Source organism: Scyliorhinus torazame, chromosome 4 (assembly GCF_047496885.1).
Source record: "Scyliorhinus torazame isolate Kashiwa2021f chromosome 4, sScyTor2.1, whole genome shotgun sequence".
NCBI lineage: Eukaryota > Metazoa > Chordata > Chondrichthyes > Carcharhiniformes > Scyliorhinidae > Scyliorhinus > Scyliorhinus torazame.
Window position 1 is genome coordinate 49,499,623 of NC_092710.1, and position 143,720 is coordinate 49,643,342.

The 143,720-nt window shown below is 44.2% G+C and overlaps 20 non-coding genes across 20 annotated transcripts; all 20 read right to left on the reverse strand.

The window, feature by feature from the left end:
* Positions 1 to 2,644: 2,644 nt before the first annotated feature.
* Positions 2,645 to 2,718, reverse strand: trnat-agu (transfer RNA threonine (anticodon AGU)). The gene has a single exon. It is a non-coding gene; the product is annotated as a tRNA-Thr (tRNA).
* A 10,897-nt stretch (positions 2,719 to 13,615) lies between these two features.
* Positions 13,616 to 13,689, reverse strand: trnat-agu (transfer RNA threonine (anticodon AGU)). The gene has a single exon. It is a non-coding gene; the product is annotated as a tRNA-Thr (tRNA).
* A 10,018-nt stretch (positions 13,690 to 23,707) lies between these two features.
* On the reverse strand, positions 23,708 to 23,782 carry trnat-agu (transfer RNA threonine (anticodon AGU)). Its single transcript has one exon. It is a non-coding gene; the product is annotated as a tRNA-Thr (tRNA).
* A 13,931-nt stretch (positions 23,783 to 37,713) lies between these two features.
* trnat-agu (transfer RNA threonine (anticodon AGU)) lies at positions 37,714 to 37,787 on the reverse strand. Its single transcript has one exon. It is a non-coding gene; the product is annotated as a tRNA-Thr (tRNA).
* A 3,246-nt stretch (positions 37,788 to 41,033) lies between these two features.
* trnat-agu (transfer RNA threonine (anticodon AGU)) lies at positions 41,034 to 41,107 on the reverse strand. Its single transcript has one exon. It is a non-coding gene; the product is annotated as a tRNA-Thr (tRNA).
* Positions 41,108 to 42,699: 1,592 nt separating this feature from the next.
* On the reverse strand, positions 42,700 to 42,773 carry trnat-agu (transfer RNA threonine (anticodon AGU)). Its single transcript has one exon. It is a non-coding gene; the product is annotated as a tRNA-Thr (tRNA).
* A 3,257-nt stretch (positions 42,774 to 46,030) lies between these two features.
* trnat-agu (transfer RNA threonine (anticodon AGU)) lies at positions 46,031 to 46,104 on the reverse strand. The gene has a single exon. It is a non-coding gene; the product is annotated as a tRNA-Thr (tRNA).
* Positions 46,105 to 51,505: 5,401 nt separating this feature from the next.
* Positions 51,506 to 51,579, reverse strand: trnat-agu (transfer RNA threonine (anticodon AGU)). Its single transcript has one exon. It is a non-coding gene; the product is annotated as a tRNA-Thr (tRNA).
* Positions 51,580 to 54,806: 3,227 nt separating this feature from the next.
* trnat-agu (transfer RNA threonine (anticodon AGU)) lies at positions 54,807 to 54,880 on the reverse strand. Its single transcript has one exon. It is a non-coding gene; the product is annotated as a tRNA-Thr (tRNA).
* Positions 54,881 to 63,781: 8,901 nt separating this feature from the next.
* Positions 63,782 to 63,855, reverse strand: trnat-agu (transfer RNA threonine (anticodon AGU)). The gene has a single exon. It is a non-coding gene; the product is annotated as a tRNA-Thr (tRNA).
* Positions 63,856 to 83,618: 19,763 nt separating this feature from the next.
* trnat-ugu (transfer RNA threonine (anticodon UGU)) lies at positions 83,619 to 83,692 on the reverse strand. The gene has a single exon. It is a non-coding gene; the product is annotated as a tRNA-Thr (tRNA).
* Positions 83,693 to 85,254: 1,562 nt separating this feature from the next.
* trnat-agu (transfer RNA threonine (anticodon AGU)) lies at positions 85,255 to 85,328 on the reverse strand. Its single transcript has one exon. It is a non-coding gene; the product is annotated as a tRNA-Thr (tRNA).
* Positions 85,329 to 86,907: 1,579 nt separating this feature from the next.
* trnap-agg (transfer RNA proline (anticodon AGG)) lies at positions 86,908 to 86,981 on the reverse strand. Its single transcript has one exon. It is a non-coding gene; the product is annotated as a tRNA-Pro (tRNA).
* Positions 86,982 to 90,242: 3,261 nt separating this feature from the next.
* trnat-agu (transfer RNA threonine (anticodon AGU)) lies at positions 90,243 to 90,316 on the reverse strand. Its single transcript has one exon. It is a non-coding gene; the product is annotated as a tRNA-Thr (tRNA).
* A 3,233-nt stretch (positions 90,317 to 93,549) lies between these two features.
* Positions 93,550 to 93,623, reverse strand: trnat-agu (transfer RNA threonine (anticodon AGU)). Its single transcript has one exon. It is a non-coding gene; the product is annotated as a tRNA-Thr (tRNA).
* Positions 93,624 to 96,855: 3,232 nt separating this feature from the next.
* trnai-aau (transfer RNA isoleucine (anticodon AAU)) lies at positions 96,856 to 96,929 on the reverse strand. The gene has a single exon. It is a non-coding gene; the product is annotated as a tRNA-Ile (tRNA).
* Positions 96,930 to 116,181: 19,252 nt separating this feature from the next.
* On the reverse strand, positions 116,182 to 116,255 carry trnat-agu (transfer RNA threonine (anticodon AGU)). The gene has a single exon. It is a non-coding gene; the product is annotated as a tRNA-Thr (tRNA).
* Positions 116,256 to 127,072: 10,817 nt separating this feature from the next.
* On the reverse strand, positions 127,073 to 127,146 carry trnat-agu (transfer RNA threonine (anticodon AGU)). The gene has a single exon. It is a non-coding gene; the product is annotated as a tRNA-Thr (tRNA).
* Positions 127,147 to 130,381: 3,235 nt separating this feature from the next.
* trnat-agu (transfer RNA threonine (anticodon AGU)) lies at positions 130,382 to 130,455 on the reverse strand. The gene has a single exon. It is a non-coding gene; the product is annotated as a tRNA-Thr (tRNA).
* Positions 130,456 to 132,035: 1,580 nt separating this feature from the next.
* Positions 132,036 to 132,109, reverse strand: trnat-agu (transfer RNA threonine (anticodon AGU)). The gene has a single exon. It is a non-coding gene; the product is annotated as a tRNA-Thr (tRNA).
* Between the last annotated feature and the right edge of the window lie 11,611 nt (positions 132,110 to 143,720).

Genomic DNA, 143,720 nt, shown 5'->3' on the forward strand with positions numbered 1-143,720 from the left:
TTTTACTCGCAGGCATTGCAGCAGCCTCCGTTTGGCTTCCTTTCACAAATTCTTCAGCTTGCACCAACTACTCGCTTCTTACCAGTGACTTGTGATGTGACATCAGTTGTTACCCCCGGACCTGCACTGTCACTTCAAGGCTTTGAAGATTACGTTTAATTCGGTGAAATATAAGTGGAAAGCTACAAAGACACAGATTGTATTGTGAGAGAGAGTAAAGGGTGTCATCTGGTGTTTGTTGTGGCAGAGTGTGAATGCAAGTAAGGTTAACCGGTCAAGTTGCAAAGTGTCAAAATCTCAAAGTTTTTGGGTGGAAATAGATTTGTCAGCGCCAAATCTTCATGCAAAACGGACCGCTATTTCTCCCGCCCGAATTGTTCTTGCTAACGTACAGCAACAGAAATTGTTCAATATAAAAGCAAATTATTGCGGATGTGAAATCTCAAAGAAAAAGGAGAAAAGATGGAAAATCTCAGCGGTTCTGGCGGGATCTGGGAAGGGAGAACTGAGCAATTTTTTCGACAAATGTGTCACTGTTCGGCAGAGCAAATCAGTTAATCATTCAATCGTTACACTCTGTTGTCGTTGCTATACTTTTAAAATGTTCCTCCAGGTTTTCTTGAGGTAAATCCTATTATGCATTCAAAGGAAAATACCGCGGATGCTGCAAATCTGCAAGAGAAACTAAAAGTGAGAGGATAAAATCTTTAAAAATCTGAGGATCTCCGTGGTGCCAGACACAGAGTTAAAGTTTCAAATCCGCGTGATCCTTCTACAGGGCTGAAAAGAGGAGGAAATGCGATGGTGTAGGTGAGCCAAATTGAAGATGAGAGGAAAATGGGAGTTAAACGGTTTGAAGAAAGTGCTTCAGCACACAAGGGGAAGCAAGCTCTAAGGTTTGCGTTGCAGGGACATTGCCAACATTTTTTGCATTCACCATGCAATGTTGTGCATCACTCCAGCTGCTAATTTCCATTGAAGGAACTGCTGAGATTTGAACTCAAGATCTCCTGTGTATTAGACAGGCACTTTAACCATCTAAACCACAGCACCAGCATGCAAGGTTAGTGTGCAAGTTTAGAACAAATTTCAATCATTTTGATTCAACATCAGTTTTCCTGACATCTCATACGGGCCTTCCGAGTGCAAATTAAATTTTTCATTGGCACTGGTCTTTGAAACTGTAAAATGGCACTTATTACTGGAAATGCTGGATTTGTAGCAGTTCTGCATGGGATAAGTAAACAAACAGGAAATGATTGGTCGAACTGGGAAGTGAGTGAACATGACCAGAAATGTATTGTGGTATAATACAGGACAATGTCAGGAGAGAATTTTAACATGAACTGAAAATGAAGCAAACTTCTTGACAATTCTCCATGGCTGTTGCTCTTTAGCAAAGATGATATTGTCACCGATCTTCCATTTTCCCTGACCTGTTCTGCATTATTTATTCTTCTTTTTTGTTGTTCATTGGGAAGCAAACGTCTTGAGCCAAATTAAGAGTCCTGATAGGGACTTGAACGCTGGACCCTCATAATAAATGTCTAAAGCTCTACCGCATGAGCTACCAAGGTCTTATCTTTGCTGGTTCTCGAAGTCACTTCAAAGTCTCATGAGGGATGTTTTGAATTTCCTTCTTTGGTGATGCAGCCTCTCCAGCTCATTTTACTCGCAGGCAGAGCAGCAGCCTCCGTTTGGCTTCCTTTCACAAATTCTTCAGCTTGCACCAACTACTCGCTTTTCACCAGTGACTTGTGATGTGACATCAGTTGTTACCCCCGGACCTGCACTGTCACTTCAAGGCTTTGAAGGTTATGTTTCATTCGGTGAAATATAAGTGGGAAGCTACATAGACACAGATTGTATGGTGAGAGAGAGTAAAGGGTGTCATCTGGTGTTTGTTGTGGCAGAGTGTGAATGCAAGTAAGGTTAACCGGTCAAGTTGCAAAGTGTCAAAATCTCAAAGTTTTTGGGTGGAAATAGATTTGTCAGCACAAAATCTTCATGCAAAACGGACCGCTATTTCTCCCGCCCGAATTGTTCTTGCTAACGTACAGCAACAGAAATTGTTCAATATTAAAGCAAATTACTGCGGATGTGAAATCTCAAAGAAAAAGGGGAAAAGATGGAAAATCTCAGCGGTTCTGGCGGCATCTGTGAAGAGAGAACTGAGCAATTTTTTCGACTCAGGGTCACTCTTAGGCAGAGCAAATCAGTTATTCATTCAATCGTTACTCTCTGTTGTCGTTGCTATACATTTAAAATGTTGCTCCAGGTTTTCTTGAGGTAAATCCTATAATGCATTCAAAGGAAAATACCGCGGATGCTGCAAATCTGCAAGAGAAACTAAAAGTGAGAGGGTAAAATCTTTAAAAATCGGAGGATATCCGTGGTGCCAGACACAGAGTTAAAGTTTCAAATGCCCGTGATCCTTCTACAGGGCTGAAGCGAGGAGGAAATGCGATGGTGTAGGTGAGCAAAATTGAAGTTGAGTTGAAAATAGGAGTTAAAAGGTTTGAAAAAAGTGTTTCAGCACACAAGGGAAAGCAAGCTTTAAGGTTTGCGTTGCAGGGATGGTGCTAACATTCACAGCATTCCCCTTGAAATGTTGAGCATCACTCCAGCTGTGAATTTCCATTGAAGGCACTGCTGAGATTTGAACTCAGGATCTCCTGTTTACTAGACAGGCGCTTTAACCATCTAAGCCACAGCACTAGCATGCAAGCTTAGCGTGCAAGTTTAGAACAGATTTCAATCATTTTGATTCAACATCAGTTTTCCTGACATCTCATACGGGCCTTCCGAATGCAAATTAAAATATTCATTGGCACTGGTCTTTGAAACTGTAAAATTGCATTTAGTACTGGAAATGCTGGATTTGTAGCAGTTCTGAATGGGATAAGTAAACAAACAGGAAATGCTTGGTCGAATTGGGAAGTGAGTGAACATGACCAGAAATCTATTGTGGTTTAATACAGGACAATGTCAGGAGAGAGTTTTAACATGAACTGAAAATGTAGCAAACTTCTTGACAATTCTCCATGGCTGTTGCTCTTTAGCAAAGATGATATTGTCACCATTCTTCCATTTTCCCTGACCCGTTCTGCATTCTTTCTTCGTCTTTTTTGTTGTTCATTGGGAAGCAAACGTCTTGAGCCAAATTATGAGTCCTGATAGGGACTTGAACGCTAGACCCTCATATTAAAAGTCTGAAGCTCTACAGAATGAGCTACCAAGGCCCAATCTTTGCTGGTTCTCATAAGTTACTTCAACGTCTCATGAGGGATATTTTGAATTTCCTTCTTTGGTGATGCAGCCTCTCCAGCTCATTTTACTCGCAGGCATAGCAGCAGTCTCCGTTTGGCTTCCTGTCACAAATTCTTCAGCTTGCACCAACTACTCGCTTCTTACCAGTGACTTGTGATGTGACATCAGTTGTTACCCCCGGACCTGCACTGTCACTTCATGGCTTTGAAGATTACGTTTAATTCGGTGAAATTTAAGTGGGAAGCTACAAAGACACAGATTGTATTGTGAGAGAGAGTAAAGGGTGTCATCTGGTGTTTGTTGTGGCAGAGTGTGAATGCAAGTAAGGTTAACCGGTCAAGTTGCAAAGTGTCAAAATCTCAAAGTTTTTGGGTGGAAATAGATTTGTCAGCACCAAATCTTCATGCAAAACGGACCGCTATTTCTCCCGCCCGAATTGTTCTTGCTAACGTACAGCAACAGAAATTGTTCAATATTAAAGCAAATTACTGCGGATGTGAAATCTCAAAGAAAAAGGGGAAAAGATGGAAAATCTCAGCGGTTCTGGCGGCATCTGGGAAGAGGGAACTGAGCAATTTTTTCAACTCAGGGTCACTCGTAGTCAGAGCAAATCAGTTAATCATTCAATCGTTACACTCTGTTGTCGTTGCTATACTTTTAAAATGTGCCTGCAGGTTTTCTTGAGGTAAATCCTATTATGCATTCAAAGGAAAATACCGCGGATGCTGCAAATCTGCAAGAGAAACTAAAAGTGAGAGGGTAAAATCTTTAAAAATCTGAGGATCTCCGTGGTGCCAGACAGAGAGTTAAAGTTTCAAATGCGCGTGATCCTGTCAAATCCCAAATTTCTTTACCCGTCAGTCTGGCCTCAATAAAAGTCGAGATGGATTTGCAGGTACAGCATTAGTTATTTTATTTGACTTGCAAGCTTGATTCATCTCAGAGGCATAAGACACATCCAGTCTCCTACACCCCGGAAAGCGAATGAAAAAAGAGACAAAGGGATCTCTGCAAATCAATTCAAATGGTATCAAGTTTCACATACACGATTCCCATAGGTCATCCTATACCCCTCCTGACCTAGTCAGACATTCTGATTGGCTCACTTCCAATCCCTTCCTCTGGCCCCTATTACCCAGCATCCTTTTCTCCTCCTTTGGTGGACACACCTCCTCCTTGCTTTGCCATGCGGTCTGAAATCATTTGTCTGTGAACTCACCAGAAGGAGACTGGCGTATCTCTACATTACAGTAACTAATATCTCTAAAGTAACTATTTTATATCACATTCGTCATTCCCTCCTTTTATCATTCCATGATAACCGAACTATCAAATCCATAGCTACGGTCCCTCACCTAAAAAGATCTGTCACTGCATTTCCAATTCCTGGCGTAGCTGCACCCTCATGGATTTTGACAGCTAAGATTTTAGGGGCGTTGATCTGTTCAGGTGTACCCCACATTCTACCCATCACACATTTAAGGATGGCTGGGCCCACAAAGATGCAGCCGATAGCCACCACTAAATGCATGACCATATTTATCAACCAGTCCTTCCAACCTCCAAATCCCCAGTTACCCCAAGCGCCAGGATCCTGCATTCCGTCTAGGTGATCCCGTATGTGATCCATAAATTTAGTGATGTTAGCGGTCAAGTCCTGAACTCCCATGATACACTTGTCCTGCACTATGGCGCATACCCCACCCTCACGGGCCAGAAGATAGTCAAGAGCATACCGGTTCTGCATTGCAAACAACCGTAGCTGAGGCAATTCCTTGGTTATTGCCACGAGGGCTCCCAAGGTTTCATTTCCCAAGATGGTAAGGCCACAAATAAAATAATTCCTATTGCTGACAGCCAAGGAACCCCCCAGTAGCCCAGTTTATCTAGCTTCGAAACGCCCATTCGGGCCGCCTAGCAATGCGGAAAGCCCTCGTCCCAACAGTGATATGAGAGACATTCCCCCAGCCACAAAGGAGCTGGAGGCCGGCGTTCAATGGAACGCAAGTGGTGTTGTAACAAACGCATTGGCCAGACGCCTGGGTGATATGGCACCTCCTGTCCGTACAGGTGGGGAACAGACATGTTATATTCGTTTCCACCTGTACCAGCAAACAGCCGTATCCTTCACTGCTGAAACAATTCTCGTACGACCGGGAATCCCTATTGGGAGTGAAGTGGCTAGGTATATATGCCCTCCACCGTTGCAGCCTATCATACTGTGAATGGGAATTATCCCGAGGAAGGGATAGGCAAATAGCCGGTGGTACGGAACCCGGATCGTAAGGAAGAGTGACTTGCTCGGGCGGTGGCTCGGAACGTTGACAATGAACCACCGTTTGGGGAGTGCCCCAAAGCGGTGAAACAGAAAATAACCTAGACACAGCTGCGGGGTTCGGGGAGCAGACAACCCGTCCATGGCCATACAAGCGGTGGTAAATCTGGTAGAAGAGATTCATATTACCCGGGTTTTCCTCAGTTTGGCCTTTAACTAAATTAAGTGTATCTCCCGATAACCTACGTTCTAGCTGTACTTCCCTTCTCACACGCCCCGTCCTCTCTCTCGTCCCTCTCGCTCTCTCACAATCTCTTCCTACGCTCTCCTGACGGTCTGATGTTACCTTTATCGCACCAATCTTAACACATCCAAAATCAAACTTACATGTACTCCAAAAACGAGGCAATGTCCATATAATGTTCCCTTCCCATCGCCGGGACCAGTGCAATTGCTTCATGACTCCTGCATTCTCCTTAACTTTGACGACCTTCCATGAGTCGATACCATGTCTTCGTATATGGGGGCAGCGAAGAACATCACCTTTGCATAGGTGATGTATCCTTGTAGATTGGTTCGGGTTACAAATATAGATAATATTCCCCTTTTCTATGTCCGTCGCCAATAACACTCCAAGCGAGGTGAGGCCAAATATCACACAGACGGTGCGTAGCCACCCCATCATGCTCCACACCTGTAAAATAGCACTGGAGAAGGGAGGCAGGTTAATCTGTCCAAGAAAATGAGGCCCGTTAGCAGAACTCAACTGAGCTGGTCTACTGTACCGGGGAATGATTTCCCGCATCCGAACTTTAACCACAGTAGCAGCTTTATTATCGGTAGTCGGATATGCCTCAACCCATCTGCTGAACCCATCCACAATGACCAAAACATATTTATAACATTGACACCTTTCCAACTCAATGTAATCCATTTGGAGCGTCTCAAAGGGACCACTGGGCAATGGGGTTTGCCCCAACCCACAAGGGATACCTTTTCCGGTGTTATATTGCTGACAAATCAAACACCGATTACTGATACTCTGGGCCAACCCCTGCATTTTAGGGTGCCACCAAGTGTCCAGCAACAAATCACTAGTCCCCCGAGCCCCACAATGAGTTGCAAAGTGTACACATTCGATGACTCATAAAGCCAGTACATCAGACATACAAGTCTGATGTGCTGGCGTGGTCCATAAAGAAGAAACAGAATCATATGTACAACCTAACCGTTTCCACATTTGTTTATCACTCTCAGGAGCGTCCTCCTGTAACCTTATGATGTCTTGGATGGTTGGCATTGACTTGTCAGAAGCAGATATATTTATAGTAGATCGTTTAGTCTGACTTAACATTTTAGGCACCATCACTTGCTGAATTTGCGCGGCTGTCCGCGCTGCACAATCTGCTTGTTCATTACCAACGTCAACTGGGGTCTAACCATTTGTGTGGGCAGCGCATTTAATAACTGAAATCTGCGCGGGCATAAGGAGGGCCTGCAGTAAGTCATTAACTAAACCCCGGTGGGATATTTGACCACACATAATCATGTCAGGTTGTTCTGACGAAATGTCACTCAAATCGGCCCTTATTGTGGTAGTTTCCTGAATCAAGGCTAAACAGTCGTGGCCAGGTGCGTCTTCATGGACCACTAAGAAAACAGGCTGGATTGATAGTGGTACAGTGTTTAAATGTCAGACGTGGATTGTTCAAAAGGTATATCTCATACCTATTCTGACGAGCTGCGGTAAGATGCTGAGTCTGCAGTTGCCTCAGTAGTGCGATGACCGAGTGGGAGCTATACACCGTAATATCCTGTTGGAGGGTGAGAGCATGTAACGGCTATGCGATGGCATTGATTGAACGTAAATCCTGTACTAATCGGTACTGGTCTGGTTTGGCTGGTTTAGGCACAGCAAGTATGGGGGTGTTACATTCTGATTGGCAAGGGACCAAAATACCCTGTTGCAACAGCTCTTGGGTTAATTTGTCTATAGACGGAGCAGCTTGGGATTTCAGGGGGTATTGCCGAATGGAAGGTAGCTTTACATGATCCTTAATCGTTACCTTTATAGGTGTAACATTTGTCTTTCCCACTTGTGATGGTTATTTCGCCCAGACCTGTGGATTGACATATTCCAAAACATCATGTCCCCAGTGATGCTGCAGTCGAGTGTTAATTGTTTCAGGGACCTCAAAATATTTTATGGCAGTGCCGTCCGTCATGACTTGAAGTGCGTACTCTGTTGGATCCGAATGATCCACTGCCCTCCTTACCATTTGCCCCAGATCCCTGGCATGGTACTGGTCGTGGACCTGACGTGTAATATGAGGGCTTACCGAAGCTGACTGTGGCCATAAATGTGGTGGTATTGTAACAAAATCGGCTGTACCTTCTTTTCCCGTGACTGTGGCTGTACCTTTGACTGGCCATTCGGTCCCAATTAATGGCCGGTATTTGTCCTCCAACTCCCTGTTTTGTCCGGTTCTGTCATAGGCCAGGGTAACGTGATGCAGTGACTGTTCAATGTCTAACGTCCACCACTGGGGGTGATAGAAATATAGCACTGTTGTCTCATCCTCCATGATTGGACCGTTACCCCTTCGTCTCCGTACTCTAGCTGCAGCTGGAAGATACACAGTAAATCTCGGGCCAACAAATTACTGTCCAATCCAGTAGTCACTACAAACTGATGATCTGCAGACTTATTCTTGCAAGTGACTGTCACAGGTTCAGAAATAGGATACTCACACACCTGTCCTTGGAACCCCGACAATTGCTGTGTGTGGTCGGATAATGGTAGTCGAAGTTCTGATTGCACAGAAGACATGGCTGCTCCAGTGTCGATTACAAATGAGTGACGTTAATCTCCAATCTGCAGAGAGATAATAGGTTCCCTGTCCGATTGGAGAGTCCTTATGACTAAATTAGCTAGTCAATCCTGTGTTGGGAAAGGGTTTGCCTGGGAGAAGTCAGTGTATCTCGTCTGTCCTCCCCTTGGTGGGTACCCCCTCCTTTGGGTCGGATAATCTCCTTCTGCTGCCTGTCTTTTAAAGGGGCATTCCTGTTGCCAATGATCTGCACGGCCGCAATTAAAACATGCATTGCTCCCTCTATTTCTGCCCTGTCCTCTTCTCCCAGTAACCAATGGCCCCTCAGAGGGGGCGTCGGTTGTAAAGCTGTTGGTGCATACGGTGGGCCATAAAAAGGAGCTGAGGGTCCCTTTGGGTGGGTTTGATATCCTCCCCCTCGCTGATCCACCCACCCAGAGTCACAATATTGGGGCTCCTGCTGGTAAACTACCATTTCTGCCGCTTGTTGGGGTCGCAGATCATCCTTTTTCATTACATACTCAGTCTTAACCTTTGTAACTGAGCCTCCTTCCTGGCCTACACTCTCCTTCCAATAAAATCTGACTGCCCTTGCCATCTGGGAAGGGTCGTTCTCTGTCCAATTCATGTTATTACATTTCACAGCAGTAGCCACAGAAGGTGGTAGGCATGCATTAACATAGCACAATATTGAGGGGAATTCTGACCATTTTGATATGGCAAGTCGCCTGACTGCCCACGGTAGATTTCATTAAAACGCTCCAGAAATTCCTTGGGCTCTTCAGTCTTCTTAGGTTTTAGGTCTAAGATAGCAGAAATATTTATGGGCTTTTGAAATGTGTTATTCAACGCATTCAGGATCTGTGTCCGTCTATCGTCGTCTAACGCATGGGCTTGCTGAAGTGCGGCGTGGCTAGCATAATTCAGGTGATTGGTATCTTCCTAATCGGCAACTGTCTCCGAGTCCCACCAGGGGGCACTCTAGCTATTTCCTCTGGTTCTTCCAAGACTTCAACGTCCCTCCCTGTCACTAGTGGGAGTTCTTTCTCTTCAAAATCATCTGTTGCAGCTCCCTTTGTTCTCAAAATTTGCAGTTTCCCCTTGGTTTGGAGGGATTTAGGTGGTATGCTTAATTGTTTCTGGTTAGGACCAATCCCTTCTCTCGCTGTCCGAGATTTGTTCCAAGAGCTAACTGGGCTTGCGGAACAGAGCTCCTCTTTCTCAACTGATCGTGAAGATGGTAAATCGGGACCCACACTATCAACCAAAAAGGGCTGGAGTTACTGGCATGATTAGAATCTGGGGAGCAGTGACTGGATATAAATTATTATACTCTGGTGGTTCTGGAATTAGTGCAGACAATGCTACAGGTGCAGTCAAAACTTTTACTGACATTTTTAAATTATTGAATTAATCATTTTCTGTCAATTCAAGGCCAGCCATTGAACTACGTAGCTCATCTTTTGTTTGACCCGAGCCTTTCCTGTCTCTAATTGCGCGTTTTGTTTTCTTGGCAAAACGATTGAAAAGGTTCTAACAGTGTTCTTTTAAAACATAAAAATGTTTGAAAATTCAAATTGAATTACTGCAACTTGCAAGCTTAGCTCTGATCTCAACTCAGAACTTAATTTACGATTTGCTTAACACAAACTTGTATAACATTTACAACTTAATTAATTCTTTATCTTAACAATTTTTCTTGAAACGAGTTTTTCTTACATTCACAAAAATGTTGGCAAAGTCAACTGTCATCTCCAGATTTACACTATTTAAAATGGTGTCAATGATCTTCTTTAAGTTTCTATTAATTCACAAACAAAATGAGATAAACATTATTTCAAGTAAGTAAAACTTAAGATTCTGGCAATTTCAATCAATTGCTTTCGAAAATAATAACTTTTATCAAAGAGGTGGAGAAACCCACTGGTTTCCTTTAATTAATTCAAAACGTAACTTTGCTGGAGTTCACTGACTCAAAGGAAAGGTATCCGATTACACTATAGGCTGCTGCTGTTATCTCAAGGCCTGAGTGAGAAGCACTGTCTGTCGTCTTTAATTTTGGCTGCTGCTGTTAACCCTTTGAGAGACTTCTGCTTCAACCAATATGCAGCATTCCCCTCAATCTCAACTAGTCCTCAGAACTGCGCCCTTCGCCACTACAGCCCAAGGGTACAAGTTTTTAGCTTAATCAACTATAGATTTAAAACATTCACACATGGAATTGAATCATCTTCAGATTTAAAAACACTTATACTTGACTGAACCTTCACTACTGAAGTCACATCAGCCATAAAAACACTTATACTTGACTGAATCTCCATCTACTGAAGTCACATCAGCCATAAAAACACTTATACTTGGAATTGAATCATCTTTTAGATGTCCCATCAACCCAAAACCTAACCCAAGCCGAATCAACAATATGAAATCCCATCAATTAAATATCTAATCCCCAGACTGACCTTTGATTTCATCGAGACGACCTTTCTGTACCAACCGCGAGTGACCAGACTAATCAGACGATAAGAAGAGGGGAACAATCAATGCGCGGTCATTTTCCAGCTGTACATTGTGGGCCCTATTTCCCCATAATCAGTTCATAATCAGTCAAATTCTGATTTCGCAGTTGGTCAGAACCGTCTTGAGAAATCCCGGGTTTCGGCACTAATTGTCAAATCCCAAATTTCTTTACCCGTCAGTCTGGCCTCAATAAAAGTCGAGATGGATTTGCAGGTACAGCATTAGTTATTTTATTTGGCTTGCAAGCTTGATTCATCTCAGAGGCATAAGACACATCCAGTCTACTAAACCCCGGAAAGCGAATGAACAAAGAGACAAAGGGATCTCTGCAAATCAATTCAAATGGTATCAAGTTTCACCTACACGATTCCCACAGGTCATCCTATACCCCTCCTGACCTAGTAAGACATTCTGATTGGCTCACTTCCAATCCCTTCCACTGGCCCCTATTACCCAGCATCATTTTCTCCTCATTTGGTGAACAATTGTTCAATATAAAAGCAAATTACTGCGGATGTGAAATCTCAAAGAAAAAGGGGAAAAGATGGAAAATCTCAGCGGTTCTGGCGGCATCTGGGAAGAGAGAACTGAGCAATTTTTTCGACTCATGGTCACTCTTCGGCAGAGCAAATCAGTTAATCATTCAATCGTTACACTCTGTTGTCATTGCTATACTTTTAAAATGTTCCTCCAGGTTTTCTTGAGGTAAATCCTATTATGCATTCAAAGGAAAATACCGCGGATGCTGCAAATCTGCAAGAGAAACTAAAAGTGAGGGTATAAAATCTTTAAAATTCAGAGGTTATCCGTGGTGCCAGACACAGAGTTAAAGTTTCAAATGCGCGTGATCCTTCTACAAGGCTGAAGCGAGGAGGAAATGCGATGGTGTAGGTGAGCAAAATTGAAGATGAGCGGAAAATGTGAGTTTAAAGGTTTGAAAAAATTGCTTCAGCACACAAGTGAATGCAAGATTTAAGGCTCGCGTTGCAGGGATTGTGCCAACATTTTCTGCATTCACCATGAAAAATTGAGCATCACTCAAGCTGTTAATTTCCATTGAAAGCACTGCTGAGTTTTGAACTCAGGATCTGCTGTTTACTGGACAGGCGCTTTAACCATCTAAGCCACAGCACCAGCATGCAAGCTTAGCATGCAAGTTTAGAACAGATTTCAATCATTTTGATTCAACATCAGTTTTCCTGACATCTCATACCGGCCTTCCGAGTGCAAATTAAAATATTCATTGGCACTAGTCTTTGAAACTGTAAAATTGCATTTATTACTGGAAATGCTGGATTTGTAGCAGTTCTGCATGGGATTAGTAAACAAACAGGAAATGATTGGTCGAACTGGGAAGTGAGTGAACATGACCAGAAATCTATTGTGGTGTAATACAGGACAATGTCAGGAGAGAATTTTAACATTAACTGAAAATGATGCAAACTTCTTCACAATTCTCCATGGCTGTTGCTCTTTAGCAAAGATGATATTGTCACCGTTCTTCCATTTTCCCTGACCCGTTCTGCATTCTTTATTCTTCTATTTTGTTGTTCATTGGGAAGCAAACGTCTTGAGCCAAAGTAAGAGCCCTGATAGGGAGTTGAACACTGGACCCTCATAACAAAAGTATGAAGCTCTACTGAATGAGCTACCAAGGCCCAATTTTTGCTGGTTCTCATAATTTACTTCAATGTCTCATGAGGGATGTTTTGAATTTCCTTCTTTGGCGATGCAGCCTCTCCAGCTCATTTTACTTGCAGGCAGAGCAGCAGCCTCCGTTTGGCTTCCTTTCACAAATTCTTCAGCTTGCACCAACTACTCGCATCTTACCAGTGACTTGTGATGTGACATCAGTTGTTACCCCCGGTCCTGCACTGTCACTTCAAGGCTTTTAAGATTACGTTTAATTCGGTGAAATTTAAGTGGGAAGCTACAAAGGCACAGATTGTATTGTGAGACAGAGTGTCATCTGGTGTTTGTTGTGGCAGAGTGTGAATGCAAGTAAGGTTAACCGGTCAAGTTGGAAAGTGTCAAAATCTCAAAGTATTTGGGTGGAAATAGATTTGTCAGCGCCAAATCTTCATGTAAAACGGACCGCTATTTCTCCCGCCCGAATTGTTCTTGCTAACGTACAGCAACAGAAATTGTTCAATATAAAAGCAAATTACTGCGGATGTGAAATCTCAAAGAAAAAGGGGAAAAGATGGAAAATCTCAGCGGTTCTGGAAGCATCTGTGAAGAGAGAACTGAGCAATCTTTTCGACTCAGGGTCCCTCTTAGGCAGAGCAAATCAGTTAATCATTCAATCGTTACACTCTGTTGTCGTTGCTATACTTTTAAAATGATCCTCCAGGTTTTCTTGAGGTAAATCCTATTATGCATTCAAAGGAAAATACCGTGGATGCTGCAAATCGGCAAGAGAAACTAAAAGTGAGAGGATAAAATCTTTAAAAGTCTGAGGATATCCGTGGTGCCAGACACAGAGTTAAAGTTTCAAATGCGCGATATCCTTCAACAAGGCTGAAGCGAGGAGGAAATGCGATGGTGTAGGTGAGCAAAATTGAAGATGAGCGGAAAATGGGAGTTTAAAGGTTTGAAAACAGGGCTTCAGCACACAAGGGAAAGTGAGCTTCAACATTCATTTTGCAGGGATTGTGCTAACATTTTCTGCATTTACCATGAAATGTCAGGCATTACTCCAGCTGTTAATTTCCATTGAAGGCACTGCTGAGATTTGAACTCAGGATCTCCTGTTTACTAGACAGGCACTTTAACCATCTAAGCCACAGCACCAGCATGCAAGCTTAGCGTGCAAGTTTAGAACAGATTTCAATCATTTTGATTCAACATCAGTTTTCCTGACATCTCACACGGGCCTTCCGAGTGCAAATTAAAATATTCATTGGCACTAGTCTTTGAAACTGTAAACTTGCATTTATTACTGGAAATGCTGGATTTGTAGCAGTTCTGCATGGGATAAGTAAACAAACAGGAAATGATTGGTCGAACTGGGAAGTGAGTGAACATGACCAGAAATCTATTGTGGTATAATACAGGACAATGTCAGGAGAGAATTTTAACATGAACTGAAAATGAAGCAAACTTCTTGACAATTCTCCATGGCTGTTGCACTTCAGCAAAGATGATATTGTCACTGTTCTTCCATTTTCCCTGACCCGTTCTGCATTCTTTATTCTTCTTTTTTGTTGTCATTGGGAAGCAAACGTCTTGAGCCAAAGTAAGAGCCCTGATAGGGACTTGAACGCTGGACCCTCATAATAAAAGTATGAAGCTCTACCAAATGAGCTACCAAGGCCTAATCTTCGCTGGTTCTCGAAGTTACTTCAAAGTCTCATGAGGGATGTTTTGAATTTCCTTCTTTGGTGATGCAGCCTCTCCAGCTCATTTTACTCGCAGGCACAGCAGCAGCCTCCGTTTGTCTTCCTTTCACAAATTCTTCAGCTTGCACCAACTACTCGCTTCTTACCAGTGACTTGTGATGTGACAACAGTTGTTACCCCCGGACCTGCACTGTCACTTCAAGGCTTTGAAGATTACGTTTAATTCGGTGAAATATAAGTGGGAAGCTACAAAGACACAGATTGTATTGTGAGAGAGAGTAAAGGGTGTCATTTGGTGTTTGTTGTGGCAGAGTGTGAATGCAAGTAAGGTTAACCGGTCAAGTTGCAAAGTGTCAAAATTTCAAAGTTTTTGGGTGGAAATAGATTTGGCTTCCTTTCACAAATTCTTCAGCTTGCACCAACTACTCGCTTCTTACCAGTGACTTGTGATGTGACATCAGTTGTTACCCCTGGACCTGCACTGTCACTTCAAGGCTTTGAAGATTACGTTTAATTTGGTGAAATATAAGTGGGAAGCTACAAAGACACAGATTGTATCGTGAGAGAGAGTAAAGGGCGTCATCTGGTGTTTGTTGTGGCAGAGTGTGAATGCAAGTAAGGTTAACCGGTCAAGTTGCAAAGTGTCAAAATCTCAAAGTTTTTGGGTGGAAATAGATTTGTCAGCACCAAATCTTCATGCAAAACGGACCGCTATTTCTCCCGCCCGAATTGCTAACGTACAGCAACAGAAATTGTTCAATATTAAAGCAAATTACTGCGGATGTGAAATCTCAAAGAAAAAGGGGAAAAGATGGAAAATCTCAGCGGTTCTGGCAGCATCTGTGAAGAGAGAACTGAGCAATTTTTTCGACTCAGGGTCACTCTTCGGCAGAGCAAATCAGTTAATCATTCAATCGTTACACTCTGTTGTCGTTGCTATACTTTTAAAATGTTCCTCCATGTTTTCTTGAGGTAAATCCTATTATGCATTCAAAGGAAAATACCGCGGATGCTGCAAATCTGCAAGAGAAACTAAAAGTGAGAGGATAAAATCTTTAAAATTCTGATGTTATCCGTGGTGCCAGATACAGAGTTAAAATTTCAAATGCGCGTGATCCTTCTACAAGGCTGAAGCGAGGAGGAAATGCGATGGTGGAGGTGAGCAAAATTGAAGATGAGCGGAAAACGTGAGTTTAAAGGTTTGAACAAATTGCTTCAGCGCACAAGGAAAAGCAAGCTTTAAGGTTCGCGTTGCGGGGATTGCGCCAACGTTTTCTGCATTTACCATGAAATTTTCAGCATCACTCCAGCTGTTAATTTCCATTGAAGGCACTGTTGAGATTTGAACTCAGAATCTCCTGTTTACTAGACAGGCACTTTAACCATCTAAGCCACAGCAGCAGCATGCAAGCTTAGGGTGCAAGTCTAGAACAGATTTCAATCATTTTGATTCAACATCAGTTTTCTTGCCATCTCATACGGGCCTTCCGAGTGCATATTAAAAAATTCTTTGGAACTGTATAATTGCATTTATTACTGGAAATGCTGGATTTGTAGCAGTTCTGCATGGGATAAGTAAACAAACAGGAAATGATTGGTCGAACTGGGAAGTGAGTGAACATGACCAGAAATCTATTGTGGTATAATACAGGACAATGTCAGGAGAGAATTTTAACATGAACTGAAAATGAAGCAAACTTCTTGACAATTCTCCATGGCTGTTGCACTTCAGCAAAGATGATATTGTCACTGTTCTTCCATTTTCCCTGACCCGTTCTGCATTCTTTATTCTTCTTTTTTGTTGTTCATTGGGAAGCAAACGTCTTGAGCCAAAGTAAGAGCCCTGATAGGGACTTGAACGCTGGACCCTCATAATAAAAGTATGAAGCTCTACCAAATGAGCTACTAAGGCCCAATCTTTGCTGGTTCGCATGATTTACTTCAAAGTCTCATGAGGGATGTTTTGAATTTCCTTCTTTGGTGATGCAGCCTCTCCAGCTCATTTTACTCGCAGGCACAGCAGCAGCCTCCGTTTGGCTTCCTTTCACAAATTCTTCAGCTTGCACCAACTACTCGCTTCTCACCAGTGACTTGTGATGTGACATCAGTTGTTACCCCCGGACCTGCACTGTCACTTCAAGGCTTTGAAGATTATGTCTAATTCGATGAAATATAAGTGGGAAGCTACAAAGACACAAAGATTGTATTGTGAGAGAGAGTAAAGGGTGTCTTCTAGTGTTTGTTGTGGCAGAGTGTGAGTGCAAGTATGGTTAACCGGTCAAGTTGCAAAGTGTAAAATCTCAAAGTTTTTGGGTGGGAATAGATTTGTCAGCACCAAATCTTCATGCAAAACGGACCGCTATTTCTCCCGCCCGAATTGTTCTTGCTAACGTACAGCAACAGAAATTGTTCAATACAAAAGCAAATTACTGCGGATGTGAAATCTCAAAGAAAAAGGGGAAAAGATGGAAAATCTCAGCGGTTCTGGCGGCATCTGGGAAGAGAGAACTGAGCAATTTTTTGAAGTCAGGGTCACTCTTAGGCAGAGCAAATCAGTTAATCATTCAATCGTTACACTGTGTTGTCGTTGCTATACATTTAAAATGTTCCTCCAGGTTTTCTTGAGGTAAATCCTATTCTGGACTCAAAGGACAATACCGCGGATGCTGCAAATCTGCCAGAGAAACTAAAAGTGAGAGGATAAAATCTTTAAAATTCTGAGGTGATCCGTGGTGCCAGATACAGAGTTAAAGTTTCAAATGCGCGATATCCTTCTACAAGGCTGAAGCGAGGAGGAAATGCGATGGTGTAGGTGAGCAAAATTGAAGATGAGCGGTGTAAGGTTTTCGAGCAATTCGGCCCTTTTTGGACTGCCCAAGGATAAAACCCAGAGACTGTAAACTGGACACTTTTCAGCCAAGGGAACGTAACCAAATTTCCCAGCAGGCTTGGTCCGCTGAGCCGAGTAGGGGCATAGGTATTTACAAACCCCCCCCAGGAGCTACAAGGAAGAAGGAGCCAGACAACTAGATAAGATTAAAACACAGACAAAGGGGCACGGGAATACACAAGGGGCCTGCCTGCAAGCAGGACAACGGGATGATCATAGCCCCATGCAGATGTAAATGACTATGCCTCCACCAGAGCAGAATCCAATCAACACCCCATCAACATAGCAGCGATCTCCGGAGCAGATGGAAGACTTTGAAAATCTTCACAAGGGAGCTCAACCTCGTTATCTCAAAAAGCAGACTGGAGGCGGACCGAGGGGAGGTACTCCTATCTTGACAGGTCTGACCGGCTCAAAGGGGGCAGGACCAGCGGGAACTTTAAACCTTATGGATTCAATGCAAAAGGGGCTGGCCGAACACAGGAAAAAGCCAGGTAAAACAATATAAAAGGGGCTGTGTTTCGATTGAGGGTCTCTTGGCTTGACCTCTCCACCTTTGACTTGACCTCCTGCAGCCTGTGACTGTAAGTACCCTGCAGCAGCTTGCGAAACTCCCTTGACTTTGATAGTGGTTGAGGCTTTGGGGAAGGGGACTTGATTTGTGTTCTGTGTCATTGCTAAAACTGTGTAACAATAAGATTTTACGTTGTGTCCGTTATAGTACTTTCTGAATAGACTTAGTTTGTGTTAGAGTTTAAGATTTTATTATAATTTCTTCTGTTTGATGATTTTGACCTGGGTTTTGCAATAAACCTTGATATGCTGATAATTGGAGTCGTTTAAATTCTTCAATCTCTCACCAGCGATCTCTGACCAAGTCATTGTTAAGATATTCCTCACCTTAATTCCGGGTTCGAGAATCTCGGGTCATCTTGAACGATTCACTCAGGACAGGCTGCTGGTTAGGTAATAAACAGCAGTGTCCTATTCTCTCTCTTGGGAAAGCTACTCCAGCGAAGTAGGAACCGGGTGGGTGTTGTACCACCGGCAAGAGAGAGAATCACCTGGGCATTGGTGGGGGTCTGGATATCTGTGTGATATAAGCCTCAGGCTTCCGGTTAGGGATAAACGGCAGGCTTGATTCAGTGCTCTCTTCTGTGGAGGTGTCCCAGTGCGGCATCCCCTGGCCTCTGAAGTTTCAGTGCCAGCTGGAGAGAGACACACACAGATACTCAAACCCCAGATATCGGCCCAGTAGTGGAGTAGCAGAGATGGCACCCTCTACAATGGCGACCGCGGCAGGAGCCCGGTGGTTTGGAGTATGTGACTTGGCAGAGGGGGTGAGGGAACGAAGTAAAATGGAGGAGAGAATCTCCTCGCATATGTGGCAAAAGGTCAACCTCACCAAACCTTGGGTCTCAGAACTAATCAATGCGGAGCGACCCGTAATGGCGGCGGCCGCATGGACAGAAAGTAAGGCACACAAAAGGCACTTGGAGAAGGCAGTTTGGCTGGTCTGCTTGTCCCAGCAGGTAGCCAAAACAGAGCGAAGGGTCGAAGAATTAGAGCAGGAGTTGGGAGAAGTTAGGGCCAGCGCAGGGGACAGCGCTAGCGCAGCGGAACGACTGCGGGAGGAATTGGCAGAAATGAAACAGGACAGCCTACAGGAAAGCGAGTCTAACCGGTGCGAGAAGGAATATCTCCACTGCCAGATAGTGGAGGGTAAGACAAAGGAATGGAGGCTCCAGGAACTCTATGCTCGGAGTACAGAGCAGTGTAGGAAGCTGGAGGGGAAGTTCCGGGACATCCAGGCAGCGTACCGAGTGGCTCGCGAGGAAGTAGGGGACTGTGCTCACGGGCCGTGCCAGGCACGGATAACAGAGTTGGAGGAGACCTTGTCCAAGGTCAGGGGACAGGTACACCTGGTAGGTCCAGGGGGGTTTCCAAGGGGCAAGGGGCTCCTCGCAGCGGATGATTCCCCAAAGGCTAAGGGGAATCGACCGCCTCCTGAGGCGCCGGGATTGTGTCCGGGTCGGCAGGGGGGGATCGGATTGCACGTTCAGGGGCAAGTCCAAGGGGGGTCGGCAGGGTACCCCCAGCTGGCGGCGTGTCCGCCTGGTTTCGTATGTGGGTCCCCATGGGATGGGGACAGACCGCTGCCTGGGATGCCGGTGATGGGGCCGGGTCAGCAGGTAGGGTTCGGACCGCCCGGTCAGGGGCAGGTCCAAGGGGGGTCAGTGGTGTATCCCCAGATAGCGGCGTCTCCTATATGGGTAGTTAGCCCGGGGACAGGGGGGCTACCCAACGGGGCAGGAGAGCTGGACGCCGGGGAGGCGGAGGAGCAGGAACCCCAGGTAGGGCAGATGTGCCCTGTCAGGCAGAGAAGGTATGGTCCCCCGGCGGGGCTGGCGAATAGGGGACCGGTTGAGGGCGACATTATCATTCCTCATGGGGCATCCGCGCTCAGGGGGATGGTGGCCCACGTTCCCAGGCTAACTCCAAAAGGGGATCCGTCGCTTCATTTTATGGCGGTGGAGCAGGCAGCCAGCATTAATGACTGCGACGAGGGGGAGCAAGTAAGGATGCTCCTGATGACCCTAGATGCACAGCTATGCAGGGCAGTGACCTCCGGGAATGGGGGACAACCTGACACATGGGCGGCAGCACAGACTGCTGTGCTGGAGGCAATGGGTTTGAATCTGGGGAGCCCTTTCATGAGGGTGGGGGAAACCAAGCAGCAACCAGGGGAATCTCCCACTATGTTCGCAGACAGGCTGTGGATTGTCTATGTGGAGGCGTGCGGGGTCCCCGCGGATAGACTGAATTTAGGGGAGAGAACAGCCCACTGGCTAAAGACCCTAGTAGCCAACTGTCTCCCTAACGTTAGGGCAAAAGCCGAACACTGGTTCGACCCGCAGACCCCGGCCCTTAATGAGGCAGAGGTCCTTAGGAAACTCACCCTCGCATATCGCAATGGGGAGAGGAGTGAGGAAAAGCCCCTTAAGGGTAAGGTGCATGAAATCGCGCCAGCACCCCCTAAGAGAGAGTGGAAGCATGAGGGCACCCGGACCTCCGACAAGAGACCGGTATGCTACGGGTGTGGTAAGGCCGAGCATTTCAAGAGGGAGTGTGAGAACCCTAGCAAGGAGGAGAGGGCTCCCGCAGTAAAGAGTCAGACCCCGGCGGCAGGAGCAGCTGCCCCGGAAACCATCGAATTAAAAAAACTTTTAGCCTTTTTGCAGAGCCTAGCAGCTGGGTCGGGACAGGTGGCAATGGCAACGGGCCAGGGCCTGCCCGCACCCACACCACAAGAACCCGTATGACTACCCAGGGAGCAGCCTCAGGAAAAAGGGAGCGCAGGGGTAGTTCTAGCCCCAGACCCTGGTCCGGTCCAGGTGCAGGGTCCCATTCTGGAGGCTGCCTCAGCGGCTATTTGCAGTTTAAATCCCTTAAGGTGGGACCCATGCGAACGCCACATCAGTCAATTTAAATTGTTCCACCCCATAAGGGCAAGAAAGAGCAAGGTGGGGGGAAGACTGGGGGTGGTAGTGGAGAAACCCCCCGTAGAATTAACGACGGTGGGGGAGGTCCCTGACTCCATGGTCACACAACCGGTGACAAGGTGCTGTCCCGAAGGGGCAGTCCCAAAGAAACCGACAGTGCTGCAAGCACCCAGCCCAGGGACAGTAACGATTCCCAAGCCCTTACCTGTGGGTCAGGTGGCCTGCCTTAGTATAGAGGCTAGGGAGGCAGAGGAGAGGGAGGTATCACCTTGGGCGTGGGAACCATCCAGGGGACGAAGGAGCAATCGGGTCTCCAAGCCCCCGGTAAGATGGTCCCCAGTAGAAGGGAACGGTGAGGGATGTAGGACATTATCCAGTGCTGCCACAGGTAGCCCAGTCTCCGGAGGGAGCAGAAAGGGATCCCCGAACCCCTTTGGGGAAGGAGAGGCAAGGGGCAGTCCGGACCCCCGGGAGGGGGAGGTCTGGCCCGAGCCGTTGGTCCAAACAGGTGAACAGCCCCAGTATAGCGGGGTCCAGTTTTAATTTGGCCACCCGGAGACGGGTGGCATTGTATATAGCATTCCCCCCCTGTTAGTTCTAATTAATGTTTAGTGGTGTGTGGGTTATTTAGGATCGTGGGATCACAGAAGCGCATAGTGCAGTGAAATAATGATTGAGCAGCAGGCACTAGGACCCTGGTGGAGCCGGGCTGTGGACACAGAACCACAGACAGGCTGCGGCAATTTCATGTCAATTTCCCAACTTCAAAGCGGGAGCTGCTGATGCCGCTGGATAGAAGCCATGCACTTTAAGGAAGGTAGTTCTGCAGAGGCAAGGATGTGTTTTGTCTGTTTTACAGATGGGGCACCCGCCGATGTGGAGCTTGCTGATGATCCTGGCGATGGTGGGACCGGGAGAACTCCGCAGAGGCGAGACAGAAGAGTCCTTCGTCTACGGGTGCTCTGGCGGCAGAGCCCCTCTTGTCACTACCGGACAGGGAGACCAGGTGGCCACAGAGCAGACCCACTACTCACACCTGGGGAGGTGGCCTGGGTGGCTGGGGTCAAACTCGACCAGGTACTCCAGCCACCAGAGCTTCGCCTATGGAGAGGCCTCTGTACTCTGCGAGGAGATACAGGTGGCGACTGACCGGGTTAGGGTGACTGAGGGCAGGCGGGTGTGTTTAGCCTGTAAGGGGGACATTCCTTTGGGGAGATGGTGGTGGCCCAGGAAGCTGAGCCTGGACATGAGTGATCGGTCCTCGGACTGGGAACGCCTGGACAACAACACCTACCGGACCATCACAGGGTCACCGGGTAGGATCACCGTTTGCTGGGATAAGTGGTGGGCTTCTGACCAGGGCATTTATTTGTGTTTATGGGGGTCTACCAAGGCATGTCCACAAGGGGCATCGATCACTTTTGTAAGGTGATGGCAGAACCCAGGGAACGGGATGAATTGACCGCAGTGGGGAGGGATGTGTAACGCCCAGGGAAGGGATGACTGTAAAAGCTACCGAACTGCTGGTTCAGGTAAAGCGACCCCTGCCCACAGCCCAACCAATCGACCCTCACAACTGTCCGATCACCACCAGGGGGGCCTGAGAATGGTTTAATGTTTGTCCCCACAAAGAAAATGTTGTACCAGGGGGTACATTATGCTGTCGCCTCAGTTGTACTGAACCTCTCAGCTGCAGGTATCGACGATGGAGGAAAAATGAAGAGCCTTCAACGGGAAGAAGCGAAGTGCAGCCCAGAAAAGAGGATCCTTAGTGAAATAAAGAGATTCAAATGTAAATAGGTGTATGGATTCGCGGGTTTCAGTTACTTGATTGTGATATATGTACAGGGACCCTTACGTTTGGGGTTCCGGTGAAATGTGTGTATGTTACTGTGTGTTTGAATTAAGTATGGTCTTGTCTTTCCCTTTCAATGAAATTAGGGGTAGCCTAGATTAAGGGAACTGTCTTGGGACTTGTAGTTTCGCATGTTGTTGAGGGGGGGCCTACGGTCCACACAAAAGGAAATGAATTGCCCTTCACCTGTGTCGATACGGTCCAAGCAGATAGGGATGTATCGAAGGGGCATCTGTAAGGTTTTCGGGCAATTCGGCCCTTTTTGGACTGCCCAAGGATAAAACCCAGAGACTGTAAACTGGACACTTTTCAGCCAAGGGAACGTAACCAAATTTCCCAGCAGGCTTGGTCCGCTGAGCCGAGTAGGGGCATAGGTATTTACAAACCCCCCCCAGGAGCTACAAGGAAGAAGGAGCCAGACAACTAGATAAGATTAAAACACAGACAAAGGGGCACGGGGATACACAAGGGGCCTGCCTGCAAGCAGGACAACGGGATGGTCATAGCCCCATGCAGATGTAAATGACTATGCCTCCACCAGAGCAGAATCCAATCAACACCCCATCAACATAGCAGCGATCTCCGGAGCAGATGGAAGACTTTGAAAATCTTCACAAGGGAGCTCAACCTCGTTAACTCAAAAAGCAGACTGGAGGCGGACCTAGGGGAGGTACTCCTATCTTGACAGGTCTGACCGGCTCAAAGGGGGCAGGACCAGAGGGAACTTTAAACCTTATGGATTCAATGCAAAAGGGGCTGGCCGAACACAGGAAATAGCCAGGTAAAACAATATAAAAGGGGCTGTGTTTCGATTGAGGGTCTCTTGGCTTGACCTCTCCACCTTTGACTTGACCTCCTGCAGCCTGTGACTGTAAGTACCCTGCAGCAGCTTGCGAAACTCCCTTGACTTTGATAGTGGTTGAGGCTTTGGGGAAGGGGACTTGATTTGTGTTCTGTGTCATTGCTAAAACTGTGTAACAATAAGATTTTACGTTGTGTCCATTATAGTACTTTCTGAATAGACTTAGTTTGTGTTAGAGTTTAAGATTTTATTATAATTTCTTCTGTTTGATGATTTTGACCTGGGTTTTGCAATAAACCTTGATTTGCTGATAATTGGAGGGAATGCAAGCTTTAAGGTTCGCGTTGCAGGGATTGCGCCAACATTTTCTGCATTTACCATGAAATGTTCAGCATCACTCCAGCTGTTAATTTCCATTGAAAGCACTGACTGAGATTTGAACTCAGGATCTCCTGTTTACTAGACAGGCGCTTTAACCATCTAAGCCACAGCACCAGCATATGAGCTTAGGGTGCAAGTTTAGAACAGATTTCAATCATTTTGATTCAACACAGTTTTCTTGCCATCTCATACGGGCCTTCCGAGTGCATATTAAAAAATTCTTTGGAACTGTAAAATTGCATTTATTACTGGAAATGCTGGATTTGTAGCAGTTCTGCATGGGATTAGTAAACAAACAGGAAATGATTGGTCGAACTGGGAAGTGAGTGAACATGACCAGAAATCTATTGTGGTATAATACAGGACAATGTCAGGAGAGAATTTTAACATTAACTGAAAATGATGCAAACTTCTTGACAATTCTCCATGGCTGTTGCTCTTTAGCAAAGATGATATTGTCACCGTTCTTATTGCTGACAAATCAAACACCGATTACTGATACTCTGGGCCAACCCCTGCATTTTAGGGTGCCACCAAGTGTCCAACAACAAATCACTAGTCCCTCGAGCCCCACAATGAGTTGCAAAGTGTACACATTCAATGACCCATAAAGCCAGCACATCAGACATACAAGTCTGAAGTGCTGGCGTGGTACATAAAGAAGAAACAGAATCATATGTACAACCTAACCGTTTCCACATTTGTTTATCACTCTCAGGAGCGTCCTCCTGTAACCTTATGACGTCTTGGATGGTTGGCATTGACTTGTCAGATGCAGACATATTTATAGTAGATCGTTTAGTCTGACTTAACATTTTTGGCACCATCACTTGCTGAATTTGCGCGGCTGTCCGCGCTGCACAATCTGCTTGTTCATTACCAACGTCAACTGGGGTCTAACCATTTGTGTGGGCAGCGCATTTAATAACTGAAATCTGCGCGGGCATAAGGAGGGCCTGCAGTAAGTCATTAACTAAACCCCGGTGGGATATTTGACCACACATAATCATGTCAGGTTGTTCTGACGAAATGTCACTCAAATCGACCCTTATTGTGGTAGTTTCCTGAATCAAGGCTAAACAGTCGTGGCCAGGTGCGTCTTCATGGACCACTAAGAAAACAGGCTGGATTGATAGTGGTACAGTGTTTAAATGTCAGACGTGGATTGTTCAAAAGGTATATCTCATACCTATTCGGACGAGCTGCGGTAAGATGCTGAGTCTGCAGTTGCCTCAGTAGTGCGATGACCGAGTGGGAGCTATACACCGTAATATCCTGTTGGAGGGTGAGAGCAAACAACGGCTATGCGATGGCATTGATTGAACGTAAATCCTGTACTAATCGGTACTGGTATGGTTTGGCTGGTTTAGGCACAGCAAGTATGGGGGTGTTACATTCTGATTGGCAAGGGACCAAAATACCCTGTTGCAACAGCTCTTGGGTTAATTTGTCTATAGACGGAGCAGCTTGGGATTTCAGGGGGTATTGCCGAATGGAAGGTAGCTTTACATGATCCTTAATCGTTACCTTTATAGGTGTAACATTTGTCTTTCCCACTTGTGATGGGTATTTCGCCCAGACCTGTGGATTGACATATTCCAAAACATCATGTCCCCGGTGATGCTGCAGTCGAGTGTTCATTGTTTCAGGGACCTCAAAATATTTTATGGCAGTGCCGTCCGGCATGACTTGAAGTGCGTACTCTGTTGGATCCGAATGATCCACTGCCCTCCTTACCATTTGCCCCAGATCCCTGGCATGGTACTGGTCGTGGACCTGACGTGTAAAATGAGGGCTTACCGAAGCTGACTGTGGCCATAAATGTGGTGGTATTGTAACAAAATCGGCTGTACCTTCTTTTCCCGTGACTGTGGCTGTACCTTTGACTGGCCATTCGGTCCCAATTAATGGCCGGTATTTGTCCTCCAACTCCCTGTTTTGTCCGGTTCTGTCATAGGCCAGGGTAACGTGGTGCAGTGACTGTTCAATGTCTAACGTCCACCACTGGGGGTGATAGAAATATAGCACTGTTGTCTCATCCTCCATGATTGGACCGTTACCCCTTCGTCTCCGTACTCTAGCTGCAGCTGGAAGATACACAGTAAATCTCGGGCCAACAAATTACTGTCCAATCCAGTAGTCACTACAAACTGATGATCTGCAGACTTATTCTCGTAAGTGACTGTCACAGGTTCAAAAATAGGATACTCACACACCTGCCCTTGGAACCCTGACAATTACTGCGTGTGGTCGGATAATGGTAGTCGAAGTTCTGATTGCACAGAAGACATGGCTGCTCCAGTGTTGATTACAAATGAGTGACGTTAATCTCCAATCTGCAGAGAGATAATAGGTTCCCTGTCCGATTGGAGAGTCCTTATGACTAAATTAGCTAGTCAATCCTGTGTTGGGAAAGGGTTTGCCTGGGAGAAGTCAGTGTATCTCGTCTGTCCTCCCCTTGGTGGGTACCCCCTCCTTTGGGTCGGATAATCTCCTTCTGCTGCCTGTCTTTTAAAGGGGCATTCCTGTTGCCAGTGATCTGCACGGCCGCAATTAAAACATGCATTGCTCCCTCTATATCTGCCCCGTCCTCTTCTCCCAGTCGACCAATGGCCCCTCAGAGGGGGCGTCGGTTGTAAAGCTGTTCGTGCATACGGTGGGCCATAAAAAGGAGCTGAGGGTCCCTTTGGGTGGGTTTGATATCCTCCCCCTCGCTGATCCACCCACCCAGAGTCACAATATTGGGGCTCCTGCTGGTAAACTACCATTTCTGCCGCTTGTTGGGGTCGCAGATCATCCTTTTTCATTACATACTCAGTCTTAACCTTTGTAACCGAGCCTCCTTCCTGGCCTACACTCTCCTTCCAATAAAATCTGACTGCCCTTGCCATCTGGGAAGGGTCGTTCTCTGTCCAATTCATGTTATTACATTTCACAGCAGTAGCCACAGAAGGTGGTAGGCAATGCATTCACATAGCACAATATTGAGGGGAATTCTGACCATTTTGATATGGCAAGTCGCCTGACTGCCCACGGTAGATTTCATTAAAACGCTCCAGAAATTCCTCTGGCTCTTCAGTCTTCTTAGGTTTTAGGTCTAAGATAGCAGAAATATTTATGGGCTTTTGAAATGTGTTATTCAACGCATTCAGGATCTGTGTCCATCTATCGTCGTCTAACGCATGGGCTTGCTGAAGTGCGGCGTGGCTAGCATAATTCAGGTGATTGGTATCTTCCTAACTGTCTCCGAGTCCCACCAGGGGGCACTCTAGCTATTTCCTCTGGTTCTTCCAAGACTTCGACGTCCCTCCCTGTCACTAGAGGGAGTTCTTTCTCTTCAAAATCATCTGTTGCAGCTCCCTTTGTTCTCGAAATTTGCGGTTTCCCCTTGGTTTGGAGGGTTTTAGGTGGTATGGTTAATTGTTTCTGGTTAGGATCAAGCCCTTCTCTCGCTGTCCGAGATCTGGTCCTAGAGCTAACTGGGCTTGCGGAACAGAGCTCCTCTTTCTCTACTGATCGTGAAGATGGTAAATCGGGACCCACGCTATCAACCAAAAAGGGCTGGAGTTACTGGCATGATTAGAATCTGGGGAGCAGTGACTGGATATAAATTATTATACTCTGGTGGTTCTGGAATTAGTGCAGACAATGCTACAGGTGCAGTCAAAACTTTTACTGACATTTTTAAAGTATTGAATTAATCATTTTCTGTCAATTCAAGGCCAGCCATTGAAGTACATAGCTCATCTTTTGTTTGACCCGAGCCTTTCCTGCCTCTACTTGCGCGTTTTTTTCTTGGCAAAACGATTGAAAAGGTTCTAACAGTGTTCTTTTAAAACTTAAAAATGTTTGAAAATTCAAATTGAATTACTGCAACTTGCAAGCTTAGCTCTGATCTCAACTCAGAACTAAATTTACGATTTGCTTAACACAAACTTGTATAACATTTACAACTTAATTAATTCTTTATCTTAACAATTTTTCTTGAAACGAGTTTTTCTTACATTCACAAAAATGTTGGCAAAGTCAACTATCATCTCCAGATTTACACTTTTTAAAATGGTGTCAGTGATCTTCTTTAAGTTTCTATTAATTCACAAATAAAATGAGATAAACATTATTTCAAGTAAGTAAAACTTAAGATTCTGGCAATTTCAATTAATTGCTTTCGAAAATAATAACTTTTATCAAAGAGGTGGAGAAACCCACTGGTTTCCTTTAATTAATTCAAAACGTAACTTTGCTGGAGTTCACTGACTCAAAGGAAAGGTATCCGATTACACTACAGGATGCTGCTGTTATCTCAAGGCCTGAGTGAGAAGCACTGTCTGTCGTCTTTAATTTTGGCTGCTGCTGTTAACCCTTTGAGAGACTTCTGCTTCAACCAATATGCAGCATTCCCCACAATCTCAACTAGTCCTCAGAACTGCACCCTTCGCCACAACAGCCCAAGGGTACAATTTTTTAGCTTAATCAACTATAGATTTAAAACACTAACACATGGAATTGAATCATCTTCAGATTTAAAAACACTTATACTTGACTGAACCTTGACTACTGAAGTCACATCAGCCATAAAAACACTTATTCTTGACTGAACCTCCATCTACTGAAGTCACATCAGCCATAAAAACACTTATACTTGGAATTGAATCATCTTTTAGATGTCCCATCAACCCAATACCTAACCCAAGCCGAATCAACAATATGAAATCCCATCAATTAAATTTCTAATCCCCAGACTGACCTTTGATTTCATCGAGACGATCTTTCTGTACCAACCGCGAGTGACCAGACTAATCAGACGATAAGAAGAGGGGAAAAATCAATGCGCGGTCATTTTCCAGCTGTACATTGTGGGCCCTTTTTCCCCATCCTCCTGTTCATAATCAGTCAAATTCTGATTTCGCAGTTGGTCAGAACCGTCCTGAGAAATTCCGGATTTCGGCACTAATTGTCAAATCCCAAATTTCTTTACCCGTCAGTCTGGCCTCAATAAAAGTCGAGATGGATTTGCAGGTACAGCATTAGTTATTTTATTTGGCTTGCAAGCTTGATTCATCTCAGAGGCATAAGACACATCCAGTCTACTACACCCCGGAAAGCGAATGAACAAAGAGACAAAGGGATCTCTGCAAATCAATTCAAATGGTATCAAGTTTCACCTACACGATTCCCATAGGTCATCCTATACCCCTCCTGACCTAGTCAGACATTCTGATTTGCTCACTTCCAATCCCTTCCACTGGCCCCTATTACACAGCATCCTTTTCTCCTCCTTTGGTGGACACACCTCCTCCTTGCTTTGCCATGCGGTCTGAAATCCTTTGTCTGTGAACTCACCAGAATGAGACTGGCCTATCTCTACATTACAGTAACTAATATATCTAAAGTAACTATTGAATATCACGTTCGTCAATCCTTCTACAGGGCTGAAGCGAGGAGGAAATGCGATGGTGTAGGTGAGCAAAATTGAAGATGAGCGGAAAATGGGAGTTAAAAGGTTTGAAAAAATTGCTTCTGCACACAAGGGAAAAGAAGCGTTAACATTCGTGTTGCAGGGATTGTGCCAACATTTTCTGCATTCACCTTGAAATGTTGAACATTACTCCAGCTGTTAATTTCGAATGAACGAACTGCTGAGACTTGAACACTGGATCTGCTGTTTACTAGACAGGTGCTTTAACCATCTAAGCCACAGCACCAGCATGCAAGCTTAGTGTGCAAGTTTAGAACAGATTTCAATCATGTTGATTCAACATCAGTTTTCCTGACATCTCATACGGGCCTTCCGAGTGCATATAAAAACATTCTTTGGAACTGTAAAATTGCATTTATTACTGGAAATGCTGGATTTGCAGCAGTTCTGCATGGGATAAGTAAACAAACAGGAAATGATTGGTCGAACTGGGAAGTGAGTGAACATGACCAGAAATCTATTGTGGTATAATACAGGACAATGTCAGGCGAGAGTTTTAGCATGAACTGAAAATGTAGCAAACTTCTTGACAATTCTCCATGGCTGTTACACTTTAGCAAAGATGATATGGTCACCGTTCTTCCATTTTTCCTGACCCATTTTGCATTCTTTATTCATCTTTTTTGTTGTTCATTGGGAAGCAAACGTCTTGAGCCAAAGTAAGAGCCCTGATCGGGACTTGAACGCTGGGTCCTCATATTAAAATTCTGAAGCTCTATCGAATGAGCTACCAAGGCCTAATCTTTGCTGGTTCTCGAAGTTACTTCAAAGTCTCATGAGGGATGTTTTGAATTTCCTTCTTTGGTGATGCAGCCTCTCCAGCTCATTTTACTCGCAGGCACAGCAGCAGCCTCCGTTTGTCTTCCTTTCACAAATTCTTCAGCTTGCACCAACTACTGACTTCTTACCAGTGACTTGTGATGTGACAACAGTTGTTACCCCCGGACCTGCACTGTCACTTCAAGGCTTTGAAGATTACGTTTAATTCGGTGAAATATAAGTGGGAAGCTACAAAGACACAGATTGTATTGTGAGAGAGAGTAAAGGGTGTCATCTGGTGTTTGTTGTGGCAGAGTGTGAATGCAAGTAAGGTTAACCGGTCAAGTTGCAAAGTGTCAAAATCTCAAAGTTTTTGGGTGGAAATAGATTTGTCAGCACCAAATCTTCATGCAAAATGGACCGCTATTTCTCCCGCCCGAATTGTTCTTGCTAACGTACAGCAACAGAAATTGTTCAATATAAAAGCAAATTACTGCGGATGTGAAATCTCAAAGAAAAGGGGGAAAAGATGGAAAATCTCAGCGGTTCTGGCGGCATCTGGGAAGAGAGAACTGAGCATTTTTTTCGACTCAGGCTCACTCTTAGGCAGAGCAAATCAGTTAATCATTCAATCGTTACACTCTGTTGTCGTTGCTATACTATTAAAATGTTCCTCCAGGTTTTCTTGAGGTAAATGCTATTCTGCAATCAAAGGAAAATACCGCGGATGCTGCAAATCTGCAAGAGAAACTAAAAGTGAGAGGATAAAATCTTTAAAAATCTGAGGATATCCGTGGTGCCAGGCACAGAGTTAAAGTTTCAAATGCGCGTGATCCTTCTACAGAGCTGAAACGAGGAGGAACTGCGATGGTGTTGGTGAGTAAAATTGAAGATGAGCGGAATATGGGAGTTAAAAGGTTTGAAAAAAGTGCTTCAGCACACAAGGGAAAGCAAGCTTTAACATTCGTGTTGCAGGGATTGTGCCAACATTCACTGCATTCACAATGAAATGTTGAGCATCACTCCAGCTGTTAATTTCCATTGAAGGCACTGCTGTGATTTGAATTCAGGATCTCCTGTTTACTAGACAGGCACTCTAACCATCTATGCCATAGCACCAGCATGCAAGCGTAGCGTGCAAGTTTAGAACAGATTTCAATCATTTTGATTCAACATCCGTTTTCCTGACATCTCATACGGGCCTTCCGAGTGCAAATTAAAATATTCATTGGCATTGGTATTTGGAACTGTAAAATTGCATTTATTACTGGAAATGCTGGATTTGTAGCAGTTCTGCATGGGATAAGTAAACAAACAGGAAATGATTGGTCGAACTGGGAAGTGAGTGAACATGACCAGAAATCGATTGTTGTTTAATACAGGACAATGTCAGGAGAGAGTTTTAACATGAACTGAAAATGTAGCAAACTTCTTGACAATTCTCCATGGTGTGGTGTTGGGTGTTCTGACACACAGATGAGCCAACACGGTTGCATATGGTACAACGCTATTTTATTTAAACTTACTATTTACAGTTTGGTCTTTGCACTCTGCACGTGGGGGTTCCCTGCTTGTGATGTTTTAACAGCTCTTTCTTGTTCCCTTCTCCCCAGACCTACTGACCACCAGGTGTCGTGCTCGTGCTTTTTATGTGGTTGGTGTTCTTGTCTGTGATTGGTTGTGGTGTTGTGTACTCTGATTTGCCTGTTAGTGTGTCCATCATGATGTGCGTGTTTGAGTATCATGACATCCCCCCTTTTTACAAAGATATGTGCCTACGTGGTAATAAATATGATCGTGTCGTGAGTGCATCTATGAGTGTGTGTGTGTCGTGTGCAGCATGTGCATATGACGGAACTATGTACATGGGGCGATGTCGGGTGCGTCACATGAACCAAGTTGTACCATAACATCACATAATTGCGAACGAGAGAAGAAGAAAAAAAAAAACTTGAACAGTTGTCCAGTCAGACGACATCTGGAACGATAAACAACAACAGGTTATCATGTAAAATTGTGCAACTTGTTAAACATATGAACGGTATTATAAGTCCAGTCTAATGGGCTTGCGACGAGTTCGGGTTGACCGCCTCAAGGGTGGATCAAGAACCACCGGCTGCTGTGCAGGCATGGCCATGGGTGGCGATGGAAAGGGCGTGATGTGCGGCAGCTCCACAAAGTCATCCTCGGAAGCCTGTTGAGGATCTGGCGTGTGCGTACTTTGTGGCTGTGAGCGTGGAAGTCGGCGAAGGGCGCGCCGATTGCGGCGACGCACGGAACCATCCGGCATGCGAACCAGGAACGAGCGGGGAGCCACTTGTCGGAGGACTTCGGCCGGTGCTGACCAGCCACCATACGGTTGATGGATGCGTACTTTGTCTCCGGAGGACAGGGGGGGCAGGTCCGTCGCTCGTGTGTCGTACCGACTTTTCTGGCGATCACGCTGCAGTTGCATGTTCCGAAGAACCGCCTCATGGTCTGTTGTTGGTGCCAGGATGGAAGGTACCGTTGTCCTGAGGGAGCGACCCATTAGTAGCTGCGCTGGCGAGAGACCCGTGGATAGCGGGGCCGATCGATAGGCCAGCAAGGCAAGGTTAAAGTCCGATCCGGCAGCAGCCGCCTTGCACAGGAGCCGCTTGGCGATGTGGACACCCTTTTCAGCCTTCCCGTTCGATTGTGGATGCAGAGGGCTGGATGTCACATGAGTGAAACCATATGCTGCGGCAAAGGACGACCATTCACGGCTGGCGAAACAGGGTCCATTGTCTGACATGACAGTCCTTGGAATGCCATAGCGAGCAAATGTTTCCTTGCAGGCCCCAATGACTGCGGACGACGTCAGATCATGGAGAGGCATGACTTCCGGGTAGTTTGAGAAGTAGTCTATAATAACGATGTAATCTCTGCCGAGCGCGTGAAATAGGTCAACACCCACCTTCGCCCAGGGGGACGTCACCATCTCGTGTGGTAGAAGTGTTTCCGGAGGTTGCGCCGGCTGAAACCTCTGACAGGTTGTGCAGTTGAGCACCATGTTGGCTATGTCTTCATTAATACCCGGCCAATATACCGCCTCCCGGGCCCTTCGTCTGCATTTTTCGACGCCCAAGTGGCCTTCGTGTAGTTGATGAAGAATCATCTGGCGCACGCTGTGCGGAATAACGATCCTGTGTGATTTCATAAGGACCCCGTCTATGTTGGTGAGATCATCTCGCACATTATAAAACTGGGGGCACTGCCCTTTTAGCCACCCTTCCGTCATGTGGCGCATCACTCGCTGCAGAAGGGGGTCAGTCGCCGTCTCTGCGCGTATGTGGGCCAGACTAGGATCATCAGCTGGCAGATTTGCTGCTGTCAGAGTTACGTGTGCCTCAATTTGACGCACGAACCCCTCCGCATCTGGTGGTGTGCTCACTGCTCGGGAAAGAGTGTCCGCCACGATGAGCTCCTTCCCCGGAGTGTAGATCAGTTCAAAATCGTACCTCCTGAGTTTAAGTAAGATGCGCTGGAGGCGAGGAGTCATGTCGTTCAGGTCTTTGTTAATGATGTTGACCAGGGGGCGGTGGTCAGTTTCGACCGTAAATCGTGGTAGGCCATACACATAGTCGTGGAACTTGTCCAGTCCAGTTAACAAGCCCAGGCATTCTTTTTCGATTTGCGCGTAGCGCTGTTCGGTAGGGGTCATGGCTCGTGAGGCATATGCAACCGGGGCCCATGACGACCTGCTGTCTTTTTGCAGGAGTACCGCTCCAATACCAGATTGGCTGGCGTCTGTTGAGATCTTTGTAGGGCGAGTCGTGTCAAAGAAGGCCAGCACTGGTGCCGTGACCAGTTTGTGCTTGAGCTCCTCCCATTCCCGCTGATGCGATTGGTGCCAGTTGAATTCTGTCGATTTTTTTACGAGATGGCGCATATTTGTTGTATGAGAAGCCAGGTTGGGAATGAACTTCCCAAGGAAGTTGACCATGCCCAGGAATCTTAAGACAGCCTTCTTGTCAGCCGGTCGTGGCATGGCTGTGATGGCGCTAACCTTGTCTGCATCGGGACGGACCCCTGACCTTGAGATGTGGTCCCCGAGGAATTTCAGCTCCGTCTGGCCGAAGGCACACTTCGCACGGTTGAGACGCAGGCCATTTTGTCGTATGCGGGCAAAGACACGTCGTAGACGATGCATGTGTTCCTGCGGAGTGGTGGACCAAATGATGATATCGTCCACATATACACGTACCCCTTCGATGCCTTCCATCATCTGCTCCATAATGCGGTGGAAAACTTCAGATGCTGAAATGATGCCGAATGGCATCCGGTTGTAGCAGAATCTGCCAAAAGGGGTGTTGAATGTGCATAGTCTTCGGCTGGCCGGGTCCAGTTGGATCTGCCAGAATCCTTTGGACGCATCCAATTTAGTGAATATTTTGGCTCGCGCCATCTCGCTGGTGAGGTCTTCTCGTTTCGGGATGGGATAGTGTTCCCGCATGATGTTGTTATTCAGATCTTTAGGATCTATACATATACGGAGCTCGCCAGAGGGCTTCTTTACACAGACCATGGAGCTGACCCATGGCGTGGGCTCCGTGACCCTGGATAGGACCCCTTGGTCCTGAAGAATCTGCAGTTGTGCCTTGAGGCGGTCTTTGAGTGGCGCAGGAACCCTGCGAGGTGCGTGAACGACAGGGATGGCGTCCGGTCTGAGTCGAATCTTGTACGTGTATGGCAATGTCCCCATGCCTTCAAAAACCTCCTGGTTGTGAGCAAGGAGGGAATGGAGATTTGCGTGGAACTCAGCATCCGGGAAGTCGGATATCTCATCTGGAGAGAGAGACATAATGCGCTGTACCAGGTGAAGGACCTTACACGCCTGTGCGCCCAGTAACGAGTCCTTTGATGAGCCGACAACTTCGAAGGGGAGTGTGGCCGTGTACATCTTGTGAGTCACCTGTAGCTGGCAAGATCCTATGGACGGGATGACGTTCCCGTTATAGTCAACCATCTTGAGCCGGGATGGCGTGATGGGTGGTTTGACCTTCATGGCCTGGTCTGCAGAGTAAGCAATCAGGTTGGCGGATGCGCCGGTGTCCAGACGGAAGGCGACGCGCGATCGGTTGACCGTCAGGGTGGCACACCACTCATCGGCTGGATTGATGGCATTGACCTTGTTGACATCAATGACGGAAACGTGGAAGGCATCCTGGTCATCTGCATCACTTAACTGGAAGTCTTGATGCGTGGGCTGGACGGTCCTGACTTGTCTGCGAGATTGTCGAGGATGCGCCGGATCCATGGGTTGAGCCGAACGACAGTGGGCTGCGTAGTGGCCCATCTTGCCACATCTGAGGCACTGTCGGTTTTTTGCAGGACATTGCCCTTTTAAATGTAGAGCTCCACAATTGCCGCACGTCATGACGTCACGGCGTTCGTTGCGCCACTGCGCATGCGCAGTGCGATCTTGCGGTGGGCGCGCCTGCGCAGTGCGTCCCTCGTTGTGGCCGTTATTTTTGGCGCGCACCTGCGCGGGAGACCGCGAAAAGCGCGGGAAGCGGCCGCTGTCGTCCGGGCCGTGGGTCGGGAAGTAATCGACGGCCTGGATGCGTTCGACGTCGTGGGCGGCCTGGCTTGCCGATTCGACGGCTGGGGACCCCCTCCGTGCCAACTCGGACGCCTGAAATCGGGCAAAACGGCAGGTAGCATTTTCGTGGAGGACACAGGCTTCCACAGCAGACGCTAAGGTGAGGCTTTTCATTTTAAGAAGCTGCTGGCATAGGCCACTAGAGGCAACGCCAAAAACAATCTGGTCCCTGATCATGGACTCTGTGGTGGTGCCGTAACCGCAGGACTGCGCTAGAATCCGGAGGTGCGTCAAGAAGGGTTGAAAAAGCTCCTCCTTACCTTGCAGGCGTTGCTGAAAGAGGTATCTTTCAAAACTTTCATTTACTTCAACTTGAAAGTGCTGGTCCAGTTTAAGGATGACCGTGTCATATTTGGCTTGGTTTTCGCCTTCTTCGAACACCAGTGAGTTGAAGACGTTGGTGGCATGCTGACCTGCGTAGAAGAGGAGCATTGCAATCTTCGTGTCATCCGAGGCATTCTGTTTTTCGGTGGCACGGATGTACAGGTCAAATCGCTGCCTGTAGAGCTTCCAGTTGGTACCTAGGTTCCCCGCGACTTGCATCGGCTGCGGTTTGTCGGTGTGGTCCATGTCCAGAATGGCAGGTTAGTAGGCAGGTATCGATCCACTCCTGTACCATGTGGTGTTGGGTGTTCTGACACACAGATGAGCCAACACGGTTGCATATGGTACAACGCTATTTTATTTAAACTTACTATTTACAGTTTGGTCTTTGCACTCTGCACGTGGGGGTTCCCTGCTTGTGATGTTTTAACAGCTCTTTCTTGTTCCCTTCTCCCCAGACCTACTGACCACCAGGTGCCGTGCTCGTGCTTTTTATGTGGTTGGTGTTCTTGTCTGTGATTGGTTGTGGTGTTGTGTACTCTGATTTGCCTGTTAGTGTGTCCATCATGATGTGTGTGTTTGAGTATCATGACACATGGCTGTTGCACTTTAGCAAAGGTGATATTGTCACCGCTCTTCCATTTTCCCTGACCCGTTCTGCATTCTTCATTCTTCTTTTTTGTTGTTCATTGGGAAGCAAACGTCTTGAGCCAAAGTAAGAGCCCTGATCGGGACTTGAACGCTGGACCCTCATATTAAAATTCTGAAGCTCGACCGAATGACCTACCAAGGCCTAATCTTTGCTGGTTCTCATAAGTTACTTCAAAGTCTCATGAGGGATGTTTTGAATTTCCTTCTTTGGTGATGCAGCCTCTCCAGCTCATTTTACTCGCAGGCATAGCAGCCGCCTCCGTTTGGCGTCCTTTCACAAATTCTTCAGCTTGCACCAACTACTCGCTTCTTACCAGTGACTTGTGATGTGACATCAGTTGTTACCCCCGGACCTGCACTGTCACTTCAAGGCTTTGAAGATTACGTTTAATTCGGTGAAATATAAGTGGGAAGCTACAAAGACACAGATTGTATTGTGAGAGAGAGTAAAGGGTGTCATCTGGTGTTTGTTGTGGCAGAGTGTGAATGCAAGTAAGGTTAACCGGTCAAGTTGCAAAGTGTAAAATCTCAAAGTTTTTGGGTGGGAATAGATTTGTCAGCACCAAATCTTAATGCAAAACGGACCGCTATTTCTCCCGCCCGAATTGTTCTTGCTAACGTACAGCAACAGAAATTGTTCAATATAAAAGCAAATTGCTGCGGATGTGAAATCTCAAAGAAAAAGGGGAAAAGATGGAAAATCTCAGCGGTTCTGGCGGCATCTGGGAAGAGAGAACTGAGCAATTTTTTCGACTCAGGGTGACTCTTCGGCAGAGCAAATCAGTTAATCATTCAATCGTTACACTCTGTTGTCGTTGCTATACTTTTAAAATGTTCCTCCAGGTTTTCTTGAGGGAAATCCTATTATGCATTCAAAGGAATATACCGCGGATGCTGCAAATCTGCAAGAGAAATTAAAAGTGAGAGGATAAAATCTTTAAAATTCTGAGGTTATCCGTGGTGCCAGATACAGAGTTAAAGTTTCAAATGCGCGTGATCCTTCTACAAGGCTGAAGAGAGGAGGAAATGCGATGGTGTAAGTGAGCAAAATTGAAGATGAGCGGAAAATGTGAGTTTAAAGGTTTGAAAAAATTGCTTCAGCACACAAGGAAAAGCAAGCTTTAAGGTGCGCGTTGCAGGGATTGCGCCAACATTTTCTGCATTTACCATGAAATGTCTGGCATTATTCCAGCTGTTAATTTCCATTGAAGGCACTGCTGAGATTTGAACTCAGGATCTCCTGTTTACTAGACAGGCGCTTTAACCATCTAAGCCACAGCACCAGCATGCAAGCTTAGTGTGCAAGTTTAGAACAGATTTCACTCATTTTGATTCAACATCAGTTTTCCTGACATCTCATACGGGCCTTCCGAGTGCAAATTAAAATATTCATTGGCACGAGTCTTTGAAACTGTAAACTTGCATTTATTACTGGAAATGCTGGATTTGTAGCAGTTCTGCATGGGATAAGTAAACAAACAGGAAATGATTGGCCGAACTGGGAAGTGAGTGAACATGACTAGAAATCTATTGTGGTTTAATACAGGACAATGTCAGGAGAGAGTTTTAACATGAACTGAAAATGAAGCAAACTTCTAGACAATTCTCCATGGCTGTTGCACTTTAGCAAAGATGATATTGTCACCGCTCTTCCATTTTCCTTGACCCGTTCTGCATTCTTTCTTTGTCTTTTTTGTTGTTCATTGGGAAGCAAACATCTTGAGCCAAAGTAAGAGCCCTGATAGGAACTTGAACGCTGGACCCTCATATTAAAAGTCTGAAGCTCTACCGAATGAGCTACCAAGGCCTAATCTTTGCCGGTTCTCATAATTTACTTCAACGTCTCATGAGGGATGTTTTGAATTTGCTTCTTTGGTGATGCAGCCTCTCCAGCTCATTTTACTCGCAGGCACAGCAGCAGCCTCCGTTTGGCTTCCTGTCACAAATTCTTCAGTTTGCACCAACTACTCGCTTCTTACCAGTGACTTGTGATGTGACATCAGTTGTTACCCCCGGACCTGCACTGTCACTTCAAGGCTTTGAAGATTACGTTTAATTCGGTGAAATATAAGTGGAAAGCTACAAATACATAGATTGTATTGTGAGAGAGAGTAAAGGGTGTCATCTGGTGTTTGTTGTGGCAGAGTGTGAATGCAAGTAAGGTTAACCGGTCAAGTTGTAAAGTGTCAAAATCTCAAAGTTTTTGGGTGGAAATAGATTTGTCAGCGCCAAATCTTCATGCAAAACGGACCGCTATTTCTCCCGCCCGAATTGTTCTTGCTAACGTACAGCAACAGAAATTGTTCAATATAAAAGCAAATTATTGCGGATGTGAAATCTCAAAGAAAAAGGGGAAAAGATGGAAAATCTCAGCGGTTCTGGCGGCATCTGGGAAGTGAGAACTGGGCAATTTTTTCGACAAATGGGTCACTATTCGGCAGAGCAAATCAGTTAATCATTCAATCGTTACACTCTGTTGTCGTTGCTATACTTTTAAAATGTTCCTCCAGTTTTTCTTGAGGTAAATCCTATTATGCATTCAAAGGAAAATACCGCGGATGCTGCAAATCTGCAAGAGAAACTAAAAGTGAGAGGATAAAATCTTTAAAAATCTGAGGATATCCGTGGTGCCAGACACAGAATTAAAGTTTGAAATGCGCGATATCCTTCTACAAGGCTGAAGCGAGGAGGAAATGCGATGGTGTAGGTGAGCAAAATTGAAGATGAGCGGAAAATGTGAGTTTAAAGGTTTGAAAAAATTGCTTCAGCTCACAAGGGAATGCAAGCTTTAAGGTTCGCGTTGCAGGGATTGTGCCAACATTTTCTGCATTCACCATGGAATGTTAAGCATCACTCCAGCTGTTAATTTCCATTAAAGGCACTGCTGAGATTTGAACTCATGATCTCCTGGTTACTAGACAGGCACTTTAACCATCTAAGCCACAGCACCAGCATGCAAGCTTAACCTGCAAGTTTAGAACAGATTTCAATCATTTTGATTCAACATCAGTTTTCTTGCCATCTCATACGGGCCTTCCGAGTGCATATTAAAACATTCTTTGGAACTGTAAAATTGCATTTATTACTGGAAATGCTGGATTTGTAGCAGTTCTGCATGGGATTAGTAAACAAACAGGAAATGATTGGTCGAACTGGGAAGTGAGTGAACATGACCAGAAATCTATTGTGGTATAATACAGGACAATGTCAGGAGAGAATTTTAACATTAACTGAAAATGATGCAAACTTCTTGACAATTCTCCATGGCTGTTGCTCTTTAGCAAAGATCATATTGTCACCGTTCTTCCATTTTCCCTGACCCGTTCTGCGTTCTTTATTCTTCTTTTTTGTTGTTCATTGGGAAGCAAACATCTTGAGCCAAAGTAAGAGCCCTCATAGGGACTTGAACGCTGGACCCTCATAATAAAAGTATGAAGCTCTACCGAATGAGCTACCAAGGCCCAATCTTTGCTGGTTCTCATAATTTACTTCAACGTCTCATGAGGGATGTTTTGAATTTCCTTCTTTGGTGATGCAGCCTCTCCAGCTCATTTTACTCGCAGGCATAGCAGCAGCCTCCGTTTGGCTTCCTTTCACAAATTCTTCAGCTTGCACCAACTACTCGCTTCTTACCAGTGACTTGTGATGTGACAACAGTTGTTACCCCCGGTCCTGCACTGTCACTTCAAGGCTTTGAAGATTCCGTTTAATTCGGTGAAATAGAAGTGGGAAGCTACAAAGAAACAGATTGTATTGTGAGAGAGAGTAAAGGGTGTCATCTGGTGTTTGTTGTGGCAGAGTGTGAATGCAAGTAAGGTTAACCAGTCAAGTTGCAAAGTGTCAAAATCTCAAAGTTTTTGGGTGGGAATAGATTTGTCAGCACCAAATCTTCATGCAAAACGGACCGCTATTTCTCCCGCCCGAATTGTTTTTGCTAACGTACAGCAACAGAAATTGTTCAATATTAAAGCAAATTACTGCGGATGTGAAATCTAAAAGAAAAAGGAGAAAAGATGGAAAATCTCAGCGGTTCTGGCGGCATCTGGGAAGAGAGAACTGAGCAATCTTTTCGACTCAGGGTGACTCTTCGGCAGAGCAAATCAGTTCATCATTCAATCGTTACACTCTGTTGTCGTTGCTATACTTTTAAAATGTTCCTCCAGGTTTTCTTGAGGGAAATCCTATTATGCATTCAAAGGAAAATACCGCGGATGCTGCAAATCTGCAAGAGAAACTAAAAGTGAGAGGATAAAATCTTTAAAATTCTGAGGTTATCCGTGGTGCCAGACACAGAGTTAAAGTTTCAAATGCGCGATATCCTTCTACAAGGCTGAAGCGAGGAGAAAATGCGATGGTGTAGGTGAGCAAAATTGAAGATGAGCGGAAAATGTGAGTTTAAAGGTTTGAAAAAATTGCTTCAGCACACAAGGAAAAGCGAGCTTTAAGGTTCGCTTTGCAGGGATGGTGCCAACATTTTCTGCATTTACCATGAAATGTCAGGCATTATTCCAGCTGTTAATTTCCATTGAAGGCACTGCTGAGATTTGAACTCAGGATCTCCTGTTTACTAGACAGGCGCTTTAACCATCTAAGCCACAGCACCAGCATGCAAGCTTAGCGTGCAAGTTTAGAATAGATTTCAATCATTTTGATTCAACATCAGTTTTCCTGACATCTCATAAGGGCCTTCCGAGTGCAAATTAAAATATTCATTGGCACTAGTCTTTGAAACGGTAAAATTGCATTTATTACTGGAAATGCTGGATTTGTTGCAGTTCTGCATGGGATTAGTAAACAAACAGGAAATGATTGGTCGAACTGGGAAGTGAGTGAACATGACCAGAAATCTATTGTGGTATAATGCAGGACAATGTCAGGAGAGAATTTTAACATGAACTGAAAATGAAGCAAACTTCTAGACAATTCTCCATGGCTGTTGCACTTTAGCAAAGATGATATTGTCACCGTTCTTCCATTTTCCCTGACCCGTTCTGCATTCTTTATTCTTCTTTTTTGTTGTTCATGGGGAAGCAAACGTCTTGAGCCAAAGTAAGAGCCCTGATAGGGACTTGAACGCTGGACCCTCATAATAAAAGTATGAAGCTCTACCGAATGAGCTACCAAGGCCCAATCTTTGCTGGTTCTCATAATTTACTTCAACGTCTCATGAGGGATGTTTTGAATTTCCTTCTTTGGTGATGCAGCCTCTCCAGCTCATTTTACTCGCAGGCATAGCAGCAGCCTCCGTTTGGCTTCCTTTCACAAATTCTTCAGCTTGCACCAACTACTCGCTTCTTACCAGTGACTTGTGATGTGACATCAGTTGTTACCCCCGGACCTGCACTGTCACTTCAAGGCTTTGAAGGTTACGTTTAATTCGGTGAAATATAAGTGGGAAGCTACAAAGACACAGATTGTATTGTGAGAGAGAGTAAAGGGTGTCATCTGGTGTTTGTTGTGGCAGAGTGTGAATGCAAGTAAGGTTAACCAGTCAAGTTGCAAAGTGTCAAAATCTCAACGTTTTTGGGTGGGAATAGATTTGTCAGCACCAAATCTTCATGCAAAACGAACCGCTATTTCTCCCGCCCGAATTGTTTTTGCTAACGTACAGCAACAGAAATTGTTCAATATTAAAGCAAATTACTGCGGATGTGAAATCTCAAAGAAAAAGGGGAAAAGATGGAAAATCTCAGCGGTTCTGGCGGCATCTGGGAAGAGAGAACTGAGCAATCTTTTCGACTCAGGGTGACTCTTCGGCAGAGCAAATCAGTTAATCATTCAATCGTTACACTCTGTTGTCGTTGCTATACTTTTAAAATGTTCCTCCAGGTTTTCTTGAGGGAAATCCTATTATGCATTCAAAGGAAAATACCGCGGTTGCTGCAAATCTGCAAGAGAAACTAAAAGTGAGAGGATAAAATCTATAAAATTCTGAGGTTATCCGTGGTGCCAGACACAGAATTAAAGTTTCAAATGCGCGATATCCTTCTACAAGGCTGAAGCGAGGAGGAAATGCGATGGTGTAGGTGAGCAAAATTGAAGATGAGCGGAAAAAGTGAGTTTAAAGGTTTGAAAAAATTGCTTCAGCACACATGGGAAAGCAAGCTTTAAGGTTCGCGTTGCAGGGATTGCGCCAACATTTTCTGCATTGACCATGAAATGTTGAGCATCACTCCAGCTGTTAATTTCCATTGAAGGCACTGCTGAGATTTGAACTCAGGATCTCCTATTTACTAGACAGGCACTTTAACCATCTAAGCCACAGCACCAGCATGCAAGCTTAGCGTGCAAGTTTAGAACAGATTTCAATCATTTTGATTCAACATCAGTTTTCCTGACATCTCATTCGGGCCTTCCGAGTGCAAATTAAAATATTCATTGGAACTGGTCTTTGAAACTGTAAAATTGCATTTATTACTGGAAATGCTGGATTTGTAGCAGTTCTGCATGGGATAAGTAAACAAACAGGAAATGATTGGTCGAACTGGGAAGTGAGTGAACATGACCAGAAATCTATTGTGGTATCATACAGGACAATGTCAGGAGAGAATTTTAACATGAACTGAAAATGAAGCAAAGTTCTAGACAATTCTCATTGGCTGTTGCACTTTAGCAAAGATGATATTGTCACCGTTCTTCCATTTTCCCTGACCCGTTCTGCATTCTTTATTCTTCTTTTTTGTTGTTCATTGGGAAGCAAACGTCTTGAGCCAAAGTAAGAGCCCTGATAGGGACTTGAACGCTGGACCCTCATAATAAAAGTATGAAGCTCTACCGAATGAGCTACCAAGGCCCAATCTTTGCTGGTTCTCATAATTTACTTCAACGTCTCATGAGGGATGTTTTGAATTTCCTTCTTTGGTGATGCAGCCTCTCCAGCTCATTTTACTCGCAGGCATAGCAGCAGCCTCCGTTTGGCTTCCTTTCACAAATTCTTCAGCTTGCACCAACTACTCGCTTCTCACCAGTGACTCGTGATGTGACAACAGTTGTTACCCCCGGACCTGCACTGTCACTTCAAGGCTTTGAAGGTTACGTTTAATTCGGTGAAATATAAGTGGGAAGCTACAAAGACACAGAGTGTATTGTGAGAGAGAGTAAAGGGTGTCATCTGGTGTTTGTTGTGGCAGAGTGTGAATGCAAGTAAGGTTAACCAGTCAAGTTGCAAAGTGTCAAAATCTCAACGTTTTTGGGTGGGAATAGATTTGTCAGCACCAAATCTTCATGCAAAACGAACCGCTATTTCTCCCGCCCGAATTGTTTTTGCTAACGTACAGCAACAGAAATTGTTCAATATAAAAGCAAATTACTGCGGATGTGAAATCTCAAAGAAAAAGGGGAAAAGATGGAAAATCTCAGCGGTTCTGGCGGCATCTGGGAAGAGAGAACTGAGCAATCTTTTCGACTCAGGGTGACTCTTCGGCAGAGCAAATCAGTTAATCATTCAATTGTTACACTCTGTTGTCGTTGCTATGCTTTTAAAATGTTCCTCCAGGTTTTCTTGAGGTAAATCCTATTCTGCATTCAAAGGAAAATACCGCGGATGCTGCAAATCTGCAAGAGAAACTAAAAGTGAGAGGATAAAATCTTTAAAATTCCGAGGTTATCCGTGGTGCCAGACACAGAGTTAAAGTTTCAAATGCGCGATATCCTTCTACAAGGCTGAAGCGAGGAGGAAATGCGATGGTGTAGGTGAGCAAAATTGAAGATGAGCGGAAAAAGTGAGTTTAAAGGTTTGAAAAAATTGTTTCGGCACACATGGGAAAGCAAGCTTTAAGGTTCGCGTTGCAGGGATTGCGCCAACATTTTCTGCATTGACCATGAAATGTTGAGCATAACTCCAGCTGTTAATTTCCATTGAAGGCACTGCTGAGATTTTAACTCAGGATCTCCTGTTTACAAGTCAGGCACTTTAACCATCTAAGCCACAGCACCAGCATGCAAGCTTAGCGTGCAAGTTTAGAACAGATTTCAATCATTTTGATTCAACATCAGTTTTCCTGACATCTCATTCGGGCCTTCCGAGTGCAAATTATAATATTCATTGGAACTGGTCTTTGAAACTGTAAAATTGCATTTATTACTGGAAATGCTGGATTTGTAGCAGTTCTGCATGGGATAAGTAAACAAACAGGAAATGATTGGTCGAACTGGGAAGTGAGTGAACATGACCAGAAATCTATTGTGGTATAATACAGGACAATGTCAGGAGAGAATTTTAACATGAACTGAAAATGAAGCAAACTTCTAGACAATTCTCCATGGCTGTTGCACTTTAGCAAAGATGATATTGTCACCGTTCTTCCATTTTCCCTGACCCGTTCTGCATTCTTTATTCTTCTTTTTTGTTGTTCATTGGGAAGCAAACGTCTTGAGCCAAAGTAAGAGCCCTGATAGGGACTTGAACGCTGGACCCTCATAATAAAAGTATGAAGCTCTACCGAATGAGCTACCAAGGCCTAATCTTTGCTGGTTCTCTAAGTCACTTCAAAGTCTCATGAGGGATGTTTTGAATTTCCTTCTTTGGTGATGCAGCCTCTCCAGCTCATTTTACTCGCAGGCAGAGCAGCAGCCTCCGTTTGGCTTCCTTTCACAAATTCTTCAGCTTGCACCAACTACTCGCTTCTTACCAGTGACTTGTGATGTGACATCAGTTGTTACCCCCGGACCTGCACTGTCACTTCAAGGCTTTGAAGATTACGTTTAATTCGGTGAAAAATAAGTGGGAAGCTACAAAGACACAGATTGTATTGTGAGAGAGAGTAAAGGGTGTCATCTGGTGTTTGTTGTGGCAGAGTGTGAATGCAAGTAAGGTTAACCGGTCAAGTTGCAAAGTGTCAAAATCTCAAAGTTTTTGGGTGGAAATAGATTTGTCAGCACCAAATCTTCATGCAAAACGGACCGCTATTTCTCCCGCCCGAATTGTTCTTGCTAACGTACAGCAACAGAAATTGTTCAATATAAAAGCAAATTGCTGCGGATGTGAAATCTCAAAGAAAAAGGGGAAAAGATGGAAAATCTCAGCGGTTCTGGCGGCATCTGGGAAGAGAGAACTGAGCAATTTTTTCGACTCAGGGTGACTCTTCGGCAGAGCAAATCAGTTAATCATTCAATCGTTACACTCTGTTGTCGTTGCTATGCTTTTAAAATGTTCCTCCAGGTTTTCTTGAGGTAAATCCTATTATGCATTCAAAGGAAAATACCGCGGATGCTGCAAATCTGCAAGAGAAACTAAAAGTGAGAGGATAAAATCTTTAAAATTCTGAGGTTATCCGTGGTGCCAGACACAGAGTTAAAGTTTCAAATGCGCGATATCCTTCTACAAGGCTGAAGCGAGGAGGAAATGCGATGGTGTAGGTGAGCAAAATTGAAGATGAGCGAAAAATGTTAGTTTAAAGGTTTGAAAAAATTGCTTCAGCACACAAGGGAATGCAAGCTTTAAGGTTTGCGTTGCATGGATTGCACCAACAGTTTCTGCATTCACCATGAAATGTTCAGCATCACTCCAGCTGTTAATTTCCATTGAAAGCACTGCTGAGATTTGAACTCAGGATCTCCTGTTTACTAGACAGGCGCTTTAACCATCTAAGCCACAGCACCAGAATGCAAGCTTAGCGTGCAAGTTAGGTTGGTAGGTCATGCCTCACAAACCTTATTAAGTCCTTGAGAAGGTGACTGAACAGGTAGACGAGGGTAGAGCAGTTGATGTGGTGTATATGGATTTCAGCAAAGCGTTTGATAAGGTTCCCCACGGTAGGCTATTGCAAAAAATACGGAGGCTGGGGATTTAGGGTGATTTAGAGATGTGGATCAGAAATTGGCTAGCTGAAAGAAGACAGAGGGTGGTGGTTGATGGGAAATGTTCAGAATGGAGTACAGTCACAAGTGGAGTACCACAAGGATCTGTTCTGGGGCCGTTGCTGTTTGTCATTTTTATCAATGACCTAGAGGAAGGCGCAGAAGGGCGGGTGAGTAAATTTGCAGACGATACTAAAGTCGGTGGTGTTGTCGATAGCGTGGAAGGATGTAGCAGGTTACAGAGGGATATAGATAAGCTGCAGAGCTGGGCTGAGAGGTGGCAAATGGAGTTTAATGAAGAGAAGTGTGAGGTGATTCACTTTGGAAGGAATAACAGGAATGCGGAATATTTGGCTCATGGTAAAGTTCTTGAAAGTGTGGATGAGCAGAGGGATCTTGGTGTCCATGTACATAGATCCCTGAAAGTTGCCACCCAGGTTGATAGGGTTGTGAAGAAGGCCTATGGAGTGTTGGCCTTTATTGGTAGAGGGATTGAGTTCCGGAGTCGGGAGGTCATGTTGCAGCTGTACAGAACTCTGGTACGGCCGCATTTGGAGTATTGCGTACAGTTCTGGTCACCGCATTATAGGAAGGACGTGGAGGCTTTGGAGCGGGTGCAGAGGAGATTTACCAGGATGTTGCCTGGTATGGAGGGAAAATCTTATGAGGAAAGGCTGATGGACTTGAGGTTGTTTTCGTTGGAGAGAAGAAGGTTAAGAGGAGACTTAATAGAGGCATACAAAATGATCAGGGGGTTGGATAGGGTGGACAGTGAGAGCCTTCTCCCGCGGATGGATATGGCTGGCACGAGGGGACATAACTTTAAACTGAGGGTGTGGTAGTATGTATTGGGGGTCATGTGGGACTGGAAGCCCTAATGTCATTGGCTGACAGATCCCGGGTCCTGGTTGGCCGTTGACCTCATACTCCGCCCTGAAGGCGAAGTATAAGAAGCCGGTGCCTTCCCCCGCAGGCCAGTTTACTATCGGGCTGCTGGGGAACAGACACGCTTAATAAAGCCTCATCGACTTCACTCTATTTGTCTCACGGAGTCTTTGTGCGCCACAGAGGGGTAATAGATATAGGACAGAGGTCAGAGGTAGGTTCTTTACGCAAAGAGTAGTGAGGCTGTGGAATGCCCTATCTGCTACAGTAGTGAACTCGCCAACATTGAGGGCATTTAAAGGTTTATTGGATAAACATATGGATGATAATGGCATAGTGTAGGTTAGATGGCTTTTGTTTCGGTGCAACATCGTGGGCCGAAGGGCCTGTACTGCGCTGTATTGTTCTATGTTCTATGTTCTAAGTTTAGAACAGATTTCAATCATTTTGTTTCAACATCAGTTTTCCTGACATCTCATACGGGCCTTCCGAGTGCAAATTAAAATATTCATTGGCACTGGTCTTTGAAACTGTAAAATTGCATTTATTACTGGAAATGCTAGATTTGTATGTAGCAGTTCTGCATGGGATAAGTAAACAAACAGGAAATGATTGGTCGAACTGGGAAGTGAGTGAACATGACCAGAAATCTATTGTGGTATAATACAGGACAATGTCAGGAGAGAATTTTAACATGAACTGAAAATGAAGCAAACTTCTTGACAATTCTCCATGGCTGTTGCAGTTTAGGAAAGATGATATTGTCACCGCTCTTCCATTTTCCCTGACCCGTTCTGCATTCTTTATTCTTCTTTTTTGTTGTTCATTGGGAAGCAAACATCTTGAGCCAAAGTAAGAGCCCTGATAGGGACTTAAACGCTGGACCCTCATAATAAAAGTCTGAAGCTCTACCGAATGAGCTACCAAGCCTAATCTTTGCTGGTTCTCAGAATTTACTTCAACTTCTCATGAGGGATGTTTTGAATTTCCTTCTTTGGTGATGCAGCCTCTCCAGCTCATTTTACTCGCAGGCACAGCAGAAGCCTCCGTTTGGCTTCCTTTCACAAATTCTTAAGCTTGCACCAACTACTCGCTTCTTACCAGTCACTTGTGATGTGACAACAGCTGTCACCCCCGGACCTGCACTGTCACTTCAAGGCTTTGAAGATTACGTTTAATTCGGTGAAATATAAGTGGGAAGCTACAAAGACACAGATTGTATTGTGAGAGAGAGTAAAGGGTGTCATCTGGTGTTTGTTGTGGCAGAGTGTGAATGCAAGTAAGGTAAACCGGTCATGTTGCAAAGTGTCAAAATCTCAAGGTTTTTGGGTGGGAATAGATTTGTCAGCACCAAATCTTCATGCAAAACGGACCGCTATTTCTCCCGCCCGAATTGTTCTTGCTAACGTACAGCAACAGAAATTGTTCAATATAAAAGCAAATTACTGCGGATGTGAAATCTCAAAGAAAAAGGGGAAAAGATGGAAAATCTCAGCGGTTCTGGCGGCATCTGTGAAGAGAGAACTGAGCAATTTTTTCGACTCAGGGTCACTCTTCGGCAGAGCAAATCAGTTAATCATTCAATCGTTACACTCTGTTGTCGTTGCTATACTTTTAAAATGTTCCTCCAGGTTTTCTTGAGGTAAATCCTATTATGCATTCAAAGGAAAATACCGCAGATGCTGCAAATCTGCAAGAGAAACTAAAAGTGAGAGGATAAAATCTTTAAAAATCTGAGGATTGGTGCAGACACAGAGTTAAAGTTTCAAATGCGCGTGATCCTTCTACAAGGCTGAAGCGAGGGTGAAATGCGATGGTGTTGGTGAGCAAAATTGAAGATGAGCGGAAAAATAGAGTTAAAAGGTTTGAAAAAAGTGCTTCAGCACACAAGGGAAAGCGAGCTTTAAGGTTCGCGTTGCAGGGATTGTGTCAACATTTACTGCATTCACCATGAAATGTTGAGCATCACTCCAGCTGTTAATTTCCATTGAAGGTACTGCTGCGATTTGAACTCAGGATCTCTTGTTTACTAGACAGGCGCTTTAACTATCTAAGCCACAGCACCAGCATGCAAGGTTAGCGTGCAAGTTTAGAACAGATTTCAATCATTTTGATTCAACATCAGTTTTCCTGACATCTCATACGGGCCTTCCGAGTGCAAATTAAAATATTCATTGGCAATGGCCTTTGAAAGTGTAAAATTGCATTTATTACTGGAAATGCTGGATTTGTAGCAGTTCTGCATGGGATAAGTAAGCAAACAGGAAATGATTGGTCGAACTGGGAAGTGAGTGAACATGACCAGAAATCTATTGTGGTATAATACAGGACAATGTCAGGAGAGAATTTTAACATGAACTCAAAATGTAGCAAACTGCTTGACAATTCTCCATGGCTGTTGCACTTTAGCAAAGATGATATTGTCACCGTTCTTCCATTTTCTTGAGTATAAGAATTGGCAAGTTTGAGTATAAGAATTGGCAAGTTTGAGTATAAGAATTGGCAAGTCATGTTGCAGCTGTATAGAACCTTAGTTAGGCCACACTTGGAGTATAGTGTTCAATTCTGGTCACCACACTACCAGAAGGATGTGGAGGCTTTAGAGAGGGTGCAGAAGAGATTTACCAGAATGTTGCCTGGTATGGAGGGCATAAGCTATGACGAGCGATTGAATAAACTCGGTTTGTTCTCACTGGAACGAAGGAGGTTGAGGGGCGACCTGATAGAGCTATACAAAATTATGAGGGGCATAGACAGAGTGGATAGTCAGAGGCTTTTCCCCAGGGTAGAGGGGTCAATTACTAGGGGGCATAGGTTTAAGGTGAGAGGGGCAAGGTTTAGAGGAGATGTACGAGGCAAGTTTTTTACGCAGAGGGTAGTGGGTGCCTGGAACTCACTACCGGAGGAGGTAGTGGAAGCAGGGACGATAGGGACATTTAAGGGGCATCTTGACAAATATATGAATAGGATGGGAATAGAAGGATACGGACCCAGGAAGTGTAGAAGATTGTAGTTTAGTCGGGCAGTATGGTCGGCACGGGCTTGGAGGGCCGAAGGGCCTGTTCCTGTGCTGTACATTTCTTTGTTCTTTGTTTGTTCTTTCCCTGACCCGTTCTGCATTCTTTATTCTTCTTTTTTGTTGTTCATTGGTAAGCAAACGCCTTGAGCCAAAGTAAGAGCCCTGATAGGGACATGAACACTGGCGCCTCAGATTAAAAGTCCGAAGCTCTACCTAATGAGCTACAAAGGCCTAATCTTTGCTTGTTCTCATAAGTTACTTCAAAGTCTCAAGAGGGATGTTTTGAATTTCCTTCTTTGGTGATGCAGCCTCTCCAGCTCATTTTAATCACAGGCATGGCAGCAGCCTCCGTTTGGCTTCCTTTCACAAATTATTCAGCTTGCACCAACTACTCGCTTCTTACCAGTGACTTGTGATGTGACATCAGTTGTTACCCCCGGACCTGCACTGTCACTTCAATGCTTTGAAGATTACGTTTAATTCGGTGAAATATAAGTGGGAAGCTACAAAGACACAGATTGTATTGTGAGAGAGAGTAAAGGGTGTCATCTGGTGTTTGTTGTGGCAGAGTGTGACTGCAAGTAAGGTTAACCAGTCAAGTTGCAAAGTGTCAAAATCTCAAAGTTTTTGGGTGGGAATAGATTTGTCAGCACCAAATCTTCATGCAAAACGGACCGCTATTTCTCCCGCCCGAATTGTTCTTGCTAACGTACAGCAACAGAAATTGTTCAATATAAAAGCAAATTACTGCGGATGTGAAATCTCAAAGAAAAAGGGGAAAAGATGGAAAATCTCAGCGGTTCTGGCGGCATCTGGGAAGAGAGAACTGAGCAATTTTTTGAAGTCAGGGTGACTCTTAGGCAGAGCAAATCAGTTAATCATTCAATCGTTACACTCTGTTGTCGTTGCTATACTTTTAAAATGTTCCTCCAGGTTTTCTTGAGGTAAATCCTATTCTGGACTCAAAGGAAAATGCCGCGGATGCTGCAAATCTGCCAGAGAAACTAAAAGTGAGAGGATAAAATCTTTAAAATTCTGAGGTTATCCGTGGTGCCAGACACAGAGTTAAAGTTTCAAATGCGTGATATCCTTCTACAAGGCTGAAGCGAGGAGGGAATGCGATGGTGTAGGTGAGCAAAATTGAAGATGAGCGGAAAATGTGAGTTTAAAGGTTTGAAAAAATTGCTTTAGCACACATGGGAATGCAAGCTTTGAGGTTCGCGTTGCGGGGATTGTGTCAACATTTTCTGCATTTACCATGAAATGTTCAGCATCACTCCAGCCGTTAATTTCCATTGAAGGCACTGCTGAGATTCAAACTCAGAATCTCCTGTATACTAGACAGGCACTTTAACCATCTAAGCCACAGCACCAGCATGCAAGCTCAGCGGGCAAGTTTACAACAGATTTCAATCATTTTGATTCAACATCAGTTTTCTTGCCATCTCATACAGGCCTTCCGAGTGCATATTAAAACATTCTTTGGAACTGTAAAATTGCATTTATTACTGGAAATGCTGGATTTGTAGCAGTTCTGCATGGGATTAGGAAACAAACAGGAAATGATTGGTCGAACTGGGAAGTGAGTGAACATGACCAGAAATCTATTGTGGTATAATACAGGACAATGTCAGGAGAGAATTTTAACATGAACTGAAAATGATGCAAACTGCTTGACAATTCTCCATGGCTGTTGCACTTTAGCAAAGATGATATTGTCACCGTTCTTCCATTTCCCTGACCCGTTCTGCATTCTTTATTCTTCTTTTTGTTGTTCATTGGGAAGCAAACGTCTTGAGCCAAAGTAAGAGCCCTGATAGGGACTTGAACGCTGGACCCTCATAATAAAAGTATGAAGCTCTACCGAATGAGCTACCAAGGCCTAATCTTTGCTGGTTCTCATAATTTACTTCAACGTCTCATGAGGGATGTTTTGAATTTCCTTCTTTGGTGATGCAGCCTCTCCAGCTCATTTTACTCGCTTGCAGTGCAGCAGCCTCCATTTGGCTTCCTTTCACAAATTCTTAAGCTTGCACCAACTACTCGCTTCTTACCAGTCACTTGTGATGTGACATCAGTTGTTACCCCCGGACCTGCACTGTCACTTCAAGGCTTTGAAGGTTACGTTTAATTCGGTGAAATATAAGTGGGAAGCTACAAAGACACAGATTGTATTGTGAGAGAGAGTAAACGGTGTCATCTGGCGTTTGTTGTGGCAGAGTGTGAATGCAAGTAAGGTTAACCGGTCATGTTGCAAAGTGTCAAAATCTCAAGGTTTTTGGGTGGGAATAGATTTGTCAGCACCAAATCTTCATGCAAACGGACCGATATTTCTCCCGCCCGAATTGTTCTTGCTAACGTACAGCAGTAGAAATTGTTCAATATAAAAGCAAATTACTGCGGATGTGAAATCTCAAAGAAAAAGGGGAAAAGATAGAAAATCTCAGCGGTTCTGGCGGCATCTGGGAAGAGAGAACTGAGCAATTTTTTCGACTCAGGGTCACTCTTCGGCAGAGCAAATCAGTTAATCATTCAATCGTTACACTCTGTTGTCGTTGCTATACTTTTAAAATGTTCCTCCAGGTTTTCTTGAGGTAAATCCTATTATGCATTCAAAGGAAAATACCGCAGATGCTGTAAATCTGCAAGAGAAACTAAAAGTGAGAGGATAAAATCTTTAAAATTCTGAGGTTATCCGTGGTGCCAGACACAGAGTTAAAGTTTCAAATGCGCGATATCCTTCTACAAGGCTGAAGCGAGTAGGAAATGCGATGGTGTAGGTGAGCAAAATTGAAGATGAGTGGAAAATGTGAGTTTAAAGGTTTGAAAAAATTGCTTCAGCACACAAGGGAAAACGAGCTTTAAGGTTGGCGTTGCAGGAATTGTGCCAACATTTTCTGCATTCACCATGAAATGTTCAGCATTACTCCAGCCGTGAATTTCCATTGAAGGCACTGCTGAGATTCAAACTCAGAATCTCCTGTTTACTAGACAATCGCTTTAACCATCTAAGCCACAGCACCAGCATGCAAGCTCAGCGTGCAAGTTTACAACAGATTTCAATCATTTTGATTCAACATCAGTTTTCTTGCCATCTCATACGGGCCTTCCGAGTGCATATTAAAACATTCTTTGGAACTGTAAAATTGCATTTATTACTGGAAATGCTGGATTTGTAGCAGTTCTGCATGGGATTAGGAAACAAACAGGAAATGATTGGTCGAACTGGGAAGTGAGTGAACATGACCAGAAATCTATTGTGGTATAATACAGGACAATGTCAGGAGAGAATTTTAACATTAACTGAAAATGATGCAAACTTCTAGACAATTCTCCATGGCTGTTGCTCTTTAGCAAAGATGATATTGTCACCGTTCTTCCATTTCCCTGACCCGTTCTGCATTCTTTATTCTTCTTTTTGTTATTCATTGGGAAGCAAACATCTTGAGCCAAAGTAAGAGTCCTGATAGGGCCTTGAACGCTGGACCCTCATAATAAAAGTATGAAGCTCTACCGAATGAGCTACCAAGGCCCAATCTTTGCTGGTTCTCATAATTTACTTCAACGTCTCATGAGGGATGTTTTGAATTTCCTTCTTTGGTGATGCAGCCTCTCCAGCTCATTTTACTCGCAGGCACAGCAGCAGCCTCCGTTTGGCTTCCTTTCACAAATTCTTCAGCTTGCACCAACTACTCGCTTCTCACCAGTGACTTGTGATGTGACATCAGTTGTTACCCCCGGACCTGCACTGTCACTTCAAGGCTTTGAAGGTTACGTTTAATTCGGTGAAATATAAGTGGGAAGCTACAAAGACACAGATTGTATTGTGAGAGAGAGTAAACGGTGTCATCTGGCGTTTGTTGTGGCAGAGTGTGAATGCAAGTAAGGTTAACCGGTCAAGTTGCAAAGTGTCAAAATCTCAAAGTTTTTGGGTGGGAATAGATTTGTCAGCACCAAATCTTCATGCAAAACGGACCGCTATTTCTCCCGCCCGAATTGTTTTTGCTAACGTACAGCAACAGAAATTGTTCAGTATAAAAGCAAATTACTGCGGATGTGAAATCTCAAAGAAAAAGGGGAAAAGATGGAAAATCTCAGCGGTTCTGGCGGCATCTGGGAAGAGAGAACTGAGCAATCTTTTCGACTCAGGGTGACTCTTCGGCAGAGCAAATCAGTTAATCATTCAATCGTTACACTCTGTTGTCGTTGCTATACTTTAAAAATGTTCCTCCAGGTTTTCTTGAGGGAAATCCTATTATGCATTCAAAGGAAAATACCGCGGATGCTGCAAATCTGCAAGAGAAACTAAAAGTGAGAGGATAAAATCTTTAAAATTCTGAGGTTATCCGTGGTGCCAGACACAGAGTTAAAGTTTCAAATGCGCGATATCCTTCTACAAGGCTGAAGCGAGGAGGAAATGCGATGGTGTAGGTGAGCAAAATTGAAGATGAGCAGAAAATGTGAGTTTAAAGGTTTGAAAAAATTGCTTCAGCACACATGGGATTGCAAGCTTTAAGGTTCGCGTTGCAGGGATGGTGCCAACATTTTCTGCATTTACCATGAAATGTCAGGCATTATTCCAGCTGTTAATTTCCATTGAAGGCACTGCTGAGATTTGAACTCAGGATCTCCTGTTTACTAGACAGGCACTTTAACCATCTAAGCCACAGCACCAGCATGCAAGCTTAGCGTGCAAGTTTAGAAAAGATTTCAATCATTTTGATTCAACATCATTTTTCCTGACATCTCATTCGGGCCTTCCGAGTGCAAATTAAAATATTCATTGGCACTAGTCTTTGAAACTGTAAAATTGCATTTATTACTGGAAATGCTGGATTTGTAGCAGTTCTGCATGGGATTAGTAAACAAACAGGAAATGATTGGTCGAACTGGGAAGTTAGTGAACATGACCAGAAATCTATTGTGGTATAATGCAGGACAATGTCAGGAGAGAATTTTAACATGAACTGAAAATGAAGCAAACTTCTAGACAATTCTCCATGGCTGTTGCACTTTAGCAAAGATGATATTGTCACCGTTCTTCCATTTTCCCTGACCCGTTCTGCATTCTTTATTCTTCTTTTTTGTTGTTCATGGGGAAGCAAACGTCTTGAGCCAAAGTACGAGCCCTGATAGGGACTTGAACGCTGGACCCTCATAATAAAAGTATGAAGCTCTACCGAATGAGCTACCAAGGCCTAATCTTTGCTGGTTCTCATAATTTACTTCAACGTCTCATGAGGGATGTTTTGAATTTCCTTCTTTGGTGATGCAGCCTCTCCAGCTCATTTTACTCGCAGGCACAGCAGCAGCCTCCGTTTGGCTTCCTTTCACAAATTCTTCAGCTTGCACCAACTACTCGCTTCTTACCAGTGACTTGTAATGTGACATCAGTTGTTACCCCCGGACCTGCACTGTCACTTCAAGGCTTTGAAGATTACGTTTAATTCGGTGAAATAGAAGTGGGAAGCTACAAAGACACAGATTGTATTGTGAGAGAGAGTAAAGGGTGTCATCTGGTGTTTGTTGTGGCAGAGAGTGAATGCAAGTAAGGTTAACCGGTCAAGTTGCAAAGTGTCAAAATCTCAAAGTTTTTGGGTGGAAATAGATTTGTCAGCACCAAATCTTCATGCAAAACGCACCGCTATTTCTCCCGCCCGAATTGTTCTTGCTAACGTACAGCAACAGAAATTGTTCAATATAAAAGCAAATTGCTGCGGATGTGAAATCTCAAAGAAAAAGGGGAAAAGATGGAAAATCTCAGCGGTTCTGGCAGCATCTGGGAAGAGTGAACTGAGCAATTTTTTCGACTCAGGGTTACTCTTCGGCAGAGCAAATCAGTTAATCATTCAATCGTTACACTCTGTTGTCGTTGCTATACTTTTAAAATGTTCCTCCAGGTTTTCTTGAGGTAAATCCTATTATGCATTCAAAGGAAAATACCGCGGATGCTGCAAATCTGCAAGAGAAACTAAAAGTTAGAGGAGAAAATCTTTAAAATTCTGAGGTTATCCGTGGTGCCAGACACAGAGTTAAAGTTTCAAATGCGCGATATCCTTCTACAAAGCTGAAGCGAGGAGGAAATGCGATGGTGTAGGTGAGCAAAATTGAAGATGAGCGGAAAATGTGAGTTGAAAGGTTTGAAAAAATTGCTTCAGCACACCAGGAAAAGCGAGCTTTAAGGTTCGCGTTGCGGGGATTGTGCCAACATTTTCTGCATTTACCATGAAATGTTCAGCATCACTCCAGCTGTTAATTTCCATTGAAGGCACTGCTGAGATTTGAACTCAAGATCTCCTGTTTACGAGACTGGCGCTTTAACCATCTAAGCCACAGCACCAGCATGCAAGATTAGTGTGCAAGTTTAGAACAGATTTCAATCATTTTGATTCAACATCAGTTTTCTTGCCATCTCATACAGGCCTTCCGAGTGCATATTAAAACATTCTTTGGAACTGTAAAATTGCATTTATTACTGGAAATGCTGGATTTGTAGCAGTTCTGCATGGGATTAGTAAACAAACAGGAAATGATTGGTCGAACTGGGAAGTGAGTGAACATGACCAGAAATCTATTGTGGTTTAATACAGGACAATGTCAGGAGAGAGTTTTAAAATGAACTGAAAATGTAGCAAACTTCTTGACAATTCTCCATGGCTGTTGCTCGTTAGCAAAGATTATATTTTCACCGCTGTTCCATTTTCCTTGACCCGTTCTGCATTCTTTCTTCGTCTTTTCTGTTGTTCATTGGGAAGCAAACATCTTGAGCCAAAGTAAGAGCCCTGATAGGAACTTGAACGCTGGACCCTCATAATAAAAGTATGAAGCTCTACCGAATGAGCTACCAAGGCCCAATCTTTGCTGGTTCTCATAATTTACTTCAACGTCTCATGAGGGATGTTTTGAATTTCCTTCTTTGGTGATGCATCCTCTCCAGCTCATTTTACTCGCAGGCAGAGCAGCAGCCTCCGTTGGGCTTCCTTTCACAAATTCTTCAGCTTGCACCAACTACTCGCTTCTTACCAGTGACTTGTGATGTGACAACAGTTGTTACCCCCGGTCCTGCACTGTCACTTCAAGGCTTTGAAGATTACGTTTAATTCGGTGAAATATAAGTGGGAAGCTACAAAGACACAGATTGTATTGTGAGAGAGAGTAAAGGGTGTCATCTGGTGTTTGTTGTGGCAGAGTGTGAATGCAAGTAAGGTTAACCGGTCAAGTTGCAAAGTGTCAAAATCTCAAAGTTTTTGGTTGGGAATAGATTTGTCAGCACCAAATCTTCATGCAAAACGGACCGCTATTTCTCCCGCCCGAATTGTTCTTGCTAACGTACAGCAACAGAAATTGTTCAATATTAAAGCAAATTACTGCGGATGTGAAATCTCAAAGAAAAAGGGGAAGAGATGGAAATTCTCAGCGGTTCTGGCGGCATCTGGGAAGAGAGAACTGAGCACTTTTTTCGACTCCGGGTGACTCTTCAACAGAGCAAATCAGTTAATCTTTCAATCGTTACACTCTGTTGTCGTTGCTATACTTTTCAAAAGTTCCTCCAGGTTTTCTTGAGGTAAATCCTATTATGCATTCAAAGGAAAATACCGCGGATGCTGCAAATCTGCAAGAGAAACTAAAAGTGAGAGGATAAAATCTTTAAAATTCTGAGGTTATCCGTGGTGCCAGACACAGAGTTAAAGTTTCAAATGCGCGATATCCTTCTACAAGGCTGAAGCGAGGAGGAAATGCGATGGTGTAGGTGAGCAAAATTGAAGATGAGCGGAAAATGTGAGTTTAAAGGTTTGAAAAAATTGCTTCAGCACACAAGGTAAAACAAGCTTTAAGGTTCGCGTTGCAGGGTTTGCGCCAACATTTTCTGCATTTACCATGAAATGTTCAGCATCACTCCAGCTGTTAATTTCCATTGAAGGCACTGCTGAGATTTGAACTCAGGATCTCCTGTTTACTGGACAGGCACATGCACCATCTAAGCCACAGCACCCGCATGCAAGCTTAGCATGCAAGTTTAGAACAGATTTCAATCATTTTGATTCAACATCAGTTTTCCTGACATCTCATACGGGCCTTTCGAGTGCAAATTAAAATATTCATTGGCACTAGTCTTTGAAACTGTAAAATTGCATTTATTACTGGAAATGCTGAATTTGTAGCAGTTCTGCATGGGATAAGTAAATAAACTTAGGTGGATTGGCCATGATAAATTGCCCATAGTGTCCAAAATTGCCCTTAGAGTGTTGGGTGGGGTTACTGGGTTATGGGCATAGGGTGAGGTGTTCACCTTGGGTAGGGTGCTCTTCCCAAGAGCCGGTGCAGACTCGATAGGCCGAATGGCCTCCTTCTGCACTGTAAATTCTATGATAATCTATGAAACAGGAAATGCTTGGTCGAATTGGGAAGTGAGTGAACATGACCAGAAATCTATTGTGGTACAATATAGGACAATGTCAGGAGAGAATTTTAACATGAACTGAAAATGTAGCAAACTTCTTGACAATTCTCCATGGCTGTTGCACTTTAGCAAAGATGATATTGTCACCGTTCTTCCATTTTCCCTGACCCGTTCTGCATTCTTTATTCTTCTTTTTTGTTGTTCATTGGGAAGCAAACGTCTTGAGCCAAAGTAAGAGCCCTGATCGGCACTTGAACGCTGGACCCTCATATTAAAATTCTGAAGCTCTAACGAATGAGCTACCAAGGCCCAATCTTTGCTGGTTCTCATAAGTTACTTCAACATCTCATGAGGGATGTTTTGAATTTCCTTCTTTGGTGATGCAGCCTCTCCAGCTCATTTTACTCGCAGGCAGAGCTGCAGCCTCCGTTTGGCTTCCTTTCACAAAGTCTTCAGCTTGCACCAACTACTCGCTTCTTACCAGTGACTTGTGATGTGACATCAGTTGTTACCCCCGGACCTGCACTGTCACGTCAAGGCTTTGAAGATTACGTTTAATTCGGTGAAATATAAGTGGGAAGCTACAAAGACACAGATTGTATTGTGAGAGAGAGTAAAGGGTGTCATCTGGTGTTTGTTGTGGCAGAGTGTGAATGCAAGTAAGGTTAACCGGTCAAGTTGCAAAGTGTCAAAATCTCAAAGTTTTTGGGTGGAAATAGATTTGTCAGCACCAAACCTTCATGCAAAACGGACCGCTATTTCTCCCGCCCGAATTGTTCTTGCTAACGTACAGCAACAGAAATTGTTCAATATAAAAGCAAATTACTGCGGATGTGAAATCTCTAAAAAAAAGGGGAAAAGTTGGAAAATCTCAGCGGTTCTGGCAGCATCTGTGAGATTAATAGAAACTTAAAGAAGATCATGGACACCATTTTAAAAAGTGTCAATCTGGAGATGATAGTTGATTTTGCTAATACTTATGTGTATGTAAAAGAAAAAAAACTTGTTAAAAGAAAAATTGTTAAGATAAAGAAATAATTAAGTTGTAAATGTTATACAAGTTTGTGTTAAGCAAATTGTAAATTTAGTTCTGAGTTGAGATCAGAGCTAAGCTTGCAAGTTGCAGTAATTCAATTTGAATTTTCAAACATTTTTAAGTTTTTAAAAAAAAAGAGAGCAAATAGAGAAAAGAAGGACACAGATCTTGAATGCGTTGAATAGCACATTTCAAAGGCCCATAAATCTTTCTGTTACCTTAGACCTAAAACCTAGGAAGATTGACGAGCCAGAGGAATTTCTGGAGCGTTTTAATGAAATCTACCGCGGGCAGTCAGGCGATTTGCTGTATCGAAATGGTCAGAATTCCCCTCGATACTGTGCTATGTTAATGCATTGCCTACCACCTTCTGTGGTTACTGCTGTGAAATGTAATAACATGAATTGGACAGAGAACGACCCTTCCCAGATGGCAAGGGCAGTCAGATTTTACTGGAAGGAGGGTGTAGGCCAAGAAGGAGGCTCAGTTACAAAGGTTAAGACTGAGTATGTAATGAAAAAGGATGATCTGCGACCCCAACAAGCGGCAGAAATGGTAGTTTACCGGCAGGAGCTCCAATATAGTGACTTTGGGTGGGTGTATCAGCGAAGAGGAGGATGAGACAACAGTGCTATATTTCTATCACCCCCCCAGTGGTGGACGTTAGATGTTGAACAGTCACTGCATCACGTTACCCTGGCCTATGACAGAACTGGACGAAACAGGGAGTTGGAGGACAAATACCGGCCATTACTTGAGACCGAATGGCCAGTCAAGGTTACAGCCACAGTCACGGGAAAAGAAGGTACAGCCGATTTTGTTACAATATCACCACATTTACGGCCACAGTCAGCTTCGGTAAGCCCTCATATTACACGTCAGGTCCATGACCAGTACCATGCCAGGGATATGGGGCGAATGGTCAGCATCTTACCGCAGCTCGTCAGAATAGGTATGAGATATACCTTTTGAACAATCCACGTCTCACATTTAAATACTGTACCACTATCAATCCAGCCTGTTTTCTTAGTGGTCCCCCTGTCCATGAAGACGCACCTGGCCACGACTGTTTAGCCTTGATTCAGGAAACTACCACAATAAGGGGCGATTTGAGTGACATTTCGTCAGAACAACCTGACATGATTATGTGTGGTCAAATATCCCACCGGGGTTTAGTTAATGACCTACTGCAGGCCCTCCTTATGCCCGCGCAGATTTCCGTTATTAAATGCGCTGCCCACACGAATGGTACAACCCCAGTTGACGTTGGTAATGAACGAGCAGATCGTGCAGCGCGCACAGCCGCACAAATTCAGCAAGTGATGGTGCCTAAAATGTTAAGTCAGACTAAACGATCTACTATGAATATGTCTGCTTCTGACAAGCGAATGCCAACCATCCAAGACGTCATAAGGTTACAGGAGGACGCTCCTGAGAGTGATAAACAAATGTGGAAACGGTTAGGTTGTACATATGATTCTGTTTCCTCTTTTTGGACCACGCCTGCACATCAGACTTGTATGTCTGATGCGCTGGCTTTATGGGTCATTGAATGTGTACACTTTGCAACTCATTGTGGGGCTCGAGGGACTAGTGATTTGTTGCTGGACACTTGGTGGCACCCTAAAATGCAGGGGTTGGCCCAAAGTATCAGTAATCGGTGTTTGATTTGTCAGCAATATAACACCGGAAAAGGTATCCCTTGTGGGAAGGGGCAAACCCCGTTGCCCAGTGGTCCCTTTGAGACGCTCCAAATGGATTACATTGAGTTGGAAAGGTGTCAATGTTACAAATATGTTTTGGTCATTGTGGATGTGTTCAGCAGATGGGTCGAGGCGTATCCGACTATCTATAGTAAAGCTGCTCCTGTGGTTAAAGTCTTGATGAGGGAAATCATTCCCCGGTATGGTATACCAGCTCAGTTAAGTTCTGATAATGGGCCTCATTTTATTGGACAAATTAACAAGGAGTTTTGCTCCCAGTTGGGCATACGCCAGCGGTTACACTGTGCTTACAGACCGCAGGCGGCCGGGTTGGTTGAGAGACACAATCATACCCTCAAAACTAAATTGGCTAAATTAAGAGCAGATACGGGACTGACATGGCTTAAGTTGCTCCCCGTTGCCCTCTTCCAGCTGCGGGTTACACCTGCGGGACCGGCCCGGCTCTCTCCCGCCGAGATTCTTTATGGCAGTCCTCTTAGAACTCCTTGGAGCCTGCAGGTTCCCAGACGGGTTCAGTTTCATCAGATGACTGAAGAAATGACCACCTATGTTCTAGCCCTTACGCAAGTGCTCAAGGAACTCCATGGCCAAGTCCGCGCGGCTCACCAGCCATTGCCCCAGTACCTAGCTCACTTTCAGTCCAGCCCGGTAGTTATGTCATGGTCAAAAAATTGGACTAGGAAGGGGTCGGAGCCGCGATGGGACGGGCCCTTCCAAGTTCTCCTTACCACCCCCACAGCAGTTAAAGTGGAGGGGCGAAGTGCTTGGGTCCACCTACATCACTGTAAATTGAGTCCATCTCCACTACTGTAAAAGGTCGGATACTAACCTGCCTCCCTTCTCCAGTGCTATTTTACAGGTGTGGAGCATGATGGAGTGGCTACGCATCGTCTGTCTGATATTTGGCCTCACTTCGCTTGGTGTGTTATTGGCGATGGATATGGAAAAGGGGAATATTATGTATCTGTGTAGCCCCAACCAATCTACAAGGATACATCACCTATGCAAAGGTGATGTTCTTCGCTGCCCCCATATACGAGGACATGGTATCAACTCATGGAAGGTCATCAAAGTTAAGGAGAATGCAGGAGTCATGAAGCAGCTGCACCGGTCCCGGCGATGGGAAGGGAACATTATATGGACATTGCCTTGTTTTTGGAATACATGTAAATTTGATTTTGGATGTGTTAAAAGTGGTACAATAAAGGTAAAATCAGGCTGTCAGAAGAGTGTAGGAAGAGACCATGAGAAAGAGAAAGGGACTAGAGAGAGGACGGGGCGTGTGAGAAGGGAAGTACAGCTAGAACGTAGGTTACCGGGAGATACACTTAAGTTAGTTAAAGGCCAAACTGAGGAAAACCCGGGTAGTAAACCTTGGGAGCCCTCGGGGCAATAACCAAGGAGTTGTCTCAGCTACGGTTGTTTGCAATGCAGAACCGGTATGCTCTTGACTATCTTCTGGCCCGTGAGGGTGGGGTATGCGCCATAGTACAGGGCAAGTGTATCATGGGTGTTCAGGACTTGACCGCTAACATTACTAAATTTATGGATCGCATACGGGATCACTTGGACGGGATGCAGGATCCTGACTCTTGGGGTAACTGGGGGTTTGGAGGATGGAAGGACTGGTTGATAAATATGGCCATGTATCTAGTGGTAGCTATCGGCTGCATCTTTGTGGGCCTAGCCATCCTTAAATGTGTGATGGGTAGAATGCGGGGTGCACTAGATCAGATCTATTCAAAAAGTTTTTGGGTGGAAATAGATTTGTCAGCACCAAATCTTCATGCAAAACGGACCGCTATTTCTCCCGTCCGAATTGTTCTTGCTAACGTACAGCAACAGAAATTGTTCAATATTAAAGCAAATTACTGCGGATGTGAAATCTCAAAGAAAAAGGGGAAAAGATGGAAAATCTCAGTGGTTCTGGCTGCATCTGGGAAGAGAGAACTGAGCAATTTTTTCGACTCAGGGTGACTGTTCGGCAGAGCAAATCAGTTAATCATTCAATCGTTACACTCTGTTGTCGTTGCTATACTTTTAAAATGTTCCTCCAGGTTTTCTTGAGGTAAATCCTATTATGCATTCAAAGGAAAATACCGCGGATGCTGCAAATCTGCAAGAGAAACTAAAAGTGAGAGGATAAAATCTTTAAAATTCTGAGGTTATCCGTGGTGCCAGACACAGAGTTAAAGTTTCAAATGCGCGATATCCTTCTACAAGGCTGAAGCGAGGAGGAAATGCGATGGTGTAGGTGAGCAAAATTGAAGATGAGCGGAAAATGTGAGTTTAAAGGTTTGAAAAAATAGCTTCAGCACACAAGGGAATGCAAGCTGCGTTGTAGTGATTGTCGCAACATTTTCTGCATTCACCATGAAATGTTGAGCATCACTCCAGCTGTTAATTTCCATTGAAGGCACTGCTGAGAGTTGAACTCAGGATCTCCTGTTTACTAGACAGGCGCTTTAACCATCTAAGCCACAGCACCAGCATGCAAGCTTAGCGTGCAAGTTTAGAACAGATTTCAATCATTTTGATTCAACATCAGTTTTCCTGACATCTCATACGGGCCTTCCGAGTGCAAATTAAAATATTCATTGGCACTAGTCTTTGAAACTGTAAAATTGCATTTATTACTGGAAATGCTGGATTTGTAGCAGTTCTGCATGGGATAAGTAAACAAACAGGAAATGATTGGTCGAACTGGGAAGTGAGTGAACATGACCAGAAATCTATTGTGGTATAATACAGGACAATGTTAGGAGAGAATTTTAACATGAACTGAAAATGAAGCAAACTTCTAGACAATTCTCCATGGCAGTAAAAAATGTTTTGAATTTCCTTCTTTGGTGATGCAGCCTCTCCAGCTCATTTTACTCGCAGGCATAGCAGCAACCTTCGTTTGGCGTCCTTTCACAAATTCTTCAGCTTGCACCAACTACCCGCTTCTTACCAGTGACTTGTGATGTGACATCAGTTGTTACCCCCGGACCTGCACTGTCACTTCAAGGCTTTGAAGATTACGTTTAATTCGGTGAAATATAAGTGGGAAGCTACAAAGACACAGATTGTATTGTGAGAGAGAGTAAAGGGTGTCATCTGGTGTTTGTTGTGGCAGAGTGTGAATGCAAGTAAGGTTAACCGGTCAAGTTGCAAAGTGTCAAAATCTCAAAGTTTTTGGGTGGAAATAGATTTGTCAGCACCAAATCTTCATGCAAAACGGACCGCTATTTCTCCCGCCCGAATTGTTCTTGCGAATGTACAGCAACAGAAATTGTTCAATATAAAAGCAAATTACTTCGGATGTGAAATCTCAAAGAAAAAAGGGAAAAGATGGAAAATCTCAGCGGTTCTGGCGGCATCTGTGAAGAGAGAACTGAGCAATTTTTTCAACTCAGGGTCACTCGTAGTCAGAGCAAATCAGTTAATCATTCAATCGTTACACTCTGTTGTCGTTGCTATACTTTTAAAATGTGCCTGCAGGTTTTCTTGAGGTAAATCCTATTATGCATTCAAAGGAAAATACCGCGGATGCTGCAAATCTGCAAGAGAAACTAAAAGTGAGAGGGTAAAATCTTTAAAAATCTGAGGATCTCCGTGGTGCCAGACACAGAGTTAAAGTTTCAAATGCGCGTGATCCTGTCAAATCCCAAATTTCTTTACCCGTCAGTCTGGCCTCAATAAAAGTCGAGATGGATTTGCAGGTACAGCATTAGTTATTTTATTTGACTTGCAAGCTTGATTCATCTCAGAGGCATAAGACACATCCAGTATCCTACACCACGGAAAGCGAATGAACAAAGAGACAAAGGGATCTCTGCAAATCAATTCAAATGGTATCAAGTTTCACATACACGATTCCCATAGGTCATCCTATGCCCCTCCTGACCTAGTCAGACATTCTGATTGGCTCACTTCCAATCCCTTCCTCTGGCCCCTATTACCCAGCATCCTTTTCTCCTCCTTTGGTGGACACACCTCCTCCTTGCTTTGCCATGCGGTCTGAAATCATTTGTCTGTGAACTCACCAGAATGAGACTGGCGTATCTCTACATTACAGTAACTAATATCTCTAAAGTAACTATTTGATATCACATTCGTCATTCCCTCCTTTTATCATTCCATGATAACCGAACTATCAAATCCATAGCTATGGTCCCTCATCTAAAAAGATCTTTCACTGCATTTCAAATTCCTGGCGTAGCTGCACCCTCATGGATTTTGACAGCTAAGATTTTAGGGGCGTTGATCTGTTCCAGTGTACCCCACATTCTACCCATCACACATTTAAGGATGGCTGGGCCCACAAAGATGCAGCCGATAGCCACCACTAAATGCATGACCATATTTATCAACCAGTCCTTCCAACCTCCAAATACCCAGTTACCCCAAGCGCCAGGATCCTGCATTCCGTCTAGGTGATCCCGTATGTGATCCATAAATTTAGTGATGTTAGCGGTCAAGTCCTGAACTCCCATGATACACTTGTCCTGCACTATGGCGCATACCCCACCCTCACGGGCCAGAAGATAGTCAAGAGCATACCGGTTCTGCATTGCAAACAACCGTAGCTGAGGCAATTCCTTGGTTATTGCCCCGAGGGCTCCCAAGGTTTCATATCCCAAGATGGTAAGGCCACAAATAAAATAATTCCTATTGCTGACAGCCAAGGAACCCCCCAGTAGCCCAGTTTATCTATCTTCGAAACGCCCATTCGGGCCGCCTAGCAATGCGGAAAGCCCTCGTCCCAACAGTGATATGAGAGACATTCCCCCAGCCACAAAGGAGCTGGAGGCCGGCGTTCAATGGAACGCAAGTGGTGTTGTAACAAACGCATTGGCCAGACGCCTGGGTGATATGGCACCTCCTGTCCGTACAGGTGGGGAACAGACATGTTATATTCGTTTCCACCTGTACCAGCAAACAGCCGTATCCTTCACTGCTGAAACAATTCTCGTACGACCGGGAATCCCTATTGGGAGTGAAGTGGCTAGGTATATATGCCCTCCACCGTTGCAGCCTATCATACTGTGAATGGGAATTATCCCGAGGAATGGATAGGCAAATAGCCGGTGGTACGGAACCCGGATCGTAAGGAAGAGTGACTTGCTCGGGCGGTGGCTCGGAACGTTGACAATGAACCACCGTTTGGGGAGTTCCCCAAAGCGGTGAAACAGAAAATAACCTAGACACAGCTGCGGGTATTGGGTAGCAGACAACCCGTCCATGGCCATACAAGCAGTGGTAAATCTGGTAGAAGTGATTCATACTACCCAGGTTTTCCTCAGTTTGGCCTTTAACTAAATTAAGTGTATCTCCCGATAACCTACGTTCTAACTGTACTTCCCTTCTCACACGCCCCGTCCTCTCTCTCGTCCCTCTCGCTCTCTCACAATCTCTTCCTACGCTCTCCTGACGGTCTGATGTTACCTTTATCGCACCAATCTTAACACATCCAAAATCAAACTTACATGTACTCCAAAAACGAGGCAATGTCCATATAATGTTCCCTTCCCATCGCCGGGACCAGTGCAATTGCTTCATGACTCCTGCATTCTCCTTAACTTTGACGACCTTCCATGAGTCGATACCATGTCTTCGTATATGGGGGCAGCGAAGAACATCACCTTTGCATAGGTGATGTATCCTTGTAGATTGGTTGGGGTTACAAATATAGATAATATTCCCCTTTTCTATGTCCGTCGCCAATAACACTCCAAGCGAGGTGAGGCCAAATATCACACAGACGGTGCGTAGCCACCCCATCATGCTCCACACCTGTAAAATAGCACTGGAGAAGGGAGGCAGGTTAATCTGTCCAAGAAAATGAGGCCCGTTATCAGAACTCAACTGAGCTGGTCTACTGTACCGGGGAATGATTTCCCGCATCAGAACTTTAACCACAGTAGCAGCTTTATTATCGGTAGTCGGATATGCCTCAACCCATCTGCTGAACCCATCCACAATGACCAAAACATATTTATAACATTGACACCTTTCCAACTCAATGTAATCCATTTGGAGCGTCTCAAAGGGACCACTGGGCAATGGGGTTTGCCCCAACCCACAAGGGATACCTTTTCCGGTGTTATATTGCTGACAAATCAAACACCGATTACTGATACTCTGGGCCAACCCCTGCATTTTAGGGTGCCACCAAGTGTCCAGCAACAAATCACTAGTCCCCCGAGCCCCACAATGAGTTGCAAAGTGTACACATTCGATGACCCATAAAGCCAGTACATCAGACATACAAGTCTGATGTGCTGGCGTGGTCCATAAAGAAGAAACAGAATCATATGTACAACCTAACCGTTTCCACATTTGTTTATCACTCTCAGGAGCGTCCTCCTGTAACCTTATGATGTCTTGGATGGTTGGCATTGACTTGTCAGAAGCAGACATATTTATAGTAGATCGTTTAGTCTGACTTAACATTTTAGGCACCATCACTTGCTGAATTTGCGCGGCTGTCCGCGCTGCACAATCTGCTTGTTCATTACCAACGTCAACTGGGGTCTAACCATTTGTGTGGGCAGCGCATTTAATAACTGAAATCTGCGCGGGCATAAGGAGGGCCTGCAGTAAGTCATTAACTAAACCCCGGTGGGATATTTGACCACACATAATCATGTCAGGTTGTTCTGACGAAATGTCACTCAAATCGACCCTTATTGTGGTAGTTTCCTGAATCAAGGCTAAACAGTCGTGGCCAGGTGCGTCTTCATGGACCACTAAGAAAACAGGCTGGATTGATAGTGGTACAGTGTTTAAATGTCAGACGTGGATTGTTCAAAAGGTATATCTCATACCTATTCTGACGAGCTGCGGTAAGATGCTGAGTCTGCAGTTGCCTCAGTAGTGCGATGACCGAGTGGGAGCTACACACCGTAATATCCTGTTGGAGGGTGAGAGCAAACAACGGCTATGCGATGGCATTGATTGAACGTAAATCCTGTACTAATCGGTACTGGTCTGGTTTGGCTGGTTTAGGCACAGCAAGTATGGGGGTGTTACATTCTGATTGGCAAGGGACCAAAATACTCTGTTGCAACAGCTCTTGAATTAATTTGTCTATAGACGGAGCAGCTTGGGATTTCAGGGGGTATTACCGAATGGAATGTAGCTTTACATGATCCTTAATCGTTACCTTTAAAGGTGTAACATTTGTCTTTCCCACTTGTGATGGGTATTTCGCCCAGACCTGTGGATTGACATATTGCAAAACATCATGTCCCCTGTGATGCTGCAGTCGAGTGTTAATTGTTTCAGGGACCTCAAAATATTTTATGGCAGTGCCGTCCGGCATGACTTGAAGTGCGTACTCTGTTGGATCCGAATGATCCACTGCCGTCCTTAACATTTGCCCCAGATCCCTGCAATGGTACTGGTCGTGGACCTGACGTGTAATATGAGGGCTTACCGAAGCTGACTGTGGCCATAAATGTGGTGGTATTGTAACAAAATCGGCTGTACCTTCTTTTCCCGTGACTGTGGCTGTACCTTTGACTGGCCATTCGGTCCCAATTAATGGCCGGTATTTGTCCTCCAACTCCCTGTTTTGTCCGGTTCTGTCATAGGCCAGGGTAACGTGATGCAGTGACTGTTCAATGGCTAACGTCCACCACTGGGGGTGATAGAAATATAGCACTGTTGTCTCATCCTCCATGATTGGACCGTTACCCCTTCGTCTCCGTACTCTAGCTGCAGATGTAAGATACACAGTAAATCTCGGGCCAACAAATTACTGTTCAATCCAGTAGTCACTACAAACTGATGATCTGCAGACTTATTCTCGCCAGTGACTGTCACAGGTTCAGAAATAGGACACTCACACACCTGTCCTTGGAACCCCGACAATTGCTGCGTGTGGTCGGATAATGGTAGTCGAAGTTCTGATTGCACAGAAGACATGGCTGCTCCAGTGTCGATTACAAATGAGTGACGTTAATCTCCAATCTGCAGAGAGATAATAGGTTCCCTGTCCGATTGGAGAGTCCTTATGACTAAATTAGCTAGTCAATCCTGTGTTGGGAAAGGGTTTGCCTGGGAGAAGTCAGTGTATCTCGTCTGTCCTCCCCTTGGTGGGTACCCCCTCCTTTGGGTCGGATAATCTCCTTCTGCTGCCTGTCTTTTAAAGGGGCATTCCTGTTGCCAGTGATCTGCACGGCCGCAATTAAAACATGCATTGCTCCCTCTATATCTGCCCCGTCCTCTTCTCCCAGTAGACCAATGGCCCCTCAGAGGGGGCGTCGGTTGTAAAGCTGTTGGTGCATACGGTGGGCCATAAAAAGGAGCTGAGGGTCCCTTTGGGTGGGTTTGATATCCTCCCCCTCGCTGATCCACCCACCCAGAGTCACAATATTGGGGCTCCTGCTGGTAAACCAACATTTCTGCCGCTTGTTGGGGTCGCAGATCATCCTTTTTCATTACATACTCAGTCGTAACCTTTGTAACCGAGCCTCCTTCCTAGCCTACACTCTCCTTCCAATAAAATCTGACTGACCTTGCCATCTGGGAAGGGTCGTTCTCTGTCCAATTCATGTTATTACATTTCACAGCAGTAGCCACAGAAGGTGGTAGGAAATGCATTAACCTAGCACAACATTGAGGGGAATTCTGACCATTTTGATATGGCAAGTCGCCTGACTGCCCACGGTAGATTTCATTAAAACGCTCCAGAAATTCCTCTGGCTCTTCAGTCTTCTTAGGTTTTAGGTCTAAGATAGCAGAAATATTTATGGGCTTTTGAAATGTGTTATTCAACGCATTCAGGATCTGTGTCCGTCTATCGTCGTCTAACGCATGGGCTTGCTGAAGTGCGGCGTGGCTAGCATAATTCAGGTGATTGGTATCTTCCTAATCGGCAACTGTCTCCGAGTCCCACCAGGGGGCACTCTAGCTATTTCCTCTGGTTCTTCCAAGACTTCGACGTCCCTCCCTGTCACTAGTGGGAGTTCTTTCTCTTCAAAATCATCTGTTGCAGCTCCCTTTGTTCTCAAAATTTGCAGTTTCCCCTTGGTTTGGAGGGATCTAGGTGGTATGCTTAATTGTTTCTGGTTAGGGCCAAGCCCTTCTCTCGCTGTCCGAGATCTGGTCCTAGAGCTAACTGGGCTTGCGGAACAGAGCTCCTCTTTCTCTACTGATCGTGAAGATGGTAAATCGGGACCCACACTATCAACCAAAAAGGGCTGGAGTTACTGGCATGATTGGAATCTGGGGAGCAGTGACTGGATATAAATTATTATACTCTGGTGGTTCTCGAATTAGTGCAGACAATGCTACAGGTGCAGTCAAAACTTTTACTGACATTTTTAAATTATTGAATTAATCATTTTCTGTCAATTCAAGGCCAGCCATTGAACTACGTAGCTCATCTTTTGTTTGACCGAGCCTTTCCTGTCTCTACTTGCGCGTTTTTTTTTCTTGTTCGAACAGTGTTCTTTTAAAACTTAAAAATGTTTGAAAATTCAAATTGAATTACTGCAACTTGCAAGCTTATCTCTGATCTCAACTCAGAACTAAATTTACGATTTGCTTAACACAAACTTGTATAACATTTACAACTTAATTAATTCTTTATCTTAACAATTTTTCTTGCAACGAGTTTTTCTTACATTCACAAAAATGTTGGCAAAGTCAACTATCATCTCCAGATTTACACTTTTTAAAATGGTGTCAATGATCTTCTTTAAGTTTCTATTAATTCACAAATATAATGAGATAAACATTATTTCAAGTAAGTAAAACTTAAGATTCTGGCAATTTCAATCAATTGCTTTCGAAAATAATAACTTTTATCAAAGAGGTGGAGAAACCCACTGGTTTCCTTTAATTAATTAAAAACGTAACTTTGCTGGAGTTCACTGACTCAAAGGAAAGGTATCCGATTACACTACAGGCTGCTGCTGTTATCTCAAGGCCTGAGTGAGAAGCACTGTCTGTCATCTTTAATTTTGGCTGCTGCTGTTAACCCTTTGAGAGACTTCTGCTTCAACCAATATGCAGCATTCCCCACAATCTCAACTAGTCCTCAGAACTGCGCCCTTTGCCACTACAGCCCAAGGGTACAATTTTTTAGCTTAATCAACTATAGATTTAAAACACTCACACATGGAATTGAATCATCTTCAGATTTAAAAACACTTATACTTGACTGAACCTTCTCTACTGAAGTCACATCAGCCATAAAAACACTTATACTTGACTGAACCTCCATCTACTGAAGTCACATCAGCCATAAAAACACTTATACTTGACTGAATCTCCATCTACTGAAGTCACATCAGCCATAAAAACACTTATACTTGGAATCGAATCATCTTTTAGATGTCCCATCAACCCAAAACCTAACCCAAGCCGAATCAACAATATGAAATCCCATCAATTAAATTTCTAATCCCCAGACTGACCTTTGATTTCATCGAGACGATTTTTCTGTACCAACCGCGAGTGACCAGACTAATCAGACGATAAGAAGAGGGGAACAATCAATGCGCGGTCATTTTCCAGCTGTACATTGTGGGCCCTTTTTCCCCATCCTCCTGTTCATAATCAGTCAAATTCAGATTTCGCAGTTGGTCAGAACCTTCTTGAGAAATCCCGGGTTTCGGCACTAATTGTCAAATCCCAAATCTCTTTACCCGTCAGTCTGGCCTCAATAAAAGTCGAGATGGATTTGCAGGTACAGCATTAGTTATTTTATTTGGCTTGCAAGCTTGATTCATCTCAGAGGCATAAGACACATCCAGTCTACTACACCCCGGAAAGCGAATGAACAAAGAGACAAAGGGATCTCTGCAAATCAATTCAAATGGTATCAAGTTTCACCTACACGATTCCCATAGGTCATCCTATACCCCTCCTGACCTAGTAAGACATTCTGATTGGCTCACTTCCAATCCCTTCCACTGGCCCCTATTACCCAGCATCATTTTCTCCTCCTTTGGTGAACAATTGTTCAATATAAAAGCAAATTACTGCGGATGTGAAATCTGAAAGAAAAAGGAGTAAAGATGGAAAATCTCAGCGGTTCTGGCAGCATCTGTGAAGAGAGAACTGAGCAATTTTTTCGACTCAGGGTCACTCTTAGGCAGAGCAAATCAGTTAATCATTCAATCGTTACACTCTGTTGTCGTTGCTATACTTTTAAAATGTTCCTCCAGGTTTTCTTGAGGTAAATCCTATTATGCATTCAAAGGAAAATACCGCGGATGCTGCAAATCTGCAAGAGAAACTAAAAGTGAGAGGATAAAATCTTTAAAATTCTGAGGTTATCCGTGGTGCCAGACACAGAGTTAAAGTTTCAAATGCGCGATATCCTTCTACAAGACTGAAGCGAGGAGGAAATGCGATGGTGTAGGTGAGCAAAATTGAAGATGAGCGGAAAATGTGAGTTTAAAGGTTTGAAAAAAGTGCTTCAGCACACAAGGGAAAACAAGCTTTAAGGTTCATGTTGCAGGGATTGTGCCAACATCTTGTGCATTCACCATGAAATGTTGAGCATCACTCCAGCTGCTAATTGCCATTGAAGGCACTGCTGAAATTTGAACTCAGGATCTCCTGTTTACTAGACAGGCCCTTTAACCATCTAAGCCACAGCACCAGCATGCAAGCTTAGCATGCAAGTTTAGAACAGATTTCAATCATTTTGATTCAACATCAGTTTTCTTGCCATCTCATATGGGCCTTCCGAGTGCAAATTAAAACATTCTTTGGAACTGTAAAATTGCATTTATTACTGGAAATGCTGGATTTGTAGCAGTTCTGCATGGGATAAGTAAACAAACAGGAAATGATTGGTGGAACTGGGAAGTGAGTGAACATGACCAGAAATCTATTGTGGTATAATACAGGACAATGTCAGGAGAGAATTTTAACATGAACTGAAAATGTAGCAAACTTGTTGACAATTCTCAATGGCTGTTGCACTTTAGCAAAGATGATATTGTCACCGTTCTTCCATTTTCCCTGACCCATTCTGCATTCTTTATTCTTCCTTTTTCTTGTTCACTGGGAAGCAAACGTCTTGAGCCAAAGTAAGAACCCTGATAGGGACTTGAATGCTGGACCCTCATATTAAAAGTCTGAAGCTCGACCGAATGAGCTACCAAGGTCTAATCTTTGCTGGTTCTCACAAGTTACTTCAAAGTCTCAAGAGGGATGTTTTGTATTTCCTTCTTTGGTGATGCAGCCTCTCCAGCTCATTTTACTCGCAGGCACAGCAGCAGCCTCCGTTTGGCTTCCTTTCACAAATTCTTCAGCTTGCACCAACTACTCGCTTCTTACCAGTGACTTGTGATGTGACATCAGTTGTTACCCCCGGACCTGCACTGTCACTTCAAGGCTTTGAAGGTTACGTTTAATTCGGTGAAATATAAGTGGGAAGCTACAAAGACACAGATTGTATTGTGAGAGAGAGTAAACGGTGTCATCTGGCGTTTGTTGTGGCAGAGTGTGAATGCAAGTAAGGTTAACCGGTCAAGTTGCAAAGTGTCAAAATCTCAAAGTTTTTGGGTGGAAATAGATTTGTCAGCACCAAATCTTCATGCAAAACGGACCGCTATTTCTCCCGCCCGAATTGTTCTTGCTAACGTACAGCAACAGAAATTGTTCAATATTAAAGCAAATTACTGTGGATGTGAAATCTCAAAGAAAAAGGGGAAAAGATGCAAAATCTCAGCGGTTCTGGCGGCATCTGGGAAGAGAGAACTGAGCAATTTTTTCGACTCAGGGTCACTCTTCGGCAGAGCAAATCAGTTAATCATTCAATCGTTACACTCTGTTGTCGTTGCTATACTTTTAAAATGTTCCTCCAGGTTTTCTTGAGGTAAATCCTATTATGCATTCAAAGGAAAATACCGCGGATGCTGCAAATCTGCAAGAGAAACTAAAAGTGAGAGGATAAAATCTTTAAAATTCTGAGGATATCCGTGGTGCCAGACACAGAGTTAAAGTTTCAAATGCGCGTGATCCTGTCAAATCCCAAATTTCTTTTCCCGTCAGTCTGGCCTCAATAAAAGTCGAGATGGATTTGCAGGTACAGCATTAGTTATTTTATTTGACTTGCAAGCTTGATTCATCTCAGAGGCATAAGACACATCCCGTCTCCTACACCCCGGAAAGCGAATGAACAAAGAGACAAAGGGATCTCTGCAAATCAATTCAAATGGTATCAAGTTTCACATACACGATTCCCATAGGTCATCCTATACCCCTCCTGACCTAGTCAGACATTCTGATTGGCTCACTTCCAATCCCTTCCTCTGGCCCCTATTACCCAGCATCCTTTTCTCCTCCTTTGGTGGACACACCTCCTCCTTGCTTTGCCATGCGGTCTGAAATCATTTGTCTGTGAAATCACCAGAATGAGACTGGCGTATCTCTACATTACAGGAACTAATATCTCTAAAGTAACTATTTTATATCACATTCGTCATTCCCTCCTTTTATCATTCCATGATAACCGAACTATCAAATCCATAGCTACGGTCCCTCATCTAAAAAGATCTGTCACTGCATTTCCAATTCCTGGCGTAGCTGCACCCTCATGGATTTTGACAGCTAAGATTTTAGGGGCGTTGATCTGTTCCAGTGTACCCCACATTCTACCCATCACACATTTAAGGATGGCTGGGCCCACAAAGATGCAGCCGATAGCCACCACTAAATGCATGACCATATTTATCAACCAGTCCTTCCAACCTCCAAATCCCCAGTTACCCCAAGCGCCAAGATCGTGCATTCCGTCTCGGTGATCCCGTCTGTGATCCATAAATTTAGTGGGATGTTAGCGGTCAAGTCCTGAACTCCCATGATACACTTGTCCTGCACTATGGCGCATACCCCACCCTCATGGGCCAGAAGATAGTCAAGAGCATACCGGTTCTGCATTGCAAACAACCGTAGCTGAGGCAATTCCTTGGTTATTGCCCCGAGGGCTCCCAAGGTTTCATTTCCCAAGATGGTAAGGCCACAAATAAAATAATTCCTATTGCTGACAGCCAAGGAACCCCCCAGTAGCCCAGTTTATCTAGCTTCGAAACGCCCATTCGGACCGCCTAGCAATGCGGAAAGCCCTCGTCCCAACAGTGATATGAGAGACATTCCCCCAGCCACAAAGGAGCTGGAGGCCGGCGTTCAATGGAACGCAAGTGGTGTTGTAACAAACGCATTGGCCAGACGCCTGGGTGATATGGCACCTCCTGTCCGTACAGGTGGGGAACAGACATGTTATATTCGTTTCCACCTGTACCAGCAAACAGCCGTATCCTTCACTGCTGAAACAATTCTCGTACGACCGGGAATCCCTATTGGGAGTGAAGTGGCTAGGTATATATGCCCTCCACCGTTGCAGCCTATCATACTGTGAATGGGAATTATCCCGAGGAAGGGATAGGCAAATAGCCGGTGGTACGGAACCCGGATCGTAAGGAAGAGTGACTTGCTCGGGCGGTGGCTCGGAACGTTGACAATGAACCACCGTTTGGGGAGTTCCCCAAAGCGGTGAAACAGAAAATAACCTAGACACAGCTGCGGGTATTGGGTAGCAGACAACCCGTCCGTGGCCATACAAGCAGTGGTAAATCTGGTAGAAGTGATTCATACTACCCAGGATTTCCTCAGTTTGGCCTTTAACTAAATTAAGTGTATCTCCCGATAACCTACGTTCTAGCTGTACTTCCCTTCTCACACGCCCCGTCCTCTCTCTCGTCCCTCTCGCTCTCTCACAATCTCTTCCTACGCTCTCCTGACGGTCTGATGTTACCTTTATCGCACCAATCTTAACACATCCAAAATCAAACTTACATGTACTCCAAAAACGAGGCAATGTCCATATAATGTTCCCTTCCCACCGCCGGGACCAGTGCAATTGCTTCATGACTCCTGCATTCTCCTTAACTTTGACGACCTTCCATGAGTCGATACTATGTCTTCGTATATGGGGGCAGCGAAGAACATCACCTTTGCATAGGTGATGTATCCTTGTAGATTGGTTGGGGTTACAAATATAGATAATATTCCCCTTTTCTATGTCCGTCGCCAATAACACTCCAAGCGAGGTGAGGCCAAATATCACACAGACGGTGCATAGCCACCCCATCATGCTCCACACCTGTAAAATAGCACTGGAGAAGGGAGGCAAGTTAATCTGTCCAAGAAAATGAGGCCCGTTATCAGAACTCAACTGAGCTGGTCTACTGTACCGGGGAATGATTTCCCGCATCCGAACTTTAACCACAGTAGCACCTTTATTATCGGTAGTCGGATATGCCTCAACCCATCTGCTGAACCCATCCACAATGACCAAAACATATTTATAACATTGATACCTTTCCAACTCAATGTAATCCATTTGGAGCGTCTCAAAGGGACCACTGGGCAATGGGGTTTGCCCCAACCCACAAGGGATACCTTTTCCGGTGTTATATTGCTGACAAATCAAACACCGATTACTGATACTCTGGGCCAACCCCTGCATTTTAGGGTGCCACCAAGTGTCCAGCAACAAATCACTAGTCCCCTGAGCCCCACAATGAGTTGCAAAGTGTACACATTCGATGACTCATAAAGCCAGTACATCAGACATACAAGTCTGATGTGCTGGCGTGGTCCATAAAGAAGAAACAGAATCATATGTACAACCTAACCGTTTCCACATTTGTTTATCACTCTCAGGAGCGTCCTCCTGTAACCTTATGATGTCTTGGATGGTTGGCATTGACTTGTCAGAAGCAGACATATTTATAGTAGATCGTTTAGTCTGACTTAACATTTTAGGCACCATCACTTGCTGAATTTGCGCGGCTGTCCGCGCTGCACAATCTGCTTGTTCATTACCAACGTCAACTGGGGTCTAACCATTTGTGTGGGCAGCGCATTTAATAACTGAAATCTGCGCGGGCATAAGGAGGGCCTGCAGTAAGTCATTAACTAAACCCCGGTGGGATATTTGACCACACATAATCATGTCAGGTTGTTCTGACGAAATGTCACTTAAATCGACCCTTATTGTGGTAGTTTCCTGAATCAAGGCTAAACAGTCGTGGCCAGGTGCGTCTTCATGGACCACTAAGAAAACAGGCTGGATTGATAGTGGTACAGTGTTTAAATGTCAGACGTGGATTGTTCAAAAGGTATATCTCATACCTATTCTGACGAGCTGCGGTAAGATGCTGAGTCTGCAGTTGCCTCAGTAGTGCGATGACCGAGTGGGAGCTACACACCGTAATATCCTGTTGGAGGGTGAGAGCAAACAACGGCTATGCGATGGCATTGATTGAACGTAAATCCTGTACTAATCGGTACTGGTCTGGTTTGGCTGGTTTAGGCACAGCAAGTATGGGGGTGTTACATTCTGATTGGCAAGGGACCAAAATACCCTGTTGCAACAGCTCTTGGGTTAATTTGTCTATAGACGGAGCAGCTTGGGATTTCAGGGGGTATTGCCGAATGGAAGGTAGCTTTACATGATCCTTAATCGTTACCTTTATAGGTGTAACATTTGTCTTTCCCACTTGTGATGGGTATTTCGCCCAGACCTGTGGATTGACATATTCCAAAACATCATGTCCCCAGTGATGCTGCAGTCGAGTGTTAATTGTTTCAGGGACCTCAAAATATTTTATGGCAGTGCCGTCCGGCATGACTTGAAGTGTGTACTCTGTTGGATCCGAATGATCCACTGCCCTCCTTACTATTTGCCCCAGATTCCTGGCATGGTACTGGTCGTGGACCTGACGTGTAATATGAGGGCTTACCGAAGCTGACTGTGGCCATAAATGTGGTGGTATTGTAACAAAATCGGCTGTACCTTCTTTTCCCGTGACTATGGCTGTACCTTTGACTGGCCATTCGGTCCCAATTAATGGCCGGTATTTGTCCTCCAACTCCCTGTTTTGTCTGGTTCTGTCATAGGCCAGGGTAACGTGGTGCAGTGACTGTTCAATGTCTAACGTTCACCACTGGGGGTGATAGAAATATAGCACTGTTGTCTCATCCTCCATGATTGGACCGTTACCCCTTCGTCTCCGTACTCGAGCTGCAGCTGGAAGATACACAGTAAATCTCGGGCCAACAAATTACTGTCCAATCCAGTAGTCACTACAAACTGATGATCTGCAGACTTATTCTCGTAAGTGACTGTCACAGGTTCAAAAATAGGATACTCACACACCTGTCCTTGGAACCCTGACAATTGCTGCGTGTGGTCGGATAATGGTAGTCGAAGTTCTGATTGCACAGAAGACATGGCTGCTCCAGTGTCGATTACAAATGAGTGACGTTAATCTCCAATCTGCAGAGAGATAATAGGTTCCCTGTCCGATTGGAGAGTCCTTATGACTAAATTAGCTAGTCAATCCTGTGTTGGGAAAGGGTTTGCCTGGGAGAAGTCAGTGTATCTCGTCTGTCCTCCCCTTGGTGGGTACCCCCTCCTTTGGGTCGGATAATCTCCTTCTGCTGCCTGTCTTTTAAAGGGGCATTCCTGTTGCCAGTGATCTGCACGGCCGCAATTAAAACATGCATTGCTCCCTCTATATCTGCCCCGTCCTCTTCTCCCAGTAGACCAATGGCCCCTCAGAGGGGGCGTCGGTTGTAAAGCTGTTGGTGCATATGGTGGGCCATAAAAAGGAGCTGAGGGTCCCTTTGGGTGGGTTTGATATCCTCCCCCTCGCTGATCCACCCACCCAGAGTCACAATATTGGGGCTCCTGCTGGTAAACTACCATTTCTGCCGCTTGTTGGGGTCGCAGATCATCCTTTTTCATTACATACTCAGTCTTAACCTTTGTAACCGAGCCTCCTTCCTGGCCTACGCTCTCCTTCCAATAAAATCTGACTGCCCTTGCCATCTGGGAAGGATCGTTCTCTGTCCAATTCATGTTATTACATGTCACAGCAGTAGCCACAGAAGGTGGTAGGCAATGCATTAACATAGCACAATATTGAGGGGAATTCTGACCATTTTGATATGGCAAGTCGCCTGAATGCCCACGGTAGATTTCATTAAAACGCTCCAGAAATTCCTCTGGCTCTTCAGTCTTCTTCGGTTTTAGGTCTAAGATAGCAGAAATATTTATGGGCTTTTGAAATGTGTTATTCAATGCATTCAGGATCTGTGTCCATCTATCGTCGTCTAACGCATGGGCTTGCTGAAGTGCAGCGTGGCTAGCATAATTCAGGTGATTGGTATCTTCCTAATCGGCAACTGTCTCCGAGTCCCACCAGGGGGCACTCTAGCTATTTCCTCTGGTTCTTCCAAGACTTCGACGTCCCTCCCTGTCACTAGAGGGAGGTCTTTCTCTTCAAAATCATCTGTTGCAGCTCCCTTTGTTCTCGAAATTTGCGGTTTCCCCTTGGTTTGGAGGGATTTAGGTGGTATGCTTAATTGTTTCTGGTTAGGACCAAGCCCGTCTCTCGCTGTCCGAGATCTGGTCCTAGAGCTAACTGGGCTTGCGGAACAGAGCTCCTCTTTCTCTACTGATCGTGAAGATGGTAAATCGGGACCCACACTATCAACCAAAAAGGGCTGGAGTTACTGGCATGATTAGAATCTGGGGAGCAGTGACTGGATATAAATTATTATACTCTGGTGGTTCTGGAATTAGTGCAGACAATGCTGCAGGTGCAGTCAAAACTTTTACTGACATTTTTAAAGTATTGAATTAATCATTTTCTGTCAATTCAAGGCCAGCCATTGAAGTACATAGCTCATCTTTTGTTTGACCCGAGCCTTTCCTGTCTCTACTTGCGCGTTTTTTTTCTTGGCAAAACGATTGAAAAGGTTCTAACAGTGTTCTTTTAAAACTTAAAAATGTTTGAAAATTCAAATTGAAGTACTGCAACTTGCAAGCTTAGCTCTGATCTCAACTCAGAACTAAATTTACGATTTGCTTAACACAAACTTGTATAACATTTACAACTTAATTAATTCTTTATCTTAACAATTTTTCTTGAAACGAGTTTTTCTTACATTCACAAAAATGTTGGCAAAGTCAACTATCATCTCCAGATTTACACTTTTTAAAATGGTGTCAGTGATCTTCTTTAAGTTTCTATTAATTCACAAATAAAATGAGATAAACATTATTTCAAGTAAGTAAAACTTAAGATTCTGGCAATTTCAATCAATTGCTTTCGAAAATAATAACTTTTATCAAAGAGGTGGAGAAACCCACTGGTTTCCTTTAATTAATTCAAAACGTAACTTTGCTGGAGTTCACTGACTCAAAGGAAAGGTATCCGATTACACTACAGGATGCTGCTGTTATCTCAAGGCCTGAGTGAGAAGCACTGTCTGTCATCTTTAATTTTGGCTGCTGCTGTTAACCCTTTGAGAGACTTCTGCTTCAACCAATATGCAGCATTCCCCACAATCTCAACTAGTCCTCAGAACTGCACCCTTCGCCACGACAGCCCAAGGGTACAATTTTTTAGCTTAATCAACTATAGATTTAAAACACTAACACATGGAATTGAATCATCTTCAGATTTAAAAACACTTATACTTGACTGAACCTTGACTACTGAAGTCACATCAGCCATAAAAACACTTATTCTTGACTGAACCTCCATCTACTGAAGTCACATCAGCCATAAAAACACTTATACTTGGAATTGAATCATCTTTTAGATGTCCCATCAACCCAATACCTAACCCAAGCCGAATCAACAATATGAAATCCCATCAATTAAATTTCTAATCCCCAGACTGACCTTTGATTTCATCGAGACGATCTTTCTGTACCAACCGCGAGTGACCAGACTAATCAGACGATAAGAAGAGGGGAAAAATCAATGCGCGGTCATTTTCCAGCTGTACATTGTGGGCCCTTTTTCCCCATCCTCCTGTTCATAATCAGTCAAATTCTGATTTCGCAGTTGGTCAGAACCGTCCTGAGAAATCCCGGATTTCGGCACTAATTGTCAAATCCCAAATTTCTTTACCCGTCAGTCTGGCCTCAATAAAAGTCGAGATGGATTTGCAGGTACAGCATTAGTTATTTTATTTGGCTTGCAAGCTTGATTCATCTCAGAGGCATCAGACACATCCAGTCTACTACACCCCGGAAAGCGAATGAACAAAGATACAAAGGGATCTCTGCAAATCAATTCAAATGGTATCAAGTTTCACCTACACGATTCCCATAGGTCATCCTATACCCCTCCTGACCTAGTCAGACATTCTGATTTGCTCACTTCCAATCCCTTCCACTGGCCCCTATTACACAGCATCATTTTCTCCTCCTTTGGTGGACACACCTCCTCCTTGCATTGCCATGCGGTCTGAAATCCTTTGTCTGTGAACTCACCAGAATGAGACTGGCCTATCTCTACATTACAGTAACTAATACATCTAAAGTAACTATTTAATATCACGTTCGTCAATCCTTCGACAGGGCTGAAGCGAGGAGGAAATGCGATGGTGTAGGTGAGCAAAATTGAAGATGAGCGGAAAATGGGAGTTAAAAGGTTTGAAAAAATTGCTTCTGCACACAAGGGAAAAGAAGCTTTAACGTTCGTGTTGCAGGGATTGTGCCAACATTTTCTGCATTCACCATGAAATGTTGAGCATTACTCCAGCTGTTAATTTCAAATGAATGCACTGCTGAGATTTGAACACTGGATCTCCTGTTCACAAGACAGGCGCTTTAACCATCTAAGCCACAGCACCAGCATGCGAGTTTAGGGTGCAAGTTTAGAACAGATTTCAATCATTTTGATTCAACATCAGTTTTCTTGCCATCTCACACGGGCTTTCCGAGTGCATATTAAAAAATTCTTTGGAACTGTAAAATTGCATTTATTACTGGAAATGCTGGATTTGTAGCAGTTCTGCATGGGATTAGTAAACAAACAGGAAATGATTGGTCGAACTGGGAAGTGAGTGAACATGACCAGAAATCTATTGTGGTATAATACAGGACAATGTCAGGAGAGAATTTTAACATTAACTGAAAATGATGCAAACTTCTTGACAATTCTCCATGGCTGTTCCTCTTTAGCAAAGATGATATTTTCACCGTTCTTCCATTTTCCCTGACCCGTTCTGCATTCTTTATTCTTCTTTTTTGTTGTTCATTGGGAAGCAAACATCTTGAGCCAAAGTAAGAGCCCTGATAGGGACTTGAACACTGGATCCTCATAATAAAAGTATGAAGCTCTACCGAATGAGCTACCAAGGCCCAATCTTTGCTGGTTCTCATAAGTTACTCCAAAGTCTCATGAGGGATGTTTTGAATTTCCTTCTTTGGTGATGCAGCCTCTCCAGCTCATTTAACTCGCAGGCAGAGCAGCAGCCTCCGTTTGGCTTCCTTTCTCAAATTCTTCAGCTTGCACCAACTACTCGCTTCTTACCAGTGACTTGTGATGTGACAACAGTTGTTACCCCCGGTCCTGCACTGTCACTTCAAGGCTATGAAGATTACGTTTAATTCGTTGAAATATAAGTGGGAAGCTACAAAGACACAGATTGTATTGTGAGAGAGAGTAAAGGGTGTCATCTGGTGTTTGTTGTGGCAGAGTGTGAATGCAAGTAAGGTTAACCGGTCAAGTTGCAATGTGTAAAATCTCAAAGTTTTTGGGTGGGAATAGATTTGTCAGCACCAAATCTTCATGCAAAACGGACCGCTATTTCTCCCGACCGAATTGTTCTTGCTAACGTACAGCAACAGAAATTGTTCAATATAAAAGCAAATTACTGCGGATGTGAAATCTAAAAGAAAAAGGGGAAAAGATGGAAAATCTCAGCGGTTCTGGCGGCATCTGGGAAGAGAGAACTGAGCAATTTTTTCGACTCAGGGTCACTCTTCGGCAGAGCAAATCAGTTAATCATTCAATCGTTACACTCTGTTGTCGTTGCTATACTTTTAAAATGTTCCTCCAGGTTTTCTTGAGGGAAATCCTATTATGCATTCAAAGGAAAATACCGCGGATGCTGCAAATCTGCAAGAGAAACTAAAAGTGAGAGGATAAAATCTTTAAAATTCTGAGGTTATCCGTGGTGCCAGATACAGAGTTAAAGTTTCAAATGCGCGTGATCCTTCTACAAGGCTGAAGCGAGGAGGAAATGCGATGGTGTAGGTGAGCAAAATTGAAGATGAGCGGAAAATGTGAGTTTAAAGGTTTGAAAAAATTGCTTCAGCACACATGGGAATGCAAGTTTTAAGGTTCACGTTGCAGGGATTGTGCCAACAATTTCTGCATTTACCATGAAATGTTCAGCATAACTCCAGCTGTTAATTTCCATTGAAGGCACTGCTGAGATTTGAACTCAGGCTCTTCTGTTCACAAGACAGGCGCTTTAACCATCTAAGCCACAGCACCACCATGCAAGCTTAGCATGCAAGTTTAGAACAGATTTCAATCATTTTGATTCAACATCAGTTTTCTTGCCATCTCATACGGGCCTTCCGAGTGCATATTAAAACATTCTTTGGAACTGTAAAATTGCATTTATTACTGGAAATGCTGGATTTGTAGCAGTTCTGCATGGGATTAGTAAACAAACAGGAAATGATTGGTCGAACTGGGAAGTGAGTGAACATGACCAGAAATCTATTGTGGTATAATACAGGACAATGTCAGGAGAGAATTTTAACATTAACTGAAAATGATGCAAACTTCTTGACAATTCTCCATGGCTGTTGCTCTTTAGCAAAGATGATATTGTCACCGTTCTTCCATTTCCCTGACCCGTTCTGCATTCTTTATTCTTCTTTTTGTTGTTCATTGGGAAGCAAACATCTTGAGCCAAAGTAAGAGCCCTGATAGGGCCTTGAACGCTGGACCCTCATAATAAAAGTCTGAAGCTCTACCGAATGAGCTACCAAGGCCCAATCTTTGCTGGTTCTCATAATTTACTTCAACGTCTCATGAGGGATGTTTTGAATTTCCTTCTTTGGTGATGCAGCCTCTCCAGCTCATTTTACTCGCAGGCAGAGCAGCAGCCTCCGTTTGGCTTCCTTTCACAAATTCTTCAGCTTGCACTAACTACTCGCTTCTCACCAGTGACTTGTGATGTGACATCAGTTGTTACCCCCGGTCCTGCACTGTCATTTCAAGGCTTTGAAGGTTACGTTTAATTCGGTGAAATATAAGTGGGAAGCTACAAAGACACAGATTGTATTGTGAGAGAGAGTAAACGGTGTCATCTGGTGTTTGTTGTGGCAGAGTGTGAATGCAAGTAAGGTTAACCGGTCAAGTTGCAAAGTGTCAAAATCTCAAAGTTTTTGGGTGGAAATAGATTTGTCAGCACCAAATCTTCATGCAAAACGAACCGCTATTTCTCCCGCCCGAATTGCTAACGTACAGCAACAGAAATTGTTCAATATTAAAGCAAATTACTGCGGATGTGAAATCTCAAAGAAAAAGGGGAAAAGATGGAAAATCTCAGCGGTTCTGGCAGCATCTGTGAAGAGAGAACTGAGCAATTTTTTCGACTCAGGGTCACTCTTCGGCAGAGCAAATCAGTTAATCATTCAATCGTTAAACTCTGTTGTCGTTGCTATACTTTTAAAATGTTCCTCCAGGTTTTCTTGAGGTAAATCCTATTATGCATTCAAAGGAAAATACCGCGGATGCTGCAAATCTGCAAGAGAAACTAAAAGTGAGAGGATAAAATCTTTAAAATTCTGAGGTTATCCGTGGTGCCAGACACAGAGTTAAAGTTTCAAATGCGCGATATCCATCTACACGGCTGAAGCGAGGAGGAAATGCGATGGGGAAGGTGAGCAAAATTGAAGATGAGCGGAAAATGTGAGTTTAAAGGTTTGAAAAAAATGCTTCAGCACACAAGGAAAAGCGAGCTTTAAGGTTCGCGTTGGAGGGATTGCGCCAACATTTTCCATGAAATGTTCAGCATCACTCCAGCCGTTAATTTCCATTGAAGGCACTGCTGAGATTTGAACTCAGGATCTCCTGTTTACTAGACAGGCGCTTTAACCATCTAAGCCACAGCAACAGCATGCGAGTTTAGGGTGCAAGTTTAGAACAGATTTCAATCATTTTGATTCAACATCAGTTTTCTTGCCATCTCACACGGGCCTTCCGAGTGCATATTAAAAAATTCTTTGGAACTGTAAAATTGCATTTATTACTGGAAATGCTGGATTTGTAGCAGTTCTGCATGGGATAAGTAAACAAACAGGAAATGATTGGTCGAACTGGGAAGTGAGTGAACATGACCAGAAATCTATTATGGTATAATACAGGACAATGTCAGGAGAGAATTTTAACATGAACTGAAAATGAAGCAAACTTCTAGACAATTCTCCATGGCTGTTGCACTTTAGCAAAGATGATATTGTCACCGTTCTTCCATTTTCCCTGACCCGTTCTGCATTCTTTATTCTTCTTTTTTGTTGTTCATTGGGAAGCAAACGTCTTGAGCCAAAGTAAGAGCCCTGATAGGGACTTGAACGCTGGACCCTCATAATAAAAGTATGAAGCTCTACCGAATGAGCTGCCAAGGCCCAATCTTTGCTGGTTCTCATAATTTACTTCAACGTCTCATGAGGGATGTTTTGAATTTCCTTCTTTGGTGATGCAGCCTCTCCAGCTCATTTTACTCGCAGGCACAGCAGCAGCCTCCGTTTGGCTTCCTTTCACAAATTCTTCAGCTTGCACCAACTACTCGCTTCTCACCAGTCACTTGTGATGTGACATCAGTTGTTACCCCCGGACCTGCACTGTCACTTCAAGGCTTTGAAGGTTACGTTTAATTCGGTGAAATATAAGTGGGAAGCTACAAAGACACAGATTGTATTGTGAGAGAGAGTAAACGGTGTCATCTGGCGTTTGTTGTGGCAGAGTGTGAATGCAAGTAAGGTTAATCGGTCAAGTTGCAAAGTGTCAAAATCTCAAAGTTTTTGGGTGGAAATAGATTTGTCAGCACCAAATCTTCATCCAAAACGGACCGCTATTTCTCCCGCCCGAATTGTTCTTGCTAACGTACAGCAACAGAAATTGTTCAATATTAAAGCAAATTACTGCGGATGTGAAATCTCAAAGAAAAAGGGGAAAAGATGGAAAATCTCAGCGGTTCTGGCGGCATCTGGGAAGAGAGAACTGAGCAATTTTTTCGACTCAGGGTCACTCTTAGGCAGAGCAAATCAGTTAATCATTCAATCGTTACTCTCTGTTGTCGTTGCTATACTTTTAAAATGTTCCTCCAGGTTTTCTTGAGGTAAATCCTATAATGCATTCAAAGGAAAATACCGCCGATGCTGCAAATCTGCAAGAGAAACTAAAAGTGAGAGGATAAAATCTTTAAAAATCTGAGGATATCCGTGGTGCCAGACACAGAGTTAAAGTTTCAAATGCGCGATATCCTTCTACAAGACTGAAGCGAGGAGGAAATGCGATGGTGTAGGTGAGCAAAATTGAAGATGAGCGGAAAATGTGAGTTTAAAGGTTTGAAAAAATTGCTTCAGCACACAAGGGAAAACGAGCTTTACGGTTCGCGTTGCAGGGATTGTGCAAACATTTTCTGCATTTACCAAGAAATTTTCTGCATTACTCCAGTTGTTAATTTCCTTTGAAGGCACTGCTGAGATTTGAACTCAGGATCTCCTGTTTCCTAGACAGGCGCTTTAACCATCTAAGCCACAGCACCAGCGTGCAAGCTTAGCGTGCAAGTTTAGAACAGATTTCAATCATATTGATTCAACATCAGTTTTCCTGACATCTCATACGGGCCTTCCGAGTGCAAATTAAAATATTCATTGGCACTGGTCTTTGATACTGTAAAATTGCATTTATTACTGGAAATGCTGGATTTGTAGCAGTTCTGCATGGGATAAGTAAACAAACAGGAAATGATTTGTCTAACTGGGAAGTGAGTGAACATGACCAGAAATGTATTGTGGTATAATACAGGACCATGTCAGGAGAGAGTTTTAACATGAACTGAAAATGTAGCAAACTTCTTGACAATTCTCCATGGCTGTTGCTCTTTAGCAAAGATGATATTGTCACCGCTCTTCCATTTTCCCTGACCCGTTCTGCATTCTTTCTTCTTCTTTTTTGTTGTTCATTGGGAAGCAAACGTCTTGCGCCAAAGTAAGAGCCCTGATAGGGACTTGAACGCTGGACCCTCATAATAAAAGTCTGAAGCTCTACCGAATGAGCTAGCAAGGCCTAATCTTTGCTGGTTCTCATAAGTTACTTCAAAGTCTCATGAGGGATGTTTTGTATTTCCTTCTTTGGTGATGCAGCCTCTCCAGCTCATTTTACTCGCAGGCACAGCAGCAGCCTCCGTTTGGCTTCCTTTCACAAATTCTTCAGCTTGCACCAACTACTCGCTTCTTACCAGTGACTTGTGATGTGACATCTGTTGTTACCCCCGGACCTGCACTGTCACTTCAAGGCTTTGAAGATTACGTTTAATTCGGTGAAATATAAGTGGGAAGCTACAAAGACACAGATTGTATTGTGAGAGAGAGTAAAGGGTGTCATCTGGTGTTTGTTGTGGCAGAGTGTGAATGCAAGTAAGGTTAACCGGTCAAGTTGCAAAGTGTCAAAATCTCAAAGTTTTTGGGTGGAAATAGATTTGTCAGCACCAAATCTTCATGCAAAACGGACCGCTATTTCTCCCGCCCGAATTGTTCTTGCTAACGTACAGCAACAGAAATTGTTCAATATAAAAGCAAATTACTGCGGATGTGAAATCTCAAAAAAAAGGGGAAAAGATGGAAAATCTCAGCGGTTCTGGCAGCATCTGTGAAGAGAGAACTGAGCAATTTTTTCGACTCAGGGTCACTCTTAGGCAGAGCAAATCAGTTAATCATTCAATCGTTACTCTCTGTTGTCGTTGCTATACATTTAAAATGTTGCTCCAGGTTTTCTTGAGGTAAATCCTATAATGCATTCAAAGGAAAATACCGCCGATGCTGCAAATCTGCAAGAGAAACTAAAAGTGAGAGGATAAAATCTTTAAAAATCTGAGGATATCCGTGGTGCCAGACACAGAGTTAAAGTTTCAAATGCGCGTGATCCTTCTACAGGGCTGAAGCGAGGAGGAAATGCGATGGTGTAGGTGAGCAAAATTGAAGATGAGCGGAAAATGGGAGTTAAAAGCTTTGAAAAAAGTGCTTCAGCACACAAGGGAAAAAAAACAAGCTTTAACGTTCGCGTTGCAGGGATTGTGCCAACATTTTCTGCATTCACCATGAAATGTTGAGCATCACTCCAGCTGTTAATTTCCATTGAAGACACTGCTGAGATTTGAACGCAGGATCGACTGTTTACTAGACAAGCGCTTTAACCATCTAAGCCACAGCACCTGCATGCAAGCTTAGCGTGCAAGTTTAGAACAGATTTCAATCATTTTGATTCAACAACAGTTTTCCTGTCATCTCATACGGGCCTTCTGAGTGCAAATTAAAATATTCAGTGGCACTATTCTTTGATACTGTAAAATTGCATTTATTACTGGAAATGCTGGATTTGTAGCAGTTCTGCATGGTATAAGTAAACAAACAGGAAATGATTGGTCTAACTGGGAAGTGAGTGAACATGACCAGAAATGTATTGTGGTATAATACAGGACCATGTCAGGAGAGAGTTTTAACATGAACTGAAAATGTAGCAAACTTCTTGACAATTCTCCATGGCTGTTGCTCTTTAGCAAAGATGATATTGTCACCGCTCTTCCATTTTCCCTGACCCGTTCTGCATTCTTTCTTCTTCTTTTTTGTTGTTCATTGGGAAGCAAACGTCTTGCGCCAAAGTAAGAGCCCTGATAGGGACTTGAACGCTGGACCCTCATAATAAAAGTCTGAAGCTCTACCGAATGAGCTAGCAAGGCATAATCTTTGCTGGTTCTCATAAGTTACTTCAAAGTCTCATGAGGGATGTTTTGAATTTCCTTCTTTGGTGATGCAGCCTCTCCAGCTCATTTTACTCGCAGGCATAGCAGCAGCCTCCGTTTGGCTTGCTTTCACAAATTCTTCAGCTTGCACCAACTACTCGCTTCTTACCAGTGACTTGTGATGTGACAACAGGTGTTACCCCCGGTCCTGCACTGTCACTTCCAGGCTTTGAAGGTTACGTTTAATTCGGTGAAATATAAGTGGGAAGCTACAAAGACACAGATTGTATTGTGAGAGAGAGTAAACGGTGTCATCTGGCGTTTGTTGTGGCAGAGTGTGAATGCAAGTAAGGTTAACCGGTCAAGTTGCAAAGTGTCAAAATCTCAAAGTTTTTGGGTGGAAATAGATTTGTCAGCACCAAATCTTCATGCAAAACGGACCGCTATTTCTCCCGCCCGAATTGTTCTTGCTAACGTACAGCAACAGAAATTGTTCAATATTAAAGCAAATTACTGCGGATGTGAAATCTCAAAGAAAAAGGGGAAAAGATGGAAAATCTCAGCGGTTCTGGCGGCATCTGGGAAGAGAGAACTGAGCAATTTTTTCGACTCAGGGTGTCTCTTCGGCAGAGCAAATCAGTTAATCATTCAATCGTTACACTCTGTTGTCGTTGCTATACTTTTAAAATGTTCCTCCAGGTTTTCTTGAGGTAAATCCAATTATGCATTCAAAGGAAAATACCGCGGATGCTGCAAATCTGCAAGAGAAACTAAAAGTGAGAGGATAAAATCTTTAAAATTCTGAGGTTATCCGTGGTGCCAGACACAGAGTTAAAGTTTCAAATGCGCGATATCCTTCTACAAGGCTCAAGCGAGGAGGAAATGCGCTGGTGTAGGTGAGCAAAATTGAAGATAAGCGGAAAATGTGAGTTTAAAGGTTTGAAAAAATTGCTTCAGCACACAAGGGAAAGCAAGCTTTAAGGTTCGTGCTGCAGGGATTGCGACAACATTTTCTGCATTTACCATGAAATGTTCAGCATCACTCCAGCTGCTAACTTCCATTGAAGGCACTGCTGAGATTTGAACTCAAGATCTCCTGTTTACTAGACAGGCGCTTTAACCATCTAAGCCACAGCACCAGCATGCAAGCTTAGCGTGCAAGTTTAGAACAGATTTCAATCATTTTGATTCAACATCAGTTTTCTTGCCATCTCATACGGGCCTTCCGAGTGCATATAAAAACATTCTTTGGAACTGCAAAATTGCATTTATTACTGGAAATGCTGGATTTGTAGCAGTTCTGCATGGGATTAGTAAACAAACAGGAAATGATTGGTCGAACTGGGAAGTGAGTGAACATGACCAGAAATCTATTGTGGTTTAATACAGGACAATGTCAGGAGAGAGTTTTAAAATGAACTGAAAATGTAGCAAACTTCTTGACAATTCTCCATGGCTGTTGCTCTTTAGCAAAGATGATATTTTCACCGCTCTTCCATTTTCCTTGACCCGTTCTGCATTCTTTCTTCGTCTTTTTTGTTGTTCATTGGGAAGCAAACATCTTGAGCCAAAGTAAGAGCCCTGATAGGTCTTGAACGCTGGACCCTCATATTAAAATTCTAAAGCTCTACCGAATGAGTTACCAAGGCCTAATCTTTGCTGGTTCTCATAATTTACTTCAACGTCTCATGAGGGATGTTTTGAATTTCCTTCTTTGGTGATGCAGCCTCTCCAGCTCATTTTACTCGCAGGCATTGCAGCAGCCTCCGTTTGGCTTCCTTTCACAAATTCTTCAGCTTGCACCAACTACTCGCTTCTTACCAGTGACTTGTGATGTGACATCAGTTGTTTCCCCCGGACCTGCACTGTCACTTCAAGGCTTTGAAGATTACGTTTAATTCGGTTAAATATAAGTGGAAAGCTACAAAGACACAGATTGTATTGTGAGAGAGAGTAAAGGGTGTCATCTGGTGTTTGTTGTGGCAGAGTGTGAATGCAAGTAAGGTTAACCGGTCAAGTTGCAAAGTGTCAAAATCTCAAAGTTTTTGGGTGGAAATAGATTTGTCAGCGCCAAATCTTCATGCAAAACGGACCGCTATTTCTCCCGCCCGAATTGTTCTTGCTAACGTACAGCAACAGAAATTGTTCAATATAAAAGCAAATTATTGCGGATGTGAAATCTCAAAGAAAAAGGGGAAAAGATGGAAAATCTCAGCAGTTCTGGCGGCATCTGGGAAGAGAGAACTGAGAAATTTTTTCGACTCAGGGTGACTCTTCGGCAGAGCAAATCAGTTAATCATTCAATCGCTACACTCTGTTGTCGTTGCTATACTTTTAAAATGTTCCTCCAGGTTTTCTTGAGGTAAATCCTATTATGCATTCAAAGGAAAATACCGCGGATGCTGCAAATCTGCAAGAGAAACTAAAAGTGAGAGGATAAAATCTTTAAAAATCTGAGGATATCCGTGGTGCCAGACACAGAGTTAAAGTTTGAAATGCGCGTGATCCTTCTACAGGGCTGAAACGAGGAGGAAATGCGATGGTGTAGGTGAGCAAAATTGAAGATGAGCAGGAAATGGGAGTTGAACGATTTGAAGAAAGCGCTTCAGCATACAAGGGTAAACAAGCTTTAAGGTTTGCGCTGCAGGGACAGTGCCAACATTTTTTGCATTCACCATGCAATGTTGTGCATCACTCCAGCTGCTAACTTCCATTGAAGGCATTGCTGAGATTTGAACTCAGGACCTCCTGTCGGCACTTTAACCATCTAAGCCACAGCACCAGCATGCAAGATTAGCGTGCAAGTTTCGAACAAATTTCAATCATTTTGATTCAACATCAGTTTTCCTGACATCTCATACGGGCCTTCCGAGTGCAAATTAAAATTTTCATTGGCACTGGTCTTTCAAACTGTAAAATTGCACTTATTACTGGAAATGCTGGATTTGTAGCAGTACTGCATGGGATAAGTAAACAAACAGGAAATGATTGGTCGAACTGGGAAGTGAGTGAACATGACCAGAAATGTATTGTGGTATAATACAGGGCAATGTCAGGAGAAATTTTAACATGAACTGAAAATGAAGCAAACTTCTTGACAATTCTCCATGGCTGTTGCTCTTTAGCAAAGATGATATTGTCACCGATCTTCCATTTTCCCTGACCCGTTCTGCATTCTTTATTCTTCTTTTTTGTTGTTCATTGGGAAGCAAACGTCTTGAGCCAAAGTAAGAGCCCTGATAGGGACTTGAACGCTGGACCCTCATAATAAAAGTCTAAACTCTACCGCATGACCTACCAAGGTCTAATCTTTGCTGGTTCTCATAAGTTACTTCAAAGTCTCATGAGGGATGTTTTGAATTTCCTTCTTTGGTGATGCAGCCTCTCCAGCTCATTTTACTCGCAGGCACAGCAGAAGCCTCCGTTTGGCTTCCTTTCACAAATTCTTAAGCTTGCACCAACTACTCGCTTCTTACCAGTCACTTGTGATGTGACAACAGCTGTCACCCCCGGACCTGCACTGTCACTTCAAGGCTTTGAAGATTACGTTTAATTCGGTGAAATATAAGTGGGAAGCTACAAAGACACAGATTGTATTGTGAGAGAGAGTAAAGGGTGTCATCTGGTGTTTGTTGTGGCAGAGTGTGAATGCAAGTAAGGTTAACCGGTCAAGTTGCAAAGTGTCAAAATCTCAAAGTTTTTGGGTGGAAATAGATTTGTCAGCGCCAAATCTTCATGCAAAACGGACCGCTATTTCTCCCGCCCGAATTGTTCTTGCTAACGTACAGCAACAGAAATTGTTCAATATAAAAGCAAATTATTGCGGATGTGAAATCTCAAAGAAAAAGGGGAAAAGATGGAAAATCTCAGCAGTTCTGGCGGCATCTGGGAAGAGAGAACTGAGCAATTTTTTCGACTCAGGGTGTCTCTTCGGCAGAGCAAATCAGTTAATCATTCAATCGTTACACTCTGTTGTCGTTGCTATACTTTTAAAATGTTCCTCCAGGTTTTCTTGAGGTAAATCCAATTATGCATTCAAAGGAAAATACCGCGGATGCTGCAAATCTGCAAGAGAAACTAAAAGTGAGAGGATAAAATCTTTAAAATTCTGAGGTTATCCGTGGTGCCAGACACAGAGTTAAAGTTTCAAATGCGCGATATCCTTCTACAAGGCTCAAGCGAGGAGGAAATGCGCTGGTGTAGGTGAGCAAAATTGAAGATAAGCGGAAAATGTGAGTTTAAAGGTTTGAAAAAATTGCTTCAGCACACAAGGGAAAGCAAGCTTTAAGGTTCGTGCTGCAGGGATTGCGACAACATTTTCTGCATTTACCATGAAATGTTCAGCATCACTCCAGCTGCTAACTTCCATTGAAGGCACTGCTGAGATTTGAACTCAAGATCTCCTGTTTACTAGACAGGCGCTTTAACCATCTAAGCCACAGCACCAGCATGCAAGCTTAGCGTGCAAGTTTAGAACAGATTTCAATCATTTTGATTCAACATCAGTTTTCTTGCCATCTCATACGGGCCTTCCGAGTGCATATAAAAACATTCTTTGGAACTGCAAAATTGCATTTATTACTGGAAATGCTGGATTTGTAGCAGTTCTGCATGGGATTAGTAAACAAACAGGAAATGATTGGTCGAACTGGGAAGTGAGTGAACATGACCAGAAATCTATTGTGGTTTAATACAGGACAATGTCAGGAGAGAGTTTTAAAATGAACTGAAAATGTAGCAAACTTCTTGACAATTCTCCATGGCTGTTGCTCTTTAGCAAAGATGATATTTTCACCGCTCTTCCATTTTCCTTGACCCGTTCTGCATTCTTTCTTCGTCTTTTTTGTTGTTCATTGGGAAGCAAACATCTTGAGCCAAAGTAAGAGCCCTGATAGGTCTTGAACGCTGGACCCTCATATTAAAATTCTAAAGCTCTACCGAATGAGTTACCAAGGCCTAATCTTTGCTGGTTCTCATAATTTACTTCAACGTCTCATGAGGGATGTTTTGAATTTCCTTCTTTGGTGATGCAGCCTCTCCAGCTCATTTTACTCGCAGGCATTGCAGCAGCCTCCGTTTGGCTTCCTTTCACAAATTCTTCAGCTTGCACCAACTACTCGCTTCTTACCAGTGACTTGTGATGTGACATCAGTTGTTTCCCCCGGACCTGCACTGTCACTTCAAGGCTTTGAAGATTACGTTTAATTCGGTTAAATATAAGTGGAAAGCTACAAAGACACAGATTGTATTGTGAGAGAGAGTAAAGGGTGTCATCTGGTGTTTGTTGTGGCAGAGTGTGAATGCAAGTAAGGTTAACCGGTCAAGTTGCAAAGTGTCAAAATCTCAAAGTTTTTGGGTGGAAATAGATTTGTCAGCGCCAAATCTTCATGCAAAACGGACCGCTATTTCTCCCGCCCGAATTGTTCTTGCTAACGTACAGCAACAGAAATTGTTCAATATAAAAGCAAATTATTGCGGATGTGAAATCTCAAAGAAAAAGGGGAAAAGATGGAAAATCTCAGCAGTTCTGGCGGCATCTGGGAAGAGAGAACTGAGAAATTTTTTCGACTCAGGGTGACTCTTCGGCAGAGCAAATCAGTTAATCATTCAATCGCTACACTCTGTTGTCGTTGCTATACTTTTAAAATGTTCCTCCAGGTTTTCTTGAGGTAAATCCTATTATGCATTCAAAGGAAAATACCGCGGATGCTGCAAATCTGCAAGAGAAACTAAAAGTGAGAGGATAAAATCTTTAAAAATCTGAGGATATCCGTGGTGCCAGACACAGAGTTAAAGTTTGAAATGCGCGTGATCCTTCTACAGGGCTGAAACGAGGAGGAAATGCGATGGTGTAGGTGAGCAAAATTGAAGATGAGCAGGAAATGGGAGTTGAACGATTTGAAGAAAGCGCTTCAGCATACAAGGGTAAACAAGCTTTAAGGTTTGCGCTGCAGGGACAGTGCCAACATTTTTTGCATTCACCATGCAATGTTGTGCATCACTCCAGCTGCTAACTTCCATTGAAGGCATTGCTGAGATTTGAACTCAGGACCTCCTGTCGGCACTTTAACCATCTAAGCCACAGCACCAGCATGCAAGATTAGCGTGCAAGTTTCGAACAAATTTCAATCATTTTGATTCAACATCAGTTTTCCTGACATCTCATACGGGCCTTCCGAGTGCAAATTAAAATTTTCATTGGCACTGGTCTTTCAAACTGTAAAATTGCACTTATTACTGGAAATGCTGGATTTGTAGCAGTACTGCATGGGATAAGTAAACAAACAGGAAATGATTGGTCGAACTGGGAAGTGAGTGAACATGACCAGAAATGTATTGTGGTATAATACAGGGCAATGTCAGGAGAAATTTTAACATGAACTGAAAATGAAGCAAACTTCTTGACAATTCTCCATGGCTGTTGCTCTTTAGCAAAGATGATATTGTCACCGATCTTCCATTTTCCCTGACCCGTTCTGCATTCTTTATTCTTCTTTTTTGTTGTTCATTGGGAAGCAAACGTCTTGAGCCAAAGTAAGAGCCCTGATAGGGACTTGAACGCTGGACCCTCATAATAAAAGTCTAAACTCTACCGCATGACCTACCAAGGTCTAATCTTTGCTGGTTCTCATAAGTTACTTCAAAGTCTCATGAGGGATGTTTTGAATTTCCTTCTTTGGTGATGCAGCCTCTCCAGCTCATTTTACTCGCAGGCATTGCAGCAGCCTCCGTTTGGCTTCCTTTCTCAAATTCTTCAGCTTGCACCAACTACTCGCTTCTTACCAGTGACTTGTGATGTGACATCAGTTGTTACCCCCGGACCTGCACTGTCACTTCAAGGCTTTGAAGGTTACGTTTAATTCGGTGAAATATAAGTGGGAAGCTACAAAGACACAGATTGTATTGTGAGAGAGAGTAAACGGTGTCATCTGGTGTTTGTTGTGGCAGAGTGTGAATGCAAGTAAGGTTAACCGGTCAAGTTGCAAAGTGTCAAAATCTCAAAGTTTTTGGGTGGAAATAGATTTGTCAGCACCAAATCTTCATGCAAAACGGACCGCTATTTCTCCCGCCCGAATTGTTCTTGCTAACGTACAGCAACAGAAATTGTTCAATATAAAAGCAAATTATTGCGGATGTGAAATCTCAAAGAAAAAGGGGAAAAGATGCAAAATCTCAGCGGTTCTGGCGGCATCTGGGAAGAGAAAACTGAGCAATTTTTTCGACTCAGGGTCACTCTTCGGCAGAGCAAATCAGTTAATCATACAATCGTTACACTCTGTTGTCGTTGCTATACTTTTAAAATGTTCCTCCAGGTTTTCTTGAGGTAAATCCTATTATGCATTCAAAGGAAAATACCGCGGATGCTGCAAATCTGCAAGGGAAACTAAAAGTGAGAGGATAAAATCTTTAAAATTCTGAGGTTATCCGTGGTGCCAGACACAGAGTTAAAGTTTCAAATGCGCGATATCCTTCTACAAGGCTGAAGCGAGGAGAAAATGCGATGGTGTAGGTGAGCAAAATTGAAGATGAGCGGAAAATGTGAGTTTAAAGGTTTGAAAAAGTGCTTCAGCACACAAGGGAAAGCGAGCTTTAAGGTTCGCGTTGCAGGGATTGTGCCAACATTTTCTGCACTTACCATGAAATGTTGAGCATCACTCCAGCTGTTAATTTCCTTTGACGGCACTGCTGAGATTTGAACTCAGGATCTCCTGTTTATTAGACAGGTGCTTTAACCATCTAAGCCACAGCACCAGAAGGCAAGCTGCGCGTGCAAGTATAGAGCAAATTTCAATCATTTTGATTCAACATCAGTTTTCCTGACATCTCCTCCGGGCCTTCCGAGTGCAAATTAAAATATTCATTGGCACTGGTCTTTGAAACTGTAAAATTGCATTTATTACTGGAAATGCTGGATTTGTAGCAGTACTGCATGGGATAAGTAAACAAACAGGAAATGATTGGTCGAACTGGGAAGTGAGTGAACATGACCAGAAATCTATTGTGGTATAATACAGGACAATGTCAGGAGAGAATTTTAACATGAACTGAAAATGAAGCAAACTTCTTGACAATTCTCCATGGCTGTTGCACTTTAGCAAAGATGATATTGTCACCGTTCTTCCATTTTCCCTGACCCGTTCTGCATTCTTTATTCTTCTTTTTTGTTGTTCATTGGGAAGCAAACGTCTTGAGCCAAAGTAAGAGCCCTGATAGGGACTTGTACGCTGGACCCTCATATTAAAAGTCTGAAGCTCAACCGAATGAGCTAGTAAGGCCTAATCTTTGCTGGTTCTCAGAATTTGCTTCAACGTCTCATGAGGGATGTTTTGAATTTCCTTCTTTGGTGATGCAGCCTCTCCAGCTCATTTTACTTGCAGGCATAGCAGCAGCCTCCGTTTGGCTTCCTTTCACAAATTCTTCAGCTTGCACCAATTACTCGCTTCTTACCAGTGACTTGTGATGTGACATCAGTTGTTACCCCCGGACCTGCACTGTCACTGCAAAGCTTTGAAGATTGCGTTTAATTCGGTGAAATATAAGTGGGAAGCTACAAAGGCACAGATTGTTTTGTGAGAGAGAGTAAAGGGTGTCATCTGGCGTTTGTTGTGGCAGAGTGTGAATGCAAGTAAGGTTAACCGGTCAAGTTGCAAAGTGTCAAAATCTCAAAGTTTTTGGTTGGAAATAGATTTGTCAGCACCAAATCTTCATGCAAAACGGACCGCTATTTCTCCCGCCCGAATTGTTCTTGCTAACGTACAGCAACAGAAATTGTTCAATATAAAAGCAAATTACTGCGGATGTGAAATCTCAAAGAAAAAGGGGAAAAGATGGAAAATCTCAGCGGTTCTGGCGGCATCTGGGAAGAGAGAACTGAGCAATTTTTTCGACTCAGGGTGACTCTTCGGCAGAGCAAATCAGTTAATCATTCAATCGTTACACTCTGTTCTCGTTGCTATACTTTTAAAATGTTCCTCCAGGTTTTCTTGAGGTAAATCCTATAATGCATTCAAAGGAAAATACCGCGGATGCTGCGTATCTGCAAGAGAAACTAAAAGTGAGAGGATAAAATCTTTAAAATTCTGAGGTTATCCGTGGTGCCAGACACAGAGTTAAAGTTTCAAATGCGCGTGATCCTGTCAAATCCCAAATTTCTTTACCCGTCAGTCTGGCCTCAATAAAAGTCGAGATGCATTTGCAGGTACAGCATTAGTTATTTTATTTGACTTGCAAGCTTGATTCATCTCAGAGGCATAAGACACATCCAGTCTCCTACACCCCGGAAAGCGAATGAACAAAGAGACAAAGGGATCTCTGCAAATCAATTCAAATGGTATCAAGTTTCACATACACGATTCCCATAGGTCATCCTATACCCCTCCTGACCTAGTCAGACATTCTGATTGGCTCACTTCCAATCCCTTCCTCTGGCCCCTATTACCCAGCATCCTTTTCTCCTCCTTTGGTGGACACACCTCCTCCTTGCTTTGCCATGTGGTCTGAAATCATTTGTCTGTGAACTCACCAGAATGAGACTGGCGTATCTCTACATTACAGTAACTAATATCTCTAAAGTAACTATTTTATATCACATTCGTCATTCCCTCTTTTTATCATTCCATGATAACCGAACTATCAAATCCATAGCTACGGTCCCTCATCTAAAAAGATCTGTCACTGCATTTCCAATTCCTGGCGTAGCTGCACCCTCATGGATTTTGACAGCTAAGATTTTAGCGGCGTTGATCTGTTCCAGTGTATCCCACATTCTACCCATCACACATTTAAGGATGGCTGGGCCCACAAAGATGCAGCCGATAGCCACCACTAAATGCATGACCATATTTATCAACCAGTCCTTCCAACCTCCAAATCCCCAGTTACCCCAAGCGCCAGGATCCTGCATTCCGTCTAGGTGATCCCGTATGTGATCCATAAATTTAGTGATGTTAGCGGTCAAGTCCTGAACTCCCATGATACACTTGTCCTGCACTATGGCGCATACCCCACCCTCACGGGCCAGAAGATAGTCAAGAGCATACCGGTTCTGCATTGCAAACAACCGTAGCTGAGGCAATTCCTTGGTTATTGCCCCGAGGGCTCCCAAGGTTTCATTTCCCAAGATGGTAAGGCCACAAATAAAATAATTCCTATTGCTGACAGCCAAGGAACCCCCCAGTAGCCCAGTTTATCTAGCTTCGAAACGCCCATTCGGGCCACCTAGCAATGCGGAAAGCCCTCGTCCCAACAGTGATATGAGAGACATTCCCCCAGCCAAAAAGGAGCTGGAGGCCGGCGTTCAATGGAACGCAAGTGGTGTTGTAACAAACGCATTGGCCAGACGCCTGGGTGATATGGCACCTCCTGTCCGTACAGGTGGGGAACAGACATGTTATATTCGTTTCCACCTGTACCAGCAAACAGCCGTATCCTTCACTGCTGAAACAATTCTCGTACGACCGGGAATCCCTATTGGGAGTGAAGTGGTTAGGTGTATATGCCCTCCACCGTTGCAGCCTATCATACTGTGAATGGGAATTATCCCGAGGAAGGGATAGGCAAATAGCCGGTGGTACGGAACCCGGATCGTAAGGAAGAGTGACTTGCTCGGGCGGTGGCTCAGAACGTTGACAATGAACCACCGTTTGGGGAGTTCCCCAAAGCGGTGAAACAGAAAATAACCTAGACACAGCTGCGGGTATTGGGTAGCAGACAACCCGTCCATGGCCATACAAGCAGTGGTAAATCTGGTAGAAGTGATTCATACTACCCAGGTTTTCCTCAGTTTGGCCTTTAACTAAATTAAGTGTATCTCCCGATAACCTACGTTCTAGCTGTACTTCCCTTCTCACACGCCCCGTCCTCTCTCTCGTCCCTCTCGCTCTCTCACAATCTCTTCCTACGCTCTCCTGACGGTCTGATGTTACCTTTATCGCAACAATCTTAACACATCCAAAATCAAACTTACATGTACTCCAAAAACGAGGCAATGTCCATATAATGTTCCCTTCCCATCGCCGGGACCAGTGCAATTGCTTCATGACTCCTGCATTCTCCTTAACTTTGACGACCTTCCATGAGTCGATACCATGTCTTCGTATATGGGGGCAGCGAAGAACATTACCTTTGCATAGGTGATGTATCCTTGTAGATTGGTTGGGGTTACAAATATAGATAATATTCCCCTTTTCTATGTCCGTCGCCAATAACACTCCAAGCGAGGTGAGGCCAAATATCACACAGACGGTGCGTAGCCACCCCATCATGCTCCACACCTGTAAAACAGCACTGGAGAAGGGAGGCAGGTTAATCTGTCCAAGAAAATGAGGCCCGTTAGCAGAACTCAACTGAGCTGGTCTACTGTACCGGGGAATGATTTCCCGCATCAGAACTTTAACCACAGTAGCAGCTTTATTATCGGTAGTCGGATATGCCTCAACCCATCTGCTGAACCCATCCACAATGACCAAAACATATTTATAACATTGACACCTTTCCAACTCAATGTAATCCATTTCGAGCGTCTCAAAGGGACCACTGGGCAATGGGGTTTGCCCCAACCCACAAGGGATACCTTTTCCGGTGTTATATTGCTGACAAATCAAACACCGATTACTGGTACTCTGGGCAAACCCCTGCATTTTAGGGTGCCACCAAGTGTCCAGCAACAAATCACTAGTCCCCCGAGCCCCACAATGAGTTGCAAAGTGTACACATTCGATGACTCATAAAGCCAGTACATCAGACATACAAGTCTGATGTGCTGGCGTGGTCCATAAAGAAGAAACAGAATCATATGTACAACCTAACCGTTTCCACATTTGTTTATCACTCTCAGGAGCGTCCTCCTGTAACCTTATGATGTCTTGGATGGTTGGCATTGACTTGTCAGAAGCAGACATATTTATAGTAAATCGTTTAGTCTGACTTAACATTTTAGGCACCATCACTTGCTGAATTTGCGCGGCTGTCCGCGCTGCACAATCTGCTTGTTCATTACCAACGTCAACTGGGGTCTAACCATTTGTGTGGGCAGCGCATTTAATAACTGAAATCTGCGCGGGCATAAGGAGGGCCTGCAGTAAGTCATTAACTAAACCCCGGTGGGATATTTGACCACACATAATCATGTCAGGTTGTTCTGACGAAATGTCACTCAAATCGACCCTTATTGTGGTAGTTTCCTGAATCAAGGCTAAACAGTTGTGGCCAGGTGCGTCTTCATGGACAGGGGGACCACTAAGAAAACAGGCTGGATTGATAGTGGTACAGTGTTTAAATGTCAGACGTGGATTGTTCAAAAGGTATATCTCATACCTATTCTGACGAGCTGCGGTAAGATGCTGAGTCTGCAGTTGCCTCAGTAGTGCGATGACCGAGTGGGAGCTATACACCGTAATATCCTATTGGAGGGCAGCACGGTAGCATGGTGGTTAGCACAATTGCTTCTCAGCTCCAGGGTCCCAGGTTCGATTCCCAGCTTGGGTCACTGTCTGTGCGGAGTCTGCACATCCTCCCCGTGTCTGCGTGGGTTTCCTCCGGGTGCTCCGGTTTCCTCCCACAGTACAAAGGTGTGCGGTTTAGTTGGACTGGCCATGCTAAATTGCCCTTAGTGTCCAAAATTGCCCTTAGTGTTGGGTGGGGTTACTGGGTTATGGGGATAGGGTGGAGGTGTTGACCTTGGGTAGGGTGCTCTTTCCAAGAGCCGGTGCAGACCCGATGGGCCGAATGGCCTCCTTCTGCACTGTAAATTCTATGATTCTATGATTTTATGAGGGTGAGAGCATGTAACGGCTATGCGATGGCATTGATTGAACGTAAATCCTGTACTAATCGGTACTGGTCTGGTTTGGCTGGTTTAGGCACAGCAAGTATGGGGGTGTTACATTCTGATTGGCAAGGGACCAAAATACCCTGTTGCAACAGCTCTTGGGTTAATTTGTCTATAGACGGAGCAGCTTGGGATTTCAGGGGGTATTGCCGAATGGAAGGTAGCTTTACATGATCCTTAATCGTTATCTTTATAGGTGTAACATTTGTCTTTCCCACTTGTGATGGGTATTTCGCCCAGACCTGTGGATTGACATATTCCAAAACATCATGTCCCCAGTGATGCTGCAGTCGAGTGCTAATTGTTTCAGGGACCTCAAAATATTTTATGGCAGTGCCGTCCGGCATGACTTGAAGTGCGTACTCTGTTGGATCCGAATGATCCACTGCCCTCCTTACCATTTGCCCCAGATCCCTGGCATGGTACTGGTCGTGGACCTGACGTGTAATATGAGGGCTTACCGAAGCTGACTGTGGCCATAAATGTGGTGGTATTGTAACAAAATCGGCTGTACCTTCTTTTCCCGTGACTGTGGCTGTACCTTTGACTGGCCATTCGGTCTCAAGTAATGGCCGGTATTTGTCCTCCAACTCCCTGTTTTGTCCGGTTCTGTCATAGGCCAGGGTAACGTGGTGCAGTGACTGTTCAATGTCTAACGTTCACCACTGGGGGTGATAGAAATATAGCACTGTTGTCTCATCCTCCATGATTGGACCGTTACCCCTTCGTCTCCGTAGTCTAGCTGCAGCTGGAAGATACACAGTAAATCTCGGGCCAACAAATTACTGTCCAATCCAGTAGTCACTACAAACTGATGATCTGCAGACTTATTCTCGTAAGTGACTGTCACAGGTTCAAAAATAGGATACTCACACACCTGTCCTTGGAACCCTGACAATTACTCTGTGTGGTCGGATAATGGTAGTCGAAGTTCTGATTGCACAGAAGACATGGCTGCTCCAGTGTCGATTACAAATGAGTAACGTTAATCTCTAATCTGCAGAGAGATAATAGGTTCCCTGTCTGATTGGAGAGTCCTTATGACTAAATTAGCTAGTCAATCCTGTGTTGGGAAAGGGTTTGCCTGGGAGAAGTCAGTGTATCTCGTCTGTCCTCCCCTTGGTGGGTACCCCCTCCTTTGGGTTGGATAATCTCCTTCTGCTGCCTGTCTTTTAAAGGGGCATTCCTGTTGCCAGTGATCTGCACGGCCGCAATTAAAACATGCATTGCTCCCTCTATATCTGCCCCGTCCTCTTCTCCCAGTAGACCAATGGCCCCTCAGAGGGGGCGTCGGTTGTAAAGCTGTTGGTGCATACGGTGGGCCATAAAAAGGAGCTGAGGGTCCCTTTGGGTGGGTTTGATATCCTCCCCCTCGCTGATCCACCCACCCAGAGTCACAATATTGGGGCTCCTGCTGGTAAACTACCATTTCTGCCGCTTGTTGGGGTCGCAGATCATCCTTTTTCATTACATACTCAGTCTTAACCTTTGTAACCGAGCCTCCTTCCTGGCCTACACTCTCCTTCCAATAAAATCTGACTGCCCTTGCCATCTGGGAAGGGTCGTTCTCTGTCCAATTCATGTTATTACATTTCACAGCAGTAGCCACAGAAGGTGGGAGGTAATGCATTAACATAGCACAATATTGAGGGGAATTCTGACCATTTTGATATGACAAGTCGCCTGACTGCCCACGGTAGATTTCATTAAAACGCTCCTGAAATTCCTCTGGCTCTTCAGTCTTCTTAGGTTTTAGGTCTAAGATAGCAGAAATATTTATGGGCTTTTGAAATGTGTTATTCAACGCATTCAGGATCTGTGTCCATCTATCGTCGTCTAACGCATGGGCTTGCTGAAGTGCGGCGTGGCTAGCATAATTCAGGTGATTGGTATCTTCCTAATCGGCAACTGTCTCCGAGTCCCACCAGGGGGCACTCTAGCTATTTCCTCTGGTTCTTCCAAGACTTCGATGTCCCTCCCTGTCACTAGAGGGAGTTCTTTCTCTTCAAAATCATCTGTTGCAGCTCCCTTTGTTCTCGAAATTTGCGGTTTCCCCTTGGTTTGGAGGGATTTAGGTGGTATGCTTAATTGTTTCTGGTTAGGACCAAGCCCGTCTCTCGCTGTCCGAGATCTGGTCCTAGAGCTAACTGGGCTTGCGGAACAGAGCTCCTCTTTCTCTACTGATCGTGAAGATGGTAAATCGGGACCCACACTATCAACCAAAAAGGGCTGGAGTTACTGGCATGATTAGAATCTGGGGAGCAGTGACTGGATATAAATTATTATACTCTGGTGGTTCTGGAATTAGTGCAGACAATGCTACAGGTGCAGTCAAAACTTTTACTGACATTTTTAAAGTATTGAATTAATCATTTTCTGTCAATTCAAGGCCAGCCATTGAAGTACATAGCTCATCTTTTGTTTGACCTGAGCCTTTCCTGTCTCTACTTGCGCGTTTTTTTCTTGGCAAAACGATTGAAAAGGTTCTAACAGTGTTCTTTTAAAACTTAAAAATGTTTGAAAATTCAAATTGAATTACTGCAACTTGCAAGCTTAGCTCTGATCTCAACTCAGAACTAAATTTACGATTTGCTTAACACAAACTTGTATAACATTTACAACTTAATTAATTCTTTATCTTAACAATTTTTCTTGAAACGAGTTTTTCTTACATTCACAAAAATGTTGGCAAAGTCAACTATCATCTCCAGATTTACACTTTTTAAAATGGTGTCAGTGATCTTCTTTAAGTTTCTATTAATTCACAAATAAAATGAGATAAACATTATTTCAAGTAAGTAAAACTTAAGATTCTGGCAATTTCAATCAATTGCTTTCGAAAATAATAACTTTTATCAAAGAGGTGGAGAAACCCACTGGTTTCCTTTAATTAATTCAAAACGTAACTTTGCTGGAGTTCACTGACTCAAAGGAAAGGTATCCGATTACACTACAGGATGCTGCTGTTATCTCAAGGCCTGAGTGAGAAGCACTGTCTGTCGTCTTTAATTTTGGCTGCTGCTGTTAACCCTTTGAGAGACTTCTGCTTCAACCAATATGCAGCATTCCCCACAATCTCAACTAGTCCTCAGAACTGCACCCTTCGCCACAACAGCCCAAGGGTACAATTTTTTAGCTTAGTCAACTATAGATTTAAAACACTAACACATGGAATTGAATCATCTTCAGATTTAAAAACACTTATACTTGACTGAACCTTGACTCCTGAAGTCACATCAGCCATAAAAACACTTATTCTTGACTGAACCTCCATCTACTGAAGTCACATCAGCCATAAAAACACTTATACTTGGAATTGAATCATCTTTTAGATGTCCCATCAACCCAATACCTAACCCAAGCCGAATCAACAATATGAAATCCCATCAATTAAATTTCTAATCCCCAGACTGACCTTTGATTTCATCGAGACGATCTTTCTGTACCAACCGCGAGTGACCAGACTAATCAGACGATAAGAAGAGGGGAAAAATCAATGCGCGGTCATTTTCCAGCTGTACATTGTGGGCCCTTTTTCCCCATCCTCCTGTTCATAATCAGTCAAATTCTGATTTCGCAGTTGGTCAGAACCGTCCTGAGAAATCCCGGATTTCGGCACTAATTGTCAAATCCCAAATTTCTTTACCCGTCAGTCTGGCCTCAATAAAAGTCGAGATGGATTTGCAGGTACAGCATTAGTTATTTTATTTGGCTTGCAAGCTTGATTCATCTCAGAGGCATAAGACACATCCAGTCTACTACACCCCGGAAAGCGAATGAACAAAGAGACAAAGGGATCTCTGCAAATCAATTCAAATGGTATCAATTTTCACCTACACGATTCCCATAGGTCATCCTATACCCCTCCTGACCTAGTCAGACATTCTGATTTGCTCACTTCCAATCCCTTCCACTGGCCCCTATTACACAGCATCATTTTCTCCTCCTTTGGTGGACACACCTCCTCCTTGCTTTGCCATGCGGTCTGAAATCCTTTGTCTGTGAACTCACCAGAATGAGACTGGCCTATCTCTACATTACAGTAACTAATATATCTAAAGTAACTATTGAATATCACGTTCGTCAATCCTTCTACAGGGCTGAAGCGAGGAGGAAATGCGATGGTGTAGGTGAGCAAAATTGAAGATGAGCGGAAAATGGGAGTTAAAAGGTTTGAAAAAATTGCTTCTGCACACAAGGGAAAAGAAGCTTTAAGGTTCGTATTGCAGGGATTGTACCAACATTTTCTGCATTCACCATGAAATGTTGAGCATCACTCCAGCTGTTAATTTCCATTGAAAGCACTGCTGAGATTTGAACTTAGAGATCGCCTGTTTACTAGACACGTACTGTAACCATCTAAGCCACAGCACCAGTATGCAAGCTTAGCGTGCAAGTTTGGAACAGATTTCAATCATTTTGATTCAACATCAGTTTTCCTGACATCTCATACGGGCCTTCCGAGTGCAAATGAAAATATATTGCCTTTAGTGGCCTGGGAGATCCCCTCGGGTGCCATTAAGACTGGTCCACTTTGTGGAAACCAATACCAAATGGCATCCTGGCGAGGTCTCCCAGGTGTGGCCGTTAGGTTTCTGGTGCTGGGAGAATCCCACGAATGCATATGGCTCATTTTAATATGCAGGTCTGGATCACGCCCAGTGAATCCAGATCGTGATGTTTCATTAAATCCTGCGAGGCATTCCGAGTATCGTAAATGTCGCGAGAGGCCTTTACGAGATTCAATGACCTCATCCCCTCGCCAAATCGGGCACGACGAGGCTGCTAACTCGCACCTTGAAACCTATTCTCAAAACATTGCGACTGCATTATAAATACAGGATTACTTTTCTTAATTTACAGTTTCGCAATAATATTCATTGAATTCTTCCGTTGCCAGTAACTAATCTGGTTTCTGTCGACCTTTGTCATTTTGTTTTGTCTTTAGACTACTCCCTGTGTCAGTTCAGCAGGGTAGAAGTGCTTTTTTATTTCAGACAAATTGGGCAATGCTTTGATTTTTTTTTTTCTAACCAGTGCATTAGTTCATTGAACACAGTCTTATTGTACTGGTAGACCTGAGATTGCCCTCGGGCACAGAGGATGGCACATGATCTTTGCCCTCAGCAGTGTCACACTATTTTGTGTTTTAATTAGTTTAATGAAGAAGTCGCCAGACAACTGGTTACTGGGAAGTCTTGAAAATCATATTTTAGCAGTGGTGGTTTTGAAATGTTTATACATGTTGCTGTAATGCGGATGTTAACATTGCATATTCTACTTCTAGTTACTTGAAGCAGTTACTTCTCAATTTTACTGTTACAAAAATTAAACCCCATCCTGAATTATCCCAGACAAACTTTGTCCCAAAATTCCAACAATGATTATTGCATGTGAAATGTCCAGGTATGAATGTCCCCTTGGAGTAATTCCTCACTCTCCTCTAGAAGATGCTGTGGCCCTTGGTCAATGTCTCCCCACTCAATCAGTTCACAATAGGGCATTGAACACCGGAAGACTGAAATCCATTCCCAACCTGAGCAATAGTGCCCAAAGGTCTGCAACCCCTACTTACTGGTTCTAAAAGATAATTACAATGACAATTAATCAGCATTTGTTTCCAGTGCTTGTAGTGATATCACTTTAAAAATAAATATTGGGTGCGATTTAACGGAAATGAAATAGAGTCCCATTTTGAGCGCGACTAGCCGGGTGTTTCCCCGCACTGGCAGCGCTGAGAACAACCCCGCTATTAAACGAGGATATCCAACCAAGGACACTATTGCTCAGTCCTCTCTTAGTCCCATTTCCTACAATAACGAGCTCCTATCGCCAGTGCTGGAAAAAAATCAAGGTGCCATTTTTCAATGACATCCCAATACCTTGAACCCCTCATCGCGACCTCCAGACCCCACAACTCCAATACAAGGGGCCATCGAGCCTCCCACCTCAAAAGGGCAGACACCCCCAGGCCCGATCCCTGGCACAGGCAAAATTCCAACCAGGCACCTTGGCACTGCCAACTTTGAACCTTGGCAGTGTCCCTGTCAGGTGTAGTGATGGCACCCAGGTAGAACTACCAGGATGCCCAGATGGAGTGCCAGGCTGGCAGTGTTCAGGTGCCCATATGACAGCAGTGCCAGGGTACCATTCCGCCCAGAGGCTGACCACCCAGGAACCTCCGATCACCTTGGGGACCCCCCTGAAAATGCCATTCCGCCGGACCCACGTTTTTGGAGACCAGTGCTAAATGGTGCCCGCCCGGGGTCTCCGAGGCGAGGGGATTCAATCCCGGACACTTGGTAGATCTGGCTGTAAACATTACTATATTTTTAAAAATTCCCAATTAAGGGGCAATTTATCATGGTCAATCCACCTACCCTACACATCTTTTGGGTTGTGGGGGTGAGCCCCATGCAGACACGGGGAGAATGTGCAAACTCCACACGGACAGTGGCGCAGGGCTGGGATCGAACCCGGTTGCTCGACGCCATAAGACAGCTAATAACTGTTGGAATCTGGGGGGCTGGATTTTATGGTTTCCTCCCTACCCTTAAGCTGTCCACAATTATATAGGGGCGGGCTAGCTTAGGCCTCACGCTAGTGAGGCCATTAAGTGGTGGGAGAGTTCAGGAGCAGGAGGGGGAGCTAGGCAGAACAATTTGCTTGGACCCTGGCAGGAATGTGAGATGGAGAAGTTGCGCTCTCAATGGCCCCCTTTCCATAACCGGCACCTTCCACTATGACACCCCCCCCCCATGTCGCCAGGTCTGACTTCCAAGGTTGCTTTGTCGCCCTGGGCTTTGCCTCCCTCCCACCGCCGCACTTACCTGGTTCTGAGCTCCAGAATTAGGTTTTGGGGACTGCTGGTAATCCCAATCCTGGCCACCATTGTTACTGGCGATGCTAGGACTAAGCTGTGGGCTAAGCAGATTGGCTGGCAGCTCTTTGAGGTAGGACTTCCATCTGAGGGAGGAGAAACCCCACCACCTGAAAAATCCCATTGAAGGTCTTTAATATCCGCTTGAACTAAGTGCAAGCAAAGAGTGGTGGCTGGGGGCGGGGGGGGGGGGGGGGGGGGGGGGGGCGGGCGGGAAACAAATCCTGGCCTTGTCGGTGATGCAAACATCCCATGAAAGATAAAAAGTTGGCACCTGCACACAAGGCAGCACTCCGCATTGGACTGTTGGCCTAGACTTGTGTTCAGTTCTTCATGTTTCTTCATGGGGCAGTGCGGTGGCACAGATGTTAGCACTGCTGCTTCACTGTGTCAGGACCCGGGTTCAATTCCGGCCTTGGGTGACTATACGCTTTTTGCTTTGTCTCTGTGGGTTTCCTCCGGGCGTTCCGGTTTCCTCCCACAGTCCAAATATGTGCAGGTTAGGTGCATTGGCCATGCTAAAGTTGCGCCTTAGTGTCCAGGAATGGGCAGGTGGAAACCAGAATGTTAACTTAGAAGGTATAATAACTGACTATAAGAATTGGCAAGTCATGTTGCAGCTGTATAGAACCTTAGTTAGGCCACACTTGGAGTATAGTGTTCAATTCTGGTCGCCACACTACCAGAAGGATGTGGAGGCTTTAGAGAGAGTGCAGAAGAGATTTACCAGAATGTTGCCTGGCATGGAGGGCATTAGCTATGAAGAGCGGTTGAATAAACTCGGTTTGTTCTCACTGGAACGAAGGAGGTTGAGGGGCGACCTGATAGAGGTCTACAAAATTATGAGGGGCATAGACAGAGTGGATAGTCAGAGGCTTTTCCCCGGGGTAGAGGGGTCAAGGTTTAGAGTAGATGTATGAGGCAAGTTTTTTACACAGAGGGTACTGTGTGCCTGGAACTCGCTACCGGAGGAGGTGGTGGAAGCAGGGACGATAGTGACGTTTAAGGGGCATCTTGACAAATACATGAATAGAATGGTAATAGAGGGATACGGACCCAGGAAATGTAGAAGATTGTAGCTTAGTCGGGCAGCATGGTCGGCACGGGCTTGGAGGGCCGAAGGGCCTGTTCCTGTGCTGTACATTTCTTTGTTCTTTGTTCTTTGTATTCATGGGCACTGGTCATTGGAACTGTAAAATTGCATTTATTACTGGAAATGCTGGATTTGTAGCAGTTCTGCATGGGATAAGTGAACAAACAGGAAATGATTGGTCGAACTGGGAAGTGAGTGAACATGACCAGAAATCTATTGTGGTATAATACAGGACAATGTCAGGAGAAAATTTTAACATGAACTGAAAATGGAACAAACTTCTTGACAATTCTCCATGGCTGTTGCACTTTAGGAAAGATGATATTGTCACCGTTCTTCCATTTTCCCTGACCCGTTCTGCATTCTTTATTCTTCTTTTTTGTTGTTCATTGGGAAGCAAACGTCTTGAGCCAAAGAAAGAGCCCTGAAAGGGACTTGAACGCTGAACTCTCATATTACAAGTCTGAAGCTCTACCGAATGAGCTACCACGGCCTAATCTTTGCTGCTTCTCATAAGTTAATTCAAAGTCTCATGAGGGATGTTTTGAATTTCCTTCTTTGGTGATGCAGCCTCTCCAGCTCATTTTACTCGCAGGCAGAGCAGCAGCCTCCGTTTGGCTTCCTTTCACAAATTCTTCAGCTTGAACCAACTACTCGCTTCTTACCAGTGACTTGTGATGTGACAACAGTTGTTACCCCCGGACCTGCACTGTCACTTCAAGGCTTTGAAGATTACGCTTAATTCGGTGAAATCGAAATGGGAAGCTACAAAGACACAGATTGTGTGTTGAGAGAGAGTAAAGGGTGTCATCTGGTGTTTGTTGCGGCATAGTGTGAATGCAAGTAAGCTCATCCGGTGAAGTAGCAAATTGTGTGAATCGCAAAGCTTCAGGGTGCAAATCGATCTTACAGCACCATATCTTTATTCAAAACACTCCATAATTTCTCCCACCCGACTCTTGCTAATGTGCAGCACCATAAATCGCACAATAGAAAAGCAAATTACTGCGGATGTGATATCTGAAGGAAAAATAGGAAATGATGGAAAATCTCAGCGGGTCAGGCAGCAGCTGTGAAGAGAGAACCGAGCAAACGCTTGGAGTCTGGGTCACTCTTAAGAGAGTAAATCATTTAATCATTCAATCGTTGCTCACTAAGATCACTGACAAAGATTCAACATGTTCCTTCTGGATTTCCTGAGGTAAATCCTGTCATGCATTCAAAGGAAAATACTGCTGATGCTGCAAATCTGCGTGAGAAACTAAAAATAAGAGGATTCGAGCAAGGGAAATCGGAGTATATCTGTGGAGCCAGACACAAACATAAGGTTGCAAATCCTTGTGATCACTTTTCAGAGCCGAAGCGAGGAGGAAATGCGATGGAGTAGGTGAGCAAAATTGAAGTTTAGCGGGAATGGGAGCTGAAAGATTTGCAAAAAGTGTGATAGAGAACAAGCTTCAAGGTTGGTCCAGCAGGGATTTTGCCAGAGTTTACTACCTTCACCATGAAGAATCTCTTCTCAACCTACTTGCTTTGATCTAAAAGCATGAAGGTACTGCTGAGATTTGAATTCAATGCATCCTGTTTACAAGGCAGGGACTTTAACCATCTAAGCCACAACACCAATCGGCAATTTTGATTTGCAAGTTTAGAACAGATTCCCATCATTTTAATTCAACATTAGTTTTTTTGATTTCTCATGTGGGCATTGAGAGGGCAAATTGTACAAATGCATTCATTTCTGGAAGAAATTAATTCATAGCAGTTCTGTAGGGAAGAAGTAAACAAACAGGAAATACTTGGCGAGTTGCGAAGTGAGTGAAAATGACCTGAAAACTATAGGCTTATAATGCAGGACAAGCCGAGTTTTAACAGAAACTGAAAACGGAGCAAAATTGTTGAAAAATCTCGATGGGGGTTGCAATTTGGCAGCAGCCTCCGTTTATCTTCCTTTCGCAAATTCTTCAGCTTGCACCAACTACTCGCTTCTTACCAGTGACTTGTGATGTGACATCAGTTGTTACCCCCAGACCTGCACTGTCACTTCAAGGCTTTGAAGATTATGTTTAATTCGGTGAAATATAAGTGGAAAGCTACAAAGACACAGATTGTATTGCGAGAGAGAGTAAACGGTGTCATCTGGCGTTTGTTGTGGCAGAGTGTGAATGCAAGTAAGGTTAACCGGTCAAGTTGCAAAGTGTCAAAATCTCAAAGTTTTTGGGTTGAAATAGATTTGTCAGCACCAAATCTTCATGCAAAACGGACCGCTATTTCTCCCGCCCGAATTGTTCTTGCTAACGTACAGCAACAGAAATTGTTCAATATAAAAGCAAATTAGTGCGGATGTGAAATCTCAAAGAAAAAGGGGAAAAGATGGAAAATCTCAGCGGTTCTGGCGGCATCTGGGAAGAGAGAACTGAGCAATTTCTTACGACAAATGAGTCACTATTCGGCAGAGCAAATCAGTTAACCATTCAATCGTTACACTCTGTTGTCGTTGCTATAATTTTAAAATGTTCCTCCAGTTTTTCTTGAGGTAAATCCTATTATGCATTCAAAGGAAAATACCGCGGATGCTGCAAATCTGCAAGAGAAACCAAAAGTGAGAGGATAAAATCTTTACAAATCTGAGGATATCCGTGGTGCCAGACACAGAGTTAATGTTTCAAATGCGCGTGATCCTTCTACAGGGCTGAAACGAGGAGGAAATGCGAGGGTGTAGGTGAGCAAAATTGAAAATGAGCGGAAAATGAGAGTTAAAAGGTTTGAAGAAAGTGTTTCAGCACACAAGGGAAAGCGAGCTTTAAGGTTCGCGTTGCAGGGTCATTGCCAACATTTTCTGCACTCACCATGCAATGTTGAGCATCACTCCAGCTGCTAATTTTCATTGAAGGCACTGCTGAGATTTAAACTCAGGATCTCCTGTCTACTAGACAGGCGCTTTAACCATCTAAGCCACAGCACCAGCATGCAAGCTTAGCGTGCAAGTTTAGAACAGATTTCAATCATTTTGATTCAACATCTGTTTTCTTGCCATCTCATACGGGCCTTCCGAGTGCATATTAAAACATTCTTTGGAACTGTAAAATTGCATTTAATACTGGAAATGCTGGATTTGTAGCAGTTCTGCATGGGATAAGTAAACAAACAGGAAATGATTGGTCGAACTGGGAAGTGAGTGAACATGACCAGAAATCTATTGTGGTATAATACAGGACAATGTCAGGAGAGAATTTTAACATTAACTGAAAATGATGCAAACTTCTTGACAATTCTCCATGGCTGTTGCTCTTTAGCAAAGATGATATTGTCACCGTTCTTCCGTTTTCCCTGACCCGTTCTGCATTCTTTATTCTTCTTTTTTGTTGTTCATTGGGAAGCAAACATCTTGAGCCAAAGTCAGAGCCCTGATAGGGACTTGAACGCTGGACCCTCATAATAAAATTCTGAAGCTTTACTGAATGAGCTACCAAGGCCCAATCTTTGCTGGTTCTCGAAGTTACTTCAAAGTCTCATGAGGGATGTTTTGAATTTCCTTCTTTGGTGATGCAGCCTCTCCAGCTCATTTTACTCGCAGGCACAGCAGAAGCCTCCGTTTGGCTTCATTTCACAAATTCTTCAGCTTGCACCAACTACTCGCTTCTTACCAGTCACTTGTGATGTGACAACAGCTGTCACCCCCGGATCTGCACTGTCACTTCAAGGCTTTGAAGATTACGTTTAATTCGGTGAAATATAAGTGGGAAGCTACAAAGACACAGATTGTATTGTGAGAGAGAGTAAAGGGTGTCATCTGGTGTTTGTTGTGGCAGAGTGTGAATGCAAGTAAGGAAAACCGGTCATGTTGCAAAGTGTCAAAATCTCAAGGTTTTTGGGTGGGAATAGATTTGTCAGCACCAAATCTTCATGCAAAACGGACCGCTATTTCTCCCGCCCGAATTGTTCTTGCTAACGTACAGCAACAGAAATTGTTCAATATAAAAGCAAATTACTGCGGATGTGAAATCTCAAAGAAAAAGGGGAAAAGATGGAAAATCTCAGCGGTTCTGGCGGCATCTGGGAAGAGAGAACTGAGCAATTTTTTCGACTCAGGGTCACTCTTCGGCAGAGCAAATCAGTTAATCATTCAATCGTTACACTCTGTTGTCGTTGCTATACTTATAAAATGTTCCTCCAGGTTTTCTTGAGGTAAATCCTATTATGCATTCAAAGGAAAATACCGCAGATGCTGCAAATCTGCAAGAGAAACTAAAAGTGAGAGGATAAAATCTTCAAAAACCTGAGGAGTGGTGCAGACACAGAGTTAAAGTTTCAAATGCGCGTGATCCTTCTACAGGGCTGAAGCGAGGAGGAAATGCGATGGTGTAGGTGAGCAAAATTGAAGATGAGCGGAAAAATAGAGTTAAAAGGTTTGAAAAAAGTGCTTCAGCACACAAGGGAAAGCGAGCTTTAAGATTCGCATTGCGGGGATTGTGTCAACATTTAGTGCATTCACCTTGAAATGTTGAGCATCACTCCAGCTGTTAATTTCCATTGAAGGTACTGCTGAGATTTAAACTCAGGATCTCTTGTTTACTAGACAGGTGCTTTAACCATCTAAGCCACATCACCAGCATGCAAGGTTAGCGTGCAAGTTTAGAACAGATTTCAATCATTTTGATTCAACATCAGTTTTCCTGACATCTCATACGGGCCTTCCGAGTGCAAATTAAAATATTCATTGGCACTGGTCTTTGTAACTGTAAAATTGCACTTATTACTGTAAATGCTGGATTTGTAGCAGTTCTGCATGGGATAAGTAAACAAACAGGAAATGATTGGTCGAACTGGGAAGTGAGTGAACATGACCAGAAATCTATTGTGGTTTAACACAGGACAATGTCAGGAGAGAATTTTAACATGAACTGAAAATGAAGCAAACTTCTTGACAATTCTCCATGGCTGTTGCACTTTAGGAAAGATGATATTGTCACCGTTCTTCCATTTTCCCTGACCCGTTCTGCATTCTTTATTCTTCTTTTTTGTTGTTCATTGGGAAGCAAACGTCTTGAGCCAAAGTAAGAGCCCTGATAGGGACTTGAACGCTGGACCCTCATATTAAAATTCTGAAGCTCTATCGAATGAGCTACCAAGGCCTAATCTTTGCTGGTTCTCTAAGTTACTTCAAAGTCTCATGAAGGATGTTTTGAATTTCCTTCTCTGGTGATGCAGCCTCTCCTGCTCATTTTACTCGCAGGCATAGCAGCAACCTCCGTTTGGAATCCTTTCACAAATTCTTCAGCTTGCACCAACTACTCGCTTCTTACCAGTGACTTGTGATGTGACATCAGTTGTTACCCCCGGACCTGCACTGTCACTTCAAGGCTTTGAAGATTCCGTTTAATTCGGTGAAATATAAGTGGGAAGCTACAAAGACACAGATTGTATTGTGAGAGAGAGTAAAGGGTGTCATCTGGTGTTTGTTGTGGCAGAGTGTGAATGCAAGTAAGGTTAACCGGTCAAGTTGCAAAGTGTCAAAATCTCAAAGTTTTTTGGTGGAAATAGATTTGTCAGCACCAAACGTTCATGCAAAACGGACCGCTATTTCTCCCGCCCGAATTGTTCTTGCTAACGTACAGCAACAGAAATTGTTCAATATTAAAGCAAATTACTGCGGATGTGAAATCTCAAAGAAAAAGGGGAAAAGATGGAAAATCTCAGCGGTTCTGGCGGCATCTGTGAAGAGAGAACTGAGCAATTTTTTCGACTCAGGGTCACTCTTAGGCAGAGAAAATCAGTTAATCATTCAATCGTTACACTCTGTTGTCGTTGCTATACTTTTAAAATGTTCCTCCAGGTTTTCTTGAGGTCAATCCTATTGTGCATTCAACGGAAAATACTGCGGATGCTGCAAATCTGCAAGAGAAACTAAAAGTGAGAGGATAAAATCTTTAAAAATCTGAGGATATCCGTGGTGCCAGACACAGAGTTAAAGTTCCAAATGCGCGTGATCCTTCTCCAGGGCTGAAGCGAGGGGGAAATGTGATGGTGTAGGTGAGCAAAATTGAAGATGAGTTGAAAATGTGAGTTAAAAGGTTTGAAAAAAGTGCTTCAGCACACAAGGGATAGCGAGCTTTAAGGTTCGCATAGCGGGGATTGCGCCAACATTTACTGCATTCACCATGAAATGTTGAGCATCACTCCAGCTGTTAATTTTCATTGAAGGCACTGCTGAGCTTTGAACTCAGGATCTCTTGTTTACTAGACAAGCACTTTAACCATCTAAGCCACAGCACCAGCATGCCAGCTTAGTGTGCAAGTTTAGAACAGATTTCAATCATTTTGATTCAACATCAGTTTTCCTGACATCTCATACGGGCCTTCCGAGTGCAAATTAAAATATTCATTGGCACTGGTCTTTGAAACTGTAAAATTGCATTTATTACAGGAAATGCTGGATTTGTAGCAGTTCTGCATGGGATAAGTAAACCAACAGGAAATGATTGGTCGAACTGGGAAGTGAGTGAACATGACCAGAAATCTATTGTTTTATAATACAGGAGAATGTCAGCAGAGAATTTAAACATGAACTGAAAATGTAGCAAACTGCTTGACAATTCTCCATGGCTGTTGCACTTTAGCAAAGATGATATTGTCACCGTTCTTCCATTTTCCCTGACCTGTTCTGCATTCTTTATTCTTCTTTTTTGTTGTTCATTGGGAAGCAAACATCTTGAGCCAAAGTAAGAGCCCTGATAGGGACTTGAACGCTGGACCCTCATAATAAAAGTATGAAGCTCTACCGAATGAGCTACCAAGGCCCAATCTTTGCTGGTTCTCATAATTTGCTTCAATGTCTCATGAGGGATGTTTTGAATTTCCTTCTTTGGTGATGCAGCCTCTCCAGCTCATTTTACTCGCAGGCAGAGCAGCAGCCTCCGTTTGGCTTCCTTTCACAAATTCTTCAGTTTGCACCAACTACTCGCTTCTTACCAGTGACTTGTGATGTGACATCAGTTGTTACCCCCGGACCTGCACTGTCACTTCAAGGCTTTGAAGATTACGTTTAATTCGGTGAAATATAAGTGGAAAGCTACAAAGACATAGCTTGTATTGTGAGAGAGAGTAAAGGGAGTCATCTGGTGTTTGTTGTGGCAGAGTGTGAATGCAAGTAAGGTTAACCGGTCAAGTTGCAAAGTGTCAAAATCTCAAAGTTTTTGGGTGGAAATAGATTTGTCAGCGCCAAATCTTCATGCAAAACGGACCGCTATTTCTCCCGCCCGAATTGTTCTTGCTAACGTACAGCAACAGAAATTGTTCAATATAATAGCAAATTATTGCGGATGTGAAATCTCAAAGAAAAAGGGGAAAAGATGGAAAATCTCAGCGGTTCTGGCGGCATCTGGGAAGAGAGAACTGAGCAATTTCTTACGACAAATGAGTCACTATTCGGCAGAGCAAATCAGTTAACCATTCAATCGTTACACTCTGTTGTCGTTGCTATAATTTTAAAATGTTCCTCCAGTTTTTCTTGAGGTAAATCCTATTATGCATTCAAAGGAAAATACCGCGGATGCTGCAAATCTGCAAGAGAAACCAAAAGTGAGAGGATAAAATCTTTACAAATCTGAGGATATCCGTGGTGCCAGACACAGAGTTAATGTTTCAAATGCGCGTGATCCTTCTACAGGGCTGAAACGAGGAGGAAATGCGAGGGTGTAGGTGAGCAAAATTGAAAATGAGCGGAAAATGAGAGTTAAAAGGTTTGAAGAAAGTGTTTCAGCACACAAGGGAAAGCAAGCTTTAAGGTTCGCGTTGCAGGGACATTGCCAACATTTTCTGCATTCACCATGCAATGTTGAGCATCACTCCAGCTGCTAATTTTCATTGAAGGCACTGCTGAGATTTAAACTCAGGATCTCCTGTCTACTAGACAGGCACTTTAACCATCTAAGCCACAGCACCAGCATGCAAGCTTAGCGTGCAAGTTTAGAACAGATTTCAATCATTTTGATTCAACATCAGTTTTCCTGACATCTCATACGGGCCTTCCGAGTGCAAATTAAAATATTCATTGGCACTGGTCTTTGAAACTGTAAAATTGCACTTATTACTGGAAATGCTTCCGGGTGCGGCTATGCAGAGCTAAGTCGCATATTCGGCAGCTCCTGCTTGGAACGGACTTTTGGGCTCTTTTACAGGGCCCCCACGGCATTTGTTTGACATTTCCCGGTGTGGGAAGAAGGCTGCAATATTCCCCCGACAGTGTCCCCCAGGAAGGGTATGTCTCTTGGTTGCCAGACACACGCAGAAACAGTAAAAGATTTGGCTGCAACTGCGGGATAAACAGAGCCTCTTCCAGCATGCAGGCGGGGGAAGGGCAAGCTTAAAGCTGCAAGCTGACCTGAGGGCCTGTATCGAAAGTGAATTCTAGCAGCAGAGGGAACAAATGTGAAAAGACCTCTTCAAGGCCACTGAAGGGACTTCCGGTTGCGGTGATGCCTAGCTAGCCGCACGCTTCGACGGCTCCAGCTCCGACGGACCTTCGGGCTCTTTTAAGAGCCCCAACGGGGAATTTTTCGACGACGCAACCCGGTGTGGGGCGTGTGAGAAGGGAGTCCCCCCCAAACGAAGGAGGAAAAAACCGGCGGCGGCGGCTGCAGCGCGAGGAATGGTCGACCAAAGGGTCAGAAAGAGAGAAGTACAAGATGGCGGCGGAGAAAGCGCAGGCGACATGTGGGCCTGAGCATGAAATTGTGAGACGGTGCGTGGAGCTGCTGAAGAGGGAGGTGCTGACCCCGTTGCTACAGGCAATTGAGGGGCTCAAGGAGACATTAAAGACCCAGGAGACAGAGCTCCGTGTGGTGGAGCAGAAGGTGACAGATATTGAGGACGAGATCCTGGGCCTGGCGGTTAAGACACAGACGCACGAGGCACTTCATAAAAAGTGTACTGAAAGGATCGAAGCCCTAGAAAATGGAGCGCGAAGGAAGAACCTTCGGATACTGGGTCTCCCTGAGGGTGTGGAAGGAGTGGACTGTGGAGCGTACGCAAGTACGATGCTGAGCTCACTGATGGGTGCTGAGGCCCCTACGGGCCCCTTGGAGGTGGAGTGGGCAAATCGGATTCCGGCGAGAAGACCAAAAGCGGGAGAACCACCCAGGGCGATAATCGTGCGATTTTACCGTCTTAAGGATAGAGAAGAGGTCCTGAGATGGGCTAAAAAGGTGCGGAGTAGCAGATGGGAGAATGCAGTGGTACGGGTATACCAGGATTGGAGTGCGGAGGTGGCGAGAAGGAGGGCGAGCTTCAACCGAGCCAAAGAGGTGTTGCATAAAAGGAAGGTGAAGTTCGGGATGCTGCAGCCGGCAAGACTATGGGTCACGTATCAGGAGAGACACCATTATTTCGAGACGGCGGAGGAAGCATGGACCTTCATCAAAGAAGAGAAATTGGATCGGAACTGAGGGACTGATGCTGCAGGAAATGTTATTGTTAATGTTACGGTGGAAGTTAATTGAGAAGTAAACAGGGAAGGGGGGGGGACATTGGGGAAATGTGGGCGCCGGTGAGGGGGGAAAGACGGGACATAGTTGGAGAATGGGGAAGGGGAGGGGGAGGGGAAAGGGAGCTGCGCCATAAGAGGCGGGTCAGGTAAAGGGATGTTCCCGCACCAGAAAGAATAAGGCGGGAAGACAGGCGCAAGGCGGATGGGAGTTCCCCACATGGGAGGGTCGAGGAGTGAGCAGGAGTAGCCGGGGTCAGTTGAAGTCAGCTGACTTACGGAAGTAATATGGGGGGAGCAATCATGCTAGAAAGAGATCTAGCGGGGAGGGGAGGAGGGAGGGGGAGGGGGGGGGACAACTGGGTTGCTGCTGCGGAAATCCAAAAGGAAATGGCTAAAGAGTGGGTGGGCGGGGATGGTGTGCGACGCTGGGGGAGCGAGCGGGAGCGCGGAGGCGGGATATGGGACTGGCCTAGAGAAGGTAATGGCTAGTCGACACGGGAGGGGGGCAGGTAGCCCCCTAGTGAGGCTGATCACGTGGAACGTGAGAGGCCTGAACGGACCAATAAAAAGGGCCAGAGTGCTCGCGCATTTGAAAGGACTAAGGGCAGACGTGGTTATGCTCCAAGAGACGCACCTAAAGGTGGCGGACCAAGTTAGGCTAAGGAAAGGATGGGTGGGACAGGTGTTCCACTCAGGACTGGACGCAAAGAATAGACGGGTGGCCATTTTGGTGGGGAAACAGGTCGCATTTGAAGCAAAGAACATCGTAGCAGATAGCGGAGGTAGATATATAATGGTGAGTGGCAGGCTGGAGGGAATGGAGGTCGTGTTGGTTAACGTGTATGCCCCAAACTGGGACGATGCGGGATTTATGAGACGGATGCTGGGGCGTATACCGGACCTGGAGGTAGGAAACTTGATTTTAGGAGGGGACTTTAATACGGTGCTGGACCCGGGGCTAGATAGATCCAGCTCAAGGACCGGAAGAAGGCCGGCAGCGGCCAAGGTACTTAAGGGGTTTATGGACCAAATGGGGGGAGTGGATCCATGGCGATTTCTTAGACCTAGGGCTAGGGAGTTTTCCTTGTTCTCCCATGTCCATAAAGTGTACTCCCGGATAGATTTTTTTGTTTTGGGAAGGTTGTTGATCTCTAGGGTGGAAGAAGCTGAGTACTCAGCCATAGCGGTTTCGGATCATGCCCCACATTGGGTGGACCTGGAATTAGGAGAGGAAAGGGAGCAGAGAACACTCTGGCGATTAGATGTGGGACTGATGGCGGATGAGGGAGTGTGTGCAAGAGTGCGGGGGTGTATTGAGAGATATCTGGAGGTCAATGACGACGGCGAGGTCCCTGTGGGAGTGGTCTGGGAAGCACTAAAAGCGGTGGTCAGAGGAGAGCTGATCTCTATTGGGGCCCACAAAAGGAAAACAGAGGCCAAGGAAAGGGAAAGATTACTGGGGGAGATTTTAAGGATGGATAGGGAATTTGCAGAGACCCCGGAGGAGGAATTGTACAGGGAGAGGAAACGACTCCAGACGGAATTTGACCTTCTGACCACCAGAAAGGCGGAGGTACTGTGGAGGAAGGCACAGGGGAGGAGGTATGAATATGGGGAAAAGGCGAGTCGCCTGTTGGCTCATCAATTACGAAAGAGGGCAGCAGCGAGGGAGATAGGAGGAATTAGGGATGAAAGGGGAGACACTGTGCGAAGGGCAGGAAAGATAAATGAGGTGTTCAAGACCTTCTATGAGGAACTGTATAGGTCTCAACCCCCAGAGGGAGAGGAGGGGATGCGGCAGTTCCTGGACCAATTGAGGTTCCCGAAAGTGGAGGAGCGGGGGGTGGTAGGCCTGGGGGCACCGATTGGGGTGGACGAGGTTATTAAGGGACTGGGAAGCATGCAAGCAGGGAAGGCCCCAGGACCAGACGGGTTCCCGGTGGAGTATTACAGAAAATATGTGGACTTGTTGGCCCCGTTGTTGGTGAGGACGTTCAATGAGGCCAGGAAAGGGGGGACTCTACCCCCGACGATGTCGGAGGCGACGATATCGTTAATTTTGAAGAGGGATAAAGATCCGTTGCAGTGCGGGTCCTATAGACCCATTTCATTGTTGAACGTGGACGCCAAATTGTTGGCAAAGGTACTGGCATCGAGGATAGAGGACTGTGTCCCGGGGGTGGTGCACGAAGACCAGACAGGGTTCGTAAAAGGGAGACAACTGAATGTTAACGTGCGACGACTATTAGGGGTGATAATGATGCCCCCAGTGGAGGGGGAGGCAGAGATAGTGGCGGCAATGGACGCAGAGAAGGCATTTGATAGGGTGGAGTGGGAGTATTTATGGGAAGTGTTAAGGAGGTTTGGGTTTGGGAACGGGTTTATTAGCTGGGTTAGACTTCTTTATGGGGCTCCAACGGCAAGCGTAGTTACAGGTCGACATAGATCGGAGTATTTCCGACTATATAGGGGAACAAGACAGGGATGCCCGCTGTCTCCATTGTTGTTCGCGTTGGCAATTGAACCTCTGGCCATGGCGTTGAGAGACTCCAGGAAATGGAGAGGGGTGATTAGAGGGGGAGAAGAACACCGAGTCTCGTTATATGCGGATGACCTATTGTTATACGTGTCGGACCCAGCGGGGGGAATGATAGAGGTTATGCGAATTTTGAGGGGGTTCGGGGATTTCTCGGGGTATAGGCTAAACATGGGGAAGAGTGAATTATTTGTGATACATCCAGGGGACCAGAGTAGAGAGATAGAAGGCTTGCCTCTAAGGAAAGTGGAAAGAAACTTCCGATACCTGGGGATTCAGATCGCTAGGAGCTGGGGAACCTTGCACAGACTTAATCTGACACGGTTGGTAGAACAAATGGAGGAGGACTTCAAGAGGTGGGACATGCAGCCTCTATCGCTGGCGGGCAGGGTGCAAGCAATTAAGATGATGGTCCTCCCGAGGTTCTTATTTGTATTTCAATGTCTCCCTATACTAATCACTAAGACCTTTTTTAATAAAATAGACAGGAGCATCACGAGCTTCGTGTGGGCAGGGAAAGTTCCGAGAGTAAGGAGGGGGTTCCTTCAGCGTAGTAGGGACAGAGGAGGATTGGCACTACCGAACTTGGGCGATTACTATTGGGCCGCCAATGTGGCAATGATACGTAAATGGATGATGGAGGGTGAGGGAGCGGCGTGGGAAAGACTGGAGAGAAAGTCCTGTAAAGGGACGAGTTTAGAGGCGCTGGTGACGGCGCCGCTACCGATCTCACCTAAAAAGTTTACCACGAACCCGGTGGTGGCGGCAACATTGGATATCTGGGGACAGTGGAGGCGACAGAGAGGGGTGCGGGGAGCCCTGGTGGGGTCCCCAATGAGGAACAACCATAGGTTCGCCCCAGGAAGAATGGATGGAGGATTTCAGAGCTGCTACCAGTTGGGAATTAGGAGGGTGGGAGATTTATTTATAGATGGGACTTTTGCGAGCTTGGGAGCATTGGAGGAAAAGTATAAGTTGCCCCGGGGAAATTTCTTGAGATATATGCAGGTGAGGGCATTTACTAGACAACAGGTGAGGGAATTTCCGTTGCTCCCGACACAGGGGATACAGGACAGGGTGCTTTCAGGGGTGTGGGTCGGAGAGGGCAAGGTGTCAGAGATTAACCGAGAGATGAGGGAAGAGGGGGAGGAGTCGGTGGGCGAACTAAAAGGAAAGTGGGAAGAAGAACTAGGGGAGGAGATAGAGGAGGGTATGTGGGCTGATGCCCTAAGCAGGGTAAATTCCTCTTCCTCATGCGCCAGGCTTAGCCTGGTTCAATTTAAGGTGCTACATAGAGCACACATAACGGGAGCAAGGTTGAGCAGGTTCTTTGGAGTGGAGGACAAATGTGGGAGGTGTGGCGGGAGCCCGGCAAACCACGCACATATGTTTTGGGCATGCCCGGCACTGGAAGGGTATTGGAAGGGAGTGACGAGAGTGATTTCGCGGGTGGTGAAGGCCCGGGTCAAACCAGGCTGGGGGTTAGCTCTATTTGGAGTTGCGGAAGAGCCGGGAGTGCAGGAGGCGAAAGAGGCCGACGTTGTGGCCTTTGCGTCCCTAGTAGCCCGGCGCAGGATCCTACTCATGTGGAAGGAGGCGAAACACCCCGGACTGGAGGCCTGGGTAAATGATATGGCGGGGTTCATTAAACTGGAGCAGATAAAGTTTGCCCTGAGAGGATCGGCTCAAGGGTTCACCAGGCGGTGGCAGCCATTTCTCGACTACCTAGGGGAACGTTAGAGGGAAGACAGATGACCAGCAGCAGCAACCCAGGGGGAGGGGGGGGGGGGGGGGGGAGGAGGGGGGGGGGGTTTAGTTTAGGTCAAAGTTAAAGGGGTTTTGTTACTTGTGTATTGTTTAAAATTTCTGTATTGTTATTGTTGCGTTTGCTTTGTAAGAGGGGAAAAATTGTTGTTTGGGAAAAAATTTTCAATAAAACATTTATAAAAAAATAAAAAAAAATAAAAATTACTGGAAATGCTGGATTTGTAGCAGTTCTGCATGGGATAAGTAAACAAACAGGAAATGATTGGTCGAACTGGGAAGTGAGTGAACATGACCAGATATCTATTGTGGTATAATACAGGACAATGTCAGGAGAGAATTTTAACATGAACTGAAAATGTAACAAACTTCTTGACAATTCTCCATGGCTGTTGCACTTTAGCAAAGATGATATTGTCACCGTTCTTCCATTTTCCCTGACCCGTTCTGCATTCTTTATTCTTCTTTTTTGTTGTTCATTGCAAAGCAAACGTCTTGAGCCAAAGTAAGAGCCCTGATAGGGACTTGAACGCTGGACCCTCATAATAAAAGTATGAAGCTCTACCGAATGAGCTACCAAGGCCCAATCTTTGCTGGTTCTCATAATTTACTTCAACGTCTCATGAGGGATGTTTTGAATTTCCTTCTTTGGTGATGCAGCCTCTCCAGCTCATTTTACTCGCAGGCACAGCAGAAGCCTCCGTTTGGCTTCCTTTCACAAATTCTTCAGCTTGCACCAACTACTCGCTTCTCACCAGTGACTTGTGATGTGACATCAGTTGTTACCCCCGGACCTGCACTGTCACTTCAAGGCTTTGAAGGTTACGTTTAATTCGGTGAAATATAAGTGGGAAGCTACAAGGACACAGATTGTATTGTGAGAGAGAGTAAACGGTGTCATCTGGCGTTTGTTGTGGCAGAGTGTGAATGCAAGTAAGGTTAACCGGTCAAGTTGCAAAGTGTCAAAATCTCAAAGTTTTTGGGTGGAAATAGATTTGTCAGCACCAAATCTTCATGCAAAACGGACCGCTATTTCTCCCGCCCGAATTGTTCTTGGTAACGTACAGCAACAGAAATTGTTCAATATTAAAGCAAATTACTGCGGATGTGAAATCTCAAAGAAAAAGGGGAAAAGATGGAAAATCTCAGCGGTTCTGGCGGCATCTGGGAAGAGAGAACTGAGCAATTTTTTGAAGTCAGGGTCACTCTTAGTCAGAGCAAATCAGTTAATCATTCAATCGTTACACTCTGTTGTCGTTGCTATACTTTTAAAATGTGCCAGCAGGTTTTCTTGAGGTAAATCCTGTTATGCATTCAAAGGAAAATACCGCGGATGCTGCAAATCTGCAAGAGCAACTAAAAGTGAGAGGATAAAATCTTTAAAATTCTGAGGTTATCCGTGGTGCCAGACACAGAGTTAAAGTTTCAAATGTGCGTGATCCTTCTACAAGGCTGAAGCGAGGAGGAAATGCGATGGTGTAGGTGAGCAAAATTGAAGATGAGTTGAAAAAAGGAGTTAAAAGGTGCTTCAGCACACAAGGGAAAACAAGCTTTTAGGTTTGCATTGCAGGGATTGTGCTAAGATTTACTGCATTCACTATGAAATGTTGAGCATCACTACAGTTGTTAATTTCCAATGAAGACACTGTTGAGATTTGAACTCAGGATCTACGGGTTATTAGACAGGCACTTTAACCATCTAAGCCACAGCATCAGCATGCAAGCTTAGCGTGCAAGTTTAGAACAGATTTCAATCATTTTGATTCAACATCAGTTTTCCTGACATCTCATACGGGCCTTGCGAGTGCAAATTAAAATTTTCATTGGCACTGGTCTTTGAAACTGTAAAATTGCACTTATTACTGGAAATGCTGGATTTGTAGCAGTTCGGCATGGGATAAGTAAACAAACAGGAAATGATTGGTCGAACTGGGAAGTGAGTGAACATGACCAGACATCTATTGTGGTATAATACAGGACAATGTCAGGAGAGAATTTTAACATGAACTGAAAATGATGCAAACTTCTTGACAATTCTCCATGTCTGTTGCACTTTAGCAAAGATGATATTGTCACCGTTCTTCCATTTTCCCTGACCCGTTCTGCATTCTTTATTCTTCTTTTTTGTTGTTCATTGGGAAGCAAACGTCTTGAGCCAAAGTAAGAGCCCTGATAGGGACGTGAACGCTGGACCCTCATATTAAAATTCTGAAGCTCTATCGAATGCGCTACCACGGTCTAATCTTTGCTGGTTCTCTAAGTCACTTCAAAGTCTCATGAGGGATGTTTTGAATTTCCATCTTTGGTGATGCAGCCTCTCCAGCTCATTTTACTCGCAGGCAGAGCAGCAGCCTCCGTTTGGCTTCCTTTCACAAATTCTTCAGCTTGCACCAACTACTCGCTTCTTACCAGTGACTTGTGATGTGACATCAGTTGTTACCCCCGGACCTGCACTGTCACTTCAAGGCTTTGAAGATTACGTCTAATTCGATGAAATATAAGTGGGAAGCTACAAAAACACAAAGATTGTATTGTGAGAGAGAGTAAAGGGTGTCTTCTAGTGTTTGTTGTGGCAGAGTGTGAATGCAAGTAAGGTTAACCAGTCAAGTTGCAAAGTGTCAAAATCTCAAAGTTTTTGGGTGGAAATAGGTTTGTCAGCAGCAAATCTTCATGCAAAACGGACCGCTATTTCTCCCGCCCGAATTGTTCTTGCTAACGTACAGCAACAGAAATTGTTCAATATAAAAGCAAATTACTGCGGATGTGAAATCTCAAAGAAAAAGGGGAAAAGATGGAAAATCTCAGCGGTTCTGGCGGCATCTGGTAAGAGAGAACTGAGCAATTTTTTGAAGTCAGGGTCACTCTTAGTCAGAGCAAATCAGTTAATCATTCAATCGTTACACTCTGTTGTCGTTGCTATACTTTTAAAATGTGCCAGCAGGTTTTCTTGAGGTAAATCCTATTATGCATTCAAAGGAAAATACCGCGGATGCTGCAAATCTGCAAGAGAAACTAAAAGTGAGAGGATAAAATCTTTAAAATTCTGAGGTTATCCGTGGTGCCAGACACAGAGTTAAAGTTTCAAATGAGCGATATCCTTCTACAAGGCTGAAGCGAGGAGGAAATGCGATGGTGTAGGTGAGCAAAATGAAGATGAGCGGAAAATGTGAGTTTAAAGGTTTGAAAAAAATGCTTCAGCACACATGGGAATGCAAGCTTTAAGGTTCGCGTTGCAGGGATTGTGCCAACATTTTCTGCATTTACCATGAAATGTTCAGCATCACTCCAGCTGTTAATTTCCATTGAAGGCACTGCTGAGATTTGAACTCAGGATCTCCTGTTTACTAGACAGGTGCTTCAACCATCTAAGCCACAGCACCACGATGCAAGCTTAGCGTGCAAGTTTAGAACAGATTTCAATCATTTTGATTCAACATCAGTTTTCTTGCCATCTCATACGGGCCTTCCGAGTGCATATTAAAACATTCTTTGGAGCTGTAAAATTGCATTTATTACTGGAAATGCTGGATTTGTAGCAGTTCTGCATGGGATAAGTAAACAAACAGGAAATGATTGGTCGAACTGGGAAGTGAGTGAACATGACCAGAAATCTATTGTGGTATAATACAGGACAATGTCAGGAGAGAATTTTAACATGAACTGAAAATGAAGCAAACTTCTAGACAATTCTCCATGGCTGTTGCACTTCAGCAAAGATGATATTGTCACCGTTCTTCCATTTTCCCTGACCCGTTCTGCATTCTTTATTCTTCTTTTTTGTTGTTCATTAGGAATCAAACGTCTTGAGCCAAAGTAAGAGCCCTGATAGGGACTTGAACGCTGGACCCGCATAATAAAAGTATGAAGCTCTACCGAATGAGCTACCAAGGCCCAATCTTTGCTGGTTCTCATAATTTACTTCAACGTCTCATGAGGGATGTTTTGAATTTCCTTCTTTGGTGATGCAGCCTCTCCAGCTCATTTTACTCGCAGGCATAGCAGCAGCCTCCGTTTGGCTTCCTGTCACAAATTCTTCAGCTTGCACCAACTACTCGCTTCTCACCAGTGACTTGTGATCTGACATCAGTTGTTACCCCCGGACCTGCACTGTCACTTCAAGGCTTTGAAGATTACGTTTAATTCGGTGAAATATAAGTGGGAAGCTACAAAGACACAGATTGTATTGTGAGAGAGAGTAAACGGTGTCATCTGGCGTTTGTTGTGGCAGAGTGTGAATGCAAGTAAGGTTAACCGGTCAAGTTGCAAAGTGTCAAAATCTCAAAGTTTTTGGGTGGAAATAGATTTGTCAGCACCAAATCTTCATGCAAAACGGACCGCTATTTCTCCCGCCCGAATTGTTCTTGGTAACGTACAGCAACAGAAATTGTTCAATATTAAAGCAAATTACTGCGGATGTGAAATCTCAAAGAAAAAGGGGAAAAGATGGAAAATCTCAGCCGTTCTGGCGGCAGCTGGGAAGAGAGAACTGAGCAATTTTTTCGACTCAGGGTGACTCTTCAGCAGAGCAAATCAGTTAATCATTCAATCGTTACACTCTGTTGTCGTTGCTATACTTTTAAAATGTTCCTCCAGGTTTTCTTGAGGTAAATCCTGTTATGCATTCAAAGGAAAATACCGCGGATGCTGCAAATCTGCAAGAGCAACTAAAAGTGAGAGGATAAAATCTTTAAAATTCTGAGGTTATCCGTGGTGCCAGACACAGAGTTAAAGTTTCAAATGTGCGTGATCCTTCTACAAGGCTGAAGCGAGGAGGAAATGCGATGGTGTAGGTGAGCAAAATTGAAGATGAGTTGAAAAAAGGAGTTAAAAGGTGCTTCAGCACACAAGGGAAAACAAGCTTTTAGGTTTGCATTGCAGGGATTGTGCTAAGATTTACTGCATTCACTATGAAATGTTGAGCATCACTACAGTTGTTAATTTCCAATGAAGACACTGTTGAGATTTGAACTCAGGATCTACTGTTTACTAGACAGGCGCTTTAACCATCTAAGCCACAGCACCTGCATGCATGCTTAGCGTGCAAGTTTAGAACAGATTTCAATCATTTTGATTCAACATCAGTTTTCCTGACATCTCATACGGGCCTTCCGAGTGCAAATTAAAATATTCATTGGCACTAGTCTTTGAAACTGTAAACTTGCATTTATTACTGGAAATGCTGGATTTGTAGCAGATCTGCATGGGATAAGTAAACAAACAGGAAATGATTGGTCGAACTGGGAAGTGAGTGAACATGACCAGAAATCTATTGTGGTATAATACAGGACAATGTCAGGCGAGAATTTTAACATTAACTGAAAATGAAGCAAACTTCTAGACAATTCTCCATGGCTGTTGCACTTTAGCAAAGATGATATTGTCACCGTTCTTCCATTTTCCCTGACCCGTTCTGCATTCTTGATTCTTCTTTTTTGTTGTTCATTGTGAAGCAAACGTCTTGAGCCAAAGTAAGAGCCCTGATAGGGACTTGAACGCTGGACCCTCATAATAAAAGTATGAAGCTCTATCGAATGGGCTACCAAGGAGCAATCTTTGCTGGTTCTCATAATTTACTTCAACGTCTCATGAGGGATGTTTTGAATTTCCTTCTTTGGTGATGCAGCCTCTCCAGCTCATTTTACTCGCAGGCAGAGCAGCAGCCTCCGTTTGGCTTCCTTTCACAAATTCTTCAGCTTGCACCAACTATTTGCTTCTCACCAGTGACTTGTGATGTGACATCAGTTGTTACCCCCGGACCTGCACTGTCACTTCAAGGCTTTGAAGGTTACGTTTAATTCGGTGAAATATAAGTGGGAAGCTACAAAAACACAAAGATTGTATTGTGAGAGAGAGTAAAGGGTGTCTTCTAGTGTTTGTTGTGGCAGAGTGTGAATGCAAGTAAGGTTAACCGGTCAAGTTGCAAAGTGTCAAAATCTCAAAGTTTTTGGGTGGAAATAGGTTTGTCAGCAGCAAATCTTCATGCAAAACGGACCGCTATTTCTCCCGCCCGAATTGTTCTTGCTAACGTACAGCAACAGAAATTGTTCAATATAAAAGCAAATTACTGCGGATGTGAAATCTCAAAGAAAAAGGGGAAAAGATGGAAAATCTCAGCGGTTCTGGCGGCATCTGGGAAGAGAGAACTGAGCAATTTTTTGAAGTCAGGGTCACTCTTAGTCAGAGCAAATCAGTTAATCATTCAATCGTTACACTCTGTTGTCGTTGCTATACTTTTAAAATGTGCCAGCAGGTTTTCTTGAGGTAAATCCTATTATGCATTCAAAGGAAAATACCGCGGATGCTGCAAATCTGCAAGAGAAACTAAAAGTGAGAGGATAAAATCTTTAAAATTCTGAGGTTATCCGTGGTGCCAGACACAGAGTTAAAGTTTCAAATGAGCGATATCCTTCTACAAGGCTGAAGCGAGGAGGAAATGCGATGGTGTAGGTGAGCAAAATGAAGATGAGCGGAAAATGTGAGTTTAAAGGTTTGAAAAAAATGCTTTAGCACACATGGGAATGCAAGCTTTAAGGTTCGCGTTGCAGGGATTGTGCCAACATTTTCTGCATTTACCATGAAATGTTCAGCATCACTCCAGCTGTTAATTTCCATTGAAGGCACTGCTGAGATTTGAACTCAGGATCTCCTGTTTACTAGACAGGTGCTTCAACCATCTAAGCCACAGCACCACGATGCAAGCTTAGCGTGCAAGTTTAGAACAGATTTCAATCATTTTGATTCAACATCAGTTTTCTTGCCATCTCATACGGGCCTTCCGAGTGCATATTAAAACATTCTTTGGAACTGTAAAATTGCATTTATTACTGGAAATGCTGGATTTGTAGCAGTTCTGCATGGGATAAGTAAACAAACAGGAAATGATTGGTCGAACTGGGAAGTGAGTGAACATGACCAGAAATCTATTGTGGTATAATACAGGACAATGTCAGGAGAGAATTTTAACATGAACTGAAAATGAAGCAAACTTCTAGACAATTCTCCATGGCTGTTGCACTTCAGCAAAGATGATATTGTCACCGTTCTTCCATTTTCCCTGACCCGTTCTGCATTCTTTATTCTTCTTTTTTGTTGTTCATTGGGAATCAAACGTCTTGAGCCAAAGTAAGAGCCCTGATAGGGACTTGAACGCTGGACCCGCATAATAAAAGTATGAAGCTCTACCGAATGAGCTACCAAGGCCCAATCTTTGCTGGTTCTCATAATTTACTTCAACGTCTCATGAGGGATGTTTTGAATTTCCTTCTTTGGTGATGCAGCCTCTCCAGCTCATTTTACTCGCAGGCATAGCAGCAGCCTCCGTTTGGCTTCCTGTCACAAATTCTTCAGCTTGCACCAACTACTCGCTTCTCACCAGTGACTTGTGATGTGACATCAGTTGTTACCCCCGGACCTGCACTGTCACTTCAAGGCTTTGAAGATTACGTCTAATTCGATGAAATATAAGTGGGAAGCTACAAAAACACAAAGATTGTATTGTGAGAGAGAGTAAAGGGTGTCTTCTAGTGTTTGTTGTGGCAGAGTGTGAATGCAAGTAAGGTTAACCAGTCAAGTTGCAAAGTGTCAAAATCTCAAAGTTTTTGGGTGGAAATAGGTTTGTCAGCAGCAAATCTTCATGCAAAACGGACCGCTATTTCTCCCGCCCGAATTGTTCTTGCTAACGTACAGCAACAGAAATTGTTCAATATAAAAGCAAATTACTGCGGATGTGAAATCTCAAAGAAAAAGGGGAAAAGATGGAAAATCTCAGCGGTTCTGGCGGCATCTGGGAAGAGAGAACTGAGCAATTTTTTGAAGTCAGGGTCACTCTTAGTCAGAGCAAATCAGTTAATCATTCAATCGTTACACTCTGTTGTCGTTGCTATACTTTTAAAATGTGCCAGCAGGTTTTCTTGAGGTAAATCCTATTATGCATTCAAAGGAAAATACCGCGGATGCTGCAAATCTGCAAGAGAAACTAAAAGTGAGAGGATAAAATCTTTAAAATTCTGAGGTTATCCGTGGTGCCAGACACAGAGTTAAAGTTTCAAATGAGCGATATCCTTCTACAAGGCTGAAGCGAGGAGGAAATGCGATGGTGTAGGTGAGCAAAATGAAGATGAGCGGAAAATGTGAGTTTAAAGGTTTGAAAAAAATGCTTTAGCACACATGGGAATGCAAGCTTTAAGGTTCGCGTTGCAGGGATTGTGCCAACATTTTCTGCATTTACCATGAAATGTTCAGCATCACTCCAGCTGTTAATTTCCATTGAAGGCACTGCTGAGATTTGAACTCAGGATCTCCTGTTTACTAGACAGGTGCTTCAACCATCTAAGCCACAGCACCACGATGCAAGCTTAGCGTGCAAGTTTAGAACAGATTTCAATCATTTTGATTCAACATCAGTTTTCTTGCCATCTCATACGGGCCTTCCGAGTGCATATTAAAACATTCTTTGGAACTGTAAAATTGCATTTATTACTGGAAATGCTGGATTTGTAGCAGTTCTGCATGGGATAAGTAAACAAACAGGAAATGATTGGTCGAACTGGGAAGTGAGTGAACATGACCAGAAATCTATTGTGGTATAATACAGGACAATGTCAGGAGAGAATTTTAACATGAACTGAAAATGAAGCAAACTTCTAGACAATTCTCCATGGCTGTTGCACTTCAGCAAAGATGATATTGTCACCGTTCTTCCATTTTCCCTGACCCGTTCTGCATTCTTTATTCTTCTTTTTTGTTGTTCATTGGGAATCAAACGTCTTGAGCCAAAGTAAGAGCCCTGATAGGGACTTGAACGCTGGACCCGCATAATAAAAGTATGAAGCTCTACCGAATGAGCTACCAAGGCCCAATCTTTGCTGGTTCTCATAATTTACTTCAACGTCTCATGAGGGATGTTTTGAATTTCCTTCTTTGGTGATGCAGCCTCTCCAGCTCATTTTACTCGCAGGCATAGCAGCAGCCTCCGTTTGGCTTCCTGTCACAAATTCTTCAGCTTGCACCAACTACTCGCTTCTCACCAGTGACTTGTGATGTGACATCAGTTGTTACCCCCGGACCTGCACTGTCACTTCAAGGCTTTGAAGATTACGTTTAATTCGGTGAAATATAAGTGGGAAGCTACAAAGACACAGATTGTATTGTGAGAGAGAGTAAACGGTGTCATCTGGCGTTTGTTGTGGCAGAGTGTGAATGCAAGTAAGGTTAACCGGTCAAGTTGCAAAGTGTCAAAATCTCAAAATTTTTGGGGTGGAAATAGATTTGTCAGCACCAAATCTTCATGCAAAACGGACCGCTATTTCTCCCGCCCGAATTGTTCTTGGTAACGTACAGCAACAGAAATTGTTCAATATTAAAGCAAATTACTGCGGATGTGAAATCTCAAAGAAAAAGGGGAAAAGGTGGAAAATCTCAGCGGTTCTGGCGGCATCTGGGAAGAGAGAACTGAGCAATTTTTTCGACTCAGGGTGACTCTTCAGCAGAGCAAATCAGTTAATCATTCAATCGTTACACTCTGTTGTCGTTGCTATACTTTTAAAATGTTCCTCCAGGTTTTCTTGAGGTAAATCCTGTTATGCATTCAAAGGAAAATACCGCGGATGCTGCAAATCTGCAAGAGCAACTAAAAGTGAGAGGATAAAATCTTTAAAATTCTGAGGTTATCCGTGGTGCCAGACACAGAGTTAAAGTTTCAAATGTGCGTGATCCTTCTACAAGGCTGAAGCGAGGAGGAAATGCGATGGTGGAGGTGAGCAAAATTGAAGATGAGCGGAAAATGTGAGTTTAAAGGTTTGAAAAAGTTGCATCAGCACACACGGGAATGCAAGCTTTAAGGTTCGCGTTGCAGGGATTCTTCAACATTTTCTGCATTTACCATGAAATGTTCAGCATTACTCCAGCTGTTAATTTCCATTGAAGACACTGCTGAGATTTGAACTCAGGATCTGCTGTTTACTAGACAGGCACTTTAACCATCTAAGCCACAGCACCTGCATGCATGCTTAGCGTGCAAGTTTAGAACAGATTTCAATCATTTTGATTCAACATCAGTTTTCCTGACATCTCATACGGGCCTTCCGAGTGCAAATTAAAATATTCATTGGCACTAGTCTTTGAAACTGTAAACTTGCATTTATTACTGGAAATGCTGGATTTGTAGCAGATCTGCATGGGATAAGTAAACAAACAGGAAATGATTGGTCGAACTGGGAAGTGAGTGAACATGACCAGAAATCTATTGTGGTATAATACAGGACAATGTCAGGCGAGAATTTTAACATTAACTGAAAATGAAGCAAACTTCTAGACAATTCTCCATGGCTGTTGCACTTTAGCAAAGATGATATTGTCACCGTTCTTCCATTTTCCCTGACCCGTTCTGCATTCTTGATTCTTCTTTTTTGTTGTTCATTGTGAAGCAAACGTCTTGAGCCAAAGTAAGAGCCCTGATAGGGACTTGAACGCTGGACCCTCATAATAAAAGTATGAAGCTCTATCGAATGGGCTACCAAGGAGCAATCTTTGCTGGTTCTCATAATTTACTTCAACGTCTCATGAGGGATGTTTTGAATTTCCTTCTTTGGTGATGCAGCCTCTCCAGCTCATTTTACTCGCAGGCAGAGCAGCAGCCTCCGTTTGGCTTCCTTTCACAAATTCTTCAGCTTGCACCAACTATTTGCTTCTCACCAGTGACTTGTGATGTGACATCAGTTGTTACCCCCGGACCTGCACTGTCACTTCAAGGCTTTGAAGGTTACGTTTAATTCGGTGAAATATAAGTGGGAAGCTACAAAGGCACAGATTGTATTGTGAGAGAGAGTAAACGGTGTCATCTGGCGTTTGTTGTGGCAGAGTGTGAATGCAAGTAAGGTTAACCGGTCAAGTTGCAAAGTGTCAAAATCTCAAAGTTTTTGGGTGGAAATAGATTTGTCAGCACCAAATCTTCATGCAAAATGGACCGCTATTTCTCCCGCCCGAATTGTTCTTGCTAACGTACAGCAACAGAAATTGTTCAATATTAAAGCAAATTACTGCGGATGTGAAATCTCAAAGAAAAAGGGGAAAAGATGGAAAATCTCAGCGGTTCTGGCGGCATCTGGGAAGGGAGAACTGAGCAATTTTTTCGACTCAGGGTCACTCTTCGGCAGAGCAAATCAGTTAATCATTCAATCGTTACACTCTGTTGTCATTGCTATACTTTTAAAATGTTCCTCCAGTTTTCTTGAGGTAAATCCTATTATGCATTCAAAGGAAAATACCGTGGATGCTGCAAATCTGCAAGAGAAACTAAAAGTGAGAGGATAAAATCTTTAAAATTCTGAGGTTATCCGTGGTGCCAGACACAGAGTTAAAGTTTCAAATGTGCGTGATCCTTCTACAAGGCTGAAGCGAGGAGGAAATGCGATGATGTTGGTGAGCAAAATTGAAGATGAGCGGAAAATGGGAGGTAAAAGGTTTGAAAAAAGTGCTACAGCACACAAGGGAAAGCGAGCTTTAACGTTCGTGTTGCAGGGATTGTGCCAACATTTTCTGCATTCACAATGAAATTTTGAGCATCACTCCAGCTGTTAAATTCCATTATAGGCACTGCTGAGATTTGAATTCAGAATCTCCTCTTTACTAGACAGGTGCTTTAACCATCTAAGCCACAGCACCAGCATGCAAGCTTAGCGTGCAAGTTTAGAACAGATTTCAATCATTTTGATTCAACATCAGTTTTCCTGACATCTCATACGGGCCTTCCGAGTGCAAATTAAAATATTCATTGGCACTGGTATTTGGAACTGTAAAATTGCATTTATTTCTGGAAATGCTGGATTTGTAGCAGTTCTGCATGGGATAAGTAAACAAACAGGAAATGATTGTTTGAACTGGGAAGTGAGTGAACATGACCAGAAATCGATTGTTGTTTAATACAGGACAATGTCAGGAGAGAGTTTTAACATGAACTGAAAATGTAGCAAACTTCTTGACAATTCTCCATGGCTGTTGCACTTTATCAAAGGTGATATTGTCACCGTTCTTCCATTTTCCCTGACCCGTTCTGCATTCTTTATTCTTCTTTTTTGTTGTTCATTGGGAAGCAAACGTCTTGAGCCAAAGTAAGAGCACTGATAGGGACTTGAACGCTGGACCCTCATATTAAAATTCTGAAGCTCGACCGAATGAACTACCAACGCCTAATCTTTGCTGGTTCTCATAAGTTACTTCAAAGTCTCATGAGGGATGTTATGTATTTCCTTCTTTGGTGATGCAACCTCTCCAGCTCATTTTACTCGCAGGCACAGCAGCAGCCTCCGTTTGGCTTCCTTTCACAAATTCTTCAGCTTGCACCAACTACTCGCTTCTTACCACTGACTTGTGATGTGACATCATTTGTTACCCCCGGATCTGCACTGTCACTTCAAGGCTTTGAAGATTACGTTTAATTCGGTGAAATATAAGTGGGAAGCTACAAAGACACAGATTGTATTGTGAGAGAGAGTAAAGGGTGTCATCTGGTGTTTGTTGTGGCAGAGTGTGAATGCAAGTAAGGTTAACCGGTCAAGTTGCAAAGTGTCAAAATCTCAAAGTTTTTGGGTGGAAACAGATTTGTCAGCACCAAATCTTGATGCAAAACGGACCGCTATTTCTCCTGCCGAATTGTTCTTGCTAACGTACAGCAACAGAAATTGTTCAATATAAAAGCAAATTATTGGGGATGTGAAATCTCAAAGAAAAAGGGGAAAAGATGGAAAATCTCAGCGGTCCTGGTGGCATCTGTGAAGAGAGAACTGAGCAATTTTTTCGACTCAGGGTCACTCGTAGGCAGAGCAAATCAGTTAATCATTCAATCGTTACACTCTGTTGTCGTTGCTATACTTTTAAAATGTTCCTCCTGGTTTTCTTGAGGTAAATCCTATTATGCATTCAAAGGAAAATACCGTGGATGCTGCAAATCTGCAAGAGAAACTAAAAGTTAGAGGATAAAATCTTTAAAAATCTGAGGATATCCGTGGTGCCAGACACAGAGTTAAAGTTTCAAATGCGCGACATCCTTCTACAGGGCTGAAGCGATGAGGAAATGCGATGGTGTAGGTGAGCATAATTGAAGATGAGCCGAAAATGGGAGTTAATATGTTTGAAAAAGGTGCTTCAGCACACAAGGGAAAGCGAGCTTTAAGTTACATGGATTCTGCCGATATTTCCCTCATTCACCATGAAATGTTGAGTATCACACCAGCCGTTAATTTCCAGTGAAGGCATTACTGAGCTTTGAACTCAAGATCACCTATTTACTAAACAGGTGCTTTAACCATCCAAGCCACAGCACCACCATGCAAGCGTAGCGTGCGAGTTTAGAACAGATTTCAATCATTTTGATTCAACATCAGTTTTCATGACATCTCATACGGGCCTTCCGAGTGCAAATGAAAATATTCATTGGCACTGGTCTTTGGAACTGTAAAATTGCATTTATTACTGGAAATGCTGGATTTGTAGCAGTTCTGCATGGGATAAGTAAACAAACAGGAAATGCTTGGTCGAATTGGGAGTTGAGTGAAAATGACCAGATATCTATTGCGGTTTAATACAGGACAACGTCAGGAGAGAGTTTTAACATGAACTGAAAACGTAGCAAACTTCTTGACAATTCTCCATGGCTGTTGCACTTCAGCAAAGATGATATTGTCACCGTTCTTCCAGACCCGTTCTGCATTCTTTCTTCTTCTTTTTTATTGTTCATTGGGAAGCAAACGTCTTGAGCCAAAGTAAGAGCCCTGATAGGGACTTGAACGCTGGACCCTCATATTAAAATTCTGAAGCTCTATCGAATGAGCTAGCAAGGCCTAATCTTTGCTGGTTCTCTAAGTTACTTCAAAGTCTCATGAGGGATGTTTTGAATTTCCTTCTTTGGTGATGCAGCCTCTCCAGCTCATTTTACTCGCAGGCATAGCAGCAACCTCCGTTTGGCTTCCTTTCACAAATTCTTCAGCTTGCACCAACTACTCGCTTCTTACCAGTGACTTGTGATGTGACATCAGTTGTTACCCCCGGACCTGCACTGTCACTTCAAGGCTTTGAAGATTACGTTTAATTCGGTGAAATATAAGTGGGAAGCTACAAAGACACAGATTGTATTGTGAGAGAGAGTAAAGGCTGTCATCTGGTGTTTGTTGTGGCAGAGTGTGAATGCAAGTAAGGTTAACCGGTCAAGTTGCAAAGTGTCAAAATCTCAAACTTTTTGTGTGGAAATAGATTTGTCAGCACCAAATCTTCATTTCAAACGGACCGCTATTTCTCCCGCCCGAATTGTTCTTGCTAATGTACAGCAACAGAAATTGTTCAATATAAAAGCAAATTACTTCGGATGTGAAATCTCAAAGAAAAAGGGGAAAAGATGGAAAATCTCAGCGGTTCTGGCGGCATCTGTGAAGAGAGAACTGAGCAATTTTTTCAACTCAGGGTCACTCGTAGTCAGAGCAAATCAGTTAATCATTCAATCGTTACACTCTGTTGTCGTTGCGAGACTTTTAAAATGTGCCTGCAGGTTTTCTTGAGGTAAATCCTATTATGCATTCAAAGGAAAATACCGCGGATGCTGCAAATATGCAAGAGAAACTAAAAGTGAGAGGGTAAAATCTTTAAAAATCTGAGGATCTCCGTGGTGCCAGACACAGAGTTAAAGTTTCAAATGCGCGTGATCCTGTCAAATCCCAAATTTCTTTACCCGTCAGTCTGGCCTCAATAAAAGTCGAGATGGATTTGCAGGTACAGCATTAGTTATTTTATTTGACTTGCAAGCTTGATTCATCTCAGAGGCATAAGACACATCCAGTCTCCTACACCCCGGAAAGCGAATGAACAAAGAGACAAAGGGATCTCTGCAAATCAATTCAAATGGTATCAAGTTTCACATACACGATTCCCATAGGTCATCCTATACCCCTCCTGACCTGGTCAGACATTCTGATTGGCTCACTTCCAATCCCTTCCTCTGGCCCCTATTACCCAGCATCCTTTTCTCCTCCTTTGGTGGACACACCTCCTCCTTGCTTTGCCATGCGGTCTGAAATCATTTGTCTGTGAACTCACCAGAATGAGACTGGCGTATCTCTACATTACAGTAACTAATATCTCTAAAGTAACTATTTTATATCAAATTCGTCATTCCCTCCTTTTATCATTCCATGATAACCGAACTATCAAATCCATAGCTATGGTCCCTCATCTAAAAAGATCTGTCACTGCATTTCCAATTCCTGGCGTAGCTGCACCCTCATGGATTTTGACAGCTAAGATTTTAGGGGCGTTGATCTGTTCCAGTGTACCCCACATTCTACCCATCACACATTTAAGGATGGTTGGGCCCACAAAGATGCAGCCGATAGCCACCACTAAATGCATGACCATATTTATCAACCAGTCCTTCCAACCTCCAAACCCCCAGTTTCCCCAAGCGCCAGGATCCTGCATTCCGTCTAGGTGATCCCGTATGTGATCCATAAATTTAGTGATGTTAGCGGTCAAGTCCTGAACTCCCATGATACACTTGTCCTGCACTATGGCGCATACCCCACCCTCACGGGCCAGAAGATAGTCAAGAGCATACCGGTTCTGCATTGCAAACAACCGTAGCTGAGGCAATTCCTTGGTTATTGCCCCGAGGGCTCCCAAGGTTTCATTTCCCAAGATGGTAAGGCCACAAATAAAATAATTCCTATTGCTGACAGCCAAGGAACCCCCCAGTAGCCCAGTTTATCTAGCTTCGAAACGCCCATTCGGGCCGCCTAGCAATGCGGAAAGCCCTCGTCCCAACAGTGATATGAGAGACATTCCCCCAGCCACAAAGGAGCTGGAGGCCGGCGTTCACTGGAACGCAAGTGGTGTTGTAACAAACGCATTGGCCAGACGCCTGGGTGATATGGCACCTCGTGTCTGTACAGGTGGGGAACAGACATGTTATATTCGTTTCCACCTGTACCAGCAAACAGCCGTATCCTTCACTGCTGAAACAATTCTCGTACGACCGGGAATCCCTATTGGGAGTGAAGTGGCTAGGTATATATGCCCTCCACCGTTGCAGCCTATCATACTGTGAATGGGAATTATCCCGAGGAAGGGATAGGCAAATAGCCGGTGGTACGGAACCCGGATCGTAAGGAAGAGTGACTTGCTCGGGCGGTGGCTCGGAACATTGACAATGAACCACCGTTTGGGGAGTTCCCCAAAGCGGTGAAACAGAAAATAACCTAGACACAGCTGCGGGGTTCGGGTAGCAGACAACCCGTCCGTGGCCATACAAGTGGTGGTAAATCTGGTAGAAGTGATTCATACTACCCAGGTTTTCCTCAGTTTGGCCTTTAACTAAATTAAGTGTATCTCCCGATAACCTACGTTCTAGCTGTACTTCCCTTCTCACACGCCCCGTCCTCTCTCTCGTCCCTCTCGCTCTCTCACAATCTCTTCCTACGCTCTCCTGACGGTCTGATGTTACCTTTATCGCACCAATCTTAACACATCCAAAATCAAACTTACATGTACTCCAAAAACGAGGCAATGTCCATATAATGTTCCCTTCCCATCGCCGGGACCAGTGCAATTGCTTCATGACTCCTGCATTCTCCTTAACTTTGACGACCTTCCATGAGTCGATACCATGTCTTCGTATATGGGGGCAGCGAAGAACATCACCTTTGCATAGTTGATGTATCCTTGTAGATTGGTTGGGGTTACAAATATAGATAATATTCCCCTTTTCTATGTCCGTCGCCAATAACACTCCAAGCGAGGTGAGGCCAAATATCACACAGACGGTGCGTAGCCACCCCATCATGCTCCACACCTGTAAAATAGCACTGGAGAAGGGAGGCAGGTTAATCTGTCCAAGAAAATGAGGCCCGTTATCAGAACTCAACTGAGCTGGTCTACTGTACCGGGGAATGATTTCCCGCATCAGAACTTTAACCACAGTAGCAGCTTTATTATCGGTAGCCGGATATGCCTCAACCCATCTGCTGAACCCATCCACAATGACCAAAACATATTTGTAACATTGACACCTTATCAACTCAATGTAATCCATTTGGAGCGTCTCAAAGGGACCACTGGGCAATGGGGTTTGCCCCAACCCACAAGGGATACCTTTTCCGGTGTTATATTGCTGACAAATCAAACACCGATTGCTGATACTCTGGGCCAACCCCTGCATTTTAGGGTGCCACCAAGTGTCCAGCAACAAATCACTAGTCCCCCGAGCCCCACAATGAGTTGCAAAGTGTACACATTCGATGACCCATAAAGCCAGTACATCAGACATACAAGTCTGATGTGCTGGCGTGGTCCATAAAGAAGAAACAGAATCATATGTACAACCTAACCGTTTCCACATTTGTTTATCACTCTCAGGAGCGTCCTCCTGTAACCTTATGATGTCTTGGATGGTTGGCATTGACTTGTCAGAAGCAGACATATTTATAGTAGATCGTTTAGTCTGACTTAACATTTTAGGCACCATCACTTGCTGAATTTGCGCGGCTGTCCGCGCTGCACAATCTGCTTGTTCATTACCAACGTCAACTGGGGTCTAACCATTTGTGTGGGCAGCGCATTTAATAACTGAAATCTGCGCGGGCATAAGGAGGGCCTGCAGTAAGTCATTAACTAAACCCCGGTGGGATATTTGACCACACATAATCATGTCAGGTTGTTCTGACGAAATGTCACTCAAATCGACCCTTATTGTGGTAGTTTCCTGAATCAAGGCTAAACAGTCGTGGCCAGGTGCGTCTTCATGGACCACTAAGAAAACAGGCTGGATTGATAGTGGTACAGTGTTTAAATGTCAGACGTGGATTGTTCAAAAGTTATATCTCATACCTATTCTGACGAGCTGCGGTAAGATGCTGAGTCTGCAGTTGCCTCAGTAGTGCGATGACCGAGTGGGAGCTATACACCGTAATATCCTGTTGGAGGGTGAGAGCAAACAACGGCTATGCGATGGCATTGATTGAACGTAAATCCTGTACTAATCGGTACTGGTCTGGTTTGGCTGGTTTAGGCACAGCAAGTATGGGGGTGTTACATTCTGATTGGCAAGGGACCAAAATACCCTGTTGCAACAGCTCTTGGGTTAATTTGTCTATAGACGGAGCAGCTTGGGATTTCAGGGGGTATTGCCAAATGGAAGGTAGCTTTACATGATCCTTAATCGTTACCTTTAAAGGTGTAACATTTGTCTTTCCCACTTGTGATGGGTATTTCGCCCAGACCTGTGGATTGACATATTCCAAAACATCATGTCCCCAGTGATGCTGCAGTCGAGTGTTAACTGTTTCAGGGACCTCAAAATATTTTATGGCAGTGCCGTCCGGCATGACTTGAAGTGCGTACTCTGTTGGATCCGAATGATCCACTGCCCTCCTTAACATTTGCCCCAGATCCCTGCAATGGTACTGGTCGTGGACCTGACGTGTAATATGAGGGCTTACCGAAGCTGACTGTGGCCATAAATGTGGTGGTATTGTAACAAAATCGGCTGTACCTTCTTTTCCCGTGACTGTGGCTGTACCTTTGACTGGCCATTCGGTCCCAATTAATGGCCGGTATTTGTCCTCCAACTCCCTGTTTTGTCCGGTTCTGTCATAGGCCAGGGTAACGTGATGCAGTGACTGTTCAATGGCTAACGTCCACCACTGGGGGTGATAGAAATATAGCACTGTTGTCTCATCCTCCATGATTGGACCGTTACCCCTTCGTCTCCGTACTCTAGCTGCAGCTGGAAGATACACAGTAAATCTCGGGCCAACAAATTACTGTTCAATCCAGTAGTCACTACAAACTGATGATCTGCAGACTTATTCTCGCAAGTGACTGTCACAGGTTCAGAAATAGGATACTCACACACCTGTCCTTGGAACCCCGACAATTGCTGCGTGTGGTCGGATAATGGTAGTCGAAGTTCTGATTGCACAGAAGACATGGCTGCTCCAGTGTCGATTACAAATGAGTGACGTTAATCTCCAATCTGCAGAGAGATAATAGGTTCCCTGTCCGATTGGAGAGTCCTTATGACTAAATTAGCTAGTCAATCCTGTGTTGGGAAAGGGTTTGCGTGGGAGAAGTCAGTGTATCTCGTCTGTCCTCCCCTTGGTGGGTACCCCCTCCTTTGGGTCGGATAATCTCCTTCTGCTGCCTGTCTTTTAAAGGGGCATTCCTGTTGCCAGTGATCTGCACGGCCGCAATTAAAACATGCATTGCTCCCTCTATATCTGCCCCGTCCTATTCTCCCAGTAGACCAATGGCCCCTCAGAGGGGGCGTCGGTTGTAAAGCTGTTGGTGCATACGGTGGGCCATAAAAAGGAGCTGAGGGTCCCTTTGGGTGGGTTTGATATCCTCCCCCTCGCTGATCCACCCACCCAGAGTCACAATATTGGGGCTCCTGCTGGTAAACTACCATTTCTGCCGCTTGTTGGGGTCGCAGATCATCCTTTTTCATTACATACTCAGTCGTAACCTTTGTAACCGAGCCTCCTTCCTAGCCTACACTCTCCTTCCAATAAAATCTGACTGACCTTGCCATCTGGGAAGGGTCGTTCTCTGTCCAATTCATGTTATTACATTTCACAGCAGTAGCCACAGAAGGTGGTAGGAAATGCATTAACCTAGCACAACATTGAGGGGAATTCTGACATTTTGATATGGCAAGTCGCCTGACTGCCCACGGTAGATTTCATTAAAACGCTCCAGAAATTCCTCTGGCTCTTCAGTCTTCTTAGGTTTTAGGTCTAAGATAGCAGAAATATTTATGGGCTTTTGAAATGTGTTATTCAACGCATTCAGGATCTGTGTCCGTCTATCGTCGTCTAACGCATGGGCTTGCTGAAGTGCGGCGTGGCTAGCATAATTCAGGTGATTGGTATCTTCCTAATCGGCAACTGTCTCCGAGTCCCACCAGGGGGCACTCTAG